A 144,179-nucleotide genomic window follows, 5' to 3' on the forward strand; every position below is an offset into this window, starting at 1 on the left:
TGATCAACAATTGACCTTTTAACTTCATTTACATACTTGATTATTCTTTTAAGTTTGAGTTTGACATTGAGACCTTTTTATGATTGTATTTATGAATAAGTTGGCTGTTTGTGTCTCTCTACATTCAGTGAATGTATTGATGATTTTTGTATAAAAAGACAAAACATAAAAAATGTGCTCTTTTGGTGTTTCTTTAGTTGTTAGAAGTGAAGGTTGTAGATCGAGAGAAAGAGAGATGATAGTTTTAACATGATAAAATAAAATTATTGGGCATTTTTAAAATCAACATTTTACAAAATCCATCAAACTTCCAACCTTTAAAAATATCATGATTAGTTTGTTGGAATATATGAATTTGTGATGCTACATGTCAGAACTGCGGCCAGTCGAGTAATTTCAAATCATATATCAAGAAATATTGCAACATTTATTTTTGCTGTCCCCTGTAAAAGTGAGCAATGTGTCTGCTCATTATTATTCGACCAGAAGCAGCGTAAAGTAATTCTAATTACAAAAGCATGTTTCCTTTTGTAATTTGCCTGTAAGTCTGTAGTTATAGGCAGGAATCTTTTGTCTACAATCTGCAAGAAAATGCAATGAAACACATGTATAACATATTTTATCATTGCGGCATCAAAGTGGCTATTAAAGGAGAACGAAACCCTTGAAACCAGCTGAATCCACATCAAAGAGAAAAATCATAGAAACATATTGTTGAAAGTTTGTGGAAGATTGAATGAATAATAAGAAAGTTATGAGCATTTGAATATTGAGATCACTAATGCCATCTAGATCCTCCCATTGTCAATGCGACCAAGATCTGTGATGTCACACACGTACAACTCCCTCATTACTTTAGTACTTATTTCACTTATATTCTCACTTTTATAGAGTCTATCACAAGGTTTGGTGTTCTCTTTATGAGAGGACAAGTACATGTACAGAGGTTTCACAACATTATATCATTGATGAATCGTTAGTCATATGATTAGAATGAGCACAAAGAGATGTTCTAGGGTATATTTTCAGTGTCCAAAAGGGGAGTTTTTCATCTGTGACATAGATCTTGGTCGCATTGCCAATGGGAGGATCTCCATAGCATTAGTGATCTCGACATTCAAATGCTCACAACTCTTCTATTGGTGATCCTATATTACTCAAACTTTTGTTGATCTTATTCTTTGATTTTTCTGCTTTCACAAAAGCTAACTTGCTCCAAGAGTTTCATTCTCCTTTAAGGAAAAGTGTTGGATGGTTCTCCATGTCTTAAAACTCCTTGTTAAAACTAAATAAACCCTAATCCTTACATTATTCTGAACCAAAAACTCTTATTACAATCCTGACTGTAATCCTATGCTCTCTTGAGATATTAGGACCGGAGCAAATGTCACGTCACCTGTAAGCCATTGATAGGTTGATTGATCGTAACAGGCTTCTGCTTAACAGTCAATTGATTTGTACAGGGAGCGATGGGCCACAGAGAGTTCAAAATGATTTCAAGGGTGCGTTTATGCGCCACTTTTTTTACCCTAGAATCATGATTTCAGAATGATTGTGTAAAGTCAAAATTGAAAATAAACGTCTTTCAAATCACAAACATGAAACACGGAAAAAGGGGCGTTTGGAAAGACGTTTCTGTAGAATCACGAACGAAAAATGTTGTATAAACGCAATCGTGATTTGAACATGATTATATGACATCACTGTGTCGGGCTACTTTCGGTTTGACTCTTGACAAGCTGAAGGCGTGTGCTATACTCAGTGTATGTACATGTACATATTTGTTTGTTTGTTTTATTTTTATTTCTGCGTTCACAATACATTATCATAAATATTTACATTATTTGTAATATACAAAATAATTCATAATGCATACAATATAAACATAATACATAATTTAAACGAAAAAAATGGTGTGGGCATATACTTCACATTTTGATAATAAAAAAGTAACATTAACAAAATTTAATGAACGCAGGAGACCGCCATCGTGAGCGGTTAAGCTTGTACTTGATGGCGGCCTCATAAAAAGGGTTCGTGACTATGATTGGTATAATTACTGAACAAGTGGGTGCAATGCAGGTGCGGGTGCAGAAGATAGCTGTAGAATTTATATTTTTTATTTAATTTATAGTGGTAAATGAGGATTAATTTGAAGGTTGGGATGAATAAGATCGAATGATATTTCTTTTAACAGTTGATTTTAAAGAGTATAAAGTGGAACAAGATTTAATATTTTCTGCAAGATTATTCCAAATGTCTGGACCATGATGTCGAATTGATTTAGAGGTAATTGTGTTTGTGCATGCATTTCTTGTCACGTGCTTCTCACTTCAAGTTCTGTGTTGGTCATCACATTTTTTTTTGTGGTCATATCTTCAACTTCTAGTAAATGAACTAATTGTTGAGTTAACAATGTCAAAATTAAATTTGGAGCTACATGTACGCTAAAATTCACTTACAAACACCATTTTCGATAAACCTAATACAAGATGAATAAAAGTAAAGAAAAAAAAGAGGTATTATAGACTGAATTATAGAAGCAAAAGATTGATATTTCGAGACCCGACACGCGTGCAAAACTTCCGCTGTCAAACTGCGTACTGTGTGATGCGCACTGGATCGGCCCGAATCCGAGGAGAAACATCATTGGAATGAAGATCGTCTAAACGCTGATTCTGTGGTATTGTGATTCATGTTTGTGTTTTGAATCATGATTCAAATCATGATTCTGGCTTGAGGTCGCATAAACGCAGCCTAAAACTGACTGTAAAATATGAATCATCTGATGAATTTTCATGACAAAAATTTACCTCAAGTAACTTACTACAGCGACAAGATATATTGTATGCAAATCATTTCATCTTTAATATATCAAAGCAACTTTGTTTCATAAACCAATGAAGTGTACACACTTAAATGGCAAGTCCACCCCAGCAATAAAAAAATCAAACTAGCATTACACCGAAAATCTCATTAAAATCGAATGTAAAGTAAGAAAATCATGACATTTGTTTTGCTTAATTTCTAAAAATACATGTACATGTAGATCCTGGTTGATATAATAGTAAGGGGCCCAAAATGACAAATAAGGGATTGTCAAGATGTTTTCCCAACTGTCAAAATTCAATATTTCATATAATCACATGTAAAAGAAATAGTGACATTGACACTCTTATTTATGTCATGCCCCGTTTTGTGAAAAATAAGCAAAGGTTTAATACTGCAGGGGGGGGGGGGGGGGTGGGCGAGCTCCCTCAATATTTTTCATTCATATTACTCGGCTTTAATTTTTTTTTCAATTTTTAAGTTGAAATTTCAAAACAATATCTCCAAAATGCATAATTAATTACCACGGCCTAATTATTCATAAAATTCACACAATACATTAAAATATATCACACCATCAGATTGAGCATGCATCTGACCAGTACAGTAATGTTTTATTTTACATCTCATTTCAATGACATTTTCAGCATTTTGCTTGTTTGATTTGGAATTTGGGGGTTACATAATTTGAAGTGATATTACATTTGTGTGTCTCATTCATCTTATGTTATCAACAAAATACAAACCCAACACACATACAAACCAACAACAAACAAAATTTAGATTGCGTTTCCATGTTTGTTTGTTTGTACCTTTGTTTCGGTTGTTTTGCACTTACATTTGATATTTGTTTGTTGGGATGGATGCACGAACAAGATTGTGCGCCCCCCATAAAAACAAATGCACAATCGCGATGGATAGAGTAAGGATGTTCAAAAGAAACAAGACCCAAGACACACACTCAAAAAGAAGATTTTAGTAGAACATCATGTCTTTATTAGAGATTAAGTATAACAAGAACCAGGCCTGGCAAACCTATTACGTTAGCCGGCAGGTTAAATTTGATTTACACAAAAGTGTACTAGTATTAGCTATCTAAACACTACGATATGAAGCACCCCTAAGAGATTAGAAATTGACCATAATACAGAGCAGGAAAACGGGGGGGGGGGGGGGGAATTGGCTTTGCTTCTAGAATGTGACTTCACAATGCATGTAACCTTAAAAGGCTCGAGGGGGGGGGGGATCCGCCCCCTTGGCCTTTTTTTACAATATATCTGCCATGCAAATTTTTTTTTACCACGCTACTTGCTAACAATTTTTTACTTTCGGGTATGCGGTTACTAACTTACCCAACATTATGTAAGTGCATGTCATACCCAAAATTGCTCAATAACGTGAATTTATGTACAAATCCAAATAATGCAAATTGTGTTTTTAGCCAAAATTCGCAAATGTATGATTATTTCTACTTTAACAGATTAATCTTGTAAATGATCAAAATTATGTGTGCAACAATGTCCTTGAAAAAAAAAAAAGTTGAAAAACAAAGAAATACATAATTAAAAAAAAAACAAGTTGAACGCCTCTGGCTGTCTCGCCTGCATTACGCGATTCAATATAGCAGCAGTGATGACTTTGAAAACAGCTATTGCATAATTATTAACAAAAGAAAACATTCATATGATAATAAAATATGTCCATTGACCCAAAATGACCTTTGACCATGATCATGTGATCTAAGATGTGTGCAAAACAATCATTTATACTTGATTACTCTTATGTCTATGTTTCATGAACTATATCCATAAACTTTCTAAGTTATGATGCAAATTCAACAAATACTCCCAATATGAGCCTGGTGGTTGAGTCGCTGCCCGGCAAGCAGTAGATAAAGAGGCTTTCTCCTATTAAAGCCTCTTTATTTATTTACCATCTATTGTCTTTAGTGAGTCAGAAAGCGGATCGAGGGTATTTGTATTCCAGTTCGTGATTTAGCCGTGAACCAGAATAGCCTGGTGGTTGAGTCACTGACCGGGAAGCAGTACATGGCAGGTTCAAATCCCACTGGTTCAAATTTTTTCTGACTTATGATTTTCATTACAAATCGAGCATGCCATCTTAAACACATAGGAGTTATGCCGAAAATTTGTTTACAAATTAGATCCATAAACTTTCAAAGTTACAATGGAAATTCAACAAATACCCCTAACATGCCCAAAGTTCATTGACCCTAAATGACCTTTGACCTTGGTCATGTGACCTGAAACTCAGGCAAGATGTTAAGTAATACTTGATTACCCTTATGTCCAAGTTTCTTGAACTAGGTCCATATACTTTCTAATTTATGATGACATTTCAAAAACTTAACCTTAGGTTAACATTTGATGTTGACGCCGCCGTCGGAAAAGCGGCAACTATTGTCTCTGCTATGCAGGCGAGACAAAAATACGAAAGAAAAAAAAATTGAGAAACCGATTAATTTTTAAGTTCTGTTGATCAGAATCCTACTAAGAGTCTGATTAAAAAAATTAGCAGTTTTGGGCTTGTATTTAGTTAATTAGGAAATTTTTTTATTTCAACAAGTTGTGTTGCTACGGGCGCAACTAGCTGGCTCGTGGTTGCGTATTGCTGCTCGGTTATATTCACGTAGCTAACGGCGCACTGGCCAAGTGGATGTATCAGTTGCCGAGGCAGCATCAGTGCAGCTCGTTTAAATTACAAAGTGATTTAGCAAATCAAGTTAGATTAGACTTATAAAACTAGAAATTTGACGTGTCCAAAGGACACAGATGCCCCCCCCCCCCCCCCCCCGCTTAATGCGATCAGAAAGTCATTCAATATGATTGAACTTAATATTGTGCAGAAACCAATATGCATATATATAATGAACAAATTTAGACCTTTGACCTAAAGACTCACCCTTTCCATAATAATCTCTGGCAGAAGATATGACAGTCAGGTCATTTGATGTGGATAATCCCTCACTTCATTGTGTCATATGGAAATGCGGTCTTGCTGTCTCATCAATTTTTTCAATACAGCTACTTGCAGCAGTGTCTTGAACTGGGATTGATTCTGGTGAATATTTCCAAAGTTATCGTGCAGAAACCAACTCGCATATATATTATGAGCTGTGACCTTTGACCTGCGGACTCCGAATTCGAACTTAGCCTGTATTTTGGTGACATCTACCTACACACCCAAATTTTTAGAATCCATTAAATATTTGTCAAGTTACTGCGCGGAAACCAAGTGGGGGGAAGGACGGACGGACAGGGAGAACACTATAACTATGGACTGGTCTGTATTTGGATGACAGTAGAAATCATCACTCCCTTGGTGCCTTCTATCACTCCTCAGGCAAGGTCTCGGGGTAATAGAAGGGTTGGTCTAAATAGCACCTCGGGAATGAGGTGGAGTCATCCTTTGTATACCATTGCATGGTTAGGTGATGTCACAATCGAAATGCAGATGCAATACGCGTAGCAGACTGGGTAAATGCAAACTGCTGATACAGTTACAGTATGATACATACTTGAAAAGGCTGCTATGTGATTTTGCTTTCCATGATTTCTTTCTTCATTTTCATTTTGCTCATTTTGGATGAGCGTAGGAAAAAAAATGGACTTTTCTTCCCATTCATATTTTTCACTAACCTCTGGTGATGTACAACACAAATAACAAATATTCCTATTTGTTCAATGGTATAAGATTTCGCAGTTGGTGAAAGAGAGACACTATTCAACTTCCCTCATTGAATACAGCATATTTCTTTCACCAGAATTGTACCATCAAAATCGTGCTATTCACTACTCCTGCTTTTATGGATATCTAGGAATCATCACTGGCAATGTGTTGATTGCATACAGATCTATACACCTTCTCATTCAAGACAGTGTATTGCATCAATAAAGTAGCATTAATTAGGCAATGGACCCATTCCTTTTGATCGCTTCTTATCGGCCATTGCTTTTCTGTTATGATTAGCTCTCTGTCCTTTGTGCCTTTCATTCTTTTGTCTTGTCTTTAGCTCTTGATCTGTCCTTCCCCCTCCTCTACCCCTCCCTCCTCCACCCCTACCTCGCCCCCCTCTTCCCCTTCCCCCTCTTGATGGTTGTCCTTTGAGTTCTGGCTGACTGTGTTCTGACCCTGCTCTCAATTGTTCCAATGGTCTGCTCTCCTGTAACGAAAATAAACAAGGAAGAAAGAAAGTGTATTATTTACTTAAAAGGGATATTCACTCTGTCATGAAGTTGATTTTAATGAAAATGAGTGAAAATAGCGATGAAAGCTTGGAGAAATCAATTAAATTAATTGCTTTTTCTTCTCACTCTAAGATTGATTACTTCTTTTAGTTTGGTTGCCTTTAATATACACATATCTATAAAAAAACAATTAGCCCATACATTCATTAATATATCCATCAATAACAATTAGCCCATTCATTCATTAATATTCATTCATTCATTCATTCATTCATTCATTCATTCATTCATGTGGAAGCGTCGTGGTGTAGCGGTTCTGACTCTCGCCTTGTAATCAGAGGGTCGTGTGTTTGAATCCACCATGGCCTAGCGTCCTTTGGCAAGACGTTAATCCACACTTTGCCACTCTCTACCCAGGTGTTTAAATGGGTACCCGGCAGGATGTAAAAGCCTATATGTAGTTTGCCCAGCAATTGAGTCTTGGAACTCTTGTTGGAATGCTCCCCAGGGAGTGGAGAAGGTGCATACATTGTATGCCGGCATGCAAGGATCCGATGACCGGGGTAATAATATGTCTGTAAAGCGCTTAGAGACGTCGTTCCGATGTATTAAGCGCTATATAAATGCGGATTATTGATTTATTAATTAATTAATTAATTAATTAAAATTAATTAATCAATTAATTAATCCATCCATCCATCCGTCCGTCCGTCCGTCCGTCCATCCATCCATCCGTCCATCCATCCATCCATCCATCATTCATTCACCCGTCCGTCCGTCCGTCCGTCCGTCCGTCCGTCCGTCCATCCATCCATCCATCCATCCATCCATCCATCCATCCATCCATCCATCCATCCATCCATCCATCCATCCATCCATCCATCCATCCATCCATCCATCCATCCATCCATCCATCCATCCATCCATCCATCCATCCATCCATCCATCCATCCATCCATCCATCCATCCATCCATCCATCCATCCATCCATCCATCCATCCATCCATCCTTTCATTCATTCATTCATTCATTCATTCATTCATTCATTCATTCATTCATTCATTCTTTCATTCATTCATTCATTCATTCATTCATTCATTCATTCATTCTTTCATTCATTCATTCATTCATTCATTCATTCATTCATTCATTCATTCATTCATTCATTCATTCATTCATTCATTCATTCATTCATTCATTCATTCATTCATTCATACATTCATTCATTCATATATCTATCCATCCATGTCTTTTCTTAATTTATAAGTTTTACTTACTTTGAATCTCTCTCCATCTCTCTCCTCTTCATTCTCTTCTTCTTCAGAGGATCGTGTCTGAGCAGCAGCTAGAACTCTTGGCATTGTAAACGGTCTGATGGACAAAACAGTGAAATCACTGAATAATTCTGTGTACAAGAATGAAGGATCATCAATGTAAGGTCTTATATTCATTACAAAATGAAATCGAGACAAGAACAGATATTTCAATAAGGGCATATTGAAAAACTAACTAGAATTTTAATTCGTCATGAGGACGAATTAGGTGATCTGTCTCTGATTTCATGATCAGGAAGACAATCAGCATGTTTATTGAGATCAATATGATCATCATAATGAAAACTGAACTTCTCTTACGAAAAGAACGTGTTGAATACTCTTGAAAAAGAGGGAAATGAAAAAGAGGGAAATGAAAAAGTTGTGTGAAAAAGTGTAGGTCATACACATAGTGTACAGGAACATTGTACATTAAAAGGGATTTTAATCTCTTTTATTGTCCAATGTTTTATTTGATATACATTGTAATGGTCATAAAGGACCATTTGTGAAATGTTGAAAAGAAAAAAAAAAGAAAAAAAAATTCTCATGTTTACCCCTGCCCCCTGGGCTCGAACCCTCGACCCTAAGGAAGCAAGTCTCACGCCTTATCAACTGAGCTACACTATTTCCCATAGACTAATACACATAAGCACTATTTCCCATAGACTTTACACATAAGCAAATTGAGAGGATCTCAAATCCAATTTTGCAAGAGAAATATGGGCATGATCCCGGCATCTGATCAGAAAATGGAGACCACCATTACGATAGCTCTCAATCTCAGCTACAACATACTCAAAGCTGAGAGAAAACCGACAAAAAGAAATGGAGATATGGCTCACGAAATAGAGGAATGTAAAATCCAGTTTTGAGAAAAAGTCATTTCCCATAGAGATTGCACACAAAATGAGCGAAAATGACATGCCTCTATAACTTGCCATTTTTCAGGATGATCCGTTCCTTTAAATGTAAATATAGCCTCGAATTAGCAAAAGTATGTCTTCAGCTACAACATATAAAAAACTGGACGAAAATTGACCAATATTTACGGAGTTAGAGTCAAATTTGCATAATTGTGATGACGTCATTTTGTAGCAAAATGGGAATTTTGAGTTCCGACGCCATTTTGATGACGTCATGATAAAATTTCGGGTCAAATGTGACATGAAATCATATCTCCCATTCATACTCTATTCGAATATGAAAAAAAAATTGGGGGTCAACGGATTACCTGAAGAGCTATAATGAGTTTTGTATAGGCATGTTTTTGCACATATATTGTCTATGGTTAGTGCGCGCGCGTGCTGTAAACTTTGATGGAGGCTAATTCCGTTATTACTTGTCGTAGAAGGTTGATCAAGGTATCAAATTGTTCAGAATTATATTGTCGGTGCATTGATATGAAAAAAAAATGGCGATCCTAAGTTGCAAAGTGCCGTTAAGCGCGAGATTTTTGAAATGCTTAAAATGACCTGATTCATACTCTACTTTGGTCAAAAAGTGATTTTGAGCATTTTAAAATTTTGACATGCACGTACGCGCACGTCGTGACCTTTACATGACCTTTGATGACATGGACAGTTGACCCTTGACTTGAAGTTAATGTGATGTATATATGGGTAATTTTTTATAATTGATAATGAAGATATGATTGATAATGGGAATTTGCAAAAAGGCGTCTAGATGACGTCACAATGACCTTTTGACCTTGAACTTGTTTCATACAGATGACAGGATAAGTCCCCATATCTGATGATATTTTGAAGATAATTGATGTTGTAGATTTTGAGATTTTATGGCAACAAGAAAAGGGCGGAAAAATAAAAAGATATAAATAAAAAAGAAAATTCGTACGAAATTAATAGTTGATCTGTCGATTGACAGATCACCTAATTATGGTGTAATAATGACAATATTGATGACGATGAAGATAATTATAGTTCTTATTACAATAATATCATTACTATAATAATCATTTTACAAGAATAGCTTGATTTATATAGCACTTTTCCAAGAGGATACAACGCCCAAATTTAGACGCGAGTCAGAACCACTAGACCATGACCTGCCCCAAATGGTATTAAACCAAGCAATAAATGTTAACTACTATGATAAAAGCCAATCGATATCAAGGTTTTCTTCCAAATTACTTCAGTTATTCAATAAATCCCTGATTATCATCAAGCATCACGTCAAGTTTATATTTTATTCATGAATCTCTTGTTAACCGAGTGGTCCCTTATACCTCATTAATATTTGCTTTATAAACCTACGATCCTCTGCTTATATTGAAGACCATACAAATATAGTAAATGCTTATAGTTAGGATGTCTACATATCATTCCCTTACCATGTGTGTAAAAGTCAAGTCCACCCCAGAAAAATGTTGATTTAAGTCAATAGAGAAATATCAAACCAGCATAACACTGTGAATTTCATCAAAATCGGATGTAGAATAAGAAAGTTTGACATTTTAAAGTTTTTTTTTCTTCACAAAGAGAGTTATACATGTACATGTATGTACAACACAGTGTAATGTGCAAATGAGAGAATCAATGATATCCCTCAATATTTAGTTTCGATAATAAGGGCCAACTTGACTGAACCATAAAATGAAATCAAGGATCAATGATCAGAGATTAAAATGCAGTATGGACCATCTGTGACTTCCTGGATTAACAAAAGATGAAATTATATGGGAAATGACATTTTACAATGATCTCCGACATTTGAACTAAAACCCTATACTCTGATATTCCATACGTGAGCTAATTTTAGAAAATGCACCTGTTTCATAAATTTACAACTACGGTAACTTTGCCTTTATTGTAACAGCAGCCAATCACTATCAAGGGAAAGCTTGACAGTGATTGACTGCTGAGCCCTGTTACCATGATAGTTAACATATTAGCAAAGTTAGAATAGTTGTAGCTATAGTCCGACCTCTCTTATCCGGACACGTTGGGACCAGCACCAATCCGGAAAAGAGATCTATCCGGATCTGGGAGACCCAATATTAAATAAACGCAGCTGCTGCCTTGATCCCCGCAACGACGGTATGGTACATTATCTATTGTAGTGGGCGTACAGACCGTATTCACTGCAGTGTCAGTGCAAATAATAGGCGGTATTTTTATGGAAATGAAACGATGGCCAAAACTGTTGGATAATTTACCTGCTAAAATGTTTGAGGTATAAATCAAGCATACCTCGAAAGAAAGAGAATGAATGACTCGATAAAACTAAGTTTTACAATTAGATCATAGCGGCGGCTATCGCAGCTTCGCAATGTCAGCCATTGTTACTCTGACTGTAGGCTCAAACACGATAGATGGCGCTGTCCGTATTGAGGCCTAGCGTTAGCTACACTGTAGCGAGACATGTGTTGTTTTTCCCCGGAAAACAAAAAGAGAACGTGAAGAAATGTTTGCAATGCGCCCCGATTTCCTGGAAAATTACCCTACCTAAGTTCTTTCGGTGATTTGGGTGAGATATTTTCATGAAAAATAATGTTGTTTTAGGTAGACTATATTGGAAAATATCTGTAATCAAAGTGAGTTTGCGTATAGGATTGAGTTTAGATTGCAATTTCATTTCCTCACGTACTAGATTGAATTGAAAAAAAAATCTCGGCAAGCGTGCGTCCGGATAATAGAGAGATCCGGATAAGAGGAGGCCGGATAAGAGAGGTCCGACTGTATATGAAAGAGGCTCCATATAGGTAGTGTACCTTCTAGTCTGTAGCTCATCAGCAGAATCAGCATCATCCGCACCAACATTGATGGTATCATATGTGTCATCATACTCATCATCATATTCATAGCTGACCTCATAGTATTGCTCATATGATTTCTTGAGTTCTTGGATAGTGGATTTATCAGACAGGATAGAATCAGCACTATCTTCTTTCCTACAAAAGACAAATAAAAAAATGATTTCTGAAATAAGCAGGGAAATATTGTCATCATCACCTTATCATGTGGCTAGCAGAGATATATTCAATGAAACCAAGTCAACATGAAATGATGAATATCAAACACCTTACCTCTTTCCTTTCTGGATCTTTGACATATCAACCTTGTCTTTAGAGAAGACATCAAACTCATCGTTATCAAACACGTTAGCTCTCTGTGATAGTAGGTCTTCAGCAGGAGCAGCTTTAGGCTTTGTCCTAAGTAACAAACAAAATGGAATATGAGTATTTCTCAAATAACTAGATAACCAAGTTTAATACAAACAAGTTATAAATATAACTTGTCTTTATACATCATGTTCAAGAACTATTATTACTCTTGCTCCTTTTTGAAGATTTTGAAGTTCTTGGAATGATGCTAGATGTTAGAAGTGTTAGAAGTCACAAAAGGTTAGTCTTGTCATATGGTCATATAAAACGGTACAAAAAATATAAGGATTACGAGTCTGGACTATTTAATAATCAACATACAAAGGTGATCTAAAAAAAGAAAGAAGGTAACTAGCAAGGTCTAGTAGTTTATCTCAATTTACTAGTTCATATTCCTATCTAAACCCTTTAATGATTCTAGTAGTCTATCTGAACTTACCTCTTCATATTCCTATCTAAACCCTTTAATGATTCTAGTAGTCTATCTGAACTTACCTCTTCATATTCCTATCTAAACCCTTTAGTGATTCTAGTAGTCTATCTGAACTTACCTCTTCATATTCCTATCTAAACCCTTTAATGATTCTAGTAGTCTATCTGAACTTACCTCTTCATATTCCTATCTAAACACTTTAGTGATTTTAGTAGTCTATCTGAACTTACCTCTTCATATTCCTATCTAAACACTTTAATGATTCTAGTAGTCTATCTGAACTTACCTCTTCATATTCCTATCCAAACACTTAAGTGATTCTAGCAGTTTATCTTCTAAGATATCATTGATGACTCTAGCGCTGTCATAGTTATACTCTTCAAGACATGCCTGGATATAACAAGAAAATGATAAAAAGAACAACAATCAAAATATGATATATATATATTCAGTTAAACTGATCAGAATACCCATATACGTCTGTTGATTTTTGAGGGAGAGTGAAAATACTCTCATTTATTTCTTTGAAAAATATATACATGTAAAAACATATAAATATCATACATTATTTTGAACATAAATATACAAATATAATCATGAGACATTAAGGTGAGATTTAAAAAAATAATGAAAGAAAAAGGTATCCCAAAAAGCCTCAAAGGCTTGAAAAAAGGGAAACCAAGAATAAAACATAAGAATGATTATAGAAAATGATTAATATTGGATGTTTTAAAGGATATAGCTTAAATATTGAAGTGAGGTGAAGCATAAGGGTGTGGGACAAGATAACACACTGGCCTGTATTCTGAACTCAGGTTTAAATTAAACCCTGGTTTAAAGTTGTGGTTTAACTATGGAGAGCCATTTGGAGCACAAATGCCTAAAAGTACACTAACTCATATGACACCCAAATTGGTCATAATTGTCTGGGAATGACAACTGAAGGATTATTCTTTAGTTGGACTTCCATGTGTTCCCTGACCATCTTGTGTGACTCAAGGATCGCTGAAGCTGATTTAGAGACAAAGGAAACAAAATAGTAAACATAAAGAAATATAAGAAATATGCAACATAAACTTTTTTGTCTTCCTTATAATTTTAGCACAGAGTTAGACCGTGGTCTAAATTAAACCCGACTTCAGAATAAGGGCCAATAGGTTTATTGTACAGTAACACAATCCTGACCACTCTTACATGTTCTTCTCTATTGATGCAGCCCTTGTCAGTAAGCTTTCTTTTTTTCTTCTATTTTTTCAATGGGTGATTTCAAGTGCAGTTGATATTGGTGTTGTGCACACACCGAAACCAGCTACAACACCATACTTGAAATGAGGCTGGTGTTGGGATTAAATGCTGTCTGCTGAACTGACCAATACAGCTGGTATTGACAATCTAAGTGTAATTTCCCCATTCTCCAACAACAACCCCCAGGGATCGGGAAAATCGTGTCGAGATTTCTCACGTAAAGTTGAGATGATCGGCAGCGCAGAGGTAATAATGTCTTGAAATATCACATGTCACATTTTCCTGAACCAGGCAGTATACCTCCTTATCTAGTTCATCCCCTGCTTCCATATGATGACGATCCACAACATTTATATTGCGCTATATTTCTGTTAAAAACATTCATAAGCGCAGGCTCATCCAATTAAGCTAATTAGAAAACATCTGCTGTAATAAGTGAATTTTTAGAGATAATTTAAAGAGTTCAATGCCGTCAATTTCACGAGGCGAAGAAGGGAGGGAATTCCAGAGGCGTGGAGCAATAGATGAAAAATCCCTTTAGTTGTGTGATGGGTACATGCAGAGTGACACCAGTACCAGATGAGTGTAAGTCAGAATGTAGACAGTGTTGTTCTTTTAGAAAAGTCACATAACCTGGAGCCAAACAATGAAAAACTTTAAAAGTCAGGAGAAGGATTCTGAATTCTATCCTGTACTTAAAGGGATGCTCCAGGCTGAGAATATTTATATCTTAATAAATAAGAGTAAAATTCAGAGCAAAATGGTGAAAATTTGATCAAAATCGGATTAAAAAAATTTGCATTATTCTGTGAAACAGTTCTAGGCATGTCTTCATCACTCACTGGTCTGACTGGCTTCCTATGGGGGCTGGTGCTCTTACATGTATATGCTAGAGGTCCTGTGAGTTCTGAGCTGACCAGGCTTGCCCCTTAAATTGTCGATGAACGAAGCAGAAGGTAGGGCACCAGCCCCCACTAGGATCTAGCTAGAAATTCTGGTGGGTGATGCATAACTGTTCTTTTTGAAACTATGTACTCGGTTGTATTTGTTAAAATCTCTTTTTTATTTGTTTATATTTGTTGTTGTTTGTATATCCAAAGGAACTGTAGCTGAGCTAGCGCCATGAGCGTCTCTGGACGGTGTGTGCGCACAATAAGATATCACATTATTATTATCAGGTGGGCTGATGATGTCACATCCCCACTTTCCCTTTACTTATGTTATCACATGAAATCATTATTCTTTCATTTTTTTCATAAATGTGTAAATGATATGTCTCCATTATGATGAAATAAGCTGCACCAAGAAATAACTAATGCACTTATCACTTGTCAATCCAATTGTTTTATTTTTTGGTTGTAAAATTTTGAATAAACCTAATTTCATATCATAAAATACAAAAGAACAAGTGGGGATATGATGTTATGTAGTATGTATCTAACTTCCTGTTATCATTTCAGTCATTCACCTTCACTTGTTCACAAACTCCCCCAATGTCATCTAAGAATCCACAAACCCCCAATACCATTTAACTCATAAACCTTGACCATAAAAAGACCAACCCTCAGTGACGTCAGCTAACTTCATGGAAGAAGTATGACTCACACTCCCAGCCCCAGTCACTTGCACAGAGCATCACCACACCCCTTATACCAGAGAAAGTTTGATAGACAGTTACCTGTAGACCAATCAGATTGAGTTTAGATCACTCCCACCTTAAATTGTTACACCCCCAAAACTAATGATATAAATAAGACTTCTTGATTATTAGAATATACAAGAGAGAATGATACGACAGAATACTAGACCAACACTCATCCATAGAGACTGACTGACCTCAAGACTTAGACGTCCATCGAGTATTAATTTAACTTCACTTCGGATCTCAACCTGATACTTCTAAATTATTTTATATTCATCGTCTCCTGATATACTCTGAATCTTCTTGTACTTCGAACTGTAGCTGAATATTGATGATTAAATACCTAGTGATTTTGAACTGTAAATTTTTCTTCAAGTTTCTTCATTACGCTTCCCTTCTAAAAATACCGATCCCAACATAACAATGACATCATCAGCCCACCTAATGAATATTCATGAAGACATGCCTAGAACTGTTTCACTGGAAAAATGCAAATCTTTAGAATTAAATAAATTTGTTATTTATTATCCGATTTTGATCAAATTTTTAGCATTTTGCTCTGTGAATTTTATTCTATTTATGTAAATATCTTCAGCCCGTATTGGTAGCAAGTGCGACTCTGTGAAAACAGGGGTGATGTGATCATATTTCTTTGTACCAGTTAGCAGGCGTGCAGCAGCATACTGTACGCTCTGGAGTCTGTTCAGCATAGTGGAAGGAAGACCAGCCAGCAGACTGTTACAGAAGTCAATCCTGGAGGTGATTAAAGAATGAATAAGGGTTTCTGCTGCAGAACAAGTGAGTAGCCATCGTACAGCCGATATATTTTGTAACTGGTAGTAGGTCGCTTGGCATACCTTGGAAATATACTAGTCCATCTTTATAAACTGGTTGAAGAATACACCCATATTACGAGCATTCTCTGAAGGAGGGACAGACACACTGCCAACTTGAAGATTTTGTGTGACAATCTTGTTCTGTATATATTCAGTCTTGTCATCATTCAGCTTCACGAAATTCATTACCATCCACAGCCGGATTCTGCCAGGCAGGTAGTAAGATAGCATCATCATCTCTCACTCTTGAGTTGAAGGTCACATATTATTGTGTATCGTCTGCATAGAAATGAAATCCACGATGATGAGCAATATCCCCAAGAGGTGCAGTGTACAGAGTGAAGAGCAGTGGCCCGAGGACGAAACCTTGTGGAACACCGTACTTGAAGACATCCTCCTCTAAAAAAGTCCCCTTTGAGTAGTGTGCTCTCATGACCTGATGCAAGAATTCTATTTCAAATCCAGTGTCAGTCAAACCACACTGATATGTTGCATGACAGTTGAGTGGCAAATGATCAAAATCCCTTCAGCATTTCCATTTAATCAAAACACACCTGATTGATTAATCCATAGAGGTACATGTACACAATGCTAATCAATCTTCTATTTTCTCCTTGAATAGGCAACAATTAGTAATCTTCTTCTATTCATTTTATTTTTATTTTTTTTTAAATACAGACATATAAGTGAATAAATTAAGTTGCTAATTTGTAGTTAAACAGTGATTTTTTTTTCATTTTATCTTCATGAATTTCCAATATAGAGTGATTAGCACTTACTATACTGTGGAAGGTATAGTATTCTCAATCAAACTGTGTTCTATTTGTAATGGGTAATATTCAGGATAATGAGTAACACAGTGTACCAATAAAAAAGGCTTGATTAAATCCCTTACCATTATGAACCCTTCTCCTAGGTCTGGTAATAGATCTCTCACACCGCTTATCAATGAGTCGAGTTCAACACCAGTCTTTGCAGCTGGAGTAGCACAGGCAGAAAAAACCTAAGCAGGAAAAGAATCATTTAGAATAGTAACTTGAAAATTATAACAGTCAATTTATATATAGTATATATCATATAATAATATATGTCTCTATGCACTTCACAATGTTAAGAAAAGAAAAAAAGAATGTATAGTTATGTGTCATAAGAGAGTCTTGCATGTAAACTTTAACGTTGACCTAAAAATGACCTTCGCCCTTACCATGTGACCTCCGACTGCAGCATAACATGCAGGTCCAGTAAGTACATATTCTATCAGAGTTTTATTGAAAGGTGACTTACAGTTGCAGAGTTATGTGTCATAAAAGGTGGTTTCAGACTGCCTCAAAGTTTATCAGTTCCAGGGATTTTCTGATCGGGAGATTTACCCTGATCAGAAAATACCAGGTAATATTGGCAATGTGAAAGCAAATTACGCGTAATCTCCCCGAAAGAAAATGCCCACTAAATAGTAGGTACAGTACTTGTCAAAATTATGAGAACTTTCGCGGGGATTTTTCCAAGGTCGCAGGTATTTTGGCAATGTGAAAGCAATTTACGGGAACTTTTAGCCCAGCGTGTAGTTAGGAGCGGGTGCCATGGGTGGCTGCTGAGCTAGCGATTTTGAATCTCGCGCATTACCTGGTTATCAGACCATACTGCGCATGCTCGTAACTTCAGGAATTTATCCCGAAGGGTACGTTTCGGGGTGGTGTGAATGCAAGAATAATTAATGGGTATTTTTTAGCCTAAAAAGGTTCTCGTAATTTAACAGGGATTCTTATGATCGAGGCGGTTTGAAACCACCTAATGTTTGTGACGGCCGGACGACATTTGGATCCCTAAGTCTCGCCTTCCCCTCTGGTGGGCGAAACAAAAAGTCTTGAAATTATCTTGTGCAAGCTTTAATGTTCATGAGGTCTAGTGCAGTACCTTGTCTTCAAGATAAGAATCTGTCTGGTAATCCTCTGGTGCTGCTACTATGACATCCAAGCTTTGGTTTCCTTTAGGAGTAACATCTTCAGATGTATCCTCAGTCTTCTTACATCCATACAGAGCTAAGGCCTCTTTCATACCATCTACAATAAATTGTGTCCTAGTCTCATCTCTGTAATCAATTCTAATTAAGGCTTACACAAATGATGTTAGAGAGTTTATATCAACTTGATTTATTTACTACTCAGATGGTCATATGGGCTTAAACACATAGGTTCGTATTCTGAAGTCGGGTTTAACTTAGACTCAGGTTTAATGTTGCGGTTTAAGTATGGGAAGCCAAAAGTGTCAAAATTTTTATTAAGTTGTATGTTTCTTAAGTTTACTGTGCTCTTTCCTGATTCATCGATGGTGAAGACAATATAATCCATTTATAATTCCTAGACAATTATGAATGATTTGAGAGCCAAATGAGCTGAAATATGATATCTCTACCATTAGTGATTTATCTAACAATTTGCTTTCCATACTTAAACCACAACTTTAAACCCGAGTTTAAGTTAAACCCGACTTCAGAATATGGGCCATAATCTGCTATCAAGTTGTTATAATTACCATTTAGTCCATACTTCACTTGGTCTAATACCAACTTAGTCAAATTCTCATTTGGGTAGATTTCAAGTTATCCAATTCCCTACCTACAGTATTAGCCAATAAATGAATGCTTCATTATCTTTCCTCTTGCAATGGTTGTACTTCACTGATTTATGAAAAATAGAGGGAAATTGTCTGTAACCTATTTGATCAATACCTTTTGCTTTCATTTGCATATTGTGTATAAACCTGCTTTGTGACGTCAAATAAAAAATTAAAATGTCATAACTTTCCTACTTTTCTTACCCCAAATTTGATTTAATCTTTAAAGGGGAATCCAACCCATATAAAAACTTTTTTTTATAAGGAAAAGAAAAATCAGACAAGTTGATAGGTGAAAGTTTGAACAATATTGGACAAACAACAAGAAAGTTATAAATTTTTAAAAGTTGTAAATATTGGTAATCACTATACCCATGGAGACTTCAAATTGGCCGCATATATGGGATGGCATAGTGATGTAAGGCAAGGACTACTCTTCCATGTACTCCAATACATATTATGGCTAAAATGTCATTTTTCCCAAAAGTTTTATTTCAAATTATATTTTTCTTTCATGAGGACATAAAACAATATACTACCTGGGTTATATTTAGATTACTGCCCCAGGGGAATGGGTACTTAGGAGAAAACCACTAATCCCTGATAATAAAGTACATGGTCTATGGGAAAGTTGTCCTTGCCCCTTGTCATAATTTACTGACCCAGTTGCCAATTTGAAATCTACATAGTATTAGTGATCTCAATTTTAAAGCAGCTATAACTTTCTTATTGCTTGACCGATTTCTTCCAAACTTTCACCATTCTGTTTAATTTATTTTTCTCCTTCCCAACACAACATTTTATGGCCAAGGCTGGATTCCCCTTTAATTTCATTTATTAATCCAAATCAACTTTGTTTGGTTGATTTTAACATTTTTTCAAAGTATATATTTCTCAGAGCGAATCAACAATAGCACCATCTCAATCTCAAGTTCTCAGCTTCTTATATCTGGCCAGGTTAATGCAACATTTTGAGCAATGTAGTCTGTAATATAGGCCTTATTGAATTAGAATATACTAATTCATTTTTCCAAGAATTACACCTCAGTATACCATGGAGCAAAACAAGTAATTTTCTCTAAAAACATTTTTAGTTTTTTTTGTATGAATAAAATCAAACGCGAATTCATCCTGTTTTATCAAAGGTAAAAGCATGTAGTTGCAGCAAGCAATATTATTTCATGAGAAGGTCTTAACAAGTGGAATGCTTCTGGCCGTCTCACCTGCATCACGCGATTCAATATAGCAGCAGTGCTGATTTTGAAAACTACTATAACTCGCACAAGATGTTCAGTGATACTCTTATTTCCACGTTTTATGAACTAGACCAATACACTTACAGAGATATGATGGTACAGGTGTAATTCAACAAATAACCCCAACGTGGCCAAAGTTCATTGACCTTACATGACCTTTGACCTTGATCATGTCACCTGAAACTCTGATGTTCAGTGATACTTGATTACTCTTATGTCCAAGTTTTATGAACTAGACCAACACACTTTCAAAGTTATGATGGTAATTCAACAGATACCCCCATTATGGCCAAAGTTCATTGACCTTTGACCTTGGTCATGTGACCTAAAATGTGCACAGGATGTTCAGTGATACTTGATTACTCTTATGTCCAAGTTTTATGAACTAGACCAACACACTTTCAAAGTTATGGCGGTAATTCAACAAATACCCCAATTCGGCCAAAGTTCATTGACCATAAATGATCTTTGACCTTAGTCATGTGACATGAAACTCAGGCAGGATGTTCAGTAATACTTGATTAACCAAATGGCCAAGTTTCATGAACTAGGTCCATATACTTTCTAAGTTATGATGACATTTCAAAAACTTAACCTTAGGTTAAGATTTTGATGTTGATTCCCCCAACATGGTCTAAGTTCATTGACCCTAAATGACCTTTGACCTTGGTCATGTGACATGAAACTCAGGCAGGATGTTCAGTAGTAATTGATTAACCAAATGGCCCAGTTTCATGAACTAGGTCCATATACTTTGTAAGTTATGATGACATTTCAAAAACTGAACCTCAGGTTAAGATTTGGTGTTGACGCCGCCGCCGCCGTCGGAAAAGCGGCGCCTATAGTCTCACTCTGCTATGCAGGTGAGACAAAAATCAAGGTAAATTGTCACAGTATTCTATATCTGACATATTACTAGTAACATAAACTTGTATGTGTGAAATCATGAAATAGCTGAAAACCTACAATAGTGATGATCACAAAGGGTGTGTTTATGCTTCCATTGCAGAGACAGAATCAGCGTTTTGAAACATTGTTTCAGATTGCCGATCGCAAACACGTTTCTTGAAGTGGCTTTCATGCTTTGTTTTTCAGAGGCTTCACATTGTAAATTTTCATTGAGCAGGAAAGTGAGGTTTACGATCTGTGTTCTGAAACGTTATTTAAATGAAAATAAGCATGAAGGCAATCTTGTTTTGGACTAATCATGTATGAAAACAATGATTTTGGCCTAATAAGTGGAAGCATGAACACACCCTAACACAGGAAAGTATTTATTCATACATTCAAACACCTGGGTGGTTATTTCATAGGATTCTGTTCAAACTCATTTTAATATTGTTAACACAATTGGCATTTGTATTTAATAACACCTTCAAAATGTATGATGGGGTGACCATAATTTGCGCACATTTTAGAAATAATCATGAATTTGATTTTCAATAAAAAATTTATCAGTTCACAAAAAAATTAATCAAAATCATGAATACCAAACAGAAGGCAAGATCCTTAAGTCAAATTCGCTTAAGGGAATTATAAAGTAGGTCAAGGGTTTCACTGGTATAACGATCCCAAAATTCCATGGTGATCGACTGATGCACGCTCGGCTAAAAATGTCATTAAAAAAGTGTGACATTATTTTGCACACGATCATTTAGCAAAGCTTTCGAAAAGAAATCAAGCAGACAAAGGTAAGAAAATTATATCAGATGGAGGTTAAAATGCCATAAATTCGGTTGGTATCACATTTTGCTTACTAATTTGGAGACCTCTGCTTGCAAACTGGTGATTCCTCGATGCTTGTTGAGAAGTTTGGATTTTCTCAGAGCGGACGCAAAAGGTAACAAAATTATGCCAATTTTTTGCCAATAATTTTACAAATTGAGACTTTCCCTTCACGAAATTACCATACTGAGTTATTTTGAGTCGCTTTTTCTGTTGGTGATATTAGTTTTTCAAGATTTTGATTAGATAAAGAGATATTCGACTGTGCGCAAAATTTGGTAACGCGCGAATGAAGGTCACACCACTGTATAATGAATGAGAGACCAGACAGTGTTGGTGAGTAAAGGATACAGTTGATGAGAGGTCTGAAGCATGATATCAATATCATCCTGTATGTTAGAATGATCACAGATTGCTGCTAAGAACAGTTTATCAGTCAGTAGAGATGTCAACATTTCAATGTAGCTCTCTATGTGACTGCAAACTTCATCACTTCCACTACAAATAAAACATACAAAAAACAATTAGATGTTAAACTGTTGCTCACAACACACAAAGAAAACTCAAAGAAATTTTAGGCTACTGATTGCAGCCTTCCTCAGCGATGTAACATGATTTGACCTTTGACTTGTATTGAAGCTTTAAAAACCTTCATAAATATAAAGAAGTGCAGCCCTATGTCCTCCCTCAACAATTATCAGGATAAATTTGCAATGCCTGGTTACGTTGTTACGAAACATAACACAACAAAATGTAACTGCATACCAGACCCAAAATTGCTCAAGAACATGTTTTCATGTAAAAATGCAATGCAAATTCTGAATGTAGCCATTATTCATAACTACATCATAATTTACTTTAACTCATTAAAAGCTATTTGTTTCATGATATTTATGATTTAAATAACGTTGCCGACCATTTGCACCGAAATAAAACACAAAGTAAAAAAAGAGAAATAAATAAGAAATTGAAACAAGTGGTATGCCACTTGCAGTCTCGTCTGCATATATGATTCAATACAGCAGTGACGACCTTAAAAAAATACAATGAATAATTTTCACACAAAAAGAATTCCCTTGATAAAATACTATGATTGTCAATCTCAAATGACCTACATGTACATGTGTGATCTTTGCCTAGTGACCTGGGCGGCAGGCCCCATCTTACAAATAGTTATGATTGATCCGATCAACCACAATTATAGAAAGCCAGCACCGTCAACATCTAAAATGCATGATTGTTCAAAATATTTTCTAGATATGCTGTTCATTCATACATTAATTGCTTTGTTGAAAAGTTAGCGTGATTCTCTTTGTCTACACAGAACATTGCACAAATTTCCTGTAGAAAAAAAACACACTGATGGATTTCCATACATTTGAGGTTGACCGGATCAATCGTAACTCTTCATAAGACGGGGCCCTAAAATTGTATCCATCAATTTGTCATTACTTGGTTATACGGTTATGCATAAGTTTTCTGCCATAGGGACTTTATCCATACTTTCAATATTATCTTGAAAATTCAAACTCATAACCTTAATAAACTTTTTGATGTTGATACCCCATCATTGTCAAAGTTCATGGACCCTTGAATGCCCTCTGACCTTGATCATGTGACCTGAAACTTGTGCACAATGATAAGTGATACTGTACAAGCTGTTATTTTCGCGTACAGAATATTTCGCAAATTGCGGGGTCCCGACATTTTCGCGGGTTGTTCAATTCGCGATCAGAAGATGTACGAAACACTTCCACAGCATTTCAAAGAAGCAAAACTAGTGTATATCATGTGCAAAACTATGCCCCTCAAAGTCTCCATGCTGGTATGTTTTTGTACACAAATATGTCCCTGTAAAAACAGTTACAAAATGTGGAAAAAAGTGGCTTAAATTTCACTATTTTGTACCTTTAGATCTGTGAATTCATCATGTCACAGTTTGATCTGTAAGAGTAATCTTTTGAAGTTATGTTTTGTTAGATTCACTTTTTAAAAAGTTGGTTTCAGTGCAAAAATGTTGAATTTTGTGAACAGAATCTTACGCCTCTAAAAGCTCTGGTCATGTGTCTTATGAATATTAATGAGTATGCAAATAGAAGCAAGTACGTGTGTTTATAGTGAATCAGATGACAATAAAATCAAATTATTTCATGGAAAAAACATTTTGATATTACAGTGAGTGAATAAATATCGATATAATTATGTGAGAAAATAGTTTAGGCTCTGATTTTGTTTAAAAAATTAAAAAAAGTGAAATTCTAGCTAACTTTTTGAATCAGTAAGTGTATTTCTAAACCTTATTTTTTGTACATATAGAGGTGCATATCTCAATTTTCTCACTACACAGTATGTTTTCAATAGCAAAGCTTAGTTGTTGGGGATATTGGCACTGACTAATAAATGTGTCAATATTTTTGTGTGTTGTTAAATTCGCGGCCGATCGGCAATTCGCGAAATCCGCGAAAATAAAACCCCCACGAAAATAACAGCTTATACAGTACTTGAATACCCTAAGTTTTATGAAATACGTCCATACACTTCCCTGGAGTGTAGAAACAATTTCTAATAAATCTAATATCAATCTTATCAAAATCCAGAATAAAACTGTGCAAATGTTGGAAAAAGGAGGGCAAGTATATAGTGAATTAGGGAGGCGTGATAGCTCAGTTGGTATAGTAGAGGATTTGGATTCCGGCCCGGGGGGGCCACTTCCATTGACGAGTGGATACCATGCGCGACCACGGGGTCTTGAAAAGCATCCTAAACACGTATTTTCCATATTCTGAAAGTGCACCCCTTAACAAGTATTGGCGTGTAAAACCCTACCCTTAACAAGTATTGGAAACAAAACGATACTCTTGGCAAGTATTCCCTGAAATGAACCCCTAAACAAGTACAGCAATATTTTATTGTTATGTCACGGGTCCGTCGGTCGTCGGTTTTACCTTTACACACCATTATTTTGGTTTAGTATGGCCCCACCTTCCACACCTCGCGCAAATCGGACTCTAAACACGTAGTGTTGGGGCAAAAAGGACATCCTTTATAAAACGTTTTGATTTTGTTTTATCATCCCCGCATATTTGACCCTAAACACGTATATTTTTCCGAGTGAAATAGATACCCTTTTTTCAATATTTTTGTGTTTTTGACACCCTTATCACGTTACGTACGTAACGTGCCCTATCTTGAATAAGACATCCATTTTACATGTTTTTTTGGTCGCGCTTGGTATCCACTCGTCAATGTAAGTGACACCCCCGGGGATTCCGGTGACTAGGGTTTGATTCACTTAGTTTGCTAGTGTCATTTGGTAAGGCATTTAAATCCTCATTACCAGGTCCCTGGGAGAGGACCTTAAGCTGACGGTCCTCTGGTTGCTTGCTTACAAGCATTCATGCTTTTTCTGCCATCAGGTACAAAAATCACCACCAAAAAGAATAAAAAGGACAATTTTTGCAGAGAATAATACTAGAAAAAAACTGATGGATTGTTTCATGAATCAGTGATTATCACAAAATAACTTACTCTGAACCAACCAATCAGATGCAATGTTTTCAATAGCTTTTAACAGTTTTCAGTGGAATTCACAGACTATATATTTTTTTTCATGAAATGCTTCACTGAAAATTTGATTTGTTTGAGATAAAAGGTTTGCTCCCAGCTTTAGGGTGGGATCGGCCATTATGCGCCATTGTGGGTGCGTCATGGCATGTTTTGCTTTAGCAAGAAATTCATCCACACTGTGCTGCACTCGACCCAGGTGAGGTGAATGGGTACCCGGCAGGATTAATTCCTTGCATGCACTGAGCCCCGGTGATGGTAGCTCGAGCTAAAGCTGGGGTAATACATGTAATAGCAAGCGCTATGTATCCTCAGGCAAAAAGCTCTATAGAAATCCAGCTATCATTATTACTATTATTATTATGTGATATTCTCATGTCATTTCTTTTGATTCTTGGAATGGTTTACATTTCTACTAACATCTTGAAATACAAAGCCCTGCTCCCTGAAGCTGATGGATTTTAGCATCTTTTAACTCTTTCCAGCCCGGGGGGTGGGGAGGTGGGCAAAAACAGCCCCCCTCGTCATTTTTCATGATAAATCTTTAAAGATTTTTCCTTCAGGTCTTGCGCAACTTTTAAGACCAAATTCGCGATGAAGGGGTACGCGGTTCCATAGAAATAAAGTCAGTCCAAAAATTGCTCAAAAGCGTTATTTCAATGCAAAGTTCATAAATGCATCATTATTTTCATTTTTATTGATTGAAATAGACTGAAATAGTGTTGCAGACTATTTCCATAAATAAAACAACGAAAAACATAAAGAAAAAAAGAAGAAATACATAGGAAATTGAAAAAACAATAAAATACTTAAGACAAACATTTTAATATACATTTGATAATAATCCTAAGAAAAAAAGTCCAGACCAAAATCTACCAGTATGGGGGCTATGACTAAATATTTACAGCCAAATTAGAATTTCATGCATTAATTAGCATAATTAATTAATTAAAAATAAATCTGAATAATTTCGGTACAATTGACAATTGAATTGTGGAGAGTCATGAGTGAGGTGCGTGCCAATTTTTGTTGCAATCGAGCGATCAAATAGCCCAGGCTATCTAAGGGTTAAGGCTAAGAAATCACAATTTTCAAACTTAAAGTTAATGTACTGAATGTTACAAAATCTTTTGAAATATACTTTAGTATAATGAAAGAGGGCTGGTACATTTATATAATTATACTCATATTTTTTTCAGAAATCTGGACGTCCAGATTTTTCCATTTTGAAAGCTTAAAATCTGGACAATCCAGAATAAATTTAGACAGTTGGCAGGACTGGGTTTACGTTCAAAATCTTAAATTCACCCATTTTGTTAGATCAAAAGTTGAACTGATCCCACATTTCATATTTTTGGTATGATTTACCCTCACTGATTACTCTTAATATCACTATTTGTTTCATGAAATCTTACCTCTTTGAAAGAATAGGTTGAACACAGCAGGTGTTCAGAATTAAAACACAGGTGTGAACGAGACCTGACTGTGCTATCACAAGATGCTTCTTCAAGGTGTCTTTCACACTGAAAATATAAGATAGATTACATTACTGTAGATCACATAAGTCTGCTTTCTATATTTCTAAAATACAAGTTGCAAAACTAAAAGCCATCTCCCCTTCATCCTGATCTAAATAATTACATCTTGATTTCAAGATTGTTTGTATTCAATCTTCTTGCAATAATCATTGGCTATTTATCCTTTTTTCTTTATCATTTTCTGAAAAGAAGAAGTGAGTAACTTATTATATAAATATCATATTAGATGACTTAGAATGGGAGACCTGGCCCTATTTCATAAAAAGTTTATATGACAGCAAATCTTCCTGGGATGTCAATTACCATGACAACAGTGAAAATTCTGCTTCCTGATTGGCTCTTCCAATGAAAGCTGACATTCTAGCAAGAGTTGCTATCATAGCAACTCTTGCTAGAATGTCAAGGGCTCTATTATGGAATATTTCACTAGTTGGCAAATATAACATGAATTGAGGAGTATAATTCCATGACGAAAATCCATCCCATATGATTATCATAATCTTTAATGATCTTTATTCATTAGACCATCCTATACGGCATGATATAATTTGGCAAGTTTTGTCATTTTGCCTAATTAGGGAATATGCTATATTTTGGCACTTCATGCAATTAGCTTGTATGTTCCACAGGTAAATAGGACTAACAAATACATTCAGAAATTGATAACATATTGTTCTACCTCTCATCCTCCCAGTCTCTTTCGTGTATGAAGTCCAATAGTTCAGGCATGAGAATTTCATAGAAAGAAGCAATCCTGTAAGAAAGGAAAATGAAATAAATTCCCAAAATATGAAAATATGCAAAAGAGTATGGGTGTTATTCAATAACCCGAGGTGTGGTGAACACAAATATCAATTCATTACATATGAATGGCAGTCATCACCACCATCACCATCACCATGCTGGTGATCATGATCATCATGATCACCAGCATGATCATCACCATCATCATCATCATCATCACCATCGTCATGATCATGATGATCATCATCATCACCATCATTACCATCATCATCATCATCATCATCACCATCATCATGATCATGATCATCATCATCATCATCACCATCATTACCATCATCATCACCATCATCATCATGATCACCATCATCATCATCATCATCACCATCACCACCATCATCATCATCATCACAACCACCACCACCACCACCTTACCTTTGAATAGCCTTTTTTCGATAGAACACCTGACACACAGCCGGGTATACTTGAAGGAAGGCTAGCAGAGTCTGTGCGGAGTCAGCCATGTACATGATGACATCATACAAATCTTGGTTGCTGATTGGTTGTCTTAAAAAATGAACACATTTTTAAAAAGTGGTAAAAATTGCTTTCAGAAGGTTATTATGCATGACAATAATATGATTGTCACATTACTAGGAAACCATTAGACAAAGCACCCATTGAGGCAGCAATAGCAAATATTAGTCAAAATAAATGAAACACCACTGACAGTCTTGCATGCATACTGCAGCAGTGCTGACTTTGAAAAGAAAATTATTTTTGTCAACCTCAAATGACCTTTGGCCACCTTGACTTAGAAACTTGTTATTGTAGTTTCATGTATGTGATATCAAATAAACATCTCATACCAGCTCAATTTTATTTCATATTGTCAAATTAATCTACAAAACACCAATTCATAATCTTATTCAAGCTAATTGATCTGAAATGATCTATGACCTTGACCCAGTAACCCTAACTTAATCAATGATACCTCTCTATCAGAGTTTAACATAATACAGGCATACATGTATGACACCCATATTATCATGAAATTTCACATTGTTTTGAAGTGACCTTTGCCTAGTGAACTGATATTACACTCCTCTATCAATAATCTATATCCATTATATGTAGGTCATAGGGACTTTCAAAATCATCTTCAGTTTCATTTATTGGATTAGATAATCCTCTCCTAAGCTGAATCAGGTTTAATCATAGAATTATAACAGGACCCTGTTCAACAAGATTTTCTCATCGATCAAAGCAATCTGAACTAGATAACCCAATATCATAATTATATCATTGATCAAAGCAATCTGAACAATATAACCCAATATCATAATTATATCATTGATCAAAGCAATCTCAACTATATAACCCAATATCATAATTGTATCATTGATCAAAGCAATCTCAACTATATAACCCAATATCATAATTATATCATTGATCAAAGCAATCTCAACTATATAACCCAATATCATAATTATATCATTGATCAAAGCAATCTCAACTATATAACCCAATATCATAATTATATCATTGATCAAAGCAATCTCAACTATATAACCCAATATCATAATTATATCATTGATCAAAGCAATCTCAACTATATAACCCAATATCATAATTATATCATTGATCAAAGCAATCTCAACTATATAACCCAATATCATAATTATATCATTGATCAAAGCAATCTCAACTATATAACCCAATATCATAATTATATCATTGATCAAAGCAATCTCAACTATATAACCCAATATCATAATTATATCATTGATCAAAGCAATCTCAACTATATAACCCAATATCATAATTGTATCATTGATCAAAGCAATCTCAACTATATAACCCAATATCATAATTATATCATTGATCAAAGCAATCTCAACTATATAACCCAATATCATAATTATATCATTGATCAAAGCAATCTCAACTATATAACCCAATATCATAATTATATCATTGATCAAAGCAATCTCAACTATATAACCAAATTATTGGGTTATATAGTTGAGATTGCTTTGATCAATGATATAATTATGATATTGGCAATATCATATCATTGATCAAAGCAATCTCAACTATATAACCCAATATCATAATTCTATCATTGATCAAAGCAATCTCAACTATATAACCCAATATCATAATTATATCATTGATCAAAGCAATCTCAACTATATAACCCAATATCATAATTATATCATTGATCAAAGCAATCTCAACTATATAACCCAATATCATAATTATATCATTGATCAAAGCAATCTCAACTATATAACCCAATATCATAATTATATCATTGATCAAAGCAATCTCAACTATATAACCCAATATCATAATTATATCATTGATCAAAGCAATCTCAACTATTTAACCCAATATCATAATTATATCATTGATCAAAGCAATCTCAACTATTTAACCCAATATCATAATTATATCATTGATCAAAGTAATCTCAACTATATAACCCAATATCATAATTATATCATTGATCAAAGCAATCTCAACTATAAAACCCAATATCATAATTATATCATTGATCAAAGCAATCTCAACTATTTAACCCAATATCATAATTATATCATCGATCAAAGCAATCTCAACTATATAACCCAATATCATAATTATATCATTGATCAAAGCAATCTCAACTATTTAACCCAATATCATAATTATATTTATATTTGGTTCCTGATCCTTAATGCAACATTACATGCATGAGTATTATTCAATTAAAAATAACACTTTAAAGTGACATGCACTTGCTATGTTGGCGTTGCTGAAGTTATTAGTCGGATCCCTCACGTCTCTTCAAAAGATATTTTGATCTTACTTACCTTCCAGCTTCTGCTATGAGTTGAGGGACATTGCTGCCATGGAAACCACATTTCTCAAGAATCTTGGACAACACCTGAAAATGATTTTAAAAAGTACCACAGTATTTCCAATATATAAAATACATGTATTTACAAAATGCATGTTATATTTCCCCAAAACACATGATCCAAGAACACAAGGAAAAATACCACAACCAAAATCAACAAAACAAGCTCAAATTTTCTTTCTGTGTATCCATTTTTTTTAAATTATAAATCTCCTTCAACAAGTTTGCTTCCTACATTTCTTACTCTCTTCATTCTACATCGGCTCCTTCCTACATCATTCCCAAATCCTCAAAACAGGCTGGCTTCCATTCTTTTCAATCTCTTGCCCACATCTTTAGAACAAACTCACTCCGACTCCACAAAACATCATTTCACTTGACCTATTCAAAGAGCATCGGAAAAGCACCCCTTATAACTTACTATATGCCTCTAGCAGTGCTTTGTATCCTCTGGAAAAGGCGTGTCATATATACAAATCCAATTACATGTATGATCAATATTATGTCTCTTTTCATCAAACATAGTAAATTGAAAAGGTAAATTATGCTTGATTTGATTGTGTTATTGATAGTATTAGGGAAAACTCCTGATCAACATTAGTTCTTACATACATACATACATACATACATACATACATACATAACAGGTACTTATACAGTGCGTATCAATAAAAACGGGACAATTTTGAAAAGTCTATACATTTTTTTGTGAAATTATGATGTGTATTTGTTTATGTTAGAAGATGCTCTTAAGTCTTATCTTTCGAATTAAAAACAAGTTTCGTTCATGCTTGAGCGAACACGAAACGTTTTTTATCAGGGGTTCCAAAAAAAAGGTTTGCGCCAAATTGCAGAAAATGAGAAAATATCGATCATCACACTTTTATCTAATCACCAGCCTCCTCTTAACATTTTCATTTTCTTTGCCATGATTTTTGAATTATGCTGTCAAAATATATTTGCAAATATACATGCATTGATTTACTTGAGCCAGGGAAGGAATTAAAAGGAAATGATTCATGTTTTTTAAAGGCACCATAACCTTTGTAGCACAAAATGAAATAATTTTGATAAATTACAAGCCATCCCATCAACAAAGCCCAATCCCCTTACCTGGGTTAACAATGTTATGAAGGAATGTTCAGTATTGAAATATATCATATTAAAAAAAATGATAGTAATCAATAGTTTTGTAAATGAATTTTTCAGAATAATTCAAAAAATTATGACAAAGATAATGAGAAGGTTAAGAGGAGTCTGCTGATTGGCAAGAAGTCTAATGATCAATATTTTCTAATTTTCTGCGATTTCGGCACAAGCCCTTAACAAAAACGTTCCGTGTTCGCTCAAGCATGAACGAAACTCGTTTTTATAATGGCATTTGGAAGATGAGACCTACGAGCAGCTATTAACATAAGAATATAGACATTATGATTTCAAACAACATTTTGATAAACTTTTGAAAACTGTCCCGTTTTTATTGATACGCACTGTATAGCGCTTTACCAAAAATATGATTAAAGCGCTTTACAATAAATAAATTATAATAACAATGAAATTACATTAAACAGCACATAAAAAGATATCTATGGGGACTGGTGCCTGATCTTAATGCCCTGTTCACCAGCAGTGAACTTGCCCGGAAGGCAATCCGGCAGGTACATAACTCACAAGGGCTTTAGAAACACCAGGCCTAAGCTAAACCCTAACAAAAAAACCAACTTACGAAAGAGAACTAAACATGAATATTTAAACCAATAGTTACACAAAAAATCATATAAGGAGAAAAAAAAATTCAATGAGCGAATAAATGTGTTTTAAGCAGAGATTCAAAACTTTTTAACTTGTCAGCAGATCTTATACCCCTTTCATATTGCGCCTTTCACCGGCGAACTTCACCGGCGAAGTTCGCCAGCGAAGGGGAAAGTGTCCAGTATGAAAGGTACACAGGAGAACTTCACCGGTGAAGTTCGCCGGTGAAAAGGCCAGTATGAAAGCAAACCGGAGAACTTCTCCTCTTTAATGACGTCAGAGGTCAATTTTTTTCTCTCCCAAAGTCCCCTGCACCGAGATTCCGCGCGCGATAGTTGCAAGCTCAGCTGAATGATATGGCCAAGTAGATACCCTCGAACATTTTTTTTTTTTTTTACTAACAATATTTATCAAAAAGCACTTTTTACATGTATAAAATGCGCTAAGATATAAAAACAAGGTGATATTGTTTGTTTTTATCGTAATACTTCCAAAATATGTTGTAATTAATTTTTTTGATACCTTTTTGTAATAGGTAAGAAGTAATGTTAACAATTTTCTTTCGTTTGTTCTGCAATCGCCCGTTGACTTTCGCCGGGGAAGAAATGTCAGTGCGAAAGGGTACATTTTTTTCTTCGCCGGGGAAGTGAGGAATGCGAGGCGGAGAAGTTCGCCGGTGAAAAATGAAGAGGGCACTATGAAAGGGGTATTAGTGTTACAGGCAGTTTATTCCATAATTTTGGCACAAAATTAGCAAACCGTCTTCTTACCGTCAAAGTGGTATCCACTACAACCTCTAGATCATTCTGGTACTGTGGCTGATGGCTGAAGATGTTTTCAAGCATCTTACTCAAGAGGGCGCTATTACCCCCTCCATAGATGATACAAAGGTCCATGAGTTTAGCAATGTCAAAAACAAAGTGGTTATAGATGAGGTCTCCAAAGACATGAGGGGTGATGAAATGATCCTAGTATCAAGCAAAATAGATAAAACAAAAAATATCATTAGATTGCATTACAGCTTTTTCACAGTCATGTATATTTATAATATTGACTGGCCTTGAGGGGAACATCAAATATGTTGCCCGCAACAGAATCATATTGACTAGAGTCTTTAATCGAGGGCAATATGGTTCGTTTAAGGGCAATATATTTGATGTTTCCCGAAAGAAGAGCCAGTCAATGTTATTATTATTACCTACAGCTGTATAATGTGTAATTCAAGCCATTATCTAGAAAAAATTATATGACTGTTTGCTTATTACTACTTCTGATATCAGGTTATTCAAATACTTAGCTAAGTAATATTAACATTAGGAATGAAATATGAGGATTAGTAAAGAAATATGAGGATTAGCAATGAAATATGAGAATTAGTAATGAATGAAATATGAGGAACAGTAATATGAGGATTAGTAATGAAATATGAAAATTAATGAAATATAAAGATTAATAATGAACTATGAGAATTATTAATGAAATTTGTGGATTAGCAATGAAATAAGAGAATTAGTAAAAAAACAAAATATGAGAATTGGTAAAGAAATATGAGGATTACTTATGAAATATGAGAATTAGTAATAAAATATGAGGATAAGTAAGAAATATGATTAGTAATGAAATATGAGGATAAGTAATGAAATATGAGGATTAGTAATGAAATATGACAATGAAATATGTGGATTCACATATGAATATACCACACTTTGAGAAGGTACAAGTAGAGAATTATTAATCCGAAGCTAACACTGGCAGGAATCATTTTTTACAAGGGGCAAAGTCCCAATGAATATTGCCAGTCCAACCAAGGACAAATAATTCCCACGTAACTTTGAAAGAAACGCTTGCTATATTTCTTTTATATCCTTAAAGTTTTAACAACATATTTAAGTAAGCTTGCCCTGAATGGGACATATCCCCATTCTGCACCAGATTAGAGAATTGTGTATGTTCAGTAATTCATGACCTCTAAATAGATTTTCTTTGGAAAATCCAGTAGAAAAATACATTTTGTCACATGAGCACCAACTGAACTATGATTTATTTAGAATACTCATGAATATTCACAGAGGGGATATAAAATGAAATATGTAGATAAGTGATGAAATGAGGTTTTGTAATGAAATATTATTAATAAATGATACGAGAATATCAATTACCAAAGTTTGCTATTGCATTAAATATTAGATTGTGCATTGAATATACACAGATTTGATAACTTTAATCGCCCTGGGGTATTTCTATATTTTTTTTTCTGGGGGGGGGGGGGGGAGGGTGCTCAGGTCTTGAAAAAAGAAAGTCCCTGAACTGCTGTTTAGAGGATTATGGGATTCTGTGTATTAAAGGAGAATGAAACCCTTGAAACCAGCTGAATCCATATCAAAGAGAAAAATCAAAGAAACATATTGTTGAAAGTTTGAGGAAGATTGAATGAATAATAAGAAATTTATGAGCATTTGAATATTTAGATCACTATATGCCATGTAGATCCTCCCATTGGCAATGCGACCAAGATCTGTGATGTCACACACGTACAACTCCCTCATTACTTTAGTACTTATTTCACTTATATTCTCACTTTTATAGAGTCTATCACAAGGTGAGGTGTTCTCTTTATGAGCGGACAAGTACAGAGGTTTCACAACATTATATCATTGATGAATCGTTTGTCATATGATTAGAATGAGCAAAAAGAGATGTTTTGGGGTATATTTTTTAGAAAACAATCCTCCTGTGCACATGCTTTAATTGACCTTCATGATTACACCCAAAATAAATTAACAAACAAAGTTCATACATTAGGCTTATTTCTTGATCTATCTAAAGCGTTTGATGTCATCAACCATGATATTCTCCTCTGTAAATTACAGTTTTTTGGTATACATGGTGTAGCCCTACAGTGGTTTAAGAATTATTTGAGTAATCGTTTCCATTTCACATGTTATAATAATTTTGTTTCCGATAGAAAGAGGATCCAGTGTGGAATCCCACAGGGCTCTATACTGGGTCCTCTCCTTTTCTTGATCTATATAAATGATCTGAGCTCTTCTTCATCCTTTTTTCGTTTTATACTGTTTGCCGACAATACCAACTTAATTGCATGTCATAAAGATTTCAATAGATTAATATTACAGGTAAATAGAGAATTAGAAAATGTTATACAATGGTTTGATGCTAATGAATTAATCATAAACAATGACAAAACGTGTGTATTATATTTTAATAGAAAATCCCACCCATATAATTGTAAGGATATTAGAATACTTATAAACCATGTTAATTTGAATGTGTGTACTTCAGTTAAATTTTTAGGAATAATTCTTGATGATACTTTATCTTTCCAGGACCATCGTCAATATATTGCAAACAAAATATCTAAAAACATTGGTATCCTCCGTAAATTACGTATATCCCTACCTCAAAATGTATTATTGATGTTGTATAACTGTTTAATTTTACCATACTTATATTATTGTACCATTACCTGGGCAGCAGTGGGTAAAACTAAATTAGAATCTTTATACAAACTGCAAAAGAAAGCTCTTAGAATATGTACGAATTCTCATTTTCAAGCTCACTCTCGTCCTTTATTTTTTAGGTTACAAACACTTACGATTTATGATATATATACATTCCAAATTGCCATAATGATGTTTAATGTTAATAATAGTATTGCACCTAAAATAATTTGTCAAATGTTTACTCTTAATAAATCTATCCATTCCCATAATACCCGCTCATGTATAAAATACCATTACCCAAAGGTTTCGTCTCAGTCCTTACTCAACTCTCTTAGACACAACGGTCCCCGTATTTGGAACAATTTACCTAATAATTTTATGTCATGCACTACATTGTCATCTTTTAAGGTCTTATTGAAGAGACAGCTCGTCTCTTCCTATTCCTTGTAACTCTATTTTAAGTACCTATGTATCATGCGTGTGATGGTGTGTGTGTGTGTGTGATGGTGTGTGTGTGTTTATATTATATCGTAACATGTGTTTCTTTTCCCTGTTTTGGGGGACTATGACTCACAAGTTTTTTAAACTTTCATATTAGTCTCCAATTTCATTCATTAGATTAAATCTCGATTGTTGCATGTTACTTTGTATATATTTTATGATTTTATGATTGAAATAAAATTGAAATTGAATTGAATTATTTTCAGCGTCCAAAAGGGGAGAGTTGTTCATCTGTGACATCATAGATCTTGGCCGCATTGCCAATGGGAGGATCTCCATAGCATTAGTGATCTCGACATTCAAATGCTCATAACTCTTCTATTGCTAGTCCTATTTTACTCAAACTTTTGTTGATCTTATTCTTTGATTTTTCTGCTTTCACAAAAGCTAACTTGCTCCAAGAGTTTCATTCTCCTTTAAACTAGATGAACAAAGTAAAACTTCTCCACCATTGCCAGATATGAACTATATTGCATACTTTAGTTCAGGGGTTCTCAAACTACGGCCCAAGGAACTTCTCAATCTGCAAGGGACTTCGCACTTGTGATGTGCACTGCGCTTTGCACATTGATTATTTATATTTGTAATTATTAAGTTCACCCAGGCCCTTAACGATTAGTTTGACTCCCATCTAGCCCTTTAAAGAAAAAGAAAGAGGACACCTGCTTTATTCTGATATTGTGAAAACATCAAATTCATGTCATCACATTATTAATCTCATAGTCATTAAACAATAAATCTATGAACAAGTCATTCCCCCAAAACTAAAGATCATGGTCATTCATGCTTGTATACACAAATCATGCTTGAAGTTATTCGTTCAAAGACTTCTTGATTTATCATGAAAATACATTTCAAGATATAAAGCTCTGTGACCTTTGTTCCCCCTAACTAATCACTAAGCATATTGTCACCCCAGGATTAAAGCATTCATCTTCCATTTTGAAATTGATTCCTGAAATAGTTAATGAGCTATTAAAAGTACAAGACATTTTATGATGATCTTGAACCTATGACTCCCATACCATAAAAACTAACCAGTACATTGTCACTCCCATAGGCATACATGATCTATACAGTATATATGAAGGTAATAGTGTTCTTGAGTTATCACAAGAACAGTACATTTTAAAGTGTATAAAGACATGCACAAGGCATTTTCGGGTAAATGATGATTTCTATGCTATCATAGATTTATGATTTTTGGTAGACAACACAATTGCATTGACTTTGTACATGATATCACGTTTATATGCAAATTTGGGTCTGACGTGCACTAACGGAGTGTTGTGTCATTTGGGAGCCATGTATCAGGGTGTCAAAAATTTGGTCTCAAAAGATGCGAAAGCCTTAACCCTATCTTAACTGGGCTATTTCAGACCAACATATCTCGGCCGTTGATTGCACGATCGCTGCAAATATTTGCACGCGCGTAGAGCCGGATGTAAACTACAAGACTGTATAGTAAAATTTTCAAAAAATTAATTCCATATTTTTTTTGATTAATTATGCAAATAAGCGTATAAAATTGGCCCTTAATTTTTTTTTTTGTGTATGTTTTTGCCTCAACTCACTTCATAACTAGTAGAATGCTAATTTTTGGTGAACATATAGATTCATACATTTCTAACAAAAATATACAAACAAATTGCCAAAAAATAATTAATTACCTATGTATCTTATCGTTTTTTTATTCTTATGTATTTCTTTTTTTTTCATACCTTTGTTTTTTATTATTTTTTCAGATATACTTTTCGGGGACCCTTTTGCGATCATAAATAACATAAAATAAATCCATCTAAACCAGCAAAAGTAATACTAATCATACATTTATGATTTTTAGTTGAAAGACACAATTTGAATTGACTACATGTATGTACACGTAATCACGATTTTGAACAATTTTGGGACTGACATGCGCTTACAAAATATTGCACAATTACGGAATCGCATACCCAGGCGTCCCAAATTTGATCTCAAAAGATGCGAAGACTTGAAAGTAAAAAAGAGAGACGCGGTCAAAAAAATTTGCTCAGCAGCGTAGTGGGGAAATTTGTCGAGGGGGGGGGGGGGTCAAATTGAGATTAGGATTCCATGTATTGCACTAGTAAATGCAATAGGCATAGGGCTTACTGGACAAATGCGCATTGCTGCTGCAGATCTGGCCCCGTTGTACAAAGAGATACGATTGATCCAATCAATCGCAACTATGGAAAGCCAGCAAAGTCAACATATGAAATGCATGTTTGTTAAAAAAAAATTCTAGTTATGAATCCATATCCATAAATTAATTGAATTCTTGACAATTTGGGGTGTTCTCCTTTGATTAACCCTAACTAGGCCGGGCTTTTTTGGCTGTTCTGTGGCCGGGGGGGGGGGGGGGGGGGGGGGGGGTGATTCAACCCCCCCCCTGAGATCTCGGCTGCCGATCGCGATCGCGCCGCAAAAATTTGCACGCTGGTAGTGTGCGATGTAATCTACAAGGCTGTATGGTAAAATTTTCCAAAATAATGAGATTTTATTTTATATGAATTAATTATGCTAATTTATGCATAAATCATACTTTTTGCTCTAATTCACTAAATAAAGCTCCTAGAATGCTAATTTAAAAAAAAAAATATTCTTTGTAGCATTCTTAACAATGGCAATTGAAAAAAACTTCGGTTTGGAAATCAATTTCTTATGTATTTTATTGTTTTATGAATTTCTTATGTATTTCTTTGTTTTTCTTAGTTTTTTTCACCAGATTTATTGCACAACCTTTTTGAAGCATAATTATGCTAAAATCAATTGCTTTCAGCTGTTTAAAGTAAAAATAATCATATCTTTATGAATAAGACGAGAAAACTCAATTTGCATTGACTTTGTACACAAAATCACGTTTTGGAACAATTTTTGGTCTGACATGCACTTACAAAATGTTGCGTAATTTCGGAACCGCGTACCCGGGTGTCGTAAATTTGGTCTCAAAAGATGCGCGAGACTTAAAAGTATAAACTCTGCGAGTGGCGCGGTCAAAAAATCTCGCGCGGCGGAATGATCGCAGAAAATGTTGAGGGGGGGTTGATTCAACCCCCTCCCCCGGCCATTTTAGGGTTAAAATTTAAAAAGGACATTTTGCAAATTTCCTGTAGAAAAAATTATGACACTGATGGATTTCCATAAAGTTACGATTGATCGGATCAATCGTAACTCTTTGTAAAACGAGGCCAGGGCCCCGTCTTACGAAGAGTTACTGTACGATCGATCTGATCAATCGCAACTATGGACGGCCAGCAACCTCAACATCTATTATGCATGTTTGTTCAAAATATTTCCTAACTATGATGTATATTCATGCATTCATTGTTTTCTTGAAAATTCACTGCACTTCTCTTTGTATACAAAGGGCATTGTGCAAATTTTTCATAGAAAAAAATTATGACACTGATGGATTTCCATAGAGTTATGATTGATCGGATCAATCGTATCTCTTTGTAAGACGGGGCCCTGATGCGCGTTTGAGGAAAATTTTGCTTATCGCTTTCATTAATTCTTTATTTCATAGATTAACATAAGAAAAAATGATAATCACTTGTCTTTTCGATAAATTCTGAGGCATTGTTCAACATGAATAGCGAATATTCTTATTCGTGCAATGGTGCTAGATTTCACAATCGGTGAATAGAGCATCTTTCTTTCACCTCATGCGAAATCTCGCACCATCACACTCATGCCTATTATCTGATTACAAGGTGAGAGTCAGAACTGCTGCACCATGACACTTCCACTTTAGAAAATCTTACCTTAGTTTCTTTGTGTGTGGACATTCGCAGGAAGGCCATGAAGACCAATCTATGCACTGAATTATGAAGACTGGCAAGGGTTGTGGGGATCTTAGCTTTACTTGGGTCATGAGATCTGGAATAGAATATAAATTGCATGTGGGAAATCATAAAACCACAGCAAACTCCATAATCCGCATTTATATAGGGCTTAATACATCGGAACAACGTTTCTAAGCGCTTTACAGATATTATTACCCAGTTCATTGGATCCTTACATGCCCGCATACAATGTATGCACCTTCTCCACTCCCTGGGGAGCATTCCAACAAGAAATCCAAGACTCAATTGCCGGGTACCCAACTAACATTTGGGTGGAGAGTGGCAAATTGTAGATTGATGCCTTGCCAAAGGACGCTAGGCCATGTTGGGATTCGAACACACGACCCTCTGATTACAAGGCAAGAGTCAGAACCACTACAACACAGCGCTTCCATTAATAACTGAAGAAAAGAGGTACAAACTAAATAGAGTACGTAACTGCTTCGGTGTACGGCCGTGTGGGTGCTAGGTTCAGCATACTCAGAAATCTGAACACACTCTATACATACACACCAAACATTCATTAGCTCACTACCACACAACAAAAGCTTCTGATGGCATGGCAAAAAGAAGTGAAATTTTCTCACCTAAATGACCACATCTCACATCCAGAAAGTCACATTCGCTATTTATTATCATAGTAAAAAATAAGGGATAAAAAAAGTGTGTGCTCGCCATGTTTGCATGCTTTCATAATGGGACTGCACATTTAGCATATGCCTTCAAACTGAAGGAACACCGCGACAATCACAGGGCTGTCCCGCTGCTATTACTATGGCTTGCCTAGCAATAGTGTGTTGCAGAGTCATTGCGAGGTGAGGTTATCCCGGGGTAGTTTATTAAAGATCTTAGAATTCACACTGAAGGCAACACCGCTACAGTCTTGGGACAGTCCCGGTACTGTAGCAGTGTTTGTGGTAATGGGAAGAGGGTATTATTCACAAAAGAAAACACTCATATGATAATATATTACTATCTCCATTGACCCAAAATGAGCTGTGACCATGATCATGTAAGACATGTGCAAAATAATCATTCATACTTCATTACCCTTATGTCTATGTTTCATGAACTACATGAGTAGATCCATAAACTTTCTAAGTTATGATGCCAATTCAACAAATACCCTAAACACGGCAAAAGTTCATTGACCTAGTTTTTTGGTCATGTGACCTGAAACGCGCACAGGATATTCAGGGATACTTGACTGCTCTTACATCTATAAAGTTTCATGACCCAGATCCATAAAATTTTAAAGTTATGATAACAGTTCCACAAATTCCCCCAACATGGCCAAAGTTTGTTGACCCTACATGTAAGTGACCTTTGACCTTGAACATGTTACCTGAAACTTCAGTGCTATACTATTACCCTTATGTCTATAAAGTTTCAAGAACAACAGGTATGTCCATATACTTACTAAGTCATAGTCATCTCCCTTATCATCTTCATCATCATCATCATCAACATCATCTTCTTCTTCTTCTTCAACCTTTCATTCCCTTCCTCTCACACCATCACCCTTATCATCATCATCTTTCCCCTCCTCTCACATCATCATCATCATCTTTCCCCTCCTCTAACATCACAGCTTAATTGATAAACTGCCGATTCGTCTATTGCCAACTTGTCCATGCATCACATGGTCTACCTTCATTTAGTCTAATGCCATTCTGATATCAACATTTCGTCTTACAGCCATTTGGTCCAATAATCACTTTGTCTAATCACCAGTTCATCTATGACTATTTCGTCTAATAACCAGCTGTCAAATTAGACCAAATGGAATATATAATGGCTATTGGACCAACTGGTTATTAAAAGAAATGTGGCGAGTGGACGAATTGGCACTTGGACCATGTGGATATTGGACGAACTGATGGTAGACCAAATGATAGTAGACGAGTTGGTAACTTGGTAATTGGACGAATTGGCATTAGACCAATTGGAAATAAACCGCCTATTTTACCTGGGAGCATCTTGAAGATAAGACTCCAAACTCTGTTGAAGGCTGACATCATTAATAACCTGCCAAAATATCAAACCATATATTGTTTTAAAGTGACTTCTAATTTCAGAAAAATTCAGGGTTGTTTCATTCTTTTAACCCTAAAAGAGCCAGGTTATATAGACCCATCTCACAGCCGGGGGGGGGGGGGGGGGGGGGGGTGGGGGAAGAGAGCCAGGTTATTTGGACCCATCTCACAGCCGGGGGGGGGGGGGGGGGGAAGAGAGCCAGGTTATATGGACCCATCTCACAGCCGGGGGGGGGGGGGGGGAAGAGAGCCAGGTTATATGGACCCATCTCACAGCCGGGGGGGGGGGGGGGGAAGAGAGCCAGGTTATATGGACCCATCTCACAGCCGGGGGGGGGGGGGGAAGAGAGCCAGGTTATATGGACCCATCTCACAGCCGGGGGGGGGGGGGAAGAGAGCCAGGTTATATGGACCCATCTCACAGCCGGGGGGGGGGGGGGGGGGAAGAGAGCCAGGTTATATGGACCCATCTCATAGCCGGGGGGGGGGGGGGGGAAGAGAGCCAGGTTATATGGACCCATCTCACAGCCGGGGGGGGGGGGGGGGAAGAGAGCCAGGTTATATGGACCCATCTCACAGCCGGGGGGGGGGGGGGGGGGAAGAGAGCCAGGTTATATGGACCCATCTCACAGCCAGGGGGGGGGGAAGAGAGCCAGGTTATATGGACCCATCTCACAGCCGGGGGGGGGGGGTTATATGGACCCATCTCACAGCCGGGGGGGTTATATGGACCCATCTCACAGCCGGGGGGGGGGGGGGGAAGAGAGCCAGGTTATATGGACCCATCTCACAGCCAGGGGGGGGGGGAAGAGAGCCAGGTTATATGGACCCATCTCACAACCAGGGGGGGGGGGGACCCGGATTCTGCACGGTGGTTGTGTGCAATAAAATCTACAAGGCTGTATGGTTAATTTTTTTTAATAATTTTTGTTATTTAATGAATGAATTATTCTAATTTATACATGAAATAAAACGTTTGCTCTAATCAACTATCATATGGCCCCCCAAAACTGCTATTTTTTTATTCAGACTCTTTGTAGGATCCTGATCAAATGTACTTAAAAAAAATATTGGTATCCCAATTTTTTCTTATGTATTTTATTTTTTTTTTCTTCTGTATTTCTTTGTTTTTGGCCTATTTTTGGGATGGAAATTGTAGCAGACTTAATTCTGATCATGAACAAGACAAAATTAAATAAGTTTAATCAGTAAAAGAGAAATAATGATACATTTATGAATTTTGGTTAAATACACAATTTGCATTGGATTTGTACATTAATTCACGTTTCTGAGCAGTTTTGGGTCTGACATGCACTTACATACATGTAATGTTATTTTGTAATTGCGTACCCGGGCATCGCAAATTTGGTCTCAAAAGTTGTGCGAGATTCGAAAGTAAAAAGTCATTGAGCGGCGCGGTTGAAAAGTTTCGCGCGGCGGATTCTGCTCCTCCCCCCCCCCCCCCCGGGCCTTTTAGGGTTGAAATAAAAATACATGTAGAGAAAAAAAGGATAGAATGTAGAAACAGAGAATAGTCAGAGAGACAGATAATGGACTGCAAAAAAAAACCCAAAAGTGGAATGCCTCTGGCACTCTTGCCTACATTATTAGCAACATAGCAGCAGGGTTGATGACTAAGATAAATAATCATACATAAAAAACACCATTCATATGAAATACAAGATTTTTTTACCCTAGATCTATGCCTTTGACCTTGATCATGTGACCTAAGTCTCATGAAGGATGATAAAACATACTTGGAGCAGGGCGATCAAATGCAAGTGCTCAGTAGGCAACTCTTGGTAAGTACGAATGGCGCTGCTGAATGATCAGTGTAACATGCGCGCCCTGATTTGCTGGCTCCTCCAATGCGCCTTTGAATGTCTTTGACAGATATATGGCGCTATACAAATGATGTGCATCATCATCACATGCAAACACTGCACTCATGGCCTCAGTTAATTGACCCTCGATAACTTTTGACCTTGGTAACCTGAAAACCGGCAGTATATCCAGTGATACTTGATTACTCTTATGTCCAAGTTGCATGAGGAGAAGGAGAAAACAAAGAAAATGAAGAAGAAATAGAAGAAAAAGGAGGGATAAGAAAGAAAAGAGGAAGAAAAAACTATAAGAGAATAAAGGATGATAAAGAAATAAAGAGAAAATATAAAGAAGAAAAGAAGAAATAAAAGAAGAATGAGAAGGGAAGAGTAAAAAGAAGAAAACTACAAAAGGAAGATGAGAGGAACAAGAAAAAGAATAAAAAGAAGAGAAGAATGGGAAGAAGAAGAGGAGGAAGAAGAGCAGAAGAAGAGGATGCAAGTCAGGTGTGATATCCATTGATTTTGCCATTCACATTATATGTCAGCAAAATAGAGTCTCATTCTGGAGAACTATACCCAATTTATCTATACCCAATTTATACAGGATTTTTTTCGCACATATATATGGCCTACAATGACAGATCACCTAAAAAGAACTTTTGCTACATCCCATCCAAAAGGAGAATCAAAAGAAAGATTGATAAGAATACAAACTCACCTGACTCCAAAATTGATGATGGGGTAGTTTAAGGAGCCATTGTAGATCTTCTTCCATAAAGTGTAATCTCTCTTCCCATTCCTCTAAACCAGCTCCATCGTGAGGGTCTGGAGGTGGCTTGTATTTCACAAAGTTCACTTGCTCTAACCAATATTCATCCTATAGCGAGCACAAAATATTCCAAGTTTCAAGTTTATTCCATTTCAACTTTGAAACAAAGCAAATTACTACATAGTAAAGGAGATAATCAATAACATTACAAATTAATAACTAGATTTTAATTTGTCATTAGGACAGATTAGGTGGTCTGTCATTGTCAAAGTTTAGCAATATGATGATTGAGTCAAAGGTCATTTCATTGTGTAGACAGCATGGGAATTGCAAGCAGACCAACCTTCTGGTAAGAAAATTTTGAATTTTTCAATTTCTGATCAATATACTTTTAACCCTCTCAGTACTAGGCCTTGTAAACTCCATTGACTTATTGCACATCTACATGCCTATGGTCATGAGAGGGTTACGCATTTATGCTTATTCAAAATATATATGTAAAGGTTTTAAGATTAATAAAATTACATGTTTTCCAAACAATTATTGTGATAAAGGTGTATTTCCTAGGAAAATCCATCTCTGTTTACCTGTTTCTACACACAGCCTATGCTGGCCATGTCAAGACTACATGATGAAATAAAAATATCCTCACAGAGTCCTCAAGATTAAGAATACCATTATGTACTACCAATGTACAACCCCTATTCATACTCACCTATAAAGAATACCACAATGTTGAGCACTACAAGGAATGGAGTCCATGGGGTTAGCTAAAATACTCATAATCTACGTTTCCACACAAACATCAAGCTAAACTTTAAAACAATCTGTTACAAATGAAATGACTGCGCAACAATAAATCATAAAGTATGTAGAAACATTTCTAATCGGAAAATAGCTGCAATATTTGTTATTTTTCTAATGGATTCATTTTTTATTATTATTATCTTACCAAGGCCGGGTGATTCATCTTAGATCCATCTCTATTTGTAACAGACACTGTTCTGTTTTCTAAGGCGATAGGATCATCTTTTCCCATATTTTTCTTGAAGTGATCTCCAAACTGGTGAAATACTGATGGGAGTTGCTTGTTTGTGCCTCAGTTTCTCTCATCTGAAACAGAGGAAAAAATATTACATCCTCTTCACAATCTTGGAAGTCTTTGTCACAATTGGGAATATAATCTTTCTGAGTGCTAAACAACCAAACCTGTTTTGAGCTCGCAAACATCCATTTGAAATTTTGAAAGTGAAGTATAATAGGAGAGTCATTTATTTTGAGAAAAAACACACACATTTAAACGTTATTATCAAACGAGCAGGTAAGGTTAACCAGGAAGGGGGACCCATCCTCAAAAGTTGCTGAAATTTCATGTTTCACATCTTTATATATTAATTTAATGGCCATCAATTATTCTATGTTTCAAAATTGTTTCGATTTAGTTGGAAACTATTAAGAAAATAAAGAATATTCCGTTAAGATAATTTTCAGTTGATGTTACACTCAGTCTACTTTTTACATAAGTCTGAGGTTTAGTCTAGAGAAATTTAACACGTCAGACTATGTAAGACTACAAGAGGAAAGGTTGCATGTGAAAAATTTAAAATATTCTTCAGGTACATGTATATCATAAGAATTTCAAACATAATTTAAAAAACAGTGTAAACATGCCCTTTACATGATACGTACATTAAAAAGATAATCCAGGCTGCAAATACTTATATCTAAATAAATAGAGTAAAACTCACAGAACAAAGAGCCAAAATATTCTGAAAATTTCATCAAAATCTGAAGACAAAGTTATTGAATCTTTAAGACTAAGTTTAGCAATATTTGTGAAAACAGATATGCACATCATCATGAATATTCATTAGGTCCACTGATGTCACATCCTCACTTTCCTTTACTTATATTATTAGGCCCTGTATGAAATCGTAATTGTTTTAGTTTTTTCATACACATGTGTGAATGATATGCCTCCCTTCTATTTCTAACAAAGATACTACAAGGGGAAGATCGGAAACTTCGGCGAGTTTTGAAACGCTCGATCAATGCTCATGGGGAAGGGAGCCCACTAGAGTTAAGTAAACCAGCGCACATCGGCACGCTGCTGTGTGCTGTGTATAAAACATATGGGGAAAATTAAAAAGGGGATTTTGGAGGGCACAAGGGCAACACATGTTGATAATTCCAGCTTTTTCTTTCCCAGAAACCTCTAAAACATACAGTTTTCATTTATAATTTTAGGAAAAAAAATTTAAGAAAGAAATCTAAAAATGTACAAATAGTCTATTCCTTCACCCCTCCACCATTTCTCTTTTTTGAAATACAATAGCAAGACTAATTATCTGTTTATAGAATTAATGTCCGGAATCATGATTTCTGAGTGAAATTCAGTTGAGCAGAAAGGGAACATCTGCATCAAATTAATGGCATTACATGTACATGTACATACAAACAAAAGTTACAGGTAACTTCAAGTTCGTGCTTTGATCTCAGTTGCAATTGTAATGTGCTTGCTGGGATTCATGTACGTATCATGGAAAGGGCATGTTTACACTGTTTTTAAACATTATATTTGAATTTCTTATGATATACCTGAAGAATATATTAGATTTTTCACATGCAACCTTTCCTCTTGTAGTCTTATATAATCTGACATGGGCCTTATGTGTAGTTTACTACGTATACCTCAATTTCCATACATGTATTTCTATTTCTTTTTCTTGATCCCAAATAAATCTGAGATCTGACCGACACATTTTCTCCAAAAATTTCCTAGAACTGTATTGGTTAATTGGAATGCTTCATGTACGTCCTAATTAAATCTGTATTTCAGTTTTACTGTCACATATCAGGGGTAGATGTGGACTTGTTTAGTAACGACAAAAATGCATCAAATCTAGGCTAAATATGGACAGGCTCAGAGCGGTACTGGTATATGGTCTTTGATATGATACCGCCGGTGTCAGCCGGCTGCGAAATTGGCGATGTAGGCCTAGTCATCGAGTGTGGGAATTTGTGTCTAACAAGCTTGAAGTTTAAACTTGGGCCTGGGTGTACTGACTTTTGGACATCGCTATTTCATCTTCATATGAATCAATAAAATTCTCTGCATTAAAAAAATAATTGAATTTAACTTTAATAAAGGAACTATTAAATCAGAATGATAATTGATATCAGTAGATATTGCCATGGAATGATTTTAACCAAACTTTTTCTTTTTTACTTCAGGCCCCAGGATAAGTCTAGATGTAGATTTCTAAAAAAAATTCTAGATCCGTCTAGTTGACTTTTTTTTCTAAGTAGAATGAAGTTAACTTAAAATTTTCTTTTTTGGATATATTTATATACATATCACTTATAGATACATATTTACACTTACCTTCTTCTCTTAGTGTGTTTAATGCTTTATCATATATACTTATATGTCTTTTGCACATTATCAGTTGTTCCCCATTCTTTTCCTTTTTTCCCCACTCATATGCACCAGTTTATTATGCCTTTCTTTGTAACCTGATTGACCCACCTCTCACTAAATCTCGTTATTCATCTCTTCCTCATACCCTCTATCACTGTTTTGTTCCAGATCCTGTTTGATGTTGCCTGCCTCATTATCTTAATCCCTCTTGGCTTGAGGTCTTTTACTGGCCTTACTTACACTAACTTCCCTTTGTGTCTGCCTACTCCTTTTCTTTCATCCCCTTCACTAACCTGATTGGTCTTCTCTACTCACTAATGCCCCTTTTGTCTCCTTGTTTCTAGTGTTGCCGTTGCATGTCTGTGGTCTATATTATGGTTGTTCCACTTTATATGTTTGTCATTTTGCCTCCGACGAAGATTCTGCTTAAGCATCGAAAGCTTAGGCCCCTTTTGACTTTCTAATTTATGAATTTTCTAATCTTGGGCCAACATACCATGTGTGTGCAACTTTTATCATAGGAAGGGTTGAGAAAGATTTTTAGTGCTCCATTTTGAATGAAAATAAGCAGAGAGGGGCTGATCCTATTGATTTATATTTTATTGTTCTCTTCACTTAATCGTATTAGAGGTGAAATGCAAAAGGTCTGTTTAACTTGCGAGCAAGCTAACATTTTTCTAAAAACCAAAATCAAACTTTAAGAACTAGACATAGAGATTTGCAAAAAAAAATGCAACAATTGTCTTGCACATATGGAGAGCCAAATTACCATACAAATGATAATTATCCGACATCTGTCAAAGCTGGCTTGGTGTATATGTACTGAAGATTGACAAATGGCCTAGCTATAGTCAGCCCCAGCAAAGACCAAATCCTGATTGAGCTGCAGCCACATGTGCTTGAATCATTTACTGACTCTATTAGCAATGAATGGACAGTGGAAACAGAGCCAGGTATGCATCTTTCAGTGGAACATTATACAGAGAGAAGGAAGTTTTGGGTCCAGGCCAGCTTTTTTTCTAGTTTGGAATAGTCATAGGCTTAGGATATGACAAGCTGGAGATTTTACAAATATTGTTTAAAGGACAAGTCCACCCCAACAAAAAGTTTATTTAAAATAAAAAGAGAAAGATCCAACAAGCACAACACTGAAAATTTCATCAAAATCGGATGTAAAATATGAAAGTTATGATATTGTAAGCTTCGCTAAATTTGACAAAACAGTTATATGCACATCCTGGTCTGTATGCAAATGAGGAGACTGATGACGTCATCCACTCACTATTTCTTTTGTATTTTATTACATAAAATATAAAATATTCTAATTTTCTCATTGTCAAGTGAAACAACAAGTAATTCCTCCCTGAACATATGGAATGGGCATTGTTTAAAACTATATGCTTCAGTCAAGTTGGCCCTTATTGATAAATATGTAAAAAATGAAATATTGTATAATACAAACAATAAAAAACAAAAGAAATAGTGAGTTTTTTATAGACATAATAAACTGATCCATTTGCATGTTACTGAGTTGTGCATATCACTGTTTTGTGAAAAATAAGCATAACTTAAAAATGCCATAACTTTCTTATTTTACATCCGATTTTGATAAAATTTTCAGCGTTATGCTAGTTTGATTTTTCTCTAATTATTCAAATCTACATTTTTCTGGGGTTGACTTGACCTTTAAAGATAGAATTTGTTTATCTCCTTAAAAATTAAAAACTCTAGAATTGGGTATTTTTTATTGTAGATCCAATGGGATCAAGTTCTTTGCAGTCCCAGCCCAGTTAGAAGTACAAAATCAACTACCATTTGCACATCACTATGATTTAAAATCTAATAATTGAAAACTTGCAAGGGTATGCTTGTTTTAGAAAAAAAAGTCCCCCCCCCCCCAATTTATCCTGAATCATTTAATCCCAGAGTGTAGTTCTATTTATTCGAATTCAGATTCACCAGTATTTCCATTCTCACCAATGCATACTAATTGTCAATATTTCATATCTATCATTGTATGTTCATCAGATGTAAATATAATCACTTTTAAACTAGACAGATATAAAAAGGACAAAATATTGAAATTAATCTTCTGATATACATATTTGAATGAATTTGCACACTTAATCATCAAACATTCTATAAAAGTAATGATCTATATTTCTGATAATGATGATGTATGAATCTATAGACAGTGATCTATTATTTTTATCTGGCTGAAGGACAAAAAAGATTGTTCTTTGCTATCAATATTGCACAGAGAGAAGTAAAAAGATCAAAACTTCTTAATAAACTGGACTAGATTACATCAGCAGCTCATTTTATTCTTAAATTCTCTTTTTGTTTACTATGCAGGTTTTGCAAGTTATTAGCACAAATCCATCAATTAATTTTCATTGATTAAAATTAATCTCAGCAAAAAAATAATTGTCATTATGAAAATGAAATAAAAATAAATGATTTAGCATGTTTAGTAACATCTTAGTTTTATAATTATATCGTGTTTTTTTTTGCTGAACGTTATAAACATGTTACCATACATAATTTCTTTTTAAAGAAATGTTTTCATGTTGTTTATCTAATGAGAGAGATTGCCGCCCATTCCGATATTTCAATTTTGATTAAAAAAAAAAAAAATGGAAAAGGGATGGGGAAAAGACAGGGAGAATAAAAGAAAACATATTTTAAAAAAATATTTGGGCCTAGATTGACCCCGGAGAAGTTAAAATGACATCCGTTTTTGGGTTGTCTTGCAGTTGCACGGCAAGAAATTATACCCCCATAATAAAAAAATAACTTGGCACCATCCCATATAAAATGCATCAGACTCAGAGTGCACTCGAATGGCCCCCCAAAAATGTTTAAAGGTGATATGTCAGTGTCAGTGTGGCTTGCCGTAAACGCATTTTCTCTCAATGCAAACGGTGGCGGGCGGTGTGCAAAGCAGCAAAGACCATGCCTAGGGCTTACTGCGGCAGCCCGAATTCTTTGTATCGTCCAAATGGGCTTTGTGAAACAGCTGAGCGATATCTCGTTCTTATATTAACTTATATAGAATGGTTCTACGAAAGACCCTTTCATGCAACAGGCCCCTGGCTAACCCAGCATGCATGCGCATGCCCAGGGAGCTCCGGCCCGCTGCGCGGGCCGGAGCTCCCTGCCTGGGTTAGCCCCTGGCCAGAGTTAAGATTATTTGCCGCAGTCCCAAACATAGAATTTAATGTTGCTTAAATAATAAAGTTAAGAATAGTGAAAGAAACGTGTTAAGAGGATAATTTAATCACATTATCAAACATATTACGGTACCGTATAAACTATAATCTGCTAACGAGTAATTGTAGTTTAGCCTAGCCTAGGGAACTTACGATATAGGCCTACACATAGTTGCAATTGCGTTGTTTTCACAATTTCAGTCACCTCCGCCGGCTCAAGTGTCAAGAATGCTCAGACGCGTACCGTATACCCGGTACCTTGCCCGGTACCTTTGCCCGGTACTCAGTCTCAAGTACGGTACCGGTACGTACGTACGTACGGTAGGCACTTATGAGGCGAGTTTCAGCGGTGGCGCGGAAAAAAATTTGCAACTTACGTCAGGGCTCGGGATGAATATTCATTAGATCGTGGCCATGCGTGATTGGTACTGGGGGGGGGGGGGGGGGTGTGTATGCAGGGGCGGATCCAGCCTTCGCCTATCGGTGGGGGGGGGGCTGATTTTTTTATCAGCCATATTTTCTCAGATCGGCCGCTCGAAGATGATTTTTGGTTTTCTTTGAAAGGGTAGTCCTAATATAGTCACTTCTTAGCTTTATTCTTAATGATTATAAATATCATAATCCTCATTTATATAATGCGAGCGCGAAATCTTATGTATTTTTTCCTAAAATTTTTAACATTCTGGGCAATGCATTGTTTGTTATCCTGAAAAAGATGTGCATATGAAAATGAATAATTACTACGAACGTGAGCGCGAGAAGAAATGAACTGATGGAAAAGGTATATGTTAAAGACTGCTTGCAGCTAGCCATGCATGAAGACGTTACATATTCTAAAAATCAAATAATGCGAGCGCAAAGCGAGAGCTGAAATTTTTTGACATCTTTACCTAAGGAATGTAAATATTAAGCGCTAATTGTAACTTAAACAGAATATAGGTAAATAACTAAGCAAATGATGCGAGCGCGAAGCGCGAGCGGAATATTTTGAGGTTAAGATCTACTAAACGAGACTCTTTATTCAAGTTTTGTAAATCATGAAAAGGATGAGTATAAGTGGGGATCTTCCTTTCACTAATAATGCGAGTGCAGAGTGCGAGCAGAACAATTTTTTGAACTGATCGAAAACTACCTGTTAAGGACTGCTTGCACTTAGCCAGCTCACTTAGACGTTACATATTTCAACAATCAAATAATGCGAGCGTGAAAATTTTGACATTTCTACATAAATAACTTAAAATTTTGATCAATTATTTAAGACAGCTGCTATAGTGTTTTATGAAGATGATTCGATATTTTAGCCCAAAACTTTGCTAAAACCCGTTGCTAGTACCGGGAGTGTATAATTACGCAACCAGTCGTATATTGAGATTGAGCTACACAACTCGTTCTTTATTTAAAATCGTGCTTAAATTATCCGCTTCTCAGATTGGAATATAAAAATTTTCAGCTCGCGCTTCGCGCTCGCATCATTTCTGTAGCAAAACCCCATACTTTTCATGATTAAATAGATGAATAGAATGTCCCTTTTTCAGGACTAAACGTCAAAAGAACTCCCGCTTCGATTTGCAATAATCTTTTGCTGGATATAATCTTGTTCTTTATTACAAACGTCCATTAAACTGTCATTTTTTTTCAGATCGAAATATCAAAATTTTAAGCTCGCGCTTCGCGCTCGCATCTATTGTTTTTTTAGATACCCATCTTAATCATTGGTACCAAAAATGCATAGAATATCAAGCTTTCTGGTCAGAATATAAAGAAATTTCAGCTCGCCCTCGGCATTCGCATTATCTGTGTAGTGAGATATGTATCCTCCTCATGAGTTACTACAAACAGTCCTAAACAGGCACCTTTTTCCTGTTTTCAGGTCAGTATACTAAAAAATTTCAGCTCGCGCTTCGCGCTCGCATTAATTTGTTGGTGAGATATGTTTTCTATCTCATGAGTCATATAAATATATATATATGCATAAGTGTGTGTTTTTGTGTGAGTTTGTTTGTTTTGTGTGATATCGAGCGCCTTTGGAAAGTTGATTCATGATTTTGCCCCCCCAAATCTTAAAAAAAGGATCGACGCCCCAGTGTATATATATACATATAGTAAAAAAAACTTGTATCTCTATTAATATACAAAAGTATTGGCCTCATCGCAATAAAAGGGTTAGTACACGATATTTTGAAATCGCACATAACATGCATAATTTTTGTTACTTTTGCTTGTTTCTTTCTTTAATAAGTTTTTCAATCTTTCTCTATATATGTTTAGAAAGATTATATGTTTAAATTGATGTATATTTCTGTTATAATGAGATATGTTTAAGTGGACTTCAGGGAATGGTCGTATGCAGCAAGGGGGAAGGAGGGGGGGGGGGGGCACATTCGCGATCTGCTGTTGTGAAAAACAATTTTTTTTTCCTTAACATTTCATGAAAGCTATGAAAAATGTGCAAATGTGAGATGTGCACCAAATTTTCGAGTCTTGAATTATTAACTGCGTGTGGTCATGCAAAATGGCATGACTGGAAATCCTACATTTTTAAAAGAGCATTTGACAGGGTCAGACTTTACCCCTTTTTCAACATTTTCTTTTATGGCGCCGGTGAAGTGCAAAAATATGTGCGCCGCTCGGCAGTGCGCCCCCCTTTCGCCAAAAGCTGGATCCGCCTATGGTGTGTGTGTGTATTTGAGTTTTGTCAGACGTGTATCAATCAGATATGATTATTTATGTCTGGGACCGACCTTTAACGTCACCATCCGAAAGACGAACCTCGAACCTCTGCATCAATTTGTAACTTCCCTACATAGCTTGGATTACAGGCGCACGCCACAACGCCCAGCATTGAAGCTCTGCAATTTTAGAAATTTCTCTGAAACTTTAACCTGTTCAAATTTTCTAAATTTCTTAGATTATGTATTACTCGATTAAGAAGAAAAACGAGCTCAAAATGTGAAAGGGTTGGTGCGAGCTAAAAGAGGAACTTTTCCTTAATTCCTGTATATGCTTATTTTGGAAGAAAAGAAAATTGCGTAATTTCTCTCATATTAAGCGCTTCCTTTTGTTTAAGAAACTTCAGTGATAATCAAAATGTCAAACCAATAGCGCAAAACGAGACAGGAGATGGATGTGCAGCGATATAGAATAAACTTTTATACTTTTGCACATAGCATGGCACGAATTTAATGCCCCCCCCCCCTTTGAGCGGATACTTTGCCAAAAATTACTTGCTGAAAAGCGGAAGAAAATAGCATTTGCTGGGGATTCGGGGAGTAATGGTAATGTTTACCCACTCCGAACAGAAGAGCCCAAATTTTGTGTCAATGCAATATGAAAAAAAAATTTCATACTCTTAATCTTAACACCCATGTAAAGTGGTGTCAAAGTCTAATAGACTGCTTGGTATTATAAGAAGAACTTTTGTACATTTGGATAAGACCTCAATTAAGCCTTATTATTCGCCCAATCTTAGAGTATGGCCAGGCTGCGTGGTCACCGTATAAGCTACCCAGCTTATACGGTGACCAGATGCGGTTAGAGAGTGTCCAACGTAGAGCTACTAAATTGATACAAAGTATTAAAAGGGATGGTCCGGGCTGAAAATATTTATATCTTAATACATAGAGTAGAATTCACTGAGCAAAATGCCGAAAGTTTCATCAAAATCGGATAACAAATAATAAAGTTATTGAAGTTTAAAGTTTAGCAATATTTTTTTCAGCCCGGATCATCCCTTTAAAGCTAGAGAAAAGATATTCACGTCTTGATGTACGTAAGTTTTTTTTTTTGCTAACCGAGTGATAGATGTGTGCATGTGGAATTAACAGTCTCACAGAAGATGTAGTTACTGCTTGTTCAGTGATTGCATTGAAGAATAGACTAGATAAGCATTGGGAGAAGATGATTTTCGATTGTGTGTTTTTCATGGAATTTTTGCTGTCTACGATACCCCTGCCACCCCTCCCTGTCAACATAAATGGCGCATCTAATTTTGTCTGAAGGAGAGCAGCAATAGACATTCTACTTTGATCGATGAACAGGCTTACTCCTTTACAACATCGTTGGAGTAAACTAAACTAACTAAACTATGTATACTTTTTTTTAATTCTGTTTTTATTTAACAAATTGAAATAAATCACAACATTTACAAATGATTATTAGGTGATTGCAAATTACATAAACACAAGTTAGTTACACAAAAAAAGACGAAATAACAACCATAATAATAAAAAAAAAACTATCCACTTATCCTCCCCCACCCCCCAAAAAAGAAATGTGGCAAAGTGATGACTTAATATCAGTGTTATCTAAACAAAGATAGGTGATTTGGTAAATAAAGTAGACAAAACAAAATATACAAGCTATGATTATGAAGTGGTTTCCAAACAACTATTCATGGGATTAAAAAACACAACTGGTAATCCAAGACGACATAATTATGGAGGTTTTTAAACGAACAAGTATATCAAGGAGACTGAGATACAAGTTGCATGAAAAAATGGGATCTGATGTCTACAACCATATAACCAATACAGTGCAGTATTATTTTTTTTTAAAGGGGCACTAAGCCTGTTATACAAAATATACAGTGTTTAATTATCATGTAACCTGCTGACATTTTTGAAAACCAAATTATAAGGTGAATCGCCACTTCTTAAAGTGTGTGGGCAACTTATTTTTTTTCTTAGCTATAAAATATTCCAAGTCCTGTTGTTTTTTAACAAATGTTTTAAAAAGAGCAAAACTTGGAGGATTATTCTTAAATTTACATGTATGAATATAATACGTCAAAAGTAAGAAAAGGTATGAAATGAACTTATCAGTTGAGAGTCCGAACATTTTTTTCAAAATTAGAACCATTTATTTGAACATTATTTTGGGAAATTTTCGTTAAAAGGGATTGCCAAATTTACCCTTTCACATTCGCAAATCAGGTGGACTATTGTTTCCTCACTTTTATCACAGAAACACAATTGGGTGAATCATTAGATTTAATCTTATACAAAAAATCATTTAATGCTATGGCTTTATGAAAAATCTTAAAATAGAATGATCTTAATTTAGTATCAATGGTACAAAAAAAAATTGTGTAGTGTACCTTTTCCCAATCGATAGATACTGGTATTGGTAAACGTTCATCCCAATAAGAGTATCTTTTGTCAGGTGTATGTGATCCCCTAAATAAAATGTATGAATTTCTAGGGACTTTTTTTATAACTCAACAATTTATGTACAATTGTTTCATGAACACCAATAATATCAGGGTCAAAACTCACCAACCATTCTTCCGGGATGCATTTAATTAAAAAATTATATTTCCTTCTGTCTGTTTGGGGGATTCCAAAATCTAACACAAGCTCTTCAAAGACCTAAATTGCGCCGGTGCTAAGAGATGCAGTGTGAAAACGAAACAGGGGTAAGGAAAGTGGGGCTAAGCATTAGCCAATCACAGAAGTCGAATTGCACATTAATCACGCTCTGTATGGTAAAATCATCAATATTCATGAGCTGAGGGATAGTCCACGGATAGGGCATTAACCACGGTTGAGCAGATAGTATGGAGTTAAGAAAGACAGTGTGAATCGAAAAAAAGATAGTATGGGGTTAAGGATAGTCCGGGGTTAAGGATAGTATGGGGTTAATGAAATGCAGTGTGAAAAGCATATAGAAGACCTAAAAGAGGAGGATTAAATAAGTCTGACATCATTAAGACATTTCTCTCCTGCCACATTGGATAATTAAGATACTCATAGTTTAGATTTTGAACGAATTAATTTGTTATACCACAAGAGTTGACAACCACTCAAATCTGAAAATTTGTTACCATAAAATTCGATAGCAGCTTCCTCCCTAAATGAATACCACATGTATTCTCAATGCTTCAGCTAATTGTATATTACCAAGACTGTTTAAAATGCTCTCAGGAGCATGAGATTTCCACAAAATTTGAATATCATGATTATATTTTTTTAGAAAGGCTACTTCAATCTTTTTCCATGGAGCATCAAAATTCTCATCCAATAGGAGTTTTACCCAGACCATTTTTTGAGCACATGCAAAAGAAAAAGGGTCAATCATTCTATGTCCAGCCTGAGTATAATCATTACACATTATCTTACGTTGAACTCTATCCTTGCCTCCATTCCAAATAAATTTAAAAAATAATTTTTTTTTTTTTAAAGGCTTTGGGTAATTTAACAGAAAGAACAGAAAAAATAGATTAACTGTGGCAAAATAAGAGTTTTGACAACACAGATTCTACCAATTAGAGAAAGATTTCTAGTTCGCAAGCAGTTTAAAGTTTGCTCCATTCTTTTTAGTTTCTCTTTATAATTTGACTCATAAATTTGTACAACATTGAGATATAAAACTACCCCTAAACATTTAAATTTTGAAGCCTTCCAAGAAACACTACGGTTTATGTAAGGGAAGTGTTGATCACCCTTCTTAGAACCTATCCACATTGCTTCAGTTTTGCTGAAATTAATTTTGCAACCAGAATTTCCAAATTTCCAAATTTCTGCAAGGTTTCAAAAAGCTCAAAAAAAAAGAATTATCAGAACCATTTAAAAAACATACCGAATCATCAGCAAAAAGAGATATTTTAACATCTTCATTTTCAAGTGGGATACCTCTAATAGCATTGTTTTGTCGGACTGATATTGCCATTATCTCTATCACAAGTAAAAACAAATATGGAGAAATCGGACAACCTTGAAAAATACCTCGTTCCATGCATAGGGACACGTTCAGTTAGAAAACCATTGTTCAAAACATAGGCATGGCGAGATGCATATAAAGTTTTAACTGCCTCAATAAAAAAATTGCTGAAATTAAACTTTTCCAATGTAAGAATTAAACTATGTATACTTTATAACTTATGGCAAGAATATACGGTATATATACAGCCGGGAAGGGTAAAACGGAATAGAAAAAAGGTGTGGGAAACAAAAGGGAATGGCAATTTTTATAGTTTTCCCACGCGGAGCGCGGGAGCAAAATTTTGTATGAAGAGAGAAGAACGTCTCGTCTAGGTTTTTATTCTTGTCGGACCTCCAAAAAGAAGGGAAAAAACAACAAAGCTATACCTTTCTTTCTTTTTCTCCCTTTCCCTTCTTTTTTCTTGGGAGGGGGGGGGGTGACCGCCCCACCGCCCTCCTGACTCCGCGCCTGCCTCCCTCATAGCGCACATGCACACTCAGTAGGGGAAGGCGGGGTAAATTGAGCATAGGGGCAAGTTGAGCCACCACCCCCAGGCCAATAATGAATGAGTCAGACATTGTGGTGGTGACGTGTATTGATGACCCATTACATAACCCTTAACCCCACCACATTGTTTTCAACTTTGAAACAAAAAGTAATTTTTTAGAGGAAAAATTCAAATTTCAGCCAAAAAAGTAAAAAAGGGTTTGAAATAGATAAGTGTGTTTTTACCCGCACACGTCTTAAAATATAATTAAGAAATAAGAACAATATTGTTAGTCCAGGTATTGATTCTCATTCTTGTCGTAGTCTTTTACATGACGGCTGCATAAGAAATGTCGCATTAAGCTCGGACTGGGGTAATTTGAGCCAGCCTACATGGGGCAATTTGAGCCATAGTAATTCTTATGGTAATGTATAATGAAAAAAAAAAAACCTTAAAAAGCCATTGATACAGTGGCGTAACTACGGGGCATGGGGGGCACGTGCCCCCCCCCCCAATCGGCTGACAAAAAAAAAAAAAAAAAAAAACGGGGAAAAGGAGAAAAAGAGGGAGAAAGGAAGAGAAACGTAGTGGGAAAGAAGACATTATTATTCATTACACTGTTATATTATATCATAATTATGTTATGTTATATTACATAAGAAACATTTTTTTTCATAACTTTATGAAACATAACTTGCTCAGGGCCTATGTCTTCATTGTTCCTGCCGTTGGCATTGTCTGTTTACCGAGATATATAATCCTGTTATACTAAAACCTCCCGTTTTCAAGTCAATATACACCAAACTGCCAAATATATTTCCTCGCACTTCGAGTTATTTTGTTTTATGTACAATAGTATGCTTCTTTTTCATGACTACTTAAAGTGATTGCCCCATTTTAAGGTCTTGATTTAAACATTTTCTGTCCTTGCTTACGTTTGCAGTAGTGGATTGCTGAAATATGTCTGCTCTCCATTAATTCCTAGAATCAGTCCTTAAATGTCCCTCTTTCTAATCTGAATATCAAAAATTTTCAGCTCACGCTTCGCGCTCGCATCATTTGGTTAGTGAACTACGTATGGTCTTCGTGAATTTCTACAAAAAAACCTTAAAATGTCCCTTTTCAGGTCTGAATTTCCTAAATTTTCAGCTCGCGCTTCGCGCTCGCAAGATTTGATTAGTGAGATGGGTATGTTAATCATGATTAGAAGTGCTTTATGTGCATGTTTAGATGTAATTCTAACATAATCAGTAAGCGCTTATTGGCACTCGCATTAGATGACTATGGTGAGATGTGTATACTCTCAATGGATTCCTAAAATATAGTCCTTAAAATCTTCTTGTTTGGGGGTCAATATTTACAAAAATTTCAGCTCGCGCTTCGCACTCGCATTAGCGAGACAGGTACGTATCATGATTACAAAAGATTGATTATAATGTCCCTTTTTAGGTCTGAATATCAAAAATTTTAAGCTCGCGCTTCCCGCTCGCATTATTTGACCAGTGAGAGACATATCCGTTTAATGGCACTGTCCTTAAAATGTCTCTATCAGGTATACCTGGCAACTGGGCGCGCTTCGCGCGCTCACTTATAGTGACTCTAAATTTTTGCTGGTGCCCCCCAATGCCGTGACCCACGGTACGCCACTGCATTGATATGCAGGCAGAAAGGAGCAAATTCACATGACAGTTCTTTTACTTTTAGAGGATGTTAGTATTCATAGAGAATTAGCAAGTTAAAAGACTTTAAATAAAAAATTTACATGCTGGTTCTTCCTGCATACAATTTGTACATAGTTTTTGGGGCTCAACTTACCGTAGAAGGTGGCACAATTTACCCCATGCACAGATGGGGCAAGTTGAGCCATTTGACATTGTTTTTTTCAAAGGTCACAATGCCTTTCAGTGTGGGGGTAGAAAGTTATATATATATAGGTGAAAAATATTTCCCAAGAGTCAAATCTAAAGGCTGGCCACTTATTTCTACCATACTATTTGTCATATCAATTCTAAAAAGCAAAATGCAAGAAGTGTTACGACCCTGGGGGGGGGCACTTCCTTTTACGAGTGGATACCATGCGCGACCACGGGGTCTTGAAAAGCACCCTAAACACGTATTTTCCATATTCTGAAAATGCACCCCTTTACAAGTATTGGCGTGTGAAACCCTACCCTTAACAAGTATTGGAAACAAATACTATTGGCAAGTATTCCCAGAACTGAGCCCCTAAACAAGTACAGCGATGTATTTTCCATATTCTGAAAATGCACCCCTTAACAAGTATTGGAAACAAAACGATACTCTTAGCAAGTATTCCCTGAAATGAACCCCTAAACAAGTACAGAGATATTTCATTGTTATGACACGCGTCCGTCGGTCGTCGGTTTTACCTTTAGACACCATTATTTTGGTTTAGTACGGCCCCGCCTTCCACACCTCGCGCAAATCGGACTCTAAACACGTGGGGCAAAAAGGACATCCTTTATAAAACATTTTGATTTTGTTTCATCATCCCCGCATATTTGACCCTAAACACGTATATTTTTCCGGGCGAAATAGATACCCTTTTTTCAATATTTTTGTGTTTTTGACACCCTTATCACGTTACGTACGTAACGTGCCCTATCTTGAAATAGACATCCTTTTTACGTGTTTTTTTGGTTGCGCATGGTATCCACTCGTCAATGTAAGTGGCCCCCCCCCCCCGGGGTCACAACCCCGTCACAACTTGCGCCTTCCCCTATACTGTTCACGCGCACGACCACGATCTAATGAATATTCATTGGAGAACCGTCACTGAGAGTGACGTACGAGTTGCACATTTTTTTCCGCGCCACCACCACCGCTGAAATTCACCTCATACCGGTAATTATCCTCTTTTGACAACATGTCGTCCAACGGCGGAGGCAAGATGAAGTCCATTGAGGAAGAAATGAGCAGGTTTGTTATGATATCTTTGACAAATTGGTGATTAAAATCCTCCAGGCATACCGGTATATGATATGAAGTTCCATTTTGATTTGTAGAGGTAGAGTTTTTTCGTGAATTTACTTTTTTTTTTTTTTAAAGATAAATCTTAAATGCCAGTTGTGTAAAAATGGTAACGACTAACGATTTCAAAATGAGTTTGTACAGAATTCAATGAAATGACCACCAAAGTGTCTGTTTGTATGAATAAAAAATATGTGCCAAAGGCAAAGGATTCTGGAAGAAATTGTGTAATTGCTGAGATATCACTCAGCAAATAAGTACGGGATTCGGGTCAAGCTTCGGGCCGACATTCAAATCAAAGCAATTAATAATTCACTGTCCCACGTGCGCTTATCTGTGTTGCCTGTTGGTGATCTTCAGTGTGAACATTTTTCAGCGTAGGTTTCAATTCAAGATTTCACAAAGTTTAGTTTGTGTAACTGTACCACTACCAGATCTAGATCCTCGATGATATGACAATTAAGCCTGCTTTTACAGACTTTCTCGTGAAATCAGTGTTTACTGCAACTAGTCTAGGCCTACTTTCATTTATTTTAGGCCTATCTTTTTATTTAACGTTAGAATAGATTCCAAATAAATGTCAGTGACTTGTATTGTATGTAGTTAGGCCCACTCATTCAATGAACTTGTTCTCTGTGACATCTCCATTATTCGCTATTAATATGCATAGATGGTGGCCGTGGCTCGATGCACCAATGCCAGCTTGTCCAATTCAGTACAGTAGCACGATCATGGTTACCTCGAGCGAAGTTCGTGCAGGCTCCACTCCACTTCACTACCGCTACACTACGCTTCACCTACCCGAACTTCGAGAGTCGAGACCATGAACTCGATCGGATATTCCGAGTGACAAAAGGTGGGATTTTATGGGAAGAAAATACCGAATTCATGCAACATCACGATCTTTAAAAACAAGTGCAACTAATATTCTTACTTTACACAAAGATTCACTTCTTTTCCTAACCCAGAGAGCTCCGGCCCGCGTAGCGGGCCGGAGCCCAGACGCTCAGTGTGCAATCGGGCATTCAGACGAGAGTTCCGTGAAGTTTGGTCTAAATCATTTTGATAATAAATAATTAAAACAGAAATTAAGCACTTACCACGATTGTATGGATGATAGTCTAACGAGTGGCAGTTTCCTGACATCGAGGCACAGACTGGAACCTCAAAAAACGATAAGTTCTGTCGCGGTGGCTCTCCTTCTTTCAGAATTCATAGCAAAATGGCCGTTCGAGAGGGTGTAGGGCGCATGCGCGAATTTGACAAAGTCTATATGCGCTAGTGCTATACTAGCCTCGGTCTCGATCGGCCATTTTGTGTTGAATTCTGAAAGAGGAGAGCTACCGCGACAGAACTTATCGTTTTTTGAGGTTCCAGTCTGTGCCTCGATGTCAGGAAACTGCCACTCGTTAGACTATCATCCATACAATCGTGGTAAGTGCTTAATTTCTGTTTTAATTATTTATTATCAAAATGATTTAGACCAAACTTCACGGAACTCTCGTCTGAATGCCCGATTGCACACTGAGCGTCTGGGCTCCGGCCCGCTACGCGGGCCGGAGCTCTCTGGGTTATTCTTTTCCATGCTTCTATCAGTCTCAAAATTGATGATTTAGAGCCAACATGAAGTTCCTCACACGTATAAATATTAATGCACTGCCGACTTCAAAACATCGCATGCGGGAGGTACCGGGTCTGGTCCGAGCTCGGACCCTCGCGCACATGCGATGTTCTGAAATCGGCAGCGAATTATTACGTGTGAGGAACTTCATGTTGGCTCTAAATCATCAATTTTGAGACTGATAGAAGCATGGAAAAGAAGTGAAACTGTGTGTAAAGTAAGAATATTAGTTGTACTTGTTTTTAAAGATCGTGATGTTGCATGAATTTTGTATTTTCTCCCCATAAAATCCCACCTTTTGTCACTCGGAATATCCGATCGAGTTCATGGTCTCGAAGTTCGGGTAGGTGGAGCGTAGTGTAGCGGTAGTGAAGTGGAGTGGAGCCTGCACGAACTTCGCTCGAGGTAGAGGTGGGCATTGCGCATGGCTGTCCTGACGACTAACGCTATCAGTATCAACTGATCAATACCAGATTTTAAGTTTTGACAGAAAATATGAGTGTTTTCTGTTGACATGTTGGAAAAGTTTGATTGTGACGATGATACTATTAAAAGGGTACTCCTTGTAGAAAATAATTATACAAGCCTACATCTATCTAAAAGTAAAATTTAAAATGCGGAAAATTTAATTTTAACGTTTAGTCAATATTCTGTGAAAACACATGTATAAATGCACGTTGTTATGATTAGATGGGCTGATGACGCATCTTGTCCCCTTCTCATTTCTTATATTATCACATAAAATCATTATTTCATTTTCTCATTAATATATTTTTTTATGTCTCCCTTGCACTAATATAAGTTAACTCAATCAAAGTTCCAAATCCATTATCTGATTTAGCAAACTGTATTTTCTGAATAAAATAAGGAAACCAACTACAAAAAGACAATACCTGCAAGGAATGAAATATTTACCCCTCTGGAAAAAATATTCTTGGCAAATACTAGCAATGATACAATAAAATCCAATTTGCTATTCATAGGAGAATAATAATACATGTATGTAAAGTGCACAATATTTTGTCCACTACAGAACTAACCTACCCCAAGTTTCTTTTTGCTGCTCTCTAGGTTTGAGGAGGAGATTATGAGTTTAACACAGGACCCAACACCTATTGGGGGAGCAGTGAAAAGTCAAGAACATAAAGCATCAAGTTTTCAATTCCAGCCGAGGCAGACCCAAGGAAGGGAAAGGATTCCTAGAGCACCTGGCTTTCAGCCAAGACAGATGGGCAGGCCTGGTAAGTTTGAAGATAATTTCTCTTTTCTGCTGATATCATCAACAGAATGAGATGGCAACTTCTGCATTACAAATTTATATTGTATAGCAGATCCTTCTTGTTGCTAGCGTGAGTGAAAACGTACTGTTTTGAGAGTCATGCAATTCACACAATAGCCGAATATGGGCACCGTGAAAGATTTACATTCACCCAAATATTGTGATAAATGCTATTACATGCAGGGAATTATTTTGCTTCTCAAATTTACCTTGATACATTTCTGGTTGTAAGAGAAAAGCTTTGAAGTGTATTTAAAGGCAATGTGGATTATGTAAATAAATCACAATTTGTTATGATATAAATGGCTGTGAAATATATCAGTCAAGTAATCAATTAACTATATAATCAGTAATTTAAAATCAACCGAACTACAATAAAACATCAGTGATTCCATAATGTTAACTTAAAGCAAACAAATATCAAATCTGTTTAAGTAATTGAATTCAATTAATAGTCAGTTTATATTGTGTTTATTAGGAGAAATTAACCACAAATGCATAATAATGTAACAGCCGTAATATTGTAGAAAATACTCGAATCATACAACTATTCTTTTTATAATTATTGCTTGAAATGAAATTCAAATGTTTAACCCTATTATGAATTTCTATTTTGATTCAACAATAAATGCAGAAAATCAAGTAGTGAAAAGGAGTGTTTGTTTTATGTACTAGTCTTGTCAGGCAATATTTTCACTGTTTTTCTACAGCATTTACACTAATCAGAGCCTCATTGGGATATTTTCATCACCCTTTATAAAAATGAAAAAAATAAAAGCAATGAAATATACTGATTCATTATTGGTAGCCAAAACACATTAGATTGTGTTAGATTGTGTAATACATACATTTGATCTTATAGCAAGTTATGACAAGAATGTTTTTCATTTGTTATAGGTGGAAATATGTCAAGACCAAACAGACCATCAAGGGAACACCATGGATTTGTCCCTCACCAGGTTAGGGCAAACCAGAGACCACAAGGCCCCCCTCGTTTCCCCCACTTACCACCCCCTCCACCCCCTCCCCCTATGGACACTGGAGGCCCAATGGGACCAATGCCCAACATGGTTCCACCTAACATGATGGGTCCCCTCCCTCCCCCACCGATGCCCCCCTTCGCAATGATGCCCCCAGCTCCACCTAATTTACAGAAACCAGTCACTCTATCTGCCAAGCCTACAACCTATGCATCTAAACCAGTTCTGAATAAGAAATCCAAGAAGAAAGTGAAGAAAGAAAAGTCAACAGAGTCAAAGGATGAACCGACAGCTATAAAAAAAGAAGGTTTGTTCTTTTCTAGTAAGATAATGTTTGAAAGTTGCTGAGTGATTCCAAGTCCGGTGTTAACCTTTGGAAAGAATCCAAAGGCAAGCGGCTCGCTATGTCTTAGCTGATTACAGTAGAACCAGCAGCGTAACCAGCATGCTCACCAAGTTGAAGTGGCCTAGTCTGTCTTCTCGACGCACTGTAAGCAGACTCGGCATGGTGTATAGGATTGTAAATGACCTTGCTGCAATACCCCAAGACAAATTCTTCTCCTTAAGCACCACTGTCACTAGGAAAAATCACAACAAGTGTTTTCAGACATATCGTCCAAGAGGCAATATTGACAAATTTGCCTTTGCCCAACGATCTGTACCTGAATGGAATAAACTTCCTTTCCAAATAGTTAATGCAGTCTCGCTTGACAGCTTTCAAAAGCTTCTGCAAAATCACCTTGAAAATATTCCTCACTCCTCCTCATAACGTGCGTCCAAGTTTCAGTTCATCTTCGTGATAGGCTGCAGAGCCCTTTGAAGATTACAGCAGATGATGATGATGAACCTTCCTGTGTTGAAGCTAGTGTTAGTTCCATATTATCACAGCACCATACGTAACATGTAGCTGGTACAAATCTCACTAGGTATCAAACCAGACCGATGTCATTAGCTTCATGCTTGTGTTCATATCAGTGAATGGAGGAATTGGAATTATTTAGAAATATATATAAATCTGAGTTGTCGTTTATAGGCTCTAAAGCTGTACTAGAAAACGCTTCAAATTGGTAATGTTAATGTTATGCCATTAAGTCATGCAGGAATTAGAGTTTTATTTAACTTCACAATGTCTATGTCTACCCAGATCCCTGCCGTGTGTAAATCAATCAGGTATCAGTTGCAAAATTTAGGTTTCATTCATAAGTATTTAACCTGCTCTGCTCTACAGAAAAGATAGTACGTGCTCTGATATCATCTCAACTTGATTTTGGCAATACACTTTTATGTCAACTTCCTTAATCCCAACATTCACACTTACAAAAATTAAAGAATTCTGCAGCCCGTATTGTTACCCTTACCAGACGCTCTACTCACATAACTCCAGTTCTGTCCTCACTGCATTGGTTACCCATCGGGTACCGTATTGTATTTAAGTTATTATTGTTAGTTTTACACTGTATCCATGGATATTCCCCAGAGTACATTGTAAATTTGTTGATGCCATACAATCCTCCTTGACGTTTAAGATCTTCTGATTCCAAATTGCTTGCCGTTCCAAAATCCAAGAAATCATGGGAGGATCGGTCGTTTGCACATGCTGGACCTTCCTTGTGGAATTAATTGCCATATTACATTTGTAAAATTTCAAGTATCGATTGTTTCAAAATTGCTCTAAAAAGTCATTTGTTGAAAATTGCCTCCAAGTAGTTTCCTTTTATTATCATGATTGTTTTTTCTTTAATCCATTGTTTCCTCCCTCTCTGTATATTTTTCCCCCTTTTGTTAGGGCCTTGAGCACATAATAAGGATTTGGCATTTTAGAAATACTCTTTAGGTGTTGAGCTATCTATAATGCAATTTGAATCATTTTTGTCTCTCCCACCAGAGGTGAAGGCGAGACTTAGGGATCCAAATGTCGTCCGTCCGTCACAAACATTATGACACATAACTCCGCAACCTTAAGTTACTTTTCACTCAAACTTGGGTTGTAGATGGACTTATGAGACCTGCATGTTAAGTATTAGTTGCAGGTCACATGGTAAGGTAAACGGTAATTTTCAGGTCAACGTTAAAGTTTACATGCAAGACTCTTATGACACACAACTCTGCGACCGAAAGTCACTTTTCACCCAAACTTGGGTTGTTGATGTACTTAGGGGATCTGCATGTTAGTGTGTTCGGAGGTCACATGGTAAGGTCAAAGGTCATTTTCAGGTCAACGTTAAAGTTTACGTGCACGACTCTCTTGCGACACATAGCTCCGCAACCGTAAGTTACTTTTCACTCAACCTTGGGTTGTAGATGTACGGAGGAGACCTGCATGTCACGGCGCAATCAGAGGTCACATGATAAGGTCAAAGGTCATTTTGAGGTCAATGTTATGACACATAACTCTGCAACCGTATGTCACTTTTAAACCAAACTTGGGTTGTAGGTATACTTATGAGGGCGGCATGTTATTGTGTTTGGAGGTCACATGGTAAGGTCAAAGTTTACTTTGAGGTCAACATTAACTCTTATGGCAATTGTTATTCCATCCCAGTCATTTCACAATGAAGTTTTGATACAATTCTGTTGCGTGCCCTCGCAAATCACAATATTTCTGGTTATTTTCATAAGTGGGCGAGACACAAAATCGCTTATGCCTTGTTTGTAAGCTCTCACTAGAGGAGAAAATAAAAAATTTGCTTTCAACAACAACACCAGCACTAACTCCAAACTTGGAATCACCTGTTCAGGGCATGTCCAAGCTATTGCCTCCCCTGAATTTAAAATTAAATCTTTGCCTAAATCTAACATATTGTATGTCATTTTAAAGCTTATACTCTAAAGTTTTTGCCCTATTATTTTTTCTTTTGAAAACGTAAAGTTCATGAATGCCAAGATCACAATTCCAAGATATCATTAATAATTAGCATGACGTACCGGACATCACATTTTTTGATCTGCAGATAATGCAAATTATATATTTGCAAATATTTTTGTGGAGACTTGAAGTGCTAAGTTAATGCAAACATTTGAGAAAAAAAAGTGATTTTGAAAATTAATCAAGGTACATTGTAATTATCTGCTGTCCAACAGGCAGTGTCCCATACGTCACAAGTGAGCATATGTTTTCTTTAGATTCTAATTAAAGAAAAGTTGAACAGTTTTCTTCACACTTTGGAGAGTTCTGATTTATATTACTATACATCCAAAAATAGTGAATTTACTAAATTAATTTCATATCTAATTATATCAGCTAATTAAGCTTTGTGACGTATGGGACAAATGTGTGACGTACGGGACACACCATACTTTATACATAGGATTTCTATGTAATTCTAATTAGGGTTATTTTTCAATTAGAAGCAAAGATAAAGTAAAATGAGATAAATGATATATCAGAGGTTGAATATTGGTAAAAGGCTGATAATAAATTTATGATTTGTAATAAATTAAAGGGTGCATATATTAGCATACGTTATTAATTAAATCTTTCATAATTATAAGGTCATAAAGTGTTATGTTTTGTTTCATCATATAATATAATGGAATGACATATCAATCATAATAATCCATGTAAAACTTAACTTTGGTTTACATCATCGTTTTACACATGGACAAATGTCCTGTTTGTCACATGTTCTGTAGGTCACAGCAGTGAGCACAGATTTTTATATTTTTAACAACAATGAGTTCTATCATTTCATTCATGGCTAATGAAACTTGATAAGATACAAGATGAAAACATGATAATGATAGATTTCCAGCTTATTCCAATTCACAGAGTTTTATGACAAACCTTAAAAAAAAATCAGCTTTTGTCTGGTCCCGTACGTCACAGCGCATATTAATTGAAATATTACCTCGTTAATGGAATTGTAGATTACTAATTTTTTTACTGAATAAAGAGGGCACAACCTTCCAAATCCATAAAAGATTCTCTGTTGTGCATTTATTTTTTATGTTATACAACTTTAAAGTCTCTAAATGTCCCATATGTCGCAAGTCAAATAGCTTGGACCTGCCCTTATATACTGTAGACTTCTTTAGCTGCACATACATGTTGATTAAGTTTATAATTTATTTGGCAGTAAAGTTTTAGTACAGCAACTAATATGTAGTAATAATAGTAACTGTGACCTTACTTATGGTTTGCTTATGACATACCTCTCTGCTTACACAATGATTACTCAATCAGTCATTCCCGCACACACTCTCTGGGGGGGTATTCCCGCCAATGAGGTACATAAAATACTGGATAATGGCTTTCATTCCAACGGGTACCCACCTTGGTGGAAAGTGTGGAGTAATGACTTGCCAAAGGATGCTAGGCCGCAGACCTTCTGATTACGAGGCAAGCGTCAAAGCCACATCAAATAACCATTGAATCTTGCATAATTTTAATAAGAGGATTCTGAAGTTTTCCATTAATTTTGAATATCTTTTTATTTTTATGCAGCGAAGAAGAATGAAGAGCCTGCAGTTCCGTCAATTGCGCCACCAGACCCTTCTGTTCCTCAGGAGCACAATGTACGGTCCCCGATGCCCCTACCCCCTCCACCTGCCATACCACAAGCCTTCAATCCTGTCCCTACCCCTACAGATCTCACCCAGGGTGGGGCGTATGAGCTCGGCACAGCTTCAGAGCCATTGAAGAAGAAGGATAAAAAGAAGAAGCATATCAGAGTAGCTGCGGGTACTACATGGGAAGACGATAGCTTAGCCGAGTGGGACCCCAGTGAGTATGAAGAGTTTTAGCCTTCTCAGTTGTTGTTAGCTCTCTAGTATTACTCCTTAAAGGAGTTTTCACAAAACAGTTATATGCACATCCAGGCTGGTATGCAAATGAGGAGGCTATGACGTCATCCACTCACTATTTCTTTTGTATTTTATTACATGAAATATGAAATATTCTAATTTTCTCCTCATTGCCAAGTGATACAACGATTAATTCCTCCCTGGTCATGTGGAATTAGCATTTTTTTATACTATATGGCTCAGTCAGGTTGGTCCTTATTGTCAAGTCTATAAAAAATGAAATATTGTATAATTGAAACAATAAAAATCAAAAGAAATAGTGAGTGATGGACATCATCGACTAGTTGTGCATATCTCTGTTTTGTGAAAAAAAGCAAAACTTTAAAATATCATAACTTTCTTATTTTACATCCGATTTTGATGAAATTTTCAGCACTATGCTAGTTTGATTTTTCTCTATTTATTCAAGTCAGCATTTTCCTGGGGTGGACTAGACCTTTAACCAAGGTTAAGATTTTGAAATGTCATAACTTATTTCCTAAATAAACTGGGCTATTTCGACACCCAAGAAGGCGGGGGGGGGGGGGGACACGTTACCCATGGCATAATCTACAAAGCTATAAGATCAAATTATGCGAACAATCTCATTGCTATTTATTTATGTATATTTATGCATGAAATCAAAAGTTTGCTCTAATTAACTAAAAAATTCCCACTAATTTTTGGTTCACAGACTCTTCATAGAAATCTGATCAAATATACTTAAAAATGTCAACATTACATTTATTTTATTGATTTGTAAATTTCTTATGTATTTCTTTCTTTTTTTACTTTTTTGTATTCTATTATTTTTTCAATGGAAATTGTCAGGAACTATATTTTGTCCATAAACAAGATGAAATTAAATGATTTTAATCAGTAAAAGGAAAAATGATTAATATGAATTTTTGCTAAAATCATTATTTGCATTGGTTTGTACACAAATTCATGTTTTTGAGCAATTTTGCGTTCACATGCACTTACAAAATGTTGCGTAATTGTGAAATCGTGAACCGGGGGTCACAGTTTTGGACTCAAAAGTTGCGCGAGACTTGAAAGTAAATAGTCAGTGAGCAACTCGGTCAAAATAATTTGTGTAGCAGATTTATCACGAAAAATGTTTAGGGGGCTGAATATATGATATATGATTTCTTCCAATCTTAAGTTACAGTATGCAAACAGATGAAAAGAAATTAAGCTTATCAGTTATTAAATGAAACATTAAACATTTATGCTTATGAATACATGTCAATGTAGGTACCTGTTTAGGCATTTTGATATTGGACAATATATAATAACTCATAAACTGCTGGGAACTGCAATATCCTGCTTTCTAGTCAGCTGTACTCCCCCAGAGTGAAAACACCCTTGAGATCCTTGAAGCATCAGCATTGGATACATTCTTTATAATGATGATGCTAGAGATGGATGATCAATTGGACAGATAATATTGTATCTAGCTACCCAGCAGGTATCATTTTCACTGCCTCCCCATTGAAAAAAAGACAGTATCTACATTTTGCACAAGTTGAGATATTAAGCATTTTGTGTTTTTCCAAAGCTGCTCAAAACTATCTTATTTCCTAATATTCTTTTATTATCGAATTGTTGAGCATATGCCTATTTAAGGCTCCCAAAACAAATATTTTATTTCTTTTTTTTTAGATATTGAAGAAATGTACCGTAGATAGGCCTACTCTCAGTACATGTATCTACAGATGGACCAGAATTCCATTCAGTTTTATTATCACTTGCTTCATTACCATGAAATAATGTGTCATTGTGTATTTCAAGGGGAAAATATTACCTTAAATACACAGAGGGCACCCTGATAAAAATGAGTTTAATTAACAATAACATGTTCTTCATCTGTGGGTACTGCATTTTCCATAGGAAACTGAGTATTTGCTTAAAATCTACATTTACACCAATATCTCAAAACACAAAGACAAAATTTGTATGGGGGGTTTGGGCCTGAAATAGGCATTCTACAATTTGATGATAAAGGAATACTTGAGAAATAAAATAGTATGGAGCGAATTAAAAAAAAAAGTTAATACTTTAATATCTTATCTTGTGCAAAATGTAGATACTGCATTTTGCCGATTACTTAAAAGTTGCTTTTCAGAAAGCAATAAGGAAAACTAGATGTGTCTTGTGAAAAAAAGTGGCTTACTGACTACTTTTCTGAAAAAAAAGTCAGACATTGCGTTTTTCCATAGGGGTGCAGTGTAAAGATGGATAAATATACTGTACCTGTAGGGACAGTGATTTTCCGTTTCAAAAAATTGCCTTTTCCGTTTCAGAAAATCTCAAATTCCGTTTCAGCATGTCAGAAAACGGAAATTCTGTTTCCCCATAGACTTTGTACACACGGAAAAGTGACAATTCCGTTTACACATTGAATACCGTACACTCGCACTGGTCAAAATTTGTATCTGCTACTGTACCAACAACACAATAGAATCCGTTCTAATCGGATCTATGTGGGTGCAAAAAATATTTTTCCAACCCCATTCAGCATGCATACATCCTCACCTTTCACATTATTAGCATTATTTCACGGTGAAATGATATTTCATCGATAATTTTGGGGTTTTTTGGACATCGTTATCATCAGTCAACGGCTTTTGCAAATCCGCCATCTTGGATTTTAAGACCACGATATCGTGCTGTTACATCTTCAAACGTAGAGGGCAGCAACACACGACCGTGCAGTGAACGATATGTGTGTGTGCATGTGAAGCCCAACCCGGCGCCGGCAGGGTATGGGTACGGTGCGGGGTACAATCAAGTGTGCTGATGTCGAGTGCAGTCACGATGTGTGAATTGTCATGAAAGTAGCGAAGTGAGATCGTGTTTTCTGGGGTTTTGTGGCCATTTAATATTCTCATTTTGTTGTGATTTTGGAGTAATTTCTGTTGCTATTCTGTGTATTTTGAGGGAAAATACGTTTTCCGTGATTTTCCGTTTGAAATGACACTTTCCGTTTCAAAACACCCTTTCCGTGAATTCCGTCCGTTTTCCGCGATCGTGGAAAATCACTGTCCCTATACCTGCTGGATAGTTAGAAACAATATAATCTCTCCAGTCGATCATCCATCTCTAACATCATCATCATCAAGAATGTATGATGCTTGAAGGATCTGAAAGATGTATCCACTTTGGGGGAGTACAGCTTACTAGAAAGCAGAATATTGCAGTTACCAGCAGTTTTCTAATAATGAGTTGTTATATATTGCCCAACATCAAAATGCCTAAACCTATTCATGAGCATAAATAAATGTTTAATGCAAACTGATGAGCTAAATTTCTTTTCATGTGTTTGCATACTGTAACTTAAGATTGGAAGAAATCATGTATCATGGGACTGGTAAACACTTTACTAACATGAATATCAGTATGTGGGACTAGAGTGAAATTTCAGATCAGATAATTTGTATCTTTGGAAGAGTTTTAAAAGGTGAAGAAATGAAATATTGGTTTTAACATATTTTGTCAATATCATACCAATAATTAACATACACGAAAATCAAGTCAAAAAATTATTTGTCCGGGGGTCAAACTCAAGGTCAAAGTAAAGTAAATTGCTCCAATACATTATTTGATGCATGTTATGGATTCCTCTCTTAATTTCCTTTTGAATGGTACCAGTTTTGTGAAAATTGGTCAACACGTTACGACGCAATGGCCATTGAAAGTTGAAGGTCACGCCCATTTTTGTCAAAGCAAGGAGAAAAGGGCGGGCCGTAGCACAAGAACCAACGGACCAATTGGACTAATTTTTTTGTTTTGTGCTTGGGCCATGGGGAATTTTATGTGTACCAAATTACAGCGAATTCTGAGAGGGTCGGGTGCAAAATTGCACATTCATTGGGTGAATTGGCATGGAATGACCCTAACCACCGTTGAAATGTCCATAACTTTTATATCTTATGGATCTACTTCATGAAACTTGGAACTTTGAAGTTTTTTGCCCTCTAGTTTTTTTCTTCTGAAAACGTATGAATGTCAAGGTCACGATTCTGAGAAATCATTCATTAGCATGACGTATAGGACATTATGATTTTTTATCTGCATACATGTATTGAAATTAGATATTTGCAAATATTTCTGTGGGGACTTGTAGTGCGAAGTTTATGCAAATATATGAGAAAACATTTGATTTTGAAATTAAATAATTATGTTGATTATCTGGTGTTAACAGGCAGTGTTGTGTACAGGATGAAAATATATACACCCTGTAATTACTTAATTTGTTATGACTTTTTTGTTTAATCTTGTAAATCGATGAAATAGATTTGAATTTACTGATTGAGGGCGTATTGCTATTATGTCTTGTCATGGGGAGTGTGTGTCGTTTGCCATAATTGCTGTTTTATTTCATAAATTTAATGACATTGAACTGTAGATGTGGCGTGTGATATGTCAAACAAAACAAAACTCAAGCATCAGGCGAGTGTGATCGGTTCAATCTGCAATTTTAATTTACAGAGTAAACAATAATATACTGACAGTAAACGGGACTTAAGCATTAACATGTCGTATAGAAATAATATTTGTTTTGTTTGAAAATCGGATACAAATATGTTTATGCTTGAGTCCGTTCACTTTCAGTATATACTTATTATTGTTTACTCTGTATTACAATTGCAGATTGAACCGATCGCACTCATCTGTAAACCAACTGTACATATGATGCTTGGGTTTTGTTTGACGTATCACACGCCACAGGCAGTGCCCCATACATGTATATTACTACTCATCCAAATATGGAAGTGAATTTACTTGATTAATTTAATGTTTAATCATATCGGCTAATTAAGTTTTGTGACGTACAGGACACATCACACTCTATACATATATGTATGATTTCTTGGCTGCATCCCTCCAAATTTCCCTTAACATAACCATCTCATTCCAGCCTTGTCTTTATATTTGTTTTTTTAAATCTAGAAATAAAGTTCACTCATAATGATATCATGGTTCTGAACATCTAAGTTACATTAATCTCTAATATCCTGAAACAAAGTCTATGCATGTATGTGCATTGAATTTTTCCCCTGCGGATCCTATTGAATTGCTAGACCATGCTCACTTGCCATTTGGTATGATTTTTAATCCACATTTTATGTCTGTTTACAGTTTTGTCAGTTTTCTATGTGAATCTTTTTCTTTATACAATTACAAGCATTTTGTAAATCAGCAGTTAGCTGCAAGGAATGTTTTTAATGTATCAATAATGACCATTATCTTTTATTTATACATGTAATTTTGATTTGTTGTGTAATTTATCATTGTCTATCTAACTTTTTTCTTCAGATGATTTTAGGTTATTTGCAGGTGATCTTGGCAATGAGGTAACTGAGGACACACTTACTAAAGTATTTGGATCATACCCTAGCTACATAAGATGCAAGGTATGATATCATATATGTTTGTTAGTCTGTTTGGGAATGTCTGTTTCTTTCATACCCTAGCTTCTTAAGATGTAAGGTATGCTATCATATATGTTTGTTAGTCTGTTTGGGAATGTCTGTTTCTTTCATACCCTAGCTTCTTAAGATGTAAGGTATGCTATCATATATGTTTGTTAGTCTGTTTGGGAATGCCTGTCTGTTTCTTTCATACCCTAGCTTCTTAAGATGCAAGGTATGCTATCATATATGTTTGTTAGTCTGTTTGGGAATGTCTGTCTGTTTCTTTCATACCCTAGCTTCTTAAGATGTAAGGTATGCTATCATATATGTTTGTTAGTCTGTTTGGGAAAGCCTATCTGTTTCTTTCATACCCTAGCTTCATAAGATGTAAGGTATGCTATCATATATGTTTGTTAGTCTGTTTGGGAATGTCTGTTTCTTTCATACCCTTCCTTCTTAAGATGTAAGGTATGCTATCATATATGTTTGTTAGTCTGTTTGGGAATGTCTGTCTGTTTCTTTCATACCCTAGCTTCATAAGATGCAAGGTATGCTATCATGTATGTTTGTTAGTCTGTTTGGGAATGTCTGTTTCTTTCATACCCTAGCTTCTTAAGATGCAAGGTATGCTATCATATATGTTTGTTAGTCTGTTTGGGAATGTCTGTTAGTTTCTTTCATACCCTAACTTCTTAAGATGCAAGGTATGCTATCATATATGTTTGTTAGTCTGTTTGGGAATGTCTGTTTGTTTCTTTCATACCCGAGCTTCTTAAGATGCAAGGTATGCTATCATATATGTTTGTTAGTCTGTTTGGGAATGTCTGTTTCTTTCATACCCGAGCTTCTTAAGATGCAAGGTATGCTATCATATATGTTTGTTAGTCTGTTTGGGAATGTCTGTTTCTTTCATACCCTTCCTTCTTAAGATGTAAGGTATGCTATCATATATGTTTGTTAGTCTGTTTGGGAATGTCTGTCTGTTTCTTTCATACCCTAGCTTCATAAGATGCAAGGTATGCTATCATGTATGTTTGTTAGTCTGTTTGGGAATGTCTGTTTCTTTCATACCCTAGCTTCTTAAGATGCAAGGTATGCTATCATATATGTTTGTTAGTCTGTTTGGGAATGTCTGTTAGTTTCTTTCATACCCTAACTTCTTAAGATGCAAGGTATGCTATCATATATGTTTGTTAGTCTGTTTGGGAATGTCTGTTTCTTTCATACCCGAGCTTCTTAAGATGCAAGGTATGCTATTATATATGTTTGTTAGTCTGTTTGGGAATGTCTGTTTCTTTCATACCCTTCCTTCTTAAGATGTAAGGTATGCTATCATATATGTTTGTTAGTCTGTTTGGGAATGTCTGTCTGTTTCTTTCATACCCTAGCTTCATAAGATGCAAGGTATGCTATCATGTATGTTTGTTAGTCTGTTTGGGAATGTCTGTTTCTTTCATACCCTAGCTTCTTAAGATGCAAGGTATGCTATCATATATGTTTGTTAGTCTGTTTGGGAATGTCTGTTAGTTTCTTTCATACCCTAACTTCTTAAGATGCAAGGTATGCTATCATATATGTTTGTTAGTCTGTTTGGGAATGTCTGTTTGTTTCTTTCATACCCTAGCTTCTTAAGATGCAAGGTATGCTATCATATATGTTTGTTAGTCTGTTTGGGAATGTCTGTTTCTTTCATACCCGAGCTTCTTAAGATGCAAGGTATGCTATCATATATGTTTGTTAGTCTGTTTGGGAATGTCTGTTTCTTTCATACCCTTCCTTCTTAAGATGTAAGGTATGCTATCATATATGTTTGTTAGTCTGTTTGGGAATGTCTGTCTGTTTCTTTCATACCCTAGCTTCATAAGATGCAAGGTATGCTATCATGTATGTTTGTTAGTCTGTTTGGGAATGTCTGTTTCTTTCATACCCTAGCTTCTTAAGATGCAAGGTATGCTATCATATATGTTTGTTAGTCTGTTTGGGAATGTCTGTTAGTTTCTTTCATACCCTAACTTCTTAAGATGCAAGGTATGCTATCATATATGTTTGTTAGTCTGTTTGGGAATGTCTGTTTGTTTCTTTCATACCCTAGCTTCTCAAGATGCAAGGTATGCTATCATATATGTTTGTTAGTCTGTTTGGGAATGTCTGTTTCTTTCATACCCGAGCTTCTTAAGATGCAAGGTATGCTATCATATATGTTTGTTAGTCTGTTTGGGAATGTCTGTTTCTTTCATACCCTTCCTTCTTAAGATGTAAGGTATGCTATCATATATGTTTGTTAGTCTGTTTGGGAATGTCTGTCTGTTTCTTTCATACCCTAGCTTCATAAGATGCAAGGTATGCTATCATGTATGTTTGTTAGTCTGTTTGGGAATGTCTGTTTCTTTCATACCCTAGCTTCTTAAGATGCAAGGTATGCTATCATATATGTTTGTTAGTCTGTTTGGGAATGTCTGTTAGTTTCTTTCATACCCTAACTTCTTAAGATGCAAGGTATGCTATCATATATGTTTGTTAGTCTGTTTGGGAATGTCTGTTTGTTTCTTTCATACCCTAGCTTCTCAAGATGCAAGGTATGCTATCATATATGTTTGTTAGTCTGTTTGGGAATGTCTGTTTCTTTCATACCCGAGCTTCTTAAGATGCAAGGTATGCTATCATATATGTTTGTTAGTCTGTTTGGGAATGTCTGTTTCTTTCATACCCTTCCTTCTTAAGATGTAAGGTATGCTATCATATATGTTTGTTAGTCTGTTTGGGAATGTCTGTCTGTTTCTTTCATACCCTAGCTTCATAAGATGCAAGGTATGCTATCATGTATGTTTGTTAGTCTGTTTGGGAATGTCTGTTTCTTTCATACCCTAACTTCTTAAGATGCAAGGTATGCTATCATATATGTTTGTTAGTCTGTTTGGGAATGTCTGTTTATTTCATACCCGAGCTTCTTAAGATGCAAGGTATGCTATCATATATGTTTGTTAGTCTGTTTGGGAATGTCTGTTTCTTTCATACCCTTCCTTCTTAAGATGTAAGGTATGCTATCATATATGTTTGTTAGTCTGTTTGGGAATGTCTGTTTCTTTCATACCCGAGCTTCTTAAGATGCAAGGTATGCTATCATATATGTTTGTTAGTCTGTTTGGGAATGTCTGTTTCTTTCATACCCTTCCTTCTTAAGATGTAAGGTATGCTATCATATATGTTTGTTAGTCTGTTTGGGAATGTCTGTTTCTTTCATACCTGAGCTTCTTAAGATGCAAGGTATGCTATCATATATGTTTGTTAGTCTGTTTGGGAATGTCTGTTTCTTTCATACCCTTCCTTCTTAAGATGTAAGGTATGCTATCATATATGTTTGTTAGTCTGTTTGGGAATGTCTGTCTGTTTCTTTCATACCCTAGCTTCATAAGATGCAAGGTATGCTATCATGTATGTTTGTTAGTCTGTTTGGGAATGTCTGTTTCTTTCATACCCTAGCTTCTCAAGATGCAAGGTATGCTATCATATATGTTTGTTAGTCTGTTTGGGAATGTCTGTCTGTTTCTTTCATACCCTTGCTTATTAACCCTAAATAGACTGAGCTATTTCAATGCCTAAGAGACTGGGGGGAGGGGGGATGATCTCCGCCGTTGATTACGCAATCACAACGAAAATTGGCATGCTTGTTACCCATGGCAAAATATACAAAACTGTAAGATCAAATTCTGCGAAATCATTTATGCTTTTTATCTCAACTGCATAGCAGAATGAGACTATAGGCGCCGCTTTTCCGACGCCAGGGGCAACGGCGGCGTTAACACCAAATCTTAACCAAAGGTTAAGTTTTTGAAATGACAGCATAATGTATATGGACCTAGTTCATGAAACTTGGACATAAGGTTAATCAAGTATAACTGAACATCCTGCCTGAGTTTCAGGTCACACGACCAAGGTCAAAGGTCATTTCCGGTCAATGAACTTAGACCATGTTGGGGGAATCAACATCAAAATCTTAACCTAGGGTTAAGTTTTTGAAATGTCATCATAACTTAGAAATCAAATATTATTGAAAATCCTGCATGAGTTTAAAGTCACATGACCAACATCAAAGGTAATTTAAGGTCAATGAACTTTGGCCAAGTTGGGGGTATCTGTTGAATTACCATCATAACTTTGATAGTTTATTGGTCTAGTTCATAAAACTTGGACATAAGAGCAATCAAGTATCACTGAACATCCTGTGCGAGTTTCAGGTCACATGATCAAGGTCAAAGGTCATTTAAGGTCAATGAACTTTGGCCAAGTTGGGGGTATCTGTTGAATTACCATCATAACTTTGATAGTTTATTGGTCTAGTTCATAAAACTTGGACATAAGAGTGATCAAGTATCACTGAACATCCTGTGTGAGTTTCAGGTCACATGACTAAGGTCAAAGGTCAATGGACTTTGGCCATGTTGAGGGTATTTGTTGAATAACCATCATAACTCTGAAAGTATATGAATCTAGTTCATAAAACTTGGTCTTAAGAATAATCACTGAACATCGCATGCGAGTTTCAGGTCACATGACCAAAGTCAAAGGTCATTTAAGGTCATTGAACTTTGGCCATTTTGGAGGTAATCATTAGATTGCTGTCATAACTTTTAAAGTTTATATAGATATAGTATATAAAATGTGAATATAGGGGTAATCAAGTATCACTGACAAGTATTGGGTCACATGATCAAGGTCAAATGTCATTTATTGTCAATGAATGTAGTATTGTATCATATGAATGGTGTTTTTTGTGAATGATTATTTTATAGTAGTTTTCAAAGTCAGCACTGCTGCTATATTGAGTCGCGTGATGCAGGTGAGACTGCCAGAGGTTCTCCACTTGTTTAATATTTATGCATAAAATCAAAAGTTTGCTTTGAAGTAGTGCCCCTAAAATGCTTATTTGGGGTTCACAGACTCTATAGGAATCTGATCAAATGTACTTTTTAAAAATGTCAACATCACATTTATTTTCTTGTGTTCGAAATTTGTGTATTTCAATTTTTTTTTTTTTAAATTGATTTTTAAATGTAAATTGTTGGGGACTTTATTTTTACCATAAACAAGATGAAATTAATTGATTTTAATCAGTGAAAGGAAAAATAATGATTCATTTATGAATTTTGGCTAAAAACAATATTTGTATTGGATTTGTACACAAATTCACGTTTCTGAGCAATTTTGGGTCTGCATGCACATACAGGGTGTCCCAAAATTGATAGCAGAAGATGTGCAAGACTTAAAAGTAAAAAGTCAGTGAGTGGCGCGGTCAAAAAAATTTGCACGACGTCGTAGTGATGAAATTTGCATGGTTTAGTAAGGGTTAAGGTTTTATCAATAAACTTTAATGGAATTTCTTGATTAGGATAGTGATAATCAACTTCACATTACCCACGGCTGATACACCTTTAACTGACATTGCCCAAAGCGGAGTTACACAAAGCCACCCAACTTGTTGTAAACTGGTAGAATAATGTTAAAAACAGGGGTACAGACGGGCTGCTAATTATTAGTTTCTCGAGTTTTGTCATGTTAACAAACACCAAATATCATGCAAGCTATAATAATAATAATAATAATAATAGGCATTTAGCTCAAGCTGCCTTTCAGCGCTTATGCATTCAAGGAATTAATCCTGGCGGGTACCCATTCACCTCACCTGGGTTGAGTGCAGCACAATGTGAATAAATTTCTTGCCAAGGATATTATGCCATGGCTATACAAACTAAAACCGTGTCTTCCATGTTCTACTCCACAATACAGTATCAATCTAAATACACTCCAGTCAGATCCCTACCTCTTTAGTGCCCTAGTTAAATAAATTATCTTTCCCCTGATTATCCCAGAATGCACTTTTATTGACACTTTTAAACGGAATCTAAAGATACTTCTATGTAATCCTTTCTACTCTTTTTTTTTTGTAAATTACTCCAGTCTGTAATTTATCATCAGTACATACATGTATGTACGCTTGTCTCTCTTCTTTCTTGCATTGTGCCTTGGGCACTCTGCAGATTGGATTTGGCACATTATAAATTGCATCTATTATTATTTATTAAATCATTTTTATATGTTTGTCTTATCTTAGATCATTCGTGACAAGAGGACCAATAAGACAAAAGGCTATGGGTTTGTTAGCTTCAAGGATCCTCGAGACTTTGTACAAGCAATGAAAGACTGGAATGGTAAGACAAATTCAACTTCATGTCACTACTAAATTGAAATTAAAATTTTTTCTCGCCTGCATACAAGTAGCTAAGCGAGACCACAGACGCCGCTTATGCAACAATAGGTAGCGGTGTCATCAACATTGTGGTGAAAATTTGACAAATTTGATCTTGACAACAGAGGATGTACAACTGCTGAATCTTGGCATGGTGTAGAACACCTTATGAGTAATAACCTCTAAAGTCAGGAGTTAATGACATGTTAACACCCTATTTTCAGATGTTTCAAAATAATCTCCAGAAAAATTTTATGTAAATCTGATGAATATCTTCTTAAGGCCTGGTCCCACTGACCAACGGACACAAAATGTATTCATATGGATACAGCGGTTAAGCAAAATTTCAAGGGTGGCTCCATCCGTTATCCTCTGCTCCAGACAGTGGAAAAAATAGGCGAACAATGAAATCACATTGGACGGATGCTCAATGGATATAGAGCATATGAAACACATGTGCAAAGTGTACACAACAGATACATAATGTTTTTCAACAGATGGCAAGATTCTTTTCCGTTTTACATCCTCTCTGCATCCTCAAGTGCAGTGGGACCAGAGCTTAAGAAATTCCTAAAGCTTCCAGTTTGAATTCCAGTCAAATACAGTAAAGGTTTAATGGGAATCTTCAATCGTGTTGTGTCACCGAGTCACTGCAAGCAAATTGAAATATCTCCTACAAAAAATGGCTGGAAATTCAAAAAAAAATTTTTGACAATGTGTATTGTCAATACTATGATTGAAATAAAGAGGTCTGCAAGATAAAGTAGTTAGCCTTAGAAGGTTGAAATTTCGTGTGAATGTCACGCAAGTCACAATGGAATGGCTCAATACTCCATATGCTCCGTAAAAACTGTATTCAAATGAGACAAATGGAACGATTCATATTGATAGAGAGCATCTATGGCCTGTATTCTGAAGTCAGGTTTAACCCTAAAAGGACTGGGCTATTTGAGATGTATTGAGGGCTGGGGGGGGGGGCATCATGCCCCCCCCTTCTGATCTCGGCTGCTGTTAGCGCCGAAACTTGGCACCCACATTTCTTATCACATAAACTACAAGCTAGTTTTAAAAAATATTCTAAAAATAATTATTTTTGATTTATTTAATTATTATGAATAAAATATGCAAATTTATTCATGAAAAACATTGTTTGCATATTTAACACCCAATTTCACTTCAAATTTTCTTCTTTTTTTGCAGATGTCATCTTGTAATCTAATTTAAAGGTTTCCACAAAGAAAAATTGCAAAAGCCAATTTTTTCCTTATGTAATTCTTTGTTATTAGAATATCTTATGTATTTCTATGTTTTTTCATCTTTTGTTTTTCATTGTTTTTTTCAATGGAAATTATTACAGACGATATAACAGCTAAATTAAACCCTAAATAAATTAAGCAGACCACTTCGAACGAAAAAATAATCACCCTTTTATGAATTTCATCTCCCATAGACTTTGTACACAAAGTATAAAAATGAGCCATTTTCGGCATGACATTGTCTCATAAAAAGTCACCTGACGTCACGATGCTATACCCGTATGTCGCGAAATTTGGTTTAAAAAAGTTGTGCGAGACTGCAAATAACAAAGTCATAAAATTTTGCGGCACTATCTATTTGCGTTTAGGAAATACCGCGCGAAGTGTCAAGATGGGGGCCATCATGGTGAGTGAGGAACATCATAGACTGCCTCGTTTGCACGTTACTGAGTTGTGCATATGACTGTTTTGTGAAAATTAAGCAAAACTTTAAAATGTCAGTTTTTGTCAATACAAAATCGGATGTAAAACAAGAATTTTACATCCGATTTTGATGAAATTTTCAGCAATATGCTAGTTTGATTTTTCTCTATGCTCAAATCACCATTTTTCTTGGGTGAACTTGACCTTTAATTCATACCCGACTTACGAATACGGGCCATAGAAAAAAGCATCTTATAATGTCTAACTTTCATCTTAATATACTTCCATTATGATATCATGTTTTCATTGTCCTGGGGCCTGTTGCAGAAAGAGTTGCGATCAAACGCAACTCAAAAAAATCTTGCGCAACTTGATTTTCAGCCAATGAAGCACCCGTATTCAGGATATTGATATTTTGACTTGCGTTTTAAACAACTCTTTCTGCAATAGGCCCCTGTGTTATCTGAAATCATAAATCCATATCTGTCGGCTTTATGATTCAACTTATATCTATTTGTTAACTTGAATGATGATCATACAGTATCAGTCAAGACTTCTAACAAAACACCATTGCGAATAATGGGATTCAATTTGCTTGGCTTTGAAGGAAGTGTGGAGGAGCTGTGGTGTAGTGGTTCTGACTCTCGTCTTGTAAACAGAGGGTCGTGTGTTCGAATCCCACCGCGGTCTAGCGTCCTTTGGCAAGGCATTAATCCACACTTTGCCACTCTCGACCCAGGTGCTAAATGGGTACCCGGTAGGATGTGAAAGTCATTGTAGCTTGTCCAGTACTGTGTGCGCCTCACAGGCGACTGACTGGAATACTCCCCAGGGAGTGGAGGATGTGCACACATTGTGTGCGGGAATGACTGATTGAATCCGACGACCGGGGTAATAATATATCTGTAAAGCGCTTAGACACGTCGTTCCGATGGATTAAGCGCTATATAAAAAAGCGGATTATTATTATTATTATTGAACTTCAATGCAACACACAGTTCTTCTGCTGAGGTGATTTATTGAAGCCAAGTACAATTTTCCTATTAATCAGAATATTGAACACTGAACAATTTTCTCAAAATTGAGCACTATGCCCATAGCATAATTTGTGTATTATAATCAGTCAATTAGATTCTTACAACTTTGATGAAATTTTTCAGCATTATGCTTGTTTGATTTAAGGGAAACCAGTACAAGAAAGAAGATTAGCAAGGTCCTTTATTATTGTTAGATAATCTAGTATAATTCACATCATTGACCAAAGCTTCATATCTGCATTATCTGCTGTGAAAATTGAAGCAAATTATGAATTATGCAAGTTTGATTTGACTTTGCAATAAAATGTTGAACAGTGGTAGTTCCACATGTTCAGGGAGAAATAAAACTTTGTTTCACAGGACAATGGGGAGAAAATTAGAATATTTCATATTATAAAATACAAAAGAAATAGTGACTGAGTGATGTAATCAGTTCCCATATTTGCATACTGACCAGGATGTGCATATGACTGTTTTTTTAAATTAGGTGAAAGTTATAAAATTTCATAACCTTCTTATTTTACATCCGATTTTGATGAAAGTTTCAGTGTTGTGGAATTCAAGTAAACTTTTGTCTTGGTGGACTTGTCCTTTAAATATCCTGTCAAATGAGTTGCATCCCATTTTTTTTCTTTTCTTCAGGAAAATACGTTGGTAATCGCCCTATCAAGCTTCTGAAGAGTACCTGGAAGGATAGAGACGTCAGCTCCGTCAAGAAGAAACAAAAGGAGAAAGATAGGCTTGGGCTTCGGTGATGCATATAAACAAGACAGTAAAATAATTATTTGAGACATTTGAATATAAAGACTTGTCGAGATGAGCTAGCTCTGTTTGTATGATCAGAATCAAATTCTGTCAGTCTGCCACAGATCCTCATGATCCTCAAGGATCCACAGATCCTTACAAACGATGCGATGGATGACCCTTTCATGGGAGCTCACTAAAGAAAATTTGGAGTACATCATTTATCACAAAACGTCAATGACAGACCAAGTCAATCTCTTTCAAGTCCATATTTAGCTAAGTCGAGTTGCGTCGAGATTATCTTGCCAGTGCGACCAGCACTATTATTCGCGCAGTACGCGCACTGATGTGAATGAGAAAGTATCAGCACGGCAAGGCCAGAAGATCAAGGTCTTGGCTCTGGTGTAAGCTTGTGTAGATTTGGTAGGGGCAGCGAAATTAAGCAGCAGAACGGTAACACAAATGTCATCAGTCTATGTATTTTTATTGGTAAGCAAACTGCAAAAATGATGATTACTTTTCACCATAACTTTTCTTCTTGAATTCTCCATACTCAGCTGGTATTGATTTCAAACCCTTCAATTCGATACCCTGTAACAATAATGGTAGGCCTAATTATTATTATAATCATTACCCTCTTATAAATTGGCTGTTACGCTATCCCATGTTCAGTGGCGTAATTGGGGGCTAGATATGGCATATCATGAAAAATTATTTTTTAAGCTGAAAGCGAGCGCAGCGAGAGAGGAAAAATTTTAACATTTTTATTACAAAAATAAAAAATTTTGATAGATTTTTACATAATATTCAGGAAATGAGAATTTTGCCCTTCTCTTTTTTTTTTTCTTGAATATTGTTTGGGGACTCCAGCTCCCCCCCCCATCTGTACGCCATTGCCCATGTTTGATTTAGGGAAAATGGAGAGAAAAAGTAGACCAAGGCCTACTCCACACCCACTTCTTTTATTTAAAGGGAAATGAAACCTTTGGAACAAGTAGGCTTGTGTCGAAACAGAAAATCAACGAATTAGAACAAAGAAAGTTTGAGAAAAATCAGACAAATAATGAGAAAGTTATGAGCATTTGAATATTGCAATCACTAGTGCTATGGAGATCCTCTCATTGGCAATGCGACAAAGATGTGTGATGTCACATGTGAACAGCTTTCCCTTTGATGGACTATGAAATACCCTCAAAATGTCTCTTTTTGCTTTTTCTTATGGTGATACAAACTCTTTATCCATGATGTATTCTTTAAAAATCTGAATTACATGCCCTCCTTTAGAAAGAACACATGATCTTCTGATTGATGTGATAAAAGAGGCAATTTAAGTGAAATATATTCTAAAGTAATGGGGAGAGTTGTGAGTATTGCGAGTCCAAAGTGCAAGTGAATAACTATGTCCTGACTTTCTTTCTTTTATTTTCCCTCTTTATTTTTCATTTTCTTCCTTTTTTCTCACATTATACCAGGTGAGATGTATCATATATTATTGTTTTTATTTTCACAATTTTGTACTTCCTCTATGATGTTTCACTATAAACTTGCTTGAAGGGGAGAAGAGAGTAGACTGCCATTGAAGTATAGTCCGAGGTTCAAATCTCCAACATAACAAAGTTTTTTTAATCATGTCGACTTGAGCAAGGATGTAAAGTAAGCAAGATTTTGATGAATACATATTATAATAAAGGCAGTTGCCCCCTGACAAGGGAATGCCTACTTCGTACTCATTGTCTTTTAAGTGTGATCATAAAAACTGGGTTCTAAAAGAAATTTATCAAACTTCAACAGCGCAATACATGAATTCCACTCAGGCAAAGTGAACAACATTTTGACACAGGCTAGCTTCAATAATCTTTACTAGGCCCATGTCAATAATTAAACGAATAGTTTAATAACAAAGAGGCAGTAGCCCCCCTCAAATCAATTGGTTCCGGAATCCAAAGTCACAAAATGGCAAAAGATGAAGACCAGTGAAAACGAAATGGGATTAAACAAAGTTCAGAGTACAACCATGGGCGTGTTTTTCTCAATAACTAAGAACTTACATGAAGTTACATTTTAAACACACCTATTGCGTTAAAAAAAGCATAATGCATGAATGGACTCAAACATGTCAATAGCAGTCGAGCAAAGAATGACCATTTGATTGGCACTGAAACTAAAACTTTTGTGACTTTGGATTCTGGAACCAAAGGGGTTACAGCCTCCTTATTATTAAACCAATCTCTTTTATTGACACATGCTTAATGAATATTATTGAAGCTCGTCTGTGTCCAAATCTTGTTTATTTTGACTGGTGCCTAATAAGGTTGTTAGTCCATAAGCCACACAAACAGCTTACTTCCGTTGTGATTAGCCTTTGAAATATACTAGTACAACATTTTGCTGTCTAGTATTCCACATCTAAACAAGAGTGGTATCTATATAAGACATATCAGCAATTTAAGACCTATGTGTACCTATGGGAAAGTCCTTTATAACATTTATTCCTATTCCTTGCTTTCAAGAATTGAATTCTTAACATCTAAAATGAGTGTAAACCCGGGGGGGGGGGGGGGGGGGCCACTTACATTGACGAGTGGATACCATGCGCGACCATGGGGTCTCGAAAAGCACCGGAAACAGGTATTTTCCATTTTCTGAAAATGCACCCCTTAACAAGTATTGGCGTGTAAAACCCTACCCTTAACAAGTATTGGAAACAAAATGATACTCTTGGCAAGTTCCCTGAATTGACCCCCTAAGCAAGTACAGCGATATTTTTATTATTTCACAGTCGTCTAGTTTACCTTCACCTACATTGGGTTTACAGCCCCACCTCTCACATCTCGCTTAAATCGTACTCTAAACACGTAGTGTTGACTCTTGGAGCAAAAGAACATCCTTTATAAAACATTTTAGTCTTTAATTTTTTACACCCTCGCGAATTTGACCCTAAACACGTAGCTTTCATAGCAAAAATAGTGTTTTTGACACACTTATCACCTTACGTACGTAACATGCCCTATCTTGAAAAAGACATCCTTTTTACATGTTTTTTTGGTCGCGCATGGTATCCACTCGTCAATGTAAGTGGCCCCCCGGGGTGTAAACTCGCTATCGTCTCCATGCAATAGCTCCAATTATACAACTCCCAAGAATGTTCTCTAATCTGATTGGTCTAAATCGGATCACATGATATTCAGCGAATTGCACGATTGCATGCAGAATGCACTATCCTGCACTCTGACGTCACACCAAAGGTACTATCCTGCACTCTGACGTCAGAGTGCAGGATAATGCGAGGTCTGGAATTATCTAGAATTTAGATCAAATATAGCATTTGGGGCAACTCAGTAACATGGGTGAGTGGGGAAAGGTTGTATAAAACAAACGATACATGCATTCTTGTGCATAGAGGACCTAAATAATGAACTCTGTGCTCGACTTGCCAAATGGATATACCGCACTCCGTCCTGTGGACATCGGTGCGGTATATCCATTGGCTCTTCTCGCATATTAATTATTTGGCCCTGCATGAACGCGCTTCAAGCATTATTTGTATAATGTCATATAGTGTTTAAGCGATACATTAAAAACATGTGTTTTGGCCTGCATTAATTACATGTGTGCAGAATCAAAGCATATCCTTAAAAAGGACCGAAATCTGCCGAATATCCCATAGGCTCCTGTACAAAATTTGCTATCGAATATATGAGACCGTATACACAGTCTAGTGCGTGAAAGCAATGCGATGCGCAGCATAGACCATGATTACGCTCATATCGTATGACGTCACAATAAACTACATGTAAAGCCCGTCTCGCACTATGCGATTCTTTGCGAACCGAATTTCAAATTGCGATAACATTTGATATGGATATTCCAACTAATAAAATATTACGGATCAGAGCCTCGCTGAATAAATAAAAACAAATTTAATTCCAAATCGTAATGACGTCTTCGCCGGCTGAGAATTGAAGACGATTAGGACCTTACTCCGACCATAGTGTTTGCCGCAAAGTAAAAGTGTGATTTTAGTTTTCCTAACAATATGCCAAACTCTGAATAAAATAATTTTACTTCTTGGAACTTTTATACTTAACGCAAAATGCGATTTCTTGAAAACTCACGTCGCACCGGATCGCATAGTGTGAGACGGTCCAAGTCACATGTCAACAACTGAATCTGAAGCAATGATGCCATAATGTGATAAGTGATATGACTGTTAAATTTTACCTCTTTTTTTTGGGGGGGGGGGGTGGGGATAGATGATAATTATATTAATTGGATAGCTTTATTTCATGGAATACCAGAAACATTCCACTCGTTAGCGATTTGTGGAATATTTTTGGTATTCCATTCTGAGCCATCCAATTTAATATATCCTACATAAGTGGTGAATAATTTAATTGTACCACCTCACAATCCTAGTTTTCAGACCAAGTTTTATGGAGAACAATTTTCCCCCATGCTGCTCCTTCACTCTGAAATATCCACCGCATCATTCATATACAGCGCATCCTAGAAAAAATGTCCCTCTAACATAGAATTAATTGAAAATTATGATAGTATTTTCACTTTAATGTGCAGGACTAAAAAGGTCATTTCATGTTCTAAATGCTATGAAAATTTCATTTGTCTCGCTTCAGTGGTTTTTTAATGCATATTCTGTAAAGTAACAGTGGTGCATTTTAGCACTGCTGTATTTCTGCAGTGTCTTAAGCATGTTAACCCCCATTTTAACATCCAGGATCTGAGCATTTCGATCCCTGATCTATCGGGGCTCATCAAATCATAAACTTGAGCATGTTCTGAAGGGCATCCATGACGAAGTTTGTTTGATAATTGATAAGGGATTCAGAGCAAAAATCTGAAAGAAAATTTGAATGATGAATAGTATGATGGGGTGACCATAATTTGCACACAGAGAAATAAAAAGTCGAATGGGTTTGTGGTTGAAAAGATCATTGATTCCTATAGGACGAGTCGGCGTCGTTAAGCCATTGTTTATACCCAAATTGAATTACATGTTTCTCTCGCTTCCAGAACTAAAAGTCACAAATTATAACGGATTTAAATCGATGTTTTTTCTCCTTTATATATGGGCTAATAAACCTGATAAAATAGGGAGAAAACAAATGTGTCAGTTATATAGGGACGATGGTGTTAAAATGACAGATATTTTTACACATAAAATCACTTAAGATATGTGTGTGTGTATATATATTTCTTGTAAGGATTTTTTTCTTTCCTTTGCACTTTGATATTTCTTTTTTATACAAATGTTACGACAATTTCATGGAATGTTGTATTGTACATATTTAAAATTTGTGTCATATACTGTCTTAATTATTCAATTATGTATTGTTGAAAAATAAATATTATAGTGATTTCAATAAAGGAACCATGTGGAAGGGTTAAAAAAAAGATATCATGGATCAGAAGATTTATTCTTGATTCATCAGACGAAAATTTTACTTATCATATGTTTGTCTCTTTTTTTGCCTCCTATTTGTCCTCACTGGTATATGGGGTCTGAATATTACAATCTGTTTTTATGCCTAATCCTTTTTGGAAAGAGGTGCTTCTTGCCCTTTCAGCTGTTAGTAATTTATACTACTAGTATTGCTTCTCAACCTCTTTGGAATAACCCTAGGATAAAAATAAATAATTCTACAATATTTCTAAAAGCTTGGTGTAAGAAAGGTATACGTTACGTCAATGATATTTTGAATAATGATGGCAAGTTTCTTTCGCATTTACAGCTTCAGAATAAATTTGATATACAAATTAATTTCATTCATTTTTATGGAATATGCAATTATGCCATCCGGGCTGGTTTTGAAAAGAATGTGATAAAAGAGTTGACAGAACCCACATGTATTATACCAGAAGCATTACTTGTTATATTGGAAATGATGAAAGGGTGTTCCCATATTTATCAGTCACTTTTAAAACATAAAGAAATGGAATGTAAGAGTCTTTCCAAGTGGAAAATACATCTAGAAGTTGAGCTAGTTTGATAGCAGAACAAGAGTGTTGCTAGGGAGAGCACATAATACCTGTAACACGGATAACAGAGTTATTGGTTAAGCAAGAAAAGTGAAAGGTGGACCTTAAAAATCAAAAGGCTTTCTAGGATTCATGCTAGTATCAAACACACCTAATTACTTGAGCCTAGGTTAAGTTAAACTTGAGTTACTAGTATCACGTTTGGGACTGCAGAAGGGTAAGATGAAATCATGTCACTGTGACCTTGACCATAGACCTTTTGACCTCAAGATCAGTAAGACTTCCTGGGATCCATGCTAGTATCATACACACCAAATTATATGAGCCTAGGTTAGGTCAAACTGAAGTTATCGCGTTTACAAGGAAAAATTAACGGATGGAAAGACAGACGGACACCGAGTGCGATACCATAATACGTCCCATCTACATGTAGGATGGGATAAAAAATAAGATCAACAAAAGTATGAGTAATATTGGACAAACATTAAGAAAGATAATTTGAATGTCAAAATCACTCATGGAGATTCAATGCGACCAAACTGTGTGCGGACATAGATGGGTACACATGTACAATTCTCCCCTTTGGACATACATGTATACACAAGCAAATATTTCTATTGACAGAACAAACAATTCATGATCATCCAGGTGGGTGTTTCATAAAGCTGTTCGTTAGATAAGAACGACTGGTGATCCTTTCTTTTGGTAAATGGTATACACCATTGGCGATGGTATACACCATTGGCGATGGTTTAGCGCGTAAGAAAGGTTCACCAGTCGTTCTTAAAGTCGCTCTTAACTTACGAACAGCTTTATGAAACGGCCCCCAGGATATAATGTTGTGAAACCTGTATCACATGTGATACAGGTTCATGAGAGATCATAAACATTAACACTTGATCTTCCGGTAGAAAAGATGAATGAGAAAATTTAGGTTCAAAATATTTTCTACCAGTACCAGTAGGGAAGATGTACATGTACATCTGTGACATCACAGATTTTGGTTGCATTGCCAATGGGATGATATAAAGAGCATCACGTGATCTTAGTTTTCAAACGTTATTATTTTCTTATTTAATCTTCATCAAATGTTCATTGATCTGATTTCTTTGATTCTTCTCTTTAAAAAAAAAACACTTTCAGGGGTGTCATTCTCCTTTAACCCTTAACGTGCCGGCCGTGAACACATATCTGTGCATCCACTGGAGTGCCACGAACACACTTTCGTGCAATGGTCATACAGCTAGTGTTAATGCCTATTGCATTTTGAGGAGTGTATTGCATGCATGAGTGATTCCATTGTTCAGTCCAGCTTAAGGTCAAGAAGTTTAACATTATTGTCTCAGGAGTGATTCTTTTTTTATGAATAAAACAATGAAATATAGACTACTTGAAAAAAAAAAAGGCACTCGCCGATAACAGTGAATGGCACATTATACAAATAGCGAATAGGCATGAGTGCGATGGTGCGAGATTTCGCATGAGGTGAAAGAAAGATGCTCTATTCAACGAGGCGTTAGCCGAGTTGAATAGAGTGTTTTCTTTCTTTCACCGAATGCGAAATCTCGCACCATTGTACAAATAAGAATATTTGCTATTTGTGTTGTACAACGCCTCGGAAGTTAGCGAAAATATGTAAAAACAAAGAGTTTTACCTGCAGTAATCTATGAAAAGGGAGCAAAAATATGGAAAGCGAAAAGCAAAATCCCACAATCGAACACCTCGGGCAGCATTGCGCATTTAGCCAGCAGGCTATACGCGTATTGCACCTGCATTTTTACTGAGCGCAATGAATTGAATCGTATTGTGACGTCACCTCCTAAGCCGTGCAACGGTACATTTTGGATGGTACGTCTTTTGTGCAACGGTACGAATGTTTGACATTCAGCCTCCCATTTGCTCGCGTACAACAAGCTAAGTAGGCGTTGTACAATAAGAGTCAAAGAGCAGCAGAATGATACATGTACTGCTCACCACCCCTGTTCTCACAGAATTGCATTGGCTACCAAAGGATCAAATTCAAAATCCTCCTGACTTTCAAGCCATATGGTTTAGCTCCAGGATACATGACCTCCCTCATAGAAGAACCATGCAGTCTCCTCCTGGCTTGCACTCATCTCGTCACTCTTCATGTACCATTCACACATCTGAAGGGATTTGGAGACCCTACCCTTTCATCTATTGCTCCCACGCCTTTGGAACTCCCTTCTTCACTCCATGAAATTGACAGCATTGAATCCTATCCTTCAAAACTCACTTGTAACCTGCACCTATGATGGTTTTTATATGCTGTTAAAGGTCAAGTCCACCCCAGCAAAATGTTGATTTGAATAAATAGAGAAAAATCATGTAGCATAACACTGAAAATTTCATCAAAATCGGATGAAAAATAAGAAAGTTATGACACTTTAAAGTTTCGCTCATTTTTCACAAAACAGTGATATGCACAACTCAGTGCCATGCAAATGAGTCAGTTGATGATGTCCTTCACTCACTATTTCTTTTGTTTTTTATTGCTTGAATTATACAATATTTCATTTTTTACAGATTTGACCATAGGGACTGATTTGACTGAATCATATAGTATTAAACATTGCTAAACTCCACATGTTCAGGGAAGAATTATTCACTGTTTCACTTGACAATGAGAAAAAAATTAGAATATTTCATATTTCATATAATAAAATACAAAAGAAATAGTGAGTGGATGACGTCATCACTCACCTCATTTGTATACCAACCAGGATGTGCATATAACTGTTTTGTGAAAATAAGCAAAACTTTAAAATGTCATAACTTTCTTATTTTACATCCGATTTTGATGAAATTTTCAGTGTTATGCTTGTTGGATTTTTCTCTTCTTATTCAAATCAATTTGTTGGGGTGGACTTGTCCTTTAATATTACACTGCATATGGTTTCTGATAATGCATTGAAGGCAAAAATAATATCACTTTAAATTTTATTTTAGAACATGACATTTTATGGAATTATATCCATGGCAATTGCGGGAGCTGCTTTGTGACGTCAAAAATCAAAACTGTAAAAATTAATAATCCTGTTATTCTTTGACATATGTGTAACTTTCACTAATGCACTTTTGCGTTTGTGCTTTTGTTTAAAAAAATGTCAGGGTGAACTTCCGCTTTAACACCCATTGCCACCTCATGAACTAGTTAACAAACAAGTAGACGACATATTGATATTTTGTTTGATAACACTTTTTAATAAAGTTACAAACACGTCAAACGTGAATTTATACACATTTTTAAATTCAACCCGATACAATTTGCTAAGAATGAAATCTTATCTTGTGGAAACGAACTGCTGTTGGTGATTTCCACATTCTATGACACATTGGAAACATACATAATATTGCCAAGATTGGTACTCAGTACATACTGAGTAATGGGGGATACTAGCATCACATCAAACAGAAATTCATTGCTTGAGGCCTTGAGCTGAGAAAAAGTGTATGAATCTTGCCAATAAATTAAAGATGTACTATTAGATAGTTCATGACTTGGGGATGCTTGCTTTACACTGAAATGAACACCAGATGGACTTCACCCTTGTAGGAAATGAACACTTTGTGAGTTCAGCTTTCACAATTACAACTATATAATCATTCTCCTCAATGCATGCATGTGACATAATAGAGCGATTTCAAATAAAAATACATTCTGGATGGCTTGAAGAGGTTTCTATATGTATGGATGTGGTTCATAATCAGACTTGACATTGTAGCCAACGATGCTTCTTCTTCCAATCTGTTCACCAATGAAGAACCAGAATGCTACCTCTGCACATACCAGTGTGTTTGCCCATGCTTCCTGTTACAAAAATGAAATGAAAAAAAAAGTGAGATTCATTGGAAATTACTATAAACATGTAACATTATTATCACATTGACAACCCCCAATATTTTGGGCTAGACTTCAAGCTTAAATTATGTGTGAAATATAAAATCATAATTTGATATGGATAAGTCAAGAATAAGTTTGGGATTATTGATTGTATGCTTTCAGGGGTCCTTTTCTCCACATAAGAACACACACACAAAAAAAATATGGTATCATCTTGAAGATGAATTCATCATCACGGTTAAACAAAAAAGTTCATTGACCTTAGGTCTTCTCCATTTTGATTGAAGCTGATACGATTTCTGTTTTCAAGTTGAGGAAAGGTGTCCAAAATATGACAAGTACTTTCGAGGTCAAGCAATAAGTTCATTGAAGGTGATACATACTATCTATGCCATGCCATTTCATGGATGTTAAGTTGTGCAATGCAAATTTTCAAAGCTTGGGAAGGGGTGTTTTTTCTCTCTCATACGTTCAAATATTTTTCAAGAAAATAGGATTTCAAATGTTTTGAATGGTGTTGCCTGTACACATCTATTGTTACTGAAATCTGTGTGAATGCTGAGTGACAATCTTTCAGGATGACAATTCCACAAATACCCCAACATTATTAAAGTTTGTTGACCCTAAATGACCTTTGACCTTGGTCACGTGACATGAAACTCAGGCAGGATCTTGAGTGATACACTATCATTCTTATTATCAAGTTTAACTCTTACCCCCGGGGGGGGGGGGGGGGCACTTACATTGACGAGTGGATACCATGCGCGATAAAAAAAAACATGTAAAAAGGATGTCTTTTTCAAGATAGGGCACGTTACGTACATAACGTGATAAGGGTGTCAAAAACACAAAAATATTGAAACTAGCACATCAATGATGTGGAGCTCATCCGGCATCTCGCAACAAAATTTAACACAATTTTAATTTCAGCCCAGTTTACACTGTAGTGAATTATATTGGTGACATAAATTGAGGATATAGAATTGAAATTGATGAAGAAATGACATAGAAGCATTTTTTTGTGATCTATGAATAAATTTCATATGAATTAAGTATTTATTATCTAGTCAAGTTTCTTAACTCTGTGTAGAACCTTGGTGAACCTAATTTAGCTCTCAGATGGAACAAAAATAACCAAAGCAAAGTCAATCAACAAATAAATAAGTAATTTTTGTGAGTTTTGAAAATATATGAATAAATTAGCATATTTAATGAGTTTCAAAATTCTATGTTGAAATTTTGTATCACCACCTTGAGCTATTATATAAGGCAACAAAATTAAAATCGATCAACAAATGAAGAAGAAAAAACATTTCTTTGTAATTCTGTGTAGAAGTTTGGTGGACTTCATAAAGTTCTACAAAATGGAAGAAGAAAAAACGTAAAAATCGGTCAACAATTAAAGAAGAAAAAGCATTTTATGTGAATTTTTAAAAATATGAATAAATTAATTTCCCATAAATTAGCATAAAAATTGGTCTAGTCAAAATTTCAAAATTCTGTGAAGAAGATTGGTGAACCTCATGAAGCTCTACCAGATGGAAGAAAAAAAATCATACTTGGTCAACAAATAAAGAAGAAGCATTAATTAATTTTGCATAAATTAGCATAAAAATTGTTCTGGTCAAAATTTCAAAATTTTGTGTAGAAGTTTGGTGAACCTCATGAAGCTCTACCAGATGGAAGCAAAAAATTCAAAATCGGTCAACAAATAAAGAAGCATTTTTTGTGAATTTTGAAAAATGCGCATAAATTAGCATATTTAAGGAATTTCAAAATTCTGTGTAGAAGTTTTGAATCCCCCACCTAGTGCTATCATATAAAGCAAACAGAATTGAAATCGGACTTGAAATGGCGAAGTAGTAGCATTTTGAAATTGTGGACGGACGCCACGCCACGGTATAAGCTCATCTTGCCCTTTGGGCCGGATGAGCTAAAAAGGGTATCTATTTCGCTCGGAAAAATATATGTGTAAAGGGTCAAATATGCGGGGATGATAAAACAAAATCAAAATGTTTTATAAAGGATGTCCTTTTATACTTACCAAGAGTATCGTTTTGTTTCCAATACTTGTTAAGGTTAGGGTTTCACACGCCAATACTTGTTAAGGGGTGCATTTTCAGAATATGGAAAATATGTGTTTAGGGTGCTTTTCGAGACCCCATGGTCGCGCATGGTATCCACTCGTGAATGGAAGTGGCCCCCCCCCCCCCCCCCCCCCGGGCAAGTTTTGTGATCTAGGTCCATATACTTTAGAAGTTATGATGACATGTCAAAAACTTAACCCTGGTTAAGATTTCAATGTTGAAGATGCTGCCGTTGGAAAAGCGGCACTATGCAGGCGAGAAAAAATTAAATCTTGGTTGAGATTTGACTTGATGAAGCTGATACCATAACACCTGTGTATGTCCCTATGCCTATAAACTGACCTTTACTGTCAAATTGGCAAATTTGCCTGTCCTTGCTGACTTGATGATGTCACTGATGCCCTTCTGAATAGCAGGGAATTCACCTGGAGTAGGTGGAACTAGCTCAACCTTGGCATAGTACCAAAACTTGGATAACCTTGGCTTTGAATACTCAACAGCTTCTGTATGGGGTCAAATAGAAAAGGAATTTAAATAGAGAGTAATTTATATATCTTTGAAAACTATGCATGAGTACTCAGTACGGGCCTGATTTTGCGATTAAGAAATATGCAATAAGGCAATTCCAAGCAAAAGCTGACATTTTGCAAAATCAATTGGCTCTATTTCAAAATCTGTTTCAAAATTTTCTATTAAAACTCGTACTATAGAAGTTTATAAATAAAAGGGACATGATTAGCCTAATGAGTGGAGCACCTCTGGCAGTCTCACCTACATCATGCAATTCAATATAGCAGCAGTGCTGACATTGAAAACTACTATAACATAATTATTCACAACAAAAAAACAAGTCATATAATGATACCATGCTATGTTCATTGACAATAATGACATTTGACCTTGATCATGCGACCTAAGACTTGACCAAAGTCAAAGGTCATTTTAGGTCAATGAACGTTGGTCATTTTGGAGGTAATTATTGGATTGCTGTCACAAATTTCAAATTGTATAGATATAGTTTATAAAATGTGGATATCGGGGTAATCAATTATCACTGACAAGTCTTAGGTCACATAATCAAGGTAAAAATGCCATTTAGTGTCAATGAACATACTATTGTGAATGGTGTTTTTTGTGAATAATTATTTTAAAATTATAGTAACTTTGTTAGTTTTCAAAGTTAGCACTGCTGCTATATTGAATCGTGTGATGCAGATGAGACTGCCAGAGGTGCTCCACTTTCTTTAATGAACATTTGTTTAAAAATGAAATCAATAAATAAATGTCGGAAATAAGTTCTACACGTAGCTCATTCACATGATATAGGGCTGGTTCTATTACAGGGAGAGTAGAAATCTCGGGGGCGAAAGTTTCAAGTTTGACCATGGAATATGCATATGATACAGGCAAATTTAAATATTGATTGTAAATAACTATCATTACAATAATAATTATTTACAATCAATAGTTGAATTGTATTATTTAACATTATTAAATAATAAATTCAATGATTAAAAATGTTTTTTATTAATAATAAAAAACATTTTTAATCCATGAATTTTTCTTCAAAACGTTTTTTTGTAATACAGAAAAAAAAAAAATGTTAAAATGTTAAAATTTATCACGTAATTAACGTCCATGCGCAGTGAGTCGCCATGTGCAATTTTTTCTAGAAATCTTTTGCAATGTTGAAAAGTGTCTTGTGGCATCTGATATTAATCCTCAGTAATTCCCTGAAATGCTGCAACGTTTGGTTAAAAGATCCAGCAAAAGACAAAGGAGTTTAGTGCAGTCAAAGTCAGACTTGCAAATTTGGATCCGTACGGTGTGAATTGAAGCTGCCATTTTTCTCGGGCGACGATTGAGACGCCCACACTAAGCAATCGATGTTTCCAAAACTGCCCGCTCAAGTTACCAATATTTGGTATCAAAATATAGATTATAAAAAAATGCTCACGATCATTTCATTTTGAAGGTGGGGGTGACAATTGTTATCAAAATAAGAGGGGGTGGCGACTCAACGTATATCTCAACCCACGGAGAGGTTTCAACAACGCAGCTGAGTCAATGCACTTTTGTGTACGATCGGTGCGTGTGTGTGCGCATGCGCGATATGTCTGTGTAGTAAATGTATGGGATTTTTCGAATCGGCGACTCAAAATATACCCATCATTGTGTCGCCGTTCCGGAAGTGTGTAATTCATGATGTTCTTACTAAAAACTGTAGCAATTTCAGGAGAAAAGTTTATCATATATTTGAAAGGATTTGTGGATACTTTCATCTCATACAAAGATTTGGGTAAGAATTTTTTTTTTGGTTGCAAAATTGAAGGTTGAAGACTGCCGATGGCGACTCACTGCGCATGGACGTTATAAATAATTGGTATGAAACTGATAATTATTTCTAATTACGTGATAAATTTTAACATTTGCGAAATAATTTTTTTTTCTATAAATTATTCATCAGAACGGCATTGCTAGCCGGAAGTACGTCATACATAAGCGGTTCAAGGGTCGACGCTATTGTACTTACGTTGTTTACATGTGGATCGAGGGGTTTACTCGGCATCAGTTAGGTAAGAAACCTTAAATTTTTCACATTTTCATATTACAATTTTTAAAACCTTCCTACGCATGCCATTAGGCGTAGGAAGGTGTAAAAATTAATGAAATTAATAAAATTCAAGTGATTTTTGTTTCAAAAGATGGATTTCCGAGGGAAATCCATCTTTATTTTGGTCCTTCTCTTATGCGACTGGGGGAAGTGTCAAGACGTCAATGATGAAGAAGTATACTTCATTATTTTAAAAATCATCATCATTGCGTCCTCAAGACAAGCACTCGCCACCTGCGGCTCGTGCAGCGTGGCACCTATCTAAAGAAACCTCGCATGCTCTACATTTCCACTAACACACTCGGCTGCATGCATTATGACATTTTAAGCATTTTCTGTCATATCAGACTCAGAGATTCTCTAAGACTAAAGTTTGATTTTTTTGTCGTTTTTGCAATCTTGTTTCTAACTTAAATTATGTCTTGCGCGTCCGGAATCATGATACTGATAGTGATTATTGTCCAGTCGCATGTATTGCGAGGTTAGTATTACTATTAGTAATACTAATTAGTGTCCGGTAATACAATGGGTGATTTCAAGTTCAGTGTTGACCTTTTGGTGTTGGTGTTACTTTTTCTACTTTTAGTTTTCGGCCTAACTTTTTGGGTTAATTTTTACGCAATTATTTAGGCCTAGGTATATTCACTCACCGACACTAGTTGTTGTGATGTTAATATTAATAATGTGATCTGGATCAGTTTTACAAACTGGTAATAAGTTTTGGAGCTAGGCCTAGGGGAAGTTATCCAAATTCCAACACCAATACTAACACTAAACAGTGTCAGTAGTCAGTAACACCAAGCGGCAAGCCCAAGGCAAGGCCAACACGTACACCGGGCTTGAAATACCGGTACCGTAACGTACGTGAATGAACATGGTCAACCTTGCCTTGGCTTGGAAGAGGAAAAGCCATTCCTTCGTCATGCTACGAATTGGAAGTGCAAAATGAGTAGAAACAAAGGCATCAATCGATCTAAAAAGTAAATATCATGGTAAACTGAAATTTTCAGATTTTACCTGTAGCAAGTTTAGGCCCTTGAGTGGCTAATGAATTGCCTAATCTTGTTCCCAAACCAACAACCTTCTGAACTGCACGAGCCATCTTTCACCTCGGATTTCGGTATCGCCGCTTGCGCATGCGCCTAATAGTGATATGAAGATACAGCTAGCTGCGCTGCATATATATTGTATGCGAATGCATAAGTATGCAGCCAATAACGAATTTCTGTAGCTGTTAGTACAGTACAGTCAAAGATACTACAAGGGGAAGATCGGACACTTTGGCGATTTTTTGAACGCTCTATTTTCTTCTTGGGGAAGGGCGCCCAATAACGTTGAGTAAGTAAACTGGTGCAAATCGGCAAAGGTTTGTGTATGGGGTGTATACAAGACGCATGGGGTGGCCCCTTAGTGTTAGTTTTTTGGATTACCGTTACAGAGTGGATAAGGGGATATAAAAGCATAATTTTGGGTACAGAGTTTCCTTATCATGGAACAACGTCTTTACCCGTTGCCATATGCTGGCAATTAACGGATTAATTAAAAAACATTATATTCCTCTGTATAGGGTAAAATAAACATGGCATTAATTACCTTACTTATTAATTCAACGCTTCAGTTTGGATACAAATGAAATTTACAAATATTGAAGGTCATCAAAATAGTTACAATCTGTCCGTTGCCATGGTAACGGCTTATTTTCCACCCAGAAAAAATGTGAATTTCTCATTTAAAAAAATGTAGAATCTGACTTTGGCATAAATTTATCATAACTTAAGGGTGTTAAACATAAAGTGTTTTTGCCAAATGCATAAATACCATCTTAGGCCGTTGCTATGCAACAAAATAACATCTGATTTGCAAAAAAAAAAAAAAAAGTAAAAATACAACAAAAATGCCATATTAATCTGCAGGTTTTACCCACTTATTCAATTTGGAAAACATATTACAGTAAGTGTTTTGAGTTCATTAGCCTGATAATATGTTGCCGTGGTAACACTGCTTTTTTTTAATAATAAAATATTTCATATGTCCTGTTGCCATGGTAACGGCTACATAAAATTATCCCCAGAAAAGTACAAACTTGGGTAAAAAAAATTAGCATAAGAATTTTCTTTCATTTCCCCTATATTTTAGGGTGCAAAACACAGTTATGCTTTTTGCTATGTTGCTAAATTATATATAAATACCATAGGCTTTGTCATGGCAACGGAAATGGTAACAAGATAATGGTGGAAAATACCACTTAAAATGACCTTAAATTCCCAGTCATTTCATTTTGAAAACAAATTACCGTAAATGTTCTGCATGATTTCAATAACTGATAGATATTGTCTTGGTCGACGATATAATTATATACGCTATAATGATAAATAATTGTGTACGTTGCAAATGAATCGTTGCCATGAAGGCCTTCGGCAAGACCCCCCCCCCCCGTTTTACTTATGAAATACAAATGTCATCTGAGATAACTTTATTTTTTGAATTGTGTTCCTTAAATCTATGATTATGTTTATATTATATCTTGTAGTATTTTCGACCTTGTTATGTTATGCTTATCATAATTATTATGTATAATTGTAAATCGGAAATCAATATTAAATCCAATCCAATCCTTTTTCCCCCAGAAAAAGTGCAAATTTTCATAAAAGTATGTATAGAATATGAATTTTCTTTAATTTCCTTTTATTTGAAGGTGCCGAACATGAATATGCATGTTGCTCTATATATAACTGTATCGCCATGGCAACCAAGTAAGACCCGTTCGTTCAAACCCTTATATGGGTGGTTTTTGTGTAGTAGTGGAGGATCGAGGATCATCCAAAGAGGGGGCGGCGGCGGCGGCGGACACAAAGCAACCAACCTTTGTTGTTATGTCAAGTCAAAATCAATAAAAACACCAACACTGCCCCATTTCTTACATCTATTCACCCAGTGATGACTTTTAAAAATACATATTTCTATATATTTTTAATGACAGAGCCGCCCCCGCTCCTATTTTGTGGGAAATCAGTTCATTTTTATCCAGGTGACCCCTCCCCCATATGAGTAGATATGGGAGAAGGCAATCACATGCATGATGTGAATACAATACTAGCTCTTCTGTATATCTTTTAAAAAAAAATAACTAGAAATGATGCGCTAACTGGGGCCGGGGGCACGGATGACCGTGTAAGGGACCGCCGCCCCCTCCCCCCTCCGATCAGCTGCCTTGATAGATTCACCTTTAAACTATGGGCTGCGTATTTGTTTTTATAGGGGCGAAAAACTACCAGTGATGGTTGTGGGAAAGGGTCGGGGAGGCGATGCCCGATAGTGTTGCATTGTATGTGTAAGTATTAATGCGGCACCATATTCAATTTTGATAAGTTTGACAACGCGGGCCCCTAAAATCCTTATAAATCATAATTGAATATATTTCAGATGTTTCTGGGAAATGATATATGGAATTATTCCCTTGTGCCGCCCCTTTACCCCCTTTCCTCACCCCCTCCATCACCATTTCCCCGTATTATGTCACAGGGATTTGCCGTTTTGTACACAGGACTTGCGCAAGTTTACTTACTCAACGCTGTAGGGCGCCCTTCCCCTTGTACAAAATTCAGCGTTTCATTGCGCGCTCTATTGAGTGTCCGATCTTTCCTTTTAGTATCTTTGGTACAGCACATGCGATCGACGTGCATACTCCGGTCCAGGCTGGATATATTTATATATAACAAAATTTACAGAGAAAAATGCTGAAAATTTGATCAAAATCGGATAACAAATAACGAATTTATTGAATTTTAAAGGGATGGTCCGGGCTGAAAATATTTATATCTAAATAAATAGAGTAGAATTCACTAAGCAAAATGCCAAAAAATTCATCAAAATCGGATAACAAGCCCAGAAGGAAAAACCAGTAAGACCAGTAATTTTTTTTACTGGTTTCCAGTAGAATTTTACTGGTTTCCAGTATATTTAAACTGGGCCAGTTGATTTTTAACTGGACCAGTAAAAATCAACTGGAGACCAGTTCAAACAACTGCCTTCCAGTTGAAGCAATTAGTAATACCAGTTAAATTGTTTTTCATCAAACTGGTGTTACTGGTCCAATAAATAATGACTTTATTTCAAGTCAGCTACCCACTGGGCATTTTACCCGATATTACCCGGGTTGTAACAGGTAATAACGTAGTTATTACCACGGTAACACCAGTGGGTAGTAACGGGGAAATAGTAGACCAATCTTTCCCCGTTATTACCCGGACCCGATATTACTCCATTTACCCAATATTTCTCAGTATGATGTAACCGATATTTCCAGCATTTTAATGATATCACCACCTCATATTACTCTGTTTACCCAATATTACCCAATTAATGTCGGCTCATTAAAAAAACAATTAGTGTCATTAGGGTCATTGAAGCACATTTTTACAACTCCATACTCTAAGCCATATCATCTTATCCTATCCTAAAATCCTACATCCTAATCCTAATCCTATCCTACACCTATCCACCAAACCCTGTCATTTACTTCTATATATTGAGCGAGTTTACAACACTTGACAAATTATGGTTAACAATTATTCAACCCTAAAACATTTTTCTAAAATTAATGTTATGATTATGACTAATATGATATATAAACTACACATTTTTCTGAAAATTTTCTGGGTGGAATAATTGCACAAACATAAACACATTAATTATTACAGCTATATTAGCTAAAATTTTGGCCATTTATTGTAGTAATGAATATGAGTAACTAATATTCCCAGCATTTTCCTGATATTACCATCTGATATTACTCCATTTACCCAATATTAATGGGTTCCGCATGGGTTGGAGGTCTCGTTTCCATCTGAGTCCTATCTGGGCACCATGTGGGTTCAAGTATATGTTTTCATCTGGGTTCCATGTGGGCCCATATGGGACCCAGATATCCCAGATAAGAACCGTATGTGATCCAGATACTTTGCTGTCTGGGAATGGAAGCGCTTCAACATTACCCATTACCCCTTATCAACCTGTTTGTAACTGGGTAAAATGTTGGTTTCATCAGGGTGATAACAGTAATTTTTTGGACTTTGACAATTTCGCTGGGATTGCTGTAAGATTACTGTTATTACTAAAGTTTGCAATGTTATAACCAATCAAAGTCATTCAACATTACCCTTATTACCCATCGTCACCCTGTTGTAACTCGGTAAATGTCGGTTTCATCAGGGTGATAACAGTAACAGGTATCAACAGGAATTATAATTTCGGTAATAGCATGGTAATAACGGTAATATTTGGTGTTACTCAAATTTCCGGGTGATATTACCGGTAATAACCGGTAAAATTGGTAATCGGTAACAAATTGCCCAGTGGGTAATAACAAAGTTATTGAATTTTAAAGTTTAGCAATATTTTGTTAAAAACAGTCGTCATGAATATTCATTAGGTGAGCTGATGATGTCATATCCCCACTCATATCTTTTGTATTTTATTTTATGAAATTAGGTTTATTTTTTCCTCCATTGTTTTAGAAAAATTGGATTGACAACTGCATGATTTATTAGATGTTTATTGCTGCAACGTATTTCATTATAAGGGAGACATTTTATTCACACAAGTATGAAAAAATTATGATTTTATGAAATAACATAAGAAAACGGAAAGGGGAGATGTGACATCATCAGCCCACCTATATAATGAATATTCATGATGACTGTTTTATTGCTTAACTTTAAACTTCAATAACTTTATTATTTGTTATCAAATTTTGATGAAATTTTCGACATTTTGCTCAGTGACTTCTACTCTATGTATTAAAATATAATTACTTTCAGCCTGGGCCGTCCCCCTTTAAACATTTGCATTGTGAATTAAACATCATGAATAGTGGGCTGTTATTTTTAAAAATTTATTTTATGAAATTAAGTTTATTAAAATAATTTCTACCAAGAACTAAAACAATTGGATTGACAAGTGCATAAGTTATTTATTGCCCCAGTTTATTGCACACAAAGTGGAGCCCATCATTTACACATGTATGAAACACTATGATTTCAGAAAAAGTGGACTGCTTGTGGCAGCTATATATTAGTCTCGCAAGCATTACGCGATTCGATATAGCAGCAGTACTGACTTTAAAAACAGCTATTAAATACTTGTTCACAAAAGTAAACACTTATATAATAAGAATAAAATACTCTATGTCCATTTACCCAACATGGCCGGCCTAAACCATGATCATGTGACATTATGTGCAAAACGATTACCCTTATACATGTGAAGTAAACTTTGATGATGCCAGTTCAACAAATACCCCTTATATAACACGGCCAAAGTTCATGACCTTTGATGTTGGTCATGCGACCAGAAACAAGCACAAGATATTTTTAAGGGATAAATGGCGGATAAATGGTTACTAGTGTCCCAAGTTTCATGAACTATAGGCATATATAGCTAGATCTTTAAACTTTAAAGTTATGATGAATTCCACAAATACCCCAATCAAAGTTCGATCATTGACCCTAAAATGATCTATCTTACTCACGTCACCTATAGTTTTGATGACAAATCCACAAATACCCCCGGTCAACAAACTGGTCAAAGTTCGTTGACCCTAAGTGACCTTTGACCTATATGTGTCCTGAAACTCAGGCATGCAGGATCTTCAGAGATACTTGATTATACCCTTATGTCCCAGTTTCATGGACTATATAGGTAATTCATATTCTTTGTGACGACATTTCAAAAACTTGACCTTGGTTATAAGATTTCGATATTGATTCCCCAACATGGTCTAAGTTCATTGACCCTAAATGACTTTGACCTGGTCATGTGAAAGAAACTCAGGCAGGATGTTCAGTAATACTTGATTATACCCTTAAATGTCCAACTTTCATCGGTCCATTTACTTTAAGTTAATTATGATGACATTTCAAAAATTTCAACTTGGTTAAGATTTCAATGTTGATGATCGACGCCGCCGTCGGAAAAGGGTTACCTCGGAAAAGCAAAGTCTATTGTCTCGATCTGCAGCTATAGTCTGCTATGCAGACTCTGAATGGCTCGTGAGGTGAGATCTCAGCACGCGAAGCGCGCTGCTGCTGGTTTGCGATGCAAAATTGGCATCCACTCGTCCATTAGGTATATAAGTGCCCCCTGGGCCCGATTAACGAAACATGCAAAAACGGGAAAACAGAAAAAGGTCCTCTGCTCCAACGCCCTACTGTAGTTCCTTCCAGAAAAAGACAAAATTGAACCGAAATTGCTTTCCCCAAAGAAGACGAACTGATGATAGAACAAAATGGTAGTAGACGAGTTGGAAATTGCCCCCCGCGCGCCCCCCTATTCGATGAAAGAGCAAGGTTCTGCCATTTTGAGTGGTGTCGATAATTGCAATTATGATCATAAAGACCTTGAACCTTGAAGAATAATCCCTTTCAGCAGCTTCAAAGCTATCCCGGGATGAAAACATTCTGTGTATCAGTGCGAGGTGCCATGGTGAAGTAATTTGAAATTTCACTTATATACATTAAAAGTGAATGTGCACCGTGCAAGTAAAAACTGCCTCTTGGTTTACAGCATAAGAGACCCAACAGGAGGCTGCATCGCGCGGATGAATGGCAGCGCAGCCTCTCTAAATACAGCTGGGTTTGTTCCCATTACAACAGACCATTTATAAATTTAGTATTTTTTTTCACCTTAATGTTTTACAGGTCGTATTAATTAATGGCCCGGGTAATTGTCTCGCGGGCTTTATAGTTTATCTTTTTAAGGGACGAAATTTTACTGGGGCGATAATGGAAACGAATTAGGCAGACGAGTTGCAACTACGTACGAGCAGAGCGTTAGACGACTTAATTCGTGTCTATAAAATTTTGACCCTCGGCGGCGCGAATAAAGACGGACGTTCTGACACTGGTATCGTTCTGACAGGAAAAACTGCCTTTTTGGTGGAAGTCTGCTGATTTCAGCATCAAAATTGAATTCGGCTATTCAATACAATCCTTGGTATGTATGAAACAAAAGTCATCTCATGTGAAATGTGATAGGCCTAGGGCCTAACGGTTAGATCTAACGTTAGGCGACCCGACTCGAGCGATGTTCGTGCAGGCTCCACTCCACTTCACTACCGCTACACTACCCTCCACCACCTAGCCTAGACCAAAAGCTTCGGTCTCTGTTATGTTGGTTGTTCAGTTGAACTCCTTCGCCTTCACTCACCAAATACAGAGACCGAAGTTCTAGCGCGATCTGTACAGGGGACTCAATGGCCATATGTTTATGTGTACTATTATTAAGTTCGGATAAAACAGGGCAGTGAAGTTGCGCGACAGCCGAGGCCCGAGGGCGAGGTAAGTCACTGTTTTTGTTCCTTTTAACTTGATTTTCCCTGTTTTTGGCAATTAATGCCAAGAGGGAATATTAATTTGCATTTCGGTTGCGTTAATTTTCAAAAGTTTGATTCATTAAAATTAAAGACAAAAATTGAAGAGCCCCGACGGGGGGATTTTGCATTGTTTGTAAGTCCCCTAGTAGAGTTACCAAAAGGTCGGCCGATCCACTGAGCAAAATTGCTATGGGCAAATGAAAAGCCAATTGCAAGTGCGTAAACAGTGTGCATTGCCACCATCGTCTGTTCTCGACGGCAAAAATGAGCATTGAAATGCTTTTCCTCAGCAAATTAGTTCATCTTAGTGAAAAAAATTAGGCCCTGTGTATTCTACATTTAAATTAACTTATGTGGGATGAAGTGTCTTACCTTCATGTGGTATCGAAAGTGACGTTTGGAGGTTAAATCCACGAGAAATCCACAGAGTTTCGTCGCGTGTATTCGCTATGGAGAAAAATGCGTGCGATCGCATGCGTTATTGCAAGCTCGAGACGGCGCTGTTGAACTTGGTCTGGAAATTCATAAAAATAAACAAAAATCCTTTGAGTAGGCTCACAATAAAATCATAAAAAATATGCTTTATGACTAAAACGGTAGTTCTCTTGCCCACACATATCATACTTGTTGTTGCGTAAGAAATCCTTTTTTCATGATAAAAATATAGCAATAAATGTTTTAAAAATTATGTTTTCCACATGGAATATGTTTGAAACATCTATATTAGAAGAAAAATGTGTTTTTTTAATGAATTCAAACTAAAATGAAGTTTATACATGCTTGCACTTTTTCATACTACTCAAAAAACAAAATGGGCCGTCAATCAACGTTGGTTACCTCGGCAAGTAGGCGTGGTCTATCGTGAAGTTCGCTGGTGACGTACCTTTCTCGCTAGACTTTACTCAGCCGCCGAATTTAATTCATTCTCCGCGCACGTGCAACTGCAACTTATTATCGTCACTGCACTGCTGGTGTTTGCCGCATTGAGGACAGATGAAACAATTCAGATAGAGTTGCGCGTGTACAATGAGTGAAACAGCGCGATCGTTTCATGATCGAATGAAACAGTGTGCCTGTCGAGATAAAATTCATCTGCCATGTTATTTTCTATCGTGTTTTATGCAACTGCAATTGATTTGTTATATTATTTTCTTTGATATTTCCTGTATATGTATGTATGAATTTTATTTGAAGTGAATTAATTATGCTGGTGTCCTTGCCATTGAGGACAGATGAAGATGAAACAACACTGATAGAGTTGTGCGTGTACAAGGAGTGAAACAGCGCGATTGTTTTATGATCGAATGAACAGTGTGCCTGTCGAGATAAAATTCATCTGCCATGTTATTTTCTATCGTGTTTTATGCAACTGAAATTGATTTGTTATATTATTTTCTTTGATATTTCCTGTATATGTATGTATGAATTTTATTTGAAGTGAATGAATCATGCTGGTGTCCTTGCCATTGAGGCAGATGAAGATGAAACAACACTGGTAGAGATGTGCGTGTACAAGGAGTGAAACAGCGCGATTGTTTTATGATCGAATGAACAGTGTGCCTGTCGAGATAAAATTTATCTGTCATGTTATTTTCTATGATGTTTTATACAACTGCAATTAATTTTTTTTTCTGTGATATTTTCCTGTTTATGTATAAATTTTATTTGAAGTGAATTATTATAAAGATTAATCCAAAACAAAGCAAATAATTGTCGGCTTCATTGTATTCGTGATGAACAAGTTAAGGTATCAAAAAATGATGCTTATTTTTTTTATTTGAATGACTTTGAGTAAATTGGAATTGACAAGGACGTTTAATTAGTGTTTCCTGTTCAGTGCAATTTTTGTTTTCTTTTTTTCATTTCACATTCTCGGGATGCGAACCTCCACTATAATTATAATTAATGAATACCATTATAAACAAAAATATTTGAAAAATAAAGACTCGCAAAAATTTTAATACTATAGTGCAACGGTGATTGTTTTTTTTTTTGTTATTTCATTTACTGGGAGGTACGACAGACAAATACCCGGTGTAGATCAACATTTTGCTAATGGGGGGGGGGGGGGGCTACAATTTTTACCTTTTTAATTTTCGCACCGCCAGTAGGAGGGGTTGCCGCCGCCCATAATTGGGTCCGGCACCTGGATCTGCCTATGGAATGGATGAGGAATAAGGAAAGGGGAGAAAAATAAAGGTGCCCCCTCCCGTAATATATCAAATATTTGTTAGTGGATTTTGTCGTTCATTCTCAAGTGAGGACTTATTTTTCAACTTTTCCCAGGAATTTTGTGTATGGAATGATTTTTTCTTAGCATACTAGGTCTTGAATGCCCCCACTTTGGAAAATCCTGGATCAGCCCCTGTCAAGGTGTATATAGATGAAACTAAACTTGAATAGGGCTCCACATTAATGATTTTCAAAATTTAGCCATTTCCTATTTTCCCCGTTTAACATTGTGAGGTGAATAATTCAAATGCTTTCCCCATCGCTACCATAGAAGGATCCAGGGGGGGGGGGGTCATCCCCCCTTCCCTGTTGGCGGATTAAAGACCAAAAAATGGAGAAAGGAAGAAGAAACAGAAGGAAAAGAGAGGGGGAAAGGGAGGGAGAAAAGTGAATAAAATTAGGGAGGGGAGACTTTGATAATTTAAAAGAACATGCAAAATTGAAATTTTCGCTCGCGCTTCGCACTCGCATTGCTTATTTTCGATGAGTACATATTGCTCAATAGGCTGATATATATGAGCTTGACATTTAAGCTTTGCAGTCAAAATACAAAACAAATACTGTACGGTCAGCTAGGACATTGAACTTTCATTATTCTTTTTGATTTATACCTCGGTCACATTTGCTCTGCGGCGGCCGTACGGAGAGTCGAAATAGCCGTTTTATTCATTTTTATTCAAACCACCTATATTGTGCTTAATTTGACCTTTTCACATCGGAATATCCAATATTATCAGTTCGCGCTTCGCGCTCGCATTATTGATTTCCGTGGTAAAAAGTGTATTAAGAATGCACAAATTCTAGAACACGCATGTTTATTGAGACGGGCTGCTTATCCTTTATTGAAAACAGCATGCTTAAATTATCTCGCTTCAGATTAGAATATAAAAAAAATTCTTCTCGCTCTTGCATTATAAAATAATGTAAGACGGTAACCAATTACCCACCCTTTTCACGATTTAGAAAACATAATTAAATATAAAATAGTGTTCCTTTTAGGTCTATATATATCAATTGTTATCCGCTCACGCTTCGTGCTCCCACTGTGTTCTGTTCATACACAAAGTGCTTGGAATGTCCATTTTTATGGTCAGAATTTCAAACATTTTAGCTCGAGCTTTGCGCTCGCATTATTTTGATTGAAATATGCATCGTCTTCTTGGCTAACTGTAAACCGCCATTAGCAAGTCCCTTTTCGATCAGGCCAGAACGTATATTTCTCTCTTTTCTTACTTACTTTTTTTTTGCTCCTTCGCGCTCGCAGCAATTTTAGTAAAATACGCATCTTGTTCAAGTTCACAAACATTGCCCAGAATGTTCAATTTTGAGGATAAAAAACATGAAATTTCAAAAATATTTTAGCTCGCGCTTCGCACTTGCACTATAGGGGCTATGATATTATTGTATATTGTATTTTGTGTATGCTGTTTAATGAGAATAAAGAAGTGACTGTTAGGACTACCCCTATTAACTTTGAGCGGCTGATTGTGGAAAATACGGGTGCAAATATTTTTCGGCCCCTTCCCCGGTTTATTTCCAATTTGTCTAATTGCCAACTCGTCTACTATCGTTTGGTCCATCAGTTCGTCAACTCACCACATAGTCTTTTTTCTTCTTCATTTAGTCTAATGCCATTCCGTCTAATGACCAGTGGACCCAAAAGCCATTTGGTCCATATACCATTTCATCTAATTGGACTATAAGTGTATTATTGTGAATGAATGAAAATAAAATGGGTATTAGACCAACCGGTTATGAGACTAAATGGTCATAGACGAGATGGTTATTAGACAAAGTGATGATTGGACCAAATGGTTAATGGACCAGTGGCTGTTAGACGAAATGTTGATGGACAGATTGGCATAAGACTAAATGAAAGTAGACCATGTAGTGAGTGGACAAGTTGGCCGTAGACGAATTGGCACCCCCCCCCCTATTGGCGATAGATCCGCCCATGCACTACTACTTCTTTCTTATCTCATTATGATCTCTCAGTTCCATATCCCCCCCTCTCTCTCTCACTCTTTCTACGAGGACTCTTTTATCGTATGCATATCTTCCTTCGATTTCCTCCCCCCCCCCCTCTCTCTCTCTCTTTCCCTCTCCTGACTGCTGTTCCTTTATAGTTAATTCCCCTCTTTTCTCTCAAACCCCCTTTCTGTCTCAACATCTTTGCCCCCCCCCCCATAAATTTCATTCAATTATTCTACCCCTTTCAATATCTCCAACATGATTCTATACTCCTCAATGTGCCATACACACCTTGAGAGAGAGAAAAAAAACACTCAAGAGATAAATGGGCAGAAATAGCATGGGTCAAAGAAAGAAGCATTAATGGTTCAAGATTATGGGATTCACAGAATTTAATGCATATGTAGAGTAAATACATGATTTATAATGTAGTAACATATTGATAATGGCAGTTAAAAGGAGGGTAATCCTTGTGACTTGGCCTTATAAAAATTTTGGCTCGCGACTTGCGCTCGCATAAACGGTTAAAAATATTACCTGATACATCATATTCATAATAACAAAAGTGCTTGAAATTTCCAGTTTTCATACCATGTTATCATCAGATTTCGCGTCTCATTAGGCATTTATAGATCAGATATTAATTTTAATGGTTTAATTGTCCTTTCTGTTTCATCTCGCGCTTAGCAAGAGGAATAGGAAGATATTCATCACTTTCATGTCCCGGTCCTTTGTCAAATCTATCAGCTCTTTATTAAGTGCGATCCAAATTCACCTCACAAAGTACTTGAGCTGAAATTGACCCCTTTTTCAGATCAGAATGTCAAATATTTTAAGGTCGCGCTTCGCGCTCGCTTTGATTTTCAATTTCATGTTAAAATATATATTCAGAATGCCTAGATTGTAGGCCTAAATCGGAAACACGCGAGCGCATGTCTATCTAGATACTCAACTTGTTAGTATTTCAATCATTATCCAGTTTCTGAAAAACAAAATTCTGCTAGCGCTTTGTGCTCGCATTTTTTATGTAGGAAGAACCCCTATTACTCATCCTTATTATACAAAACATGAATAGAGTGTCCCATTTTTTAGGTCTAAATCTCGATTTTTTTTCCCGCTCGCGCTTCGCGCTCGCATTAATTGTTTTATAGCGACGATCCTGTTCATGGTCACAATAATCGATTAAAATTTTCCATTCTTTATGTAGAAGTGTAAAAAAAAAATCGGCTCGCGCTTGCATTATTTTATTGTTGAAATATGTAACGTCTCCATGGCTAAGTGAAATAAGCAGTCCTTAACAGGTACCTTTTTGATCAGTTCAAAACGTATACAAAAATATTATGCTCGCGCTTTGCGCGAGTATTATTAAAGTAACAAAGATCGGCAATTTGACATCCTTTTCCATGATGATTTAAAAGACATGACTAGACATGTCTCGTTTTTAGGTCTAAATCTTCCAATTTTGTGCCCGCGCTTCGCATCAATATTGCTAAGTTATATACCTATCCTGTTTAAGTTACAAAAAGTGCCTATGATTTCAATTCTGTTCGCACTTCGCGTTCTTAGTAATTATTTAGTTGCATACACATCTTTTTCATGATAAACATTGCCCAGAAATTTCAAACTTTGGGGAAAAACATAATTTTTTTAATAAATTAGCTCGCATTATATAAAAAGGGTTATGATATCATATATTTATGTTGATTTACAAGACAAAAGCTAAGAAGTGACAATTTCTTCATAGAAACAAATATAAATCATATTCGCGCGGCCGATTGGGGAAAAATAATGGTGAAAAAAAAATTGGCCCCCCCCCCCTTTGGCGAAAGCTGGATCCACCCCTTCATCCTATTTATTTCTCTCCTTCCGTCCATCTCTCCATTCTTCCAGGAGCCGCGGAATAGTTTTGAAAAATGTTTTTTTAATTTTATTTCTACCTTATTTCTACCAATAAAATTATTAATGAAAATAATGCGGTACAAAAATCAATGTCATTCTTCTTCCTGTTTTAAACTATATACGTGTACAAAAAACGCACCACCAGCTAAAAAAAAACAAAAAAACTTGGGGGTCACAACCCGAGCACCCCACTTCCCAGGGCCATATACAAGGATTCTAATTTATTAATTTTAAAGAAAGCATGAGACATCAATTGTTGGAAAAAAAATTAAAGAGACCTATTAATGACTGCATGTGGTCCTACCGGTACGCTAGATCTGCGCACAAAACTGCTTTCATATGACACGCAAAAGGGATGAATCTTAGTGGAAAAGTGGAATAAAGCAAACAGGATTTAGAAACTGCCTTCGTTGGCGTTCAATAATATGGGTAATATGATACAAATTCTGCTAGCTTATTCGTACTATTATTTCTGGCCATTGTACTTAGATCAAAATTTTAATGTGGAAACATTTTTTTTTTTTTTTTAATGATACAAATCGAGCGAGGCAAGCACAATGATATGGGGCAGAGTTCCAAGTCTTCATGCCCCAGACTGAATATATTTTGCATCAACTTACTCTAAAAACAAGTGTTTATGTTTTATTTTTTATTATTCATTTTTTAAGTATAAGGTAAAATTATACGTCTCGGAGTGTCAGTTAATGCTGCAAAAGATGTATAAGGCCTACTCTTTTGCAGCACTATCCAGCTACCGCGGCGAGGACGCCCTCCGAGAAGGTAGCCATATCAAAACTAAAAACAAAAAATTCCCCTTAGATTACTGGTGGATCCAAGGGGCATAATTATCGAGAGCCAAAATTGTAATTTGTAATATAAGCATGCCCTTTTTACCCAAGCATGCCCCCTTGAAAGTGAGGATATATATATATATGCCCTATTTTTTTGCTTGTCAATTTTTATGGACGAAATGACTTTCAATTTTTGGTAAAAAAATATTTTGTAATGCTCATCAAATTTGCATCGGGAAAATGTGCCCTCCATAGGCCATGTCCCCCCTAAATTTTAGGTGGGGACCATTGGCAGCGGAAATCAAAAATTTAGGGAGGGGGACCACCAAAATTTTGTGACAAGCCCCCTCCCCCCAAAAAGTGTATCAACCCAAATTTTAGGGGAGACCACATGAATTTTTTAGGGTGGTCCACTGGAATTTAGGGGGCATGCACGCAGGAAAAAAAAATTGACAAGCAAAAAAAAAGGTTATCAACAAAAAATTAGGGGGGGACGATCGTCCCCCCACCTCAAATTTAGGGGGGCACACCCCCCCCCCCCGCTGCCTATGGGGGATGTTGTTAGCTTTTTGGGGGGCTAAATTTTTTTTCGGCCCCCCCCTTTGATAACCTTTTTTTGTCAAAAATTTTGGTGCCCCCCTAAATTTTTTGACTGCCACCGCTAACATGGCTAATAGTGCCCCCCCCCCTTTGGAAATCCCGGACCCTCCCTTAATTGCCTAGATATAGATGTTTAAATAGTTAATTATTTTGAAAGTCAGAGTGCCCTCGCCCCCCCCCCCATGCTTTAGTTATCATGGCATAAAACTTATGTCATATCTAATCCTTATATCAGCAAGAGGTCAGAGCATACTATCCGTCACCAAACGACTGCATTTGAGCCATTCATTTTCCCTTTTCTCTTCTTTCTATTATTTTCTTGTTATTTAATCATTGTTTATTTGTATAAGCTCGGATCCGAGACTAACTGATACGGTGAACGTACTTTCGTTCGAGTTGTGTATTTGCGTAATAATAGACCGAGACGAGAAAGGACACGCCCACAATCCCTCGTTCAGTGCCGAGCTCTGTGCCGTACGTGTCGACCAAATTTCAAAGAGAAATTTGTACACAAATCTGTCACAATTCGGACCTAATTTCGCCTCAGATTAACAGATATTTAGATCTCTTTGGAACACTAAAAGTCATTCACTTGGGGTTTTTGAATATGCTGATTCAGGTGAGGTACTTTTCAATGCTTTTAAACATAGATTTCAAAAATTAGATTTTCGTTTTGGGATCCCTACCCCTAGCAGTAGAGGCGCTGGTCAGAAAATTGGGATCGTCCCCGTTTACAGGGACTGTCTCAGTTTATAAGGATTTCTCCACACAAGAAATCTAGGAAAGTTCATTCACCTGTTGAGTGCCGACACCAATCAAGAGTGCTAGTCAATGTAAACATATCGGGTTTCATAACAAGATTATTGGAAGACGGCAAGTCGTAATAGATAAACGGTGAACTGGGGGGAATTGAGGTCACTGAATCTATTTTTAGCACTCTCAATTCCCCTAATTGCTGCCTTTGTCCCGTAGGGAGAAGTGAAGAAAAAACGTCCCCATAAACAAGGACAGTCTCAATTTATCAAGACATAATTTGTCTTGGTTTATAAGGATATCCTTGTTTTCTGGGACAATCCCAATTTTTGGACCAGCGCCTCTACTGCCTAGGCTAATGGTGGCTGCACAATAGCGAGCCGTCTGTGTATGAGGAGAAATTTAAAAAATAAAAAAATGTTAAAGTTGAATTAAGAAGACGATTCCAAATATTGAGATATTTACATTAATAGCAACCTTACAACCCCCCAAACACTAAGGTGATTCGACCCCCCATTTTCTTTTTTTCAAAATAGTGAATTTGAACGATTTATCCCTACCCATTTTCCCTGAGTTCGCTCCTGCAATGCCTACCGAGACGGGTGTTCTTTGACTGTGACGTCACCGGGGGGTATTCGGTCCCGGTGTAGTAACAAGGCAGTGCCGCTTTGTGTACTAAGCACGTACGCCTTCATATGGAATAACTGCAGTTGAAGTTGTATCTGCGAGCTATAGAACTTGCAAAGAGGAAATTATTAAAATATTTGTGGCCGTACTATTATTCCTAATTTGTAAATTCCCTCAGAATGATACCATAGACCCTAAAGGAATAATTTCAAGGTGAATAATATGAAATTTGATCGAGATCTTCTCACCAGTCGATAACGTAGCAGACGTGTTATTATGACATATTTATCCGCGTGTGACGCGGCTCTTGCAAAAAAACACAGTTGGTTGCGGAATTGCTTTGTGCCGACCGGCCGCCCGCTCCGGCGCAGCTAGCTGTCGAGCTACCGTACGTACCGCATACCTTTCTTGTTTTCTTCAACCATAGATATGTATACTAATTACTATAATATCCCTCTGTCTTCAACTCACTTGCGAATTGCGTTTGTATGTGTGACGGTGACCCCTAGCGTAATTAAATATAGAAAACAACTCAGAAGGCCGAGAAAGAATAATACGTTTGGTTCAAGATTGTTCTGTGGAATGAGCTATGAGTGGAAATGATCCAGAGGATATAAAAGCGGAGTCAAAGACAAAAGAAAAGAAGAAAACACGCCAGGGGATCGCTGGACGGCCATGAACTAAGTCGACATACCAGACCATAACAGTACACTCAATGCCTGGGTGTTGTGTGTACTAGTATTATGCAATCAGCGCGCGCTGAGCGAGAGCTGAGCTAGCCGCCGGAATTACTTTCCAGCTATTCACTTGATTGAACATCGTGATAAAATAAATGAGAAATAGTGAACATATCATTCAATAACTCACTGTTTGCTATCTTACATCATGATTGAAGAGTTCATGATGGTTATTCATACTGTTTTTTATACAGGGAAAGTAAAGATTTGTACATATCAGTCCTATTTGTTTGATTTGAGTTGCTTTGAAAAAAAATTGTAAAATATCTTTCTCTCCCTGCATAGCATTTCTGTATGACATTCAGGCACCTCTTATACTAAATTCCCCCCGGTGACGTCACACTCCGAGTGGCTTTTCTGTACACTCGTCTCTCGGGCTCTGACAGGTGGCTAATTTCATAGACTTTCAAAGCAAAATATCGAGAAGGCAGAGGATTTTTGTGACATGCTATCTGTTTGAACAACTTATATATACTATATATTGTGTGTAGAACCTATATTTATGGAAACTCACCCCCTTCTTAATTCAACTTTAAAAAACTCCTCGAAACAGACGGCTGCTAGCTGTCTACACCTAGCCAGGCGGCTTCTAAAGAGTAAAAATCATTTACTAACGTAAGGTTACTCTCATACGAAGCCAGGGCTTCTATCTCAGAGTCGACTCATAGACCCACACAAAGGAAGCCAAAACCTGAAACTTTCACCCCCGAGATTTCTACTTAATACTTTCCTTCTAAAAGATCTAGACCTAAATCATGTACATGGGATAAAACTTAATTTCCGACATTTCTACGCTCTCGTTGTTATTTTTGAAGAAGAATTCATCAAAAAAAATGATAAAAATATCATGAATAGACGGGAGAGACTTGCCCGATGTTTACGCCGCCATCTTGTTTTCTATTGTTCTTCGCCAACGTTACAGACGCGTGCGTCGGGTAAGGAGGCTTCTAGAGAGTAAAAATCATTTACTAACGTAAGGTTACTCTCAACGAAGCCAGGTCTTCCTTTCTATTCATTTGAGTGTACCACCAAAAAACCTGAAACTTTCGCCCCGAGATTTCTACTTTCTTTCTAAAAGATCTAGCCCTAAATTAGTGCTGCAAGTCAGGCGCCATGTTCGGGTTCGGTTCGGTTCGGCAAGGTTCGGCAGAAATTTGCCGAACATTGGTTCGGTTCGGGGTTCGGTAATGAGAGACTGATAAAGCTATAGTTCATTCAGGTATACGTAGCGTACCGGTAGACAATTTGTACTTGATTGACTGCATGTGCTCGCGTGTACCTCTGTCACATCAAACCATTTTATCTCTATCTTGTTGACATGAAACTATGAAAGTTATAGCGCTCAACCAGGGCTCGACACTAGCGCCGGTCCGACGGTCCCAGACCGGTAAAAATCACTGTCGGACCAGTAGATTTTCAGAAATAGCAAGATTTACTGGTCCGACATGACCAGTAAAAAATATCATTGTCGGGCCAGTCATTTTTCCAAAAATGGCAAGATTTATGGGTCCGACATAAACAGTAATAAAAACTATTGTTGGGCCAGTAACTTTTTCAGAAATGGTCAAATTCTCTAGTCCAACATAAACATGAAAAATATTCCATGACTCAAATTGCGAACCATTTTCCTCCCGTTAAATTCTGGCATTCACACACAGAACACACACAGAATGAATCGCATGCAATTTTTGATAGGGTAACATACAGTGTACACGTGGCTAGCCAGCCACACAGCCCACATGGTAAATTTCCTACTGGCTGCACGAACGAAGCTTGGCTAACCTCTGGCAGAAATCTCTCACAGAACTGTCAAAATTCACATTTCACACTAATGAAAAGCTCTTATAATGTCCATATTTCCTAAAAATTTGCCAAAATTGGGGTAACTCTGTCATTTGTAAGCAGTAAAAGGAGAAATTTTCACTTCTGTTTTAGTTCAAAGAGATCGGGTTTCGAGTGATATCGTCTGAATACATGATAGCCCCACATATGCATTTGTGTGTGTGTTGATACACTTGGTTTCTTTCGTAGCTAGTACTAGTATATTTTAATTGAGCCAAAAAGAAACTGATAATTTATTTATGATGATAGTTTTAGCTTTCTTCCTTTGTTTTCTTTCAATCTTTCTTTTCAATCTTTCTCTGTTTCTTCCCTCTCTTCTTTTACTGTCTTTCTTTTTTAATTTTCCCTTTTTCTTTTTCTTTGTCTTTTGTTCTTTCATTCTTTCTGTCCTGTTAATATTTTTCTCTATTTCTAATGCTCTTTCTTTTTCTTTCTTTTTTGATTTCCTTCTTTCTTTAATTCTTGAGTCCATCCATCCTATATTTATCTCTTCTTTCTTTCTTCATTTCCTTCCTTCTTTTCCCCTTTCTTTCCTTCATTCTTTGTTACTTTCTGTCTTTCCTCATTCCATCCATCCTTTCTTTACCCTTTCTTGTTTTTATTCCTTCTTTCAGCCCTTTCTCTCTTTCATTCCTTCCTTTCTTCTTTGTCTCTTGTTCTTTCCTTTTCCCCTTTGTTCCATCTATCCTTTTACCTTTTCTTTCTTCCTTTTATTTACTGCTTGCTTCCTTTCCTTTCTTTCTTTGAAGTTTGGTCTTTCTTTTTTATTCTTCCTTTCATTTATTCTTTTACATTTTTTTTTTTTTTTTTTATATTGCTTGCTTGCTTCCTTCCTTCTTTATTCCTTCCCAACATTCCTTTTTCCTTCTATCATTTTCCCTTTTCTTGATTTCTTCCTTCTTTCAATCCTTTCTCTCTGTTTTCCTTCTTTCCATCTCTCCTTTTACCCTTTCTTTCTTTTTTTATTCCTTCTTTCCTTCTTTCTTTCATTACTTTGTCTTTTGTTCTTTCTTTCTATATTGCTTGCTTCATTTCTTTCCTTCTTTCCTTCATTCTTTTTTTCTTTTGTTCTTTCTTTCCTTCCTTTCCTTCCTTCACATTTTTTCTTTACTTTTTCTTCCTTCGTTTCTTTTATTCTTTCTTTTTTCCTTCTTTCCATCTCTCCTTTTACCCTTTCTTTCTTGTTTTATTGCTTCTTTCCTTCTTTCTTTTTCTTTTTTCATTACTTTCTGTCTTTTGTTTTTTCTTTCTTTATTGCTTGCATCATTTCTTTCCTTCTTTTTTTTTCTTTCTTTCTTTCTTTCTTTCTTTCTTTCTTTCCTTTTTTTCTTTCGTTCTTTCTTTCTTATTTTTGTTCTTTCTTTCCTTCCTTTCCTTCTTTCTTTCTTTAGTTCTTTCTTTTTTTCCTTCCTTCACATCTATCCTTTCTTTACCTTTGCTTTTTTCTTCCTTCCTTCCTTTCTTTTATTCTTTCTTCCTTTCTTTCTTTTTGTCTTTCATTCATTCATTCCTTCATTTTTTTTTTTTTTTTTGGGGGGGGGGGTAACAAGAAAGGACAGCAAAATAAACTCACGCCTTTTTTTAATGTTTTCTTTATTTTTTGGGACCAGTAGATTTTAGGTTCGGACCAGTAAAAAATTGAAAAACTGGGTATCTACTGGTCCGACATGAATAGGTTGGACCAGTAGAAAAAAAGGGTTAGTGTGGAGCCCTGGCTCAACGAATCAACTGTTATCTCGAATTTGATTATCTGATGACAGATTTATTGGGTAACTCACAGTTCTAAAATGGCGACTCTTCCTAGTCGTCCATACCTGGACCACACTTTGGATACTTGCCAAATTAACTACGCTCGCACTCGTACCAGCTAGGCCAGCGCATGCAGTCCCCTTGTAGCGGGACTCTGAGCTCATGAATATTTATATATACAGTCCGGCCAAACGTGATTGGCAATTGCATCACATACGAGGTGGCCAGCGCCAGTGTACCGAACTGTAGGCATAGTAGGGCCAGGGGCGTGTCGAAGAAAGCGTGCTTATGTAATGCGCCTTTCGCTAATTGGCTCGATGGGTGAACTAAACCACCAATCGCATGTCGCTGATTGTCGCATCGGTACATACAGCCACGTGCTTTGTCTGCTCGCGAAACTCAGCTCCAGATTAAAGAGCAATTCCCGAGATTTCTATGATTTCATTGGTCAGATTTCATTCGACCATGAACATACAGACCAAGTGGGATGCAAAGTTTTACGACTGTAATGGGACAGGGGGGGTAGAGTGACCATCGAATTGTTTATGGTTAATTTGAGAAGTTGATAAGAAAGGGGGAAAAAAGTAAAGATTGGGGATCATTTTCCCCCAAGAGATGAATGTTTCCGCATGGCTTTATCTTCATTCAACTTGTCAACGAGGGGAAGGGGATCTTGATATACGCTATACCGTAATCATTCATGAGTGTTTGATTTTTATTTTCATCTGATTGTTAATAATAAAAAAGATAACTTCACCTCATCTCATTTCTATATTATTTGTTTTGCGTCTCTCCTTTCCATCTCTAACAGTCACTCACTTTATTTCCCACTTTCACTGGATCTCTCGTTTTCAAAACTCTTTACTTCTCTGTAAAATCATGAAAACTAGACAGTAGCGAGCCGACACCTCAATAATAATGTCAATCACCTCAATCAGATCTTTATTCTCCGCCGCAACAATATACGAGTTACGATCTTAATCACATCGTATCGTAATTCGTAATATTAATGGTACTTCATCTTTCACTTTCAGTTTATTGAGCTCGTTCATTCAAAATACTTTGAAGATTTTCAAACAAGAATCTTGTTCGCCACCTAAAAACAACAATATTTTAGATAATTAGATTTAACCAATGAACACTCATACAGTTTTGGTTTTCTTTACCATGCTTCGGCGATTCGGCCACAGAGCGAGAGATGATGAAAGCCAGTAAAATGATTATAGCGCAAGCTCGCGCAACATCATTCATCGGATCTCCTTTCTTAATCAGGGCCGTAAAAACCACAATGTGAACATGAAAATGAAAACAAAAACAAAATCTAGTAATAGTAAATTAAGAGGCTTTTATAGGAGGAAATCATAACTTAACTTGTTAACAAATTTTTTCGGCACCACTCCTATTTGTTTAAGATCAGTATGCTCGATCCGTAATGAAAATCATAAGATCAGTATGCTCGATCTGTAATGAAAATCACAAGATCATAAGTCAGAAAAAATTGGAACCAGTGGGATTCGAACCTGCCATCTACTGCTTTCCGGGCAGCGACTCAACCACCAGGCTATTCTGGTTCACGGCTAAGCCACGATGAACTGGAATTCAAATACCCTCGATCCTCTTCTTTCTGACTCATTAATATTCAAATGCCGTCCGCCGTGGACAATAGATAGTAAATTAAGAGGCTTTTATAGGAGGAAATCATAACTTGTTAACAAATTTTTTCGGCACCACTCCTATTTGTTTAAGATCAGTATGCTCGATCCGTAATGAAAATCATAAGATCAGTATGCTCGATCTGTAATGAAAATCACAAGATCATAAGTCAGAAAAAATTGGAACCAGTGGGATTCGAACCTGCCATCTACTGCTTTCCGGGCAGCGACTCAACCACCAGGCTATTCTGGTTCACGGCTAAGCCACGATGAACTGGAATTCAAATACCCTCGATCCTCTTCTTTCTGACTCATTAATATTCAAATGCCGTCCGCCGTGGACAATAGATAGTAAATTAAGAGGCTTTTATAGGAGGAAATCATAACTTGTTAACAAATTTTTTCGGCACCACTCCTATTTGTTTAAGATCAGTATGCTCGATCCGTAATGAAAATCATAAGATCAGTATGCTCGATCTGTAATGAAAATCACAAGATCATAAGTCAGAAAAAATTGGAACCAGTGGGATTCGAACCTGCCATCTACTGCTTTCCGGGCAGCGACTCAACCACCAGGCTATTCTGGTTCACGGCTAAGCCACGATGAACTGGAATTCAAATACCCTCGATCCTCTTCTTTCTGACTCATTAATATTCAAATGCCGTCCGCCGTGGACAATAGATAGTAAATTAAGAGGCTTTTATAGGAGGAAATCATAACTTGTTAACAAATTTTTTCGGCACCACTCCTATTTGTTTAAGATCAGTATGCTCGATCCGTAATGAAAATCATAAGATCAGTATGCTCGATCTGTAATGAAAATCACAAGATCATAAGTCAGAAAAAATTGGAACCAGTGGGATTCGAACCTGCCATCTACTGCTTTCCGGGCAGCGACTCAACCACCAGGCTATTCTGGTTCACGGCTAAGCCACGATGAACTGGAATTCAAATACCCTCGATCCTCTTCTTTCTGACTCATTAATATTCAAATGCCGTCCGCCGTGGACAATAGATAGTAAATTAAGAGGCTTTTATAGGAGGAAATCATAACTTGTTAACAAATTTGTTAACAAAATCTAGTAACCGCAAAATAAGCGCATACTTCCAACATACAATTGCAAAGAAGATTAAATAGAGAATGCGCAAATATAATGATTAGAAAGGGTGTAAACTTATAAATTTATTAGCTGAAAGCCGTTTTTTTTTTTTTTTTGCCGAACTTCCGAACCAAGTCTTAGTGTTCGGTTCGGTTCTGTTCGGTTCGGAAGTGCCATGTTCGGCGAACTACCGTTCGGTTCGGCGGTTCGGCTACAGCACTACCCTAAATCATGTAACTTGTTACATGGGATACAACTTCATTTCCGACATTTCTACGCTATTGTTGTGTTGGGGTTGGATCGAATGCTCTTTTATTTTCAACCAGACTTAAATGAGACGAAGCAATACAAAGCCTGTACAGTTCATATATAATAATAATAATAATAATATATGTGATTTGTAATGCGCCAAATCCACTCGGCAGAGTGCCCAAGGCGCAGTGAAAGAAGAGAGAAAGAACGAAAGAGAAAAAGTACAAATATAATAGTAATAGATTCAGGAACAATTAAGAGTAAGAGGCATTGAAAAGACGAGCCTTAAGGTAACGTTTAAATTTGCCAATGGACGTGCATTCACGGATTGTCAGGGGAAGATCATTACAGAGAATAGGGCCAGCGTGAGCAAAAGCCCGAACCCCCATGTCTTAACGGATTTAGGAATAACTAGGGAACCAGAGTTGGATGAACGTAGGGACCCGACTGGAGTGTATTTGCTGATTAGATTAATATTGTACTGTGGAGCAGAGCCATTAATTGCGTGGAATACAAGGAGAAGGATTTTGAAGATGATGCGATCGTTGACCTTTAACCAATGAAGAGATTTCAGAATGGGTGTGATGTGAACATGTTTTTTAGATAGGGTGACCAAACGTGCTGCAGCGTTCTGGAGCTTTTGGAGTTTAGACAACTGGATGTTGGGTAAATTGTACAGTAAGGCATTCCCGAAATCAAGTCGTGAAGAAATCAGAGCATGAACCAATTTTTCAGTAGCAGATTTTGACAAATATTTTCTGATGAACCCAATATTACGGAGCTGATACCTTACAGACCTACAAATGTTGGTTATTTGATTTGACATAGACATTCCACAATCTAACATAACCCTAGGTTACGACACGTCTGGGACACGTTAATGGTACATCCCGAAAAAGAGACGGATGACAACTTGACCTTACAAAGTTGAGCCCTTGAACCAAATAGAAGGAATTCAGTTCTTCAATAAATATACATTTATTGAAGATTATAAATAAGTTGATGATGATGACAAATACATGAGTAAGTCTGATGGTGACTACTCTGAAGATGAAGATAATATAAATTCTGCAGTATAAAATATAAACTCTTCTGTAGCTGTCTGTATGCTGGAACAATCTCTAAAGTAATCTGTAAACCAATCTGCATTCTGATTTGGGTTCAGAAGTGAACCCCTTTTATATTGGTCTGGTCTAGACTCTTTACAACCAAACAGGTGTTGGTCAACCTTGGACGCTTGACCAAAACAATCTGTACGTCATAACTTTACTCTGAATTGGGGGAGTTGACCTTTTAGGGAGAACATGAAATGTAGTGTATAAGATACCCATAAAATGTGTGTGCGTCAGAAGTTTAGCTGGAAGAAGAATGAGTAATACTTTTTAATGAAAGTTGGAGCTGGTATACTTCCTGAAGAGGTACTGATTAAGTATTGATTATGTATTGATATAATATTGAATATGTGAGATATGTCTTATCATCACATAACATCCCCTTTTGTTAGAAAATGTGGCTTTCCCACATTTGTTAAAAAAATATTGAAATAATGGTCCAACAGAGTTAAACTATTAAAATTCATATAAAACAAAATAATATATGTGAAACTTTTTAATTTACCTTCTACCTCCTCTTTCTCTCAAAACTCTCACACAATATATCAAATAAGAATCAAAATGCATCTATAAAATCATCATAGAAAACTTTCAATTATGTGCAGATTTATGCACTTATTCCTGAGAAACTATATCACATATTTACACTGTACAAACTATCTTACATTTAATAGAATACATTTAAATTCAACAAGATCAAAAAGTTCTCAAAATCAGTCATGATATTAGCAATATCAAATACATTGATTTTAATTAAACAAGAAATACATAACAAATTTTAACAATCATTAAACACAAAATATCAAATTCACTCTTCTATCAGAAGATATATCCATAATCTTCAATCCTATCAATAAAAATATCCATATTTATGATTTCGGAAATAAAACGAGGGCGCTCAAGATATTGGATATACTCTATGCAAATCTAGACCAATTTTACTTCATATGAAAGAAGTGTAAACACAGAATATTGTATAATCCAAACCTTACTCTTCTAAGTTAACGTCATATAAGACAAATTTTCCTACGTCATAAATATCTAAAACGGTTCTTCAATAAGTACTTTTAAACTTGTGAACAATCATTATATAATGATCTAAAAGCAAAATATCACATCTGCCAAATTATCAATGTCTTGATACATACTAAATACAGAGAAAAACTCTAAAGCTCAGACATGGTATATATAAACCTTTATCAATTTCACACATCAAATTACATAAACAAATTATGCAACATCTGCTTAGGAGTGCCTGTTACTGGTATAATTCTATCAAACAAAATCCTATGAATCAACTGTTCATGATCTGGGTACATATCTATATTCCACCAAAGATTCACTTGTCTACTAGGTTTGTTGTCAAAAAAATGAGAAAAATATCATGAAAAGACGGAAGAGACTTGCCCGATGTTTACGCCGCCATCTTGTTTTCTATTGTTCTTCCCCAACGTTACGCGACGCAAGCGTCCGTATCGTATCTATCTATAGTATCTATCTATAATAATAATAATAATAATAATATAGGGTATTTATATTGCGCACATATATCCACCTTGTTGGGTGCTCATGGCGCTCCTATATTACCCGGCTAAGCTATTTATCTATCTATCTATCTATCTATCTATCTATCTATCTATCTATATATCTGTCTGTCTGTCTGTCTGTCTGGCCAGCTATCTATATATCTATCTATTTCTCTAATTATCTGTTTGATATGTCTATCTTTCTATATGAATCTATCTGTATGTCTTGTCTCTATCTATCTATCTATCTATCTATCTATCTATCTATCTATATGTCTGTCTGTCTATCTATGTTTTATTAATGTAACCATCTATCATTTATCTCTCCATCCATCCATCCTATCTATCTTTCTATCTATACGACAGACCACCTAATTCTTCCGCATAACGAATTAAAATCTAGTTTTTTTTCTAGTTTCCTTAATTTTCTTTACTTCATTTTCCCCTTCATTTTTTTCTTTCTTTCCTCAATTAATCTCATTTTTTTTTCTCTCCTTCATTCTTTCATTCACCCTCCTTCCTTTTCTTTGTACTTATTTTGCAAGTCTCACACTGTGTAGCCTTATTTGTTGATTGTTTTTTCTTATTTTGACCTGACTCTGTTGATCCGCTGGTGTAGCGTGCTTTGTCGATTGTCCCTTGTTTCATTTTGTGAAATCTGGCTGCCCACACTTAATTTGCGTTTATATCGGCAAACAACGAATACAAAGATTTTACATTTGCTCATTTCCACCCTTGTTTTGAAACCGACCACCCGCGATTCACAAAGATTACGGCCGATTCTTGTCACGGTGGCAATATATTTTGACTCTTCCAAATCAGTTGTTTGATGCCGACATGCTAAATGATCGTCTCACTACTTCCACACACATGATTCGACGATTGACGACGGATTTGTTCTAAAGTCGTGTCCTATCAGATTTCTTGGTAAGAACTGTTTTTCGGCGGGGTTCGGGTCTTGTCAAAACAATTTTGATGAATTATACTAAATTTTTACCTTTTCCCTCTTCTCTTTCTTTTGTAAAATCAATTCTTACTGACTACTGTTCCTATGGACACTGCCTACTCTCCCGCGCATATCGTTTGCAATATGCAATAATATTAATGCGCGCAAGGTGGTCGGTTTCAAAAGAGGTGGTCGATATGCGGTCTCACTATACAGTAGACCGATTACGGTACTGTGTTCGGGTACCACTACGGTACCACTCACACGTATTGCGAGGTTAGTAAGCTATACTATAGTCCCCTATACTAACTTCGCACTACGAAGGTGTGTACGCGATGGATTCTAGAGTTGTTGGTTAACATTGTTTCATAATGCAAATAATGTTAGCCGAAACTCATTCCGCTACTCACCAGGGCTTTTTCTGGTGAAAAGCATTCCATTTTCAATTTTTGGAAAGAGTTCCCTTATTCTGAAGTCGGGTTTAACTTAAACTCAGGTTTAGATTTGTGGTTTTTTAGTATGGATAGCCAATTGTTAATCACTAACAGTAGAGATATCATATTTCAGCTCATTTGGCTCTCAAATCATTCATGATGTCGCGTTGCATCCTTGACGAAAGCTTGTCATAGTTGTAGTGAGTATCAACAAAAATATATTGATGCTCCGCATCTAGTAGACGGAGACTTGCATCTTGGCGGTTGAACCAAGTCCGTCCTGGAGGACTTGACCCAGAATCAAAATTTGAATCCTTATCGAAATCTCTATTGGAATCTCTTTAAGAATCCAGCTGCCTGACCGTGTTGTCAGAGCCATATTGTGGAGCTGAGAGGAGTCTTCTTCCTGGCCTGTCTTGCCCAATTTTACGTTGATGCCAACTCAAAATAAGTATTTAGGTGCTGTTTCCATCTCCATTATTTAAAGTGCTTATTTACAATGCTTCTAAGATTAAGATTCTTGTTGACTTTGTGACACTAGGTCACAGTGACATGCTTTAATCTTACCCTTCTGCAGTCCCTGTTAATGTGATAACTTCAGTTTAATTTAACCTAGGCTCATATGATTTGGTGTGTATGATACTAGCATGGATTTTCAGGAACTCTATAGATTTTGAGGTCAGAAGGTCAAAGGTGAGGTGTCCTGATTCCACTTTTCTTGCTTGACCAATATTTCCATTTTGGGTGTTACAGGCGGGCGTATTATGTGCTCGCCTTTGCGACTCACTTGTTTCACAAATGTCCTTCTTAGCGATTGGCTTATTCGCAAAGAAGCTGCCGGAAGTTAAAATCATAGTTTAAAATGACTGGAGCAATCACACACTGATGGTGATAACCCGGTAAGTTGGGGATAATCTGAACACAGTGTTATCTCTATGTGACTGAGTGAAATACAGACACACACCGTGTTCAGATTATCCCCCGCTTGCCAGGACATCCCGAGGTAGCTCTCCATGTGGCTGTTTGATTGGTCCAGTCATTTAAAATTTTGATGATAATTTCCTGTAGCTTCTTTTTGATTGAAGATGCCCATGGACATATGTAATAAGCTGTCCACTGTAATCTCACTCTTGCTCTGACACTCATTAACATTGTAGGGGATCAAAGTTATTCTTTGTCTCTACAATCAAACCTACATGTAGGTATAACACATAGAGTATATTATGAAGTATATAAAGTGAATAAACTACAGTATACACAAACAAATCAATTAACAGATCAATCAATGATACTATTCACACTAACTTGTGCAGACACTTATACTACATGTATAAACTCAACTGATACTATATTCATTCAATCACAGATTGAAAAATCAATTTGACAAACTTTCTTCAAAACTGAAGAAAGAAAGTACAGATTTATTTCGATAATCCTATTTTTTTTTACTCTAACTCCAATATTTAAAGCAATAAGAGCAATAACAGCAAAGAATTTTATGTTTTATAATTTTGAAATGTGCCCTGAAGAAAAGTGAACTTATCAAGAAATATTGTAAAGCCAGGAACTTGTTTCCCTTTTTTTATCTTGCAGAACTGCACAGCCCCAGGATGGTGATACAGATAGTGAGAAACTACTGGTGGGCAGCCATTACACCTGCCTTTGCTCTGGTGGGATACTACCTGGACACCAAGCAGACAGCAAGGTACTCCGGCTGGAAGAACCAAACACAACTATACAGACGCCAACTGAAGGAAGGAGAAGACCCATGGACCTCAACCATCAGATCGTGATCAGAAGGTTCAACTCTCACTACAAGATTGGCACTTATATTTGCAAATTTATTCAGACTTTAGACAGAAGAATTTAGCATGGGGAGGATGGGCAATGAGATGAGAATGGAGATGTAGGATTGGACAGAAGACAATAGTGTGAACATGTGAGCTGATACAGGGAAGTGATGCATCTCTTTAGTCACTTCCTTCACCTTATAAATATTATACTTGTGTATGGTGTGTAATATCATCCTGAATTTTATTGGTAGCATTATCTGGAAGCAGACAATCAATGCCTGGAAATCTAGACGCCATGCAAATCGTCATCACAGATGCTTTTATATTCACCAGTAGCATGTTTACTTCAAAACCATCTATAGGTGTTGCGTTCACAGAAAAATGTCTTCACTATTGATCTTTAAACTGCATTTCAACAATTATAAACCAACATGGAAAGGTGAACTCCTCTGTAGTTAAGAATGTATTACAACATTTAGTTTTCTGAGAGAAAAACAAATGCTGTATTTTGTGGGAATGTTCTAATTAATGAAATGGTTATTGTTTGTGGTGAGCTTTGTCTTCAAAGATTGTGATTTTGAAGCACTTGGGTCTTGCAGTTATAATAAAGATGTTTAAAAAAAAAACCAAAAATAGTAGTTGTGTAATATGTATTGATCATGAAATTACTTCTTAGTTATATTGGATGAATACTTCAGGCTGAACAAGAGTAAAATTACACTGAACATTTCATCAAAATTGGACAAGATATATTTTTTACAGTATTATGGTGAGCCAATTCTGTGGCAATCTGCATGCCTTTATGTATGTGCAGTGAGAGAACCGATGATGTCACCTCATTATTTTGTATTTTATCATTCAAGTTTTGTCCTCCAATTATAGTATAAACTTTGATGTGTAATTTCATCATTTCATCAATCGAAAGCTAATAAACTACTTGATACAGAAATGCAAACTTTATGCATTTTCACCGCTTAACAGCCGAGTATTTTGCTTAAGAATAGCTCCAATTACCGGGCTTCAAAAATAGACTTTCTTTCTCGAGATTGCAGTTTTGTAGTGCCTTGATGCTCGGCCTTGGCCTTAAGGCCTATTTTTTCAAAGCCTTGGCCTTGAGGATTTTCAGCCTTGAAATTTCAAGGCATTTCCAAGGCTTTTTCAAGGCATTTCCAAGGCTTTTTCAAGGCATTTTGTACTTTCATTTGTTTTTATATAAGTAATTATAAATGTTTCAATTGTTCTGTATATTTAATGACACTAATGCCAATGGTCAATACTAAACTTGAACAGCCTTCAAAAAAATTTTGAGTGGCCAAGCGTGGCATATAGAACAAAATTTCTGCCAAAAAAAGTTGAAAGCGATTGAAGCAAGTGAGCGAACAAAATTTTTCATCCTCTTGCTATAAAAAAAGCTAATTTTTTGATAGATGGTGACAATATGTTTAGAAAATAAACACATTTACTCCACCTTTTCCTTTCCTTTTCCCCCTATTCTAAGTTTATTCTTGGTGGTGGAACTTCTTCTCTCTCTCTTTTTTTTTTTTTTTGGGTGGGGGGTTCTGATATATTTTTGAACAGACGAGAAAGGGGAATGGGAAGAGAGAGAGAGAGAGAAGAAGGGGGAAAAACATGTAAGGGAGATGGGGTGGCTGGTTAGGTAGAACATACTGCAAAATTAGTTAATGATAGGCAGTACATCTTTTCTAAATTGTATACATTTTATTTTGGGTCTAGTGTCTCAGATTGACAAAACAAAGGGAAAAAAATGTTTACTTCTTTTTAATCATATGGTTCGATAGTGAATTTTATTTCTCTACAGTTTCAAGGAAATAATGTATTTGTTTTTGTGTCAATATGGTTTCAAGAAATAATAATTCATAAAAATAATGATATATTGACACAAAATTAAGAAAGGCTTATAAAAAAAGGCATTTGCAAAGAAAGCCTAAGAAGAGGACCGAAAAACATTCCGCGAAGCTTTGAAAGCGGTAGCTTATCTAAAGAATCAGCAGAAATTGAATAACAAACATAAACTTGCCACCAAAAGAGAATCGTTCTACAAAAAGAACTTTTGGAAATTTGCGAAACAGTGTTGTGAAGGATCATTGGACAGCGATCAAAATGGCGGATCTTCCCCTTCCTTTACAAAAGAAACCGCCAATCAGTATTACCCTTCAAAATATTCAACAGCAAATCCATTGGATTTTGGTTTGACAACATGGTTCCCCTACATTCAGGTCCCGAATGAGGATTATTCTTTCGACCTTTCCCCGATTCGCCCGAAAGATGTAAAAATGATCTTAATGAAAAAATCCTACATCAGCACCAGGTCCTGATGGACTCGTGTACGGTTTGCTTCGGAAACTACTGTACCTTCAACACACTACTTCATGGGTACTTTGTTTTCTAAGATTCTCGTCTCCGGTCATCCCCCAGAATCGTGGTCAAAAAGTCGAATCTCCCTAATTCACAAAACTGGTCCAAAAGATAACCCCGGAAACTTCAGAATGATTTCACTTACATCATGTGTTGAGAAAATATATCACCAAATATTGGCGGAGAGGTTCAAAAATTTTCTCTGCTCTACGGGTATGATTGACGACACAACACAAAAGGCGTTATTAAAGGGAATAAGCGGATGCGTCAAACATTCCCAAGTTATGAACGAGCTCATTGCGAATGCACGCCTTATGAAGAAGGCCCTGCACATTATCTTTTTTCACTTGGCACATGCGTTTGGATCGGTTGAACATTCTCTCATCTATGATACCTTGGAATCTTGCCATATCCCCGAAACCGTAATTTCTTACATTCGTAACCTTTATTCTGGACTGAAAGGTGTAGTAAAGTGCCCCTCTTGGACATCTGATCCATTTGAATTCAAGCGCGGGGTGTATCAAGGTGATCCGTTGTCCCCCATTCTCTTTCTTGTCGCATTCAACCCTCTTATTAACTATCTTAAACAGTTTGAAGACAATAACACTGCCCTTTGCGGATGATTTTTGCCTTATTACAGGCAACCAGAGGACTCATCAACGAATAATGAAAGACATAGGACTTAAAATAAAATCAATGAACTTAGCACTATATGTAATTGATTGTGTGGATACGTATTTGGTAAACATGTTTAGGCCTCTTTTAAATCATTGTGATGCACCATTACGGACGATACTTGAACTTGATGGCCTAGTTATGCATTTTGGGGGATTCCAAAACTACAAAGCCATTAGTTCGATAATTTTGTTATGAATATTTTGTTTAGTTATTTCAATAGTTTGGAGGCAAATAACAGACCAGTTAGATATAGTTTGATAACACTATACAGGTCTATCGGGTTAGCTGCAACAACATCACTGCGACCATCTTGGTAGCAGCCACATCATTCTGACGTGTAATAACACAGTATAGTCTACGCTTGCAGAACTTTATCATTTATCACCACAGTAGTCATTCATCTTATATATCTTCTCATTCTGTTTTTTGTTCTACTTCTTCGCCTCCTCCTTGAATGGATTGGCAAGGTTCCCACCCCATCAGGGAAATCAAGGAAATCAGGGATTTTTTTAAACGTTTCTCCAGTCAGGGATTGCCTCAAATCCGGGGAAAATGCCTCAATTGAGGGCAAAATCAGGGAATTTTGATCGGCCCAAAAGTCGAAAGCACGATAGTCATTCAGACTCAGTTATATTTTGTTGTATATTAAAACAGCATTCATTGAATGACATGTTATGGTGTTTTTTTAGTGTAGCCTATTTTACTACAATACAAGTATAGGCCTACTGGTACATTATACATGCATAAAAAAAAAATAATAATACATGTAAATCACTGCAACAACTTAGAAAACATAAGAAACTGGGAGTGGCTTTAAACAATTCGGGAATTTTTGAACTTCATCAGAGAAAAATCAGGGTTTTTTGTTTTCTTGAAAAGTTGGGAACCATGATTGGGTTAAGCCAGCGTTAACTATCTACAGTAGATCGTATACATAGAGGTGGATAAATAAATATCATATTTTTCTCCACCTCTATATTAGCATTATTTTACAGAAAATAGTAAATTTGATTGTTTTTCACAAAAACCTTCGAAAATCCCAAAGGTTTGTTTAATCCCCATATTTTTTTCGTCCCCACAGGCTTTCGAAAATCCCCATTATTTCAAAATTCAGTTGGGGAAGAAATATACGTCACTCTAACTGCAGCGGCGTAACAGGGGTCGGTGGCCAGGGGGGGCAAGAGCCAAAAATTTCCCGGTCATATCATGGAACACGCAATGGCGTCATAAGGCAAAAATTTTGAGGGGGCGATATGGCGTATCGGGCAAATATACATATATATAAAAGCGAGCGAGCGAAACGAGCGAGCAAAAATTTTTGACATTTTTATTGCAAAAATCCAATTTTGTGATAGATTTTTACATAATGTTAAAAAGATGGTATCATATTTCACCCTCTCTTTCCCTTTTCTCTCTTTTTTTGTACGCAACGATGAACAGGATTTTTGTTATAATTGTGAGCATCAGGGCGAATTAAGCTCTATATGCTCGAGGGGGCCGAGTATGGTGCTTCTGGCAAGAAGTAGCTTAACATAGGTCCCGAGCGAGCGAAGCGAGCGAGATAAAAAAAATCACCTTTCATGAGAATCTAACATGAAGATACATGAAAAATATAATACACTTCCTTTCTTTCCTCATTTTTTTTGGTTTGGTTGTAGAACTTTTGGGGGCCATGGTCCAAACTCATCCATATAACAGTGCTTTATGGGTGGGGTCCAGGGCAGAGCCCCGGAACCTCTTGATATCAAAGCCATTTTAAACCTTACAGATGACCACTTATTTTAATCAAATTGCGTGTATATTTATATAGCTTTAACACAACACATAAATTCAAGTGTGTATCGTAATCATCCAAATATTGTGAGGGGCACACCATAGCAAATGTGGGAAAATTTGCAAAAAGTCGCCGGCGAGCGAAGCGAGCCAGAAAAAAAATGGCCTGTTAAAATGAAATTCTAATTATGTGATAGATTTTTACATCATTATAGCAAATATCATGTCATATATTTTTTTTCATTCATCTCATTTCACTGCCTCCTTTATTTTCTTTTATTTCCTCTTGGCTGTGGAACCACCCCCCGGTACGCCAGTGCTTCAACGTAAAGCCTAATACAGGAAGGGTCCATATAGGGGCCCGTTATAGAACCCATTAAATGTTACAGATGAAGAGCCCCCACTGCACGGGGTCTTGACTCTTGAACAGAGCCTTTGGAGATTTAGCAAGTTTATGATAGACTTTCATACGACATTATGCTATATACCATCCATTTTTCTTCCCGCTCGTTATCTCAATCCTCGGCAGCCCGGTAGTGTACGTTATCTTGTCCCTATTCTTTATTTTCCAATTTAGATTTTGGCTAATTCCATTCTGCCTTTATTTCCCGCTTATGTTTGCCTTTTTGTCATCTTTAATCTATTTCCCTGTCTTACTAATCATGCTAATGCACTGGCGTAAATCCGTGTTGATGGGTGGGGGGGATGACTGAAATATATATATATTTTTTTGCAATCATGTTCTTAGATATGCAAGGAATTGTCATTGATATGTCCACAGTGGCGTACCGTGGGTCACGGCATTGGGGAGGGGGGCACCAGCTAAATGTTTGAATCACTGAGTGAGCGCACTCAGTTGCCAGTTATACTGACCTAATAGAGACATTTTCTGGACAAATGTCATTAAACGGATATGCATCTCACTGATCAAATAATGCGAGCGCGAAGCGCGAGCTGAATTTTTTTTAATATTCACACCTAAAAAGAGACATAATCAAATTTGTGTAATCATGATAGGTACCGTCTCGCTAAACAATACGAGCGCGAAGCGCGAGCTGAAGTTTCCGTATATTTTTACCCCAAACAGCGGGATTTTTAGGAATATATTTTAGGAATACATTAAGAGTATGCATACCTCACCATAGTAATCTAATGCGAGTGCCAAGCGCTTGCTGGTTTATAAGAATTACATCTGAACACATGAAACACTTTTTGTAGTCATTGCAATCATGATTATCATACGCATCTCACTGATAAAATATTGCGAGCGCGAAGCGCGAGCTGAAAATTTAGATAATTCAGACCTGAAGTGGGGCATTCTAAGGTTTCTTTGTGGGAATTAACTAGGACCATACGTATTTCAATATCCAAATGATGCGAGCACGAAGCGCGAGCTGAAAATTTTTGATATTCAGATCAGAAGAAAGGACATTTTAAGGACTGATTTTAGGAATTCATGAAGAGCAGACATATACCACCAATCCACTAATGCGAACGTAATCACGGACAGTAAAATGTTTCATTTATACGAAGACCTTAACATGGGGCAATCACTTTTTTAGTCATGAAAAAGAAGCATATGTCACTTCATAAAACAATGATAACTCAAGTGCTAGGAAATATATTTGGTTTATATTGACTTGAAAACGGGATGTTTCAGTACAACATAATATTTATCTCGTTAACAGACAATGCAAGCACCAGGCCCTGGGCAAATTATGTTTCATGAAGTTATGATAAAAATGTTTCTTATGTAATGTAACATAACATAATTATAATATAACATTATAATGAATAATATTTTCTTCTTTCCCACTATACGCTTCTCTTCCTTTCTCCCTCTTTTCTCCTTTTCCCCTTTTCCCCGTTTTTTTTTTTTTTGGTCAGCCGATGGGGGGGGGGGGGGGGGGCACGTGCCCCCCATGTCCCCCCCGTAGTTACGCCACTGTATGTCCATATGGCAAATACCCCTCCAATATTATTATCTTTGTTACCTCATGATGGTTTAATGGTTTTATTAGAGATTACATTAAAAAAGAATTGACATTCCATCTTGATCCCTTCCCATAGACCCCGACATTGATGAATTGGAAGAAACTGGAGTTTCTCTTCAATGTTATAATAAGGACATAAGTATTTCGTTTGGAAATGGTGAACTGGCTCTTTATTTGCATTTTATGATTCAATAATATTGTTTTATTTGTTAAGCGGTATTTCAGGAAGAATTTTCACCAATAAAACAATTATCTTTTGTGATTTTTTTTTCATTTCTTTCGTAAAAAGTGGGGGGGGGGGGGGATGTTTGTACAGGCCACCCCCCCTCCTCGAAAAGTGGGGGGATATATCCCCCCCCGGGATTTACGCCAGTGTGCTAATGTATTTATATATCGGGGCGAATTGTTCTTTCTCACTTGTTCTTTTTTCCTCCCTTTTCCCGTTATCTTTCCGTTTTCCCTTTTTTTATGTTTTTTTCTTAGTTTTCTTTTTCCTTTCCCTTTCCCCTTTTTTCTTTCCTTTCCCTTCCCTCCCCTTTTTTTTCTTTTTCCCGTGTTTTTTTATTTTCCCGGTGAGCTCCGCCAGGGGGGGGGGGCAGCTTGCCCCCCTGCCCCCCCCCCCGCCTGTTACGCCACTGTCTAGCTGTACTCCAATATCGAGGGGCGCGCGTGTGCATGAAGATTCGAAGCCGGCGCGCGGAAAGTAACTTTAAAAATTTCACCAGAAAATTTAAAACAAGTCACCATGCAGACCTTACAAATTAGACCAAATTGCATGTAGACGAAATGAATGTTAGACTATCTGGAAATTAAACCAAGTGGAAATTGGCCGAAATGGAAATTAGACCAACTGAATAATGGACCAAGTGAGGATTAGACCAACTAGTATTAGACCATCCGACTATTAGACGAACTGGTATTAGACCAAATGCAATTAGACCAAGTGACAATAAAATACATTAGACGAAATGGCAATTAGACCAAATGAAAATTAGACCAAGTGACGATTAGCCCAACTGGGCATTAGACCAAGTGGTTATTAGACCAAGTGGTCATTAGACCAATTGGCTATTAGACCAAGTGGTCATTAGACCAAGTGGTCATTAGACCAAGTGGCTATTAGACCAAGTGGTCATTAGACTAATTGGCTATTAGACCAAGTGGTCATTAGACCAAAAGAGAATTGGACTAAGTGGGTTTAGCCCGAATGTTGTTAGCCCATCTGATGATTAGACCAAGCGATAATAGACCATCCGTCAGTAAACCGTTTACAGTCAGTCCGCAAGCCCCTGTGTTAATGAGCAAATGAGCAAGATTTATCCAAGTCCTCTCGTGGCTGAATTCATGTCCCTGCAAAATCTCGTAAATTGTGAGACTTTCTTTCTCAAAGAATTTAACCAATTTCTCCATGAGTAATATTAATTATTTTTATACCATGGGCAAGAGTAAATGTTACTCTTTTATATTGGTCATTTCTTTTGAACGAAATATTTTGATAAATTAGTGAATTTTTTACCTGAAAAGATGCATCAAACAGAATTTTCTTCCTCTGTTTTCACTGGCAAATTGTGCAACATTTTGTGTTTTAGGCACCAACATTATTTATATCATCAGAAAGCTCAAACTCTATACTTTTTTACAATGTCACTCTTGATATGTGGCATCTTTTAGATGGGTCAGCAGCCAGCTTTTTCCATCAAGATGCAAGACGAGATTTCTGAAATTTCTGAGTAACATAAAATCCAGAGTTCTGATTGGCTGAATACTGTTTTCAAAACAAACAGGCGCGTGTATTTGAAGAGATTACCACATGGTGAGTGTGACCTTGCAGAGGCCCAGTGTGGGGAACATTGGAATTTGCGCGGGTGTGTGGTATCTATGACCAATCAGAGCGCAGTATTCTTGTTTTTGAGCTGCAAAATGTACTTGGCCTATGAAAAGCTGGCTGCTGACCCATCTAAAATACATCTTCTTATAAAAATTATATCATATTAAAGCTAAGATCTTCAGCTTTATCATGATTTAAAAATCATTTGTGCCCAAACAGAAATTAAGTGTGAAAACAACAACTTTTGTTGCATGAAAAAAAATATTTTGTTTCATGTTTTAGATCAAAATCTTTTCCTATATTACAACATTCTTTTAAAAATCCAAACACATGACCTTAAAGAATGATTCTTCTTCTTTACAAAGATACCAAAAACATGAAATTTGGTCAATATTTAGAGCAGCAATGTCCGAATAAAAAGAGGTGTTTTGGTTCGCACCAAGCTCATTAACTATGCAAAAACCCTCTAGCCATGAATATCACTTGGATAAAAGAAGCTACTTTTTCAGGGCTTGCGGACTGGCTTGTTACAACCGATAATGTCGCACCAACGCATAATGTCGCAGCAACGCATAATGTCGCAGATTGCGACATTATGCCAAGAGCGTCCAACGCATAATGTCGCAGTCAACGCATAATGTCGTAGTTTTTCTAACGCATAACGTCACATGTCGCAACGCATAATGTCGCAGCAAAGTGTCAACGCATAATGTCACATGTCGCAACGCATAATGTCGCAGCGGTATTTTCTTCAGGACTCGAGCTACAGATAAGATATAAAATACGCTTTCACTAAGTATTTTGAGTCACGAGAAAGAGAATTTGGAAATCAGGATTACTCTTTGTAGGGATATTCATCGGTTTATTGCCATTTCGTCTACTGCCTTTTCCCCACTATCGCATGGTGTGATATAATTTCGTCTCCCATTAGTTAGTCAACAACTATCAACATAGTCCAATAACCATTTCGTCTAATTACCATCTCGTCTAATAGCCAGTTGGTCTAATAGCCGTTTTGTTTATTACATAACTAAACAATTGACGGCAGCGCGAGCCGAAAAAAATAGATTTCGGATCTAAGAACATAACAGGACACTCTTTTAATGTTTTGTAAATCGTAAAATGCATGGGTAACTAGGTATCTTCCTAGATTAATGTTAATAATGCGAGCAGAAGTTTTGTTGATATTTTAATCAGAAACTGGATAATTCAAGCACGTTATAAATATATAGAACAAGCTGCGTATCTCAATAAACTTGCGTGCTGAGTGCGCGTTTTTTTTTTTTTTTACCTAGAATTTAGGCATTTTGAATACATGTTTTAATCATTTCATTTATTTCCGTTTCACAATGTTGTATATAATGAACATATCATTTTAAAAAAATATATAACATAACATAACATCTTATAAAACATAATAAGGCCTATACATTTAATAAACACAATTAATAACATTAAGCTGCCTTAAATATGTTTTTTTTTGTATTTTAGAGTAAAACGGAGGGGCTGCCGAAAACAAGCAATGCTTGTATGTGAGGCCAGCGCTTAAACTTAGTTTCATTACTTAATTTTACACAAGTGCATAAAAACATAAAGCGAGAGCGAAGCGCGAGCTAAAAATACTTCATATTCCAGTCCGAAAAGTGGTAAATTTAAGCACTTTTTCAAGCACTATGCATGAAAATTCTGAAGTGGATGTGGACTCGAGCGCGAAGCGCGAGCGAAAATTTTAGCCTATATAGTACATGGTGATTTTTTTGTACCTGGTTGCTAAGAAAGCATGAATACTTGTAAGCAAGGAACCAGAGAACCGACGACTTAATGTCCTCTCCAAGGGACCTGTTAGGTATAATGACTATTATGCCTTACCAAGGGACACTAACGCACCAATTAGGAATCAAATGCATGTCACCGGAATCAGAAACCCCCGTTTTACCGACTGAGCTATCGCGCCTCTTTTGAGACATGAAATATTTTTTTTTTTTTTCCAAGTCTTCACCTCACCCTATTTTATTCACTCTTCTGTCTGCTCTTATTTTTCCTCATTTTCCCTCCTCTCTTTCCCCGTTTTTTCTATTTTCTTTCGTTCCCCTTCCTTTTTCATGCGGGGGGGGGGGGGGGGGGGGCGGGGGGAGCCGGGCCTTTCCCTGGATCCGCCTATGCCCTGTCGGCGGATGGTAAAGGGTTTTTTGCACTCGCGAGCTGATCTGAACCACAAATCAGGAGTAGTACTGCAACAAGTCGGCAATGATACATATAGTCACCGTAGAGGTCTAGTGCCAGTAGACCAAATATGGTTATAAGATGAAATGAATATGCCTATTGGACGAAATGGTGATTGGACCTATTGGTGATTGGACCCATCCCAGGACCAAAATCCAGTTAAAACCAATTAGGGCAAAACCAATTGAAACCAGTTGGCCAACTGGTTTCAATAGGGAAATTGGAACAACTGGTTCCAATTGAAAACCAGTTGCCAATTGGTTCCAGTTAAAAACCAATTGAAAACCAGTTGCCAATTGGTTCCAGTTAAAACCAATTGGGCAACTGGAACCAGTTGGCAATTGTTGTCAATTGGTTCCAGTTGTTCCAATTTCCCTATTAAAACCAATTGAATCCAATTGGAGGCAACTGGTTTCAATTGGTTCCAGTTGAAACCAATTGGAGGCAACTGGTTTCAACTGGAACCAGTTGAAACCAATTGGTTTCCAACTGGATCCAATTGGAACTTCCAGTTGGAACGAACTTAATTAGTTACAAATTAATTAGCATTTGCAGTAACTATTTCTCATGCCAACACAGAAGCAGTGTTATATGTCTATTAATACCAATGTAAAGGGCATTGATAAAATACAGACTTTCATGTATATATATTTATATGGAAGATCTTCAAATATATGTACTTTTATTTGATGTAATTTGGTAACAGTTAGTGGTGTACTAATTATCCTTTAATCTGTTTTAATTATAATCTATAACATTTATGAACATGGTTTTCACTGCTAAGTATTCTAAATACTAATCTTTAAAAAGTGTGGTACTTGAAATTGTAAAGAATCAAATAGATACATTGTTAATGATGATTAATCTCATAAAACATTAATCTGTGCACACTGGCAAATAATATGCAAATTAACTGGTTTCAATTGGATCCAGTTGGGTAACTGGAAAATTTCCAATTGGAAACCAATTGGAAATAATTTCCAGTTACCCAACTGGTTCCAATTAGAATTCATTTCCAGTTACCCATCTTTCCAGTTAGAAGTCATCTCAGTTACCCAATTGGTACCAGTTAGGATTTCCAGTTACACAACTGAATGGTTCAAGTTAGGATTTCCAGTTACCCAACTGGTTCCAGTTAGAAATCATTTCCAGTTGGAAGTCATTTCCAGTTACCCAACTGGTTCCAGTTAGAATTCATTTCCAGTTACCCATCTTTCCAGTTAGAAGTCATCTCAGTTACCCAATTGGTACCAGTTAGGATTTCCAGTTACACAACTGAATGGTTCAAGTTAGGATTTCCAGTTACCCAACTGGTTCCAGTTAGAAATCATTTCCAGTTGGAAGTCATTTCCAGTTACCCAACTGGTTCCAGTTAGGATTTCCAGTTGCCCAACTGGTTCCAGTTAGAAATCATTTCCGATTGGAAGTCATTTCCAGTTACCCAACTGGTTCCAGTTAGGATTTCCAGTTGCCCAACTGGTTCCAGTTGGGATTTCCAGTTACTCAACTGGTTCCAGTAAGAAATCATTTCCAATTGGAAGTCATTTCCAGTTACCCAACTGGTTCCAGTTAGGATTTCCAGTTGCCCAACTGGTTCCAGTTGGGATTTCCAGTTACTCAACTGGTTCCAGTTAGAAATCATTTCCAGTTGGAAGTCATTTCCAGTTACCCAACTGGTTCCAGTTAGGATTTCCAGTTGCCCAACTGGTTCCAGTTAGGATTTCCAGTTGCCCAACTGGTTCCAGTTAGAAATCATTTCCAATTGGAAGTCATTTCCAGTTACCCAACTGGTTCCAGTTAGGATTTCCAGTTGCCCAACTGGTTCCAGTTGGGATTTCCAGTTACTCAACTGGTTCCAGTTAGAAATCATACCCAATTGGAAGTCATTTCCAGTTACCCAACTGGTTCCAGTTAGGATTTCCAGTTGCCCAACTGGTTTCAATTGGTTTCAACTGGAAATTGTTAAATTCCAGTTAAAACCAATTGAAACCAATTGAAACCAATTGAAACCAATTGAAACCAGTTGGAAATCCAACTGGTTTCAATTGGATTTTGGTCCTGGGATGGCAACGATACCAAATGATTGTTAGCCGAAATGGGTTTAAATAGACAAAGTGATAGCGAACCAACTGGAGTCAGACCAAATGGAACATGGACGAAATCAGAGTAGACCAAGTGGTTATTAGACCAATTGGCTATTAGACCAAAAGGTAATAGACGTGGCGATATTGGACAAAGTGGATATTGGACCAACTGAAAAAAAATACAACTAGACTAAATGATAATAAACAAAACGGCTATTAGACCAACTGGCTATTAGACGAGATGGTAATTAGACGAAATGGTTATTGGACTATGTTGATAGTTGTTGACTAAATTATGGTAGACGAAATTATATAAGACCATGCGATAGTGGGGAAAAAGGCAGTAGACGAAATGGCAATAAACCGATAAATATCCATACAATGAGTAATCCTGATTTCCAAATTCTCTTTCTCTTGTCTCAAAATACTTAGTGAAAGCATATTTTATGTCTTATCTGTAGCTCGAGTCCTGAAGAAAATACCGCTGCGA

The 144,179-nt window shown here is 36.4% G+C and overlaps 3 protein-coding genes across 4 annotated transcripts; 1 reads left to right on the top strand and 2 right to left on the bottom strand.

The window, feature by feature from the left end:
• Positions 1 to 3,795: 3,795 nt before the first annotated feature.
• LOC129266102 (activating signal cointegrator 1 complex subunit 2-like) lies at positions 3,796 to 52,210 on the bottom strand. The gene is made up of 18 exons (XM_054903948.2): positions 51,972 to 52,210; positions 46,138 to 46,298; positions 45,135 to 45,293; positions 42,524 to 42,582; positions 40,474 to 40,588; positions 33,497 to 33,694; positions 30,928 to 31,001; positions 28,505 to 28,636; positions 28,008 to 28,082; positions 27,206 to 27,313; positions 22,578 to 22,724; positions 18,547 to 18,721; positions 17,528 to 17,635; positions 13,196 to 13,299; positions 12,399 to 12,524; positions 12,084 to 12,263; positions 8,315 to 8,408; positions 3,796 to 7,012 (listed from the first exon to the last, which is right to left on the bottom strand). Exons 2-18 carry the CDS (start codon positions 46,222 to 46,224, stop codon positions 6,752 to 6,754), a joined length of 2,202 nt encoding a protein of 733 aa, XP_054759923.2. The 5' UTR covers positions 46,225 to 46,298; positions 51,972 to 52,210; the 3' UTR covers positions 3,796 to 6,751.
• Positions 52,211 to 61,804: 9,594 nt separating this feature from the next.
• On the top strand, positions 61,805 to 87,494 carry LOC129266101 (RNA-binding protein 42-like). 2 transcript variants are annotated; one of them, XM_064103977.1, is made up of 7 exons: positions 61,805 to 61,944; positions 64,688 to 64,857; positions 65,793 to 66,182; positions 70,320 to 70,598; positions 75,980 to 76,077; positions 82,187 to 82,283; positions 85,680 to 87,494. In XM_064103977.1, the coding sequence occupies exons 1-7, from the start codon at positions 61,892 to 61,894 to the stop codon at positions 85,790 to 85,792; spliced, it is 1,200 nt and encodes a 399-aa protein (XP_063960047.1). In that variant the 5' UTR covers positions 61,805 to 61,891; the 3' UTR covers positions 85,793 to 87,494. The 2 variants fall into 2 exon arrangements, with proteins under 2 accessions (XP_063960047.1, XP_063960048.1); XM_064103978.1 differs by having other exon boundaries at positions 61,864 to 62,032.
• Positions 87,495 to 94,983: 7,489 nt separating this feature from the next.
• LOC129266590 (ATP synthase subunit g, mitochondrial-like) lies at positions 94,984 to 101,552 on the bottom strand. Its single transcript, XM_064103979.1, has 3 exons — positions 101,363 to 101,552; positions 98,074 to 98,234; positions 94,984 to 95,611 (listed from the first exon to the last, which is right to left on the bottom strand). Exons 1-3 carry the CDS (start codon positions 101,445 to 101,447, stop codon positions 95,483 to 95,485), a joined length of 375 nt encoding a protein of 124 aa, XP_063960049.1. The 5' UTR covers positions 101,448 to 101,552; the 3' UTR covers positions 94,984 to 95,482.
• Positions 101,553 to 144,179: the final 42,627 nt, after the last annotated feature.

Source organism: Lytechinus pictus, chromosome 8 (genome assembly GCF_037042905.1).
Source record: "Lytechinus pictus isolate F3 Inbred chromosome 8, Lp3.0, whole genome shotgun sequence".
In the NCBI taxonomy this organism is placed as follows: domain Eukaryota; kingdom Metazoa; phylum Echinodermata; class Echinoidea; order Temnopleuroida; family Toxopneustidae; genus Lytechinus; species Lytechinus pictus.

Bases quoted from the DNA above. Each gene is read 5' to 3' on its own strand.
- LOC129266102 (XM_054903948.2), bottom strand. From the start codon at position 46,224: ATGGGAAAAGATGATCCTATCGCCTTAGAAAACAGAACAGTGTCTGTT. The intron at 18,722-22,577 runs GTATCCTTTACT...AATTGATTACAG, and splicing joins CTTCAGACCTCTCATCAACT to AGATGAGACTAGGACACAAT. The intron at 8,409-12,083 runs GTACACTACCTA...TTTGTCCATCAG, and splicing joins GATGAGCTACAGACTAGAAG to ACCGTTTACAATGCCAAGAG.
- LOC129266101 (XM_064103977.1), top strand. From the start codon at position 61,892: ATGTCGTCCAACGGCGGAGGCAAGATGAAGTCCATTGAGGAAGAAATG. The intron at 61,945-64,687 runs GTTTGTTATGAT...GCTGCTCTCTAG, and splicing joins ATTGAGGAAGAAATGAGCAG to GTTTGAGGAGGAGATTATGA. The intron at 70,599-75,979 runs GTGAGTATGAAG...TTTTTTCTTCAG, and splicing joins CTTAGCCGAGTGGGACCCCA to ATGATTTTAGGTTATTTGCA.
- LOC129266590 (XM_064103979.1), bottom strand. From the start codon at position 101,447: ATGGCTCGTGCAGTTCAGAAGGTTGTTGGTTTGGGAACAAGATTAGGC. The intron at 98,235-101,362 runs GTAAAATCTGAA...GACCCCATACAG, and splicing joins AGGGCCTAAACTTGCTACAG to AAGCTGTTGAGTATTCAAAG. The intron at 95,612-98,073 runs GTCAGTTTATAG...TTTTTGTAACAG, and splicing joins TTGCCAATTTGACAGTAAAG to GAAGCATGGGCAAACACACT.